The sequence below is a fragment of the Astatotilapia calliptera genome, chromosome 17, assembly GCF_964374335.1.
Source record: "Astatotilapia calliptera chromosome 17, fAstCal68.1, whole genome shotgun sequence".
Classification (NCBI taxonomy): Eukaryota; Metazoa; Chordata; class Actinopteri; order Cichliformes; family Cichlidae; genus Astatotilapia; species Astatotilapia calliptera.
Genome location: NC_137438.1, coordinates 26,855,706 through 26,996,795, shown reverse-complemented (window position 1 = coordinate 26,996,795; position 141,090 = coordinate 26,855,706). Strand labels below are relative to the sequence as shown.

The 141,090-nt window shown below is 40.0% G+C and overlaps 10 protein-coding genes, 1 long non-coding RNA gene and 1 pseudogene across 17 annotated transcripts in view; 5 read left to right on the top strand and 7 right to left on the bottom strand.

Moving 5' to 3' along the window:
* Window positions 1-2,919, top strand: part of LOC113008997 (serine/threonine-protein kinase pim-2-like) — a 4,884-nt gene extending 1,965 nt beyond the window's left edge. Inside the window, exons 6-9 of the mRNA XM_080291792.1 lie at window positions 33-251; window positions 341-521; window positions 608-778; window positions 868-2,919. Of these exons, the coding sequence (XP_080147918.1) occupies window positions 33-251; window positions 341-521; window positions 608-778; window positions 868-959 (663 nt within the window). The 3' untranslated portion in view covers window positions 960-2,919. The remainder of the gene's footprint in view (window positions 1-32; window positions 252-340; window positions 522-607; window positions 779-867) is intronic.
* A 5,714-nt stretch (window positions 2,920-8,633) lies between these two features.
* LOC113008686 (malonyl-CoA-acyl carrier protein transacylase, mitochondrial-like) lies at window positions 8,634-12,195 on the bottom strand (annotated as a pseudogene). The gene is made up of 3 exons (XR_013902813.1): window positions 11,908-12,195; window positions 9,924-10,493; window positions 8,634-9,387 (listed from the first exon to the last, which is right to left on the bottom strand). The product of XR_013902813.1 is annotated as a malonyl-CoA-acyl carrier protein transacylase, mitochondrial-like (transcript).
* Window positions 12,196-12,717: 522 nt separating this feature from the next.
* On the top strand, window positions 12,718-16,035 carry LOC113008998 (serine/threonine-protein kinase pim-2-like). Its single transcript, XM_026147006.2, has 9 exons — window positions 12,718-13,357; window positions 13,750-13,986; window positions 14,112-14,237; window positions 14,361-14,455; window positions 14,594-14,641; window positions 14,726-14,944; window positions 15,034-15,214; window positions 15,301-15,471; window positions 15,561-16,035. Exons 1-9 carry the CDS (start codon window positions 13,297-13,299, stop codon window positions 15,650-15,652), a joined length of 1,230 nt encoding a protein of 409 aa, XP_026002791.1. The 5' UTR covers window positions 12,718-13,296; the 3' UTR covers window positions 15,653-16,035.
* A 1,379-nt stretch (window positions 16,036-17,414) lies between these two features.
* def6c (DEF6 guanine nucleotide exchange factor c) lies at window positions 17,415-28,430 on the bottom strand. Its single transcript, XM_026147526.2, has 12 exons — window positions 27,912-28,430; window positions 27,124-27,264; window positions 24,629-24,811; window positions 23,768-23,998; window positions 23,531-23,677; window positions 23,347-23,455; window positions 21,338-21,567; window positions 20,568-20,675; window positions 20,182-20,348; window positions 19,861-20,059; window positions 19,671-19,761; window positions 17,415-17,906 (listed from the first exon to the last, which is right to left on the bottom strand). Exons 1-12 carry the CDS (start codon window positions 28,005-28,007, stop codon window positions 17,704-17,706), a joined length of 1,905 nt encoding a protein of 634 aa, XP_026003311.1. The 5' UTR covers window positions 28,008-28,430; the 3' UTR covers window positions 17,415-17,703.
* Window positions 28,431-30,765: 2,335 nt separating this feature from the next.
* Window positions 30,766-32,434, bottom strand: LOC113009513 (tetraspanin-7-like). Its single transcript, XM_026147828.2, has one exon. The coding sequence runs from the start codon at window positions 32,151-32,153 to the stop codon at window positions 31,062-31,064; it is 1,092 nt and encodes a 363-aa protein (XP_026003613.1). The 5' UTR covers window positions 32,154-32,434; the 3' UTR covers window positions 30,766-31,061.
* Window positions 32,435-39,111: 6,677 nt separating this feature from the next.
* On the bottom strand, window positions 39,112-46,302 carry LOC113009546 (uncharacterized). 2 transcript variants are annotated; one of them, XM_026147914.2, is made up of 9 exons: window positions 46,146-46,302; window positions 45,466-45,668; window positions 45,276-45,377; window positions 45,102-45,197; window positions 44,916-45,026; window positions 44,725-44,842; window positions 42,029-42,800; window positions 41,153-41,211; window positions 39,112-41,071 (listed from the first exon to the last, which is right to left on the bottom strand). In XM_026147914.2, the coding sequence occupies exons 1-9, from the start codon at window positions 46,177-46,179 to the stop codon at window positions 39,570-39,572; spliced, it is 2,997 nt and encodes a 998-aa protein (XP_026003699.2). In that variant the 5' UTR covers window positions 46,180-46,302; the 3' UTR covers window positions 39,112-39,569. The 2 variants fall into 2 exon arrangements, with proteins under 2 accessions (XP_026003699.2, XP_080147332.1); XM_080291206.1 differs by lacking the exons at window positions 45,466-45,668; window positions 46,146-46,302 and having other exon boundaries at window positions 45,102-45,192; window positions 45,276-45,358.
* An 877-nt stretch (window positions 46,303-47,179) lies between these two features.
* washc3 (WASH complex subunit 3) lies at window positions 47,180-53,480 on the top strand. The gene is made up of 8 exons (XM_026147549.2): window positions 47,180-47,261; window positions 47,346-47,405; window positions 48,510-48,608; window positions 48,704-48,769; window positions 48,866-49,000; window positions 51,730-51,846; window positions 51,928-51,992; window positions 52,082-53,480. Exons 2-8 carry the CDS (start codon window positions 47,355-47,357, stop codon window positions 52,179-52,181), a joined length of 633 nt encoding a protein of 210 aa, XP_026003334.1. The 5' UTR covers window positions 47,180-47,261; window positions 47,346-47,354; the 3' UTR covers window positions 52,182-53,480.
* A 3,087-nt stretch (window positions 53,481-56,567) lies between these two features.
* Window positions 56,568-59,938, bottom strand: dram1 (DNA-damage regulated autophagy modulator 1). The gene is made up of 7 exons (XM_026147547.2): window positions 59,636-59,938; window positions 59,235-59,302; window positions 58,882-59,024; window positions 58,610-58,787; window positions 57,593-57,651; window positions 56,922-57,014; window positions 56,568-56,832 (listed from the first exon to the last, which is right to left on the bottom strand). Exons 1-7 carry the CDS (start codon window positions 59,764-59,766, stop codon window positions 56,794-56,796), a joined length of 711 nt encoding a protein of 236 aa, XP_026003332.1. The 5' UTR covers window positions 59,767-59,938; the 3' UTR covers window positions 56,568-56,793.
* Window positions 59,939-66,296: 6,358 nt separating this feature from the next.
* gnptab (N-acetylglucosamine-1-phosphate transferase subunits alpha and beta) lies at window positions 66,297-89,100 on the top strand. Its single transcript, XM_026146609.2, has 21 exons — window positions 66,297-66,587; window positions 67,020-67,105; window positions 67,421-67,540; window positions 67,744-67,794; window positions 69,717-69,919; window positions 70,921-70,985; window positions 71,139-71,273; window positions 77,735-77,896; window positions 78,040-78,219; window positions 78,335-78,505; window positions 78,617-78,740; window positions 78,827-79,042; window positions 80,744-81,777; window positions 81,859-82,058; window positions 82,190-82,409; window positions 82,505-82,618; window positions 82,702-82,787; window positions 82,861-82,959; window positions 83,091-83,258; window positions 85,552-85,642; window positions 87,671-89,100. The coding sequence occupies exons 1-21, from the start codon at window positions 66,426-66,428 to the stop codon at window positions 87,740-87,742; spliced, it is 3,759 nt and encodes a 1,252-aa protein (XP_026002394.1). The 5' UTR covers window positions 66,297-66,425; the 3' UTR covers window positions 87,743-89,100.
* Window positions 89,101-89,680: 580 nt separating this feature from the next.
* Window positions 89,681-97,511, bottom strand: chpt1 (choline phosphotransferase 1). Its single transcript, XM_026146610.2, has 8 exons — window positions 97,072-97,511; window positions 94,974-95,121; window positions 94,700-94,841; window positions 93,624-93,708; window positions 93,013-93,144; window positions 92,772-92,930; window positions 92,535-92,660; window positions 89,681-91,366 (listed from the first exon to the last, which is right to left on the bottom strand). The coding sequence occupies exons 1-8, from the start codon at window positions 97,309-97,311 to the stop codon at window positions 91,250-91,252; spliced, it is 1,149 nt and encodes a 382-aa protein (XP_026002395.1). The 5' UTR covers window positions 97,312-97,511; the 3' UTR covers window positions 89,681-91,249.
* A 1,944-nt stretch (window positions 97,512-99,455) lies between these two features.
* On the bottom strand, window positions 99,456-139,140 carry mybpc1 (myosin binding protein C1). Of its 4 annotated transcripts, XM_026147571.2 has the most exons (33): window positions 138,882-139,140; window positions 133,607-133,630; window positions 131,051-131,122; window positions 129,354-129,569; window positions 128,325-128,372; window positions 125,735-125,776; window positions 125,317-125,358; window positions 124,539-124,649; window positions 123,524-123,672; window positions 123,325-123,442; window positions 123,185-123,236; window positions 122,477-122,533; window positions 114,577-114,743; window positions 114,316-114,448; window positions 113,054-113,062; window positions 112,667-112,791; window positions 112,469-112,574; window positions 111,294-111,460; window positions 111,030-111,195; window positions 110,844-110,950; window positions 110,610-110,746; window positions 109,306-109,465; window positions 109,109-109,213; window positions 108,839-109,027; window positions 108,184-108,318; window positions 106,638-106,805; window positions 106,423-106,511; window positions 106,152-106,347; window positions 105,891-106,030; window positions 105,651-105,810; window positions 105,083-105,219; window positions 104,821-105,007; window positions 99,456-100,280 (listed from the first exon to the last, which is right to left on the bottom strand). In XM_026147571.2, the coding sequence occupies exons 1-33, from the start codon at window positions 138,901-138,903 to the stop codon at window positions 100,183-100,185; spliced, it is 3,834 nt and encodes a 1,277-aa protein (XP_026003356.1). In that variant the 5' UTR covers window positions 138,904-139,140; the 3' UTR covers window positions 99,456-100,182. The 4 variants fall into 4 exon arrangements, with proteins under 4 accessions (XP_026003356.1, XP_080147967.1, XP_080147968.1 ...); XM_080291841.1 differs by lacking the exon at window positions 113,054-113,062 and having other exon boundaries at window positions 105,083-105,291; XM_080291842.1 differs by lacking the exon at window positions 113,054-113,062.
* LOC145421473 (uncharacterized) lies at window positions 118,159-120,471 on the top strand. 2 transcript variants are annotated; one of them, XR_013902842.1, is made up of 5 exons: window positions 118,159-118,290; window positions 118,733-118,768; window positions 119,127-119,279; window positions 119,646-119,736; window positions 120,331-120,471. It is a non-coding gene; the product is annotated as an uncharacterized LOC145421473 (long non-coding RNA). The 2 variants fall into 2 exon arrangements; XR_013902841.1 differs by having other exon boundaries at window positions 118,163-118,290; window positions 118,705-118,768.
* Window positions 139,141-141,090: the final 1,950 nt, after the last annotated feature.

The following is a 141,090-nucleotide window of genomic DNA, read 5'->3' as shown; positions in this document are numbered from 1 at the left end:
TCCTCATCATCCACTTTGTTGTAATATTTCAGGATGAAAATGGGAAGATGCTCTCGGTGGAAGTGGCCATTATGCTTAAACTTGCAGGTGAAGCAGAAGGGTCAGTGGGAATATCAGCACCTGTGTCCTTGCTGGAGTGGTTCGACTTTGGCAAAGAGCTGATCCTGGTGCTGGAGAGACCTGTCCCTGCTGTGGACCTGCAAAAATACAAAGCAGAAAATGGAAGAGCTTTACCAGAGGACAAGGCCAAGGTAGGTTGACTGGGAGAGCCTTAGACTGTACAGCATTCAATCAAGGCAGAAAAGCATTAACTCATTATTGTGTTTTTCATCTTTTCCAGGTCATTCTGAAGCAACTAGTTGATGCTGTAAAGGAACTTGAGGAGAAACACATCTTTCATCGGGACATCAAGGGACAAAACATTCTGATTGAGACCGGCTCAGATGTGCCTCGAGTTCGCATCATTGACTTTGGACTGAGCTGCTTTGTTAAACAGCGATCTCTGTATCGCATCTTCTATGGTAACATATTCTGCTCCTGCTTTTCACAGATGTAACAATTTGTGTCTTTTGTTTTAGAAGAAATTGCAATTGTGTCTGTTTGTTAGGCACTCCTCTTCACATCCCTCCCGAGTGGTACATTAGGAGCTGCTACAGGTGTGGACCCACCACGGTGTGGCAAATGGGAGTGGTGTTGTATGAAGCGCTTCATGCACGATACTTTAGTACCGCGAGGTTCCTCACAAAGCAACTGAGCATCAAAAAGCGTCTGTCCACAGGTAAGAAAACTTCACACTTCCAGATTCACTGATGCCTTGGATCACTAGAACTATCATCTTCATCTTTTTGATCTTTTCTTTCTTTCAAGAATGCCGGAATTTCTTGGACGCATGTTTAGCTATAGTCCCGGAGAAGCGCCCAACACTGGAGGAGCTCCAGCTTCACCCCTGGCTAAGATAACACACACAAACACACAATTCACACCTTATCATGTAAGTGTGATACATTGTAGTAACTTCCTTTCTTTTTTCTGTTGGACAGGAATAGATAGAGTGGGTCAATCTTAAAAAATAAATAAATAAAAATTTAGCTTTTTTGGAGTTCCTGTAACCCCCCCAGCCATCCCAGGAAAGGGGATCTCTCTTTGAATGGGCTTTCCCGAGGTTTCTTCCCATCGATCTGGCCCCCTGGGGAGTTTTTCCTCGTCTTCATAGAGAGCTTGGGCTGGGTCAGGAGCTCCATCAAAACTGTCTTTATTTGATGACATTAAAGTCATCAAATAAAGATGTGTTTTACTTAAAGTAAAATTTGATCAAAATAAAACTTGTTTAATTCATCTTTGCTGAAGATTCTCCTTCATTACTATTTTGTTTTGTTTTTTTTACCCATGGTGCATTTTGACAAATAAGAAAACTGAATCAGGTTAAAGTGTGCACAAAGACAGTCACACTGCAAATGATCTGAAGACTTGCATCTGTTGCTCTAACCCCCAACTAGTTTAGACAGATTTCCTGGTTCTACCAGAGGTTTTTTCCTTCAAGAAGGGAGTTTTTCCTTCCCACTGTTGCTGAGTGTTTGCTCATAGTGGGTTGTAAAAGCATAAAAGTTAATAAGAGGCATTCATAGCAGAGTTATCACAGAGGGAACTATATAGCTTAAATGTACAATTTCTACAGGACGAATTATAACTTCATTATGTATAAAAGCTCCTGTGGATAATTACTCCTATTTGTAACTTTACACAAGAGAAAGTTTGCTGTCACACTATTTATAACAGGTTGGGTTTTGTCCTCTGAGTTGAGCCTTTGGTTGCAGTTTATTGAAGAATTTCCTCTAAAGTAGCTGTTGATAAAGATTTAAGGTCCTGTTTATATACAGAAATATGCTTTAGTTCATGTTTTTTTACATGTCTGCCTCAGTGGATCAGTAGAAGATCTGGCACAGGAAACTAGATGATGAAAAAAGGTTACGAATACACATATATATCTATATAGATACAGATATACTCATGGTGGGTTCACGCCCTCGGCCCACGCCCCTCTGAGGAGGAAACACCTGGGCCTCATCAGTGCAGCCAGCATTTAAGCCAGGGAGTGGCTTCTACTCATCGCTGGATCGTTGTGTGTGACTCGCGTCAGTGCAGCCCGGCTCTCAGCAAGTTCTCATTTGCTTCCCTGTGCAAAACCTCTAACGTGTGTTTCCTTCTGTACATAGATCCCCTGGACCCGACTCTGCATTCCCCGAGCGGATTCCCTTTTTGTGTGAGTGTTTGGAGAGAGAGTCAGAAGAGGAGCAAGTGTCTTTTCCCTACCTGGATTTCCCCGGAGCCTTTTCCCTGTCACCGTTTTGTATATAGCACTATCCCCTGCACTGTTTGTATATACACCTGGTGGAACTGTAATAAATACTGACTGTGCCTCTGAGTCCTGCATGTGAGTCCTCAAGCGAACCGTGACACCCACACAGATGAGAGCTTAGCAGTGAAGCTCTCTCTTAAAATTTGAGTTATAAAGTCAGAAGTTATCACTGACAGAGATCCATGTTCTTTTAACATAAGAAAGAATATTTGCTGAAATTGACATTAATCCAAGCCCTTAAAACGCCATTTTGGATTAAGCATTTCCTTTTAGAAAAGTCTTCAATGAGCAGGAAGCTCCAGTACTGAAAAAAGAAGCCAACATCAACTGCTAAACGTGCTAAAAGTAAGTAAGTCCCTGTAGACTCCTATGATCAAAACACATACAGTATAAAAGTTATAGGTTACAGATCTGAAAAGTAAAACAAATGTCAAAGTGCAAAAAGACTTATGGTCCCATAGAAGTCTATTCCATTTGCCTGGAATTAGGTGAACACCTTTGTGACAAATTTAATGGCTCAGTCATTTGTTTCATGTCATATTTAATAAAAGACTGACATGGTGGCATGTTGAATTGTCCATTTTGCACATATTTGGTCATTCTAAGCGTCAGAAGGGGAAAGATCATTCTGGGAATGCCTACTGGCGAAGGATGTGTGACTGACAAGTCCAGTGTGTGAAGTTTAACTACAGTCTAAGGAGCGTGGAAAGAAAAGCATCTGGACTTCTTTAAGTTTCTTGAAGATGTTTCACCTCTCATCTGAGAAGCTTCTTCAGTTCAGAATTTCTTCAGAGAACTGAAGAAGCTTCTTGAATGAGAGGTGAAACGCTCTTCAAGAAGCTTAAAGAAGTCCAGATGCTTTTCTTTCCAAGCTCCTTAGACTACGATGACCTGAACGACTGAGAACCTTAACAGACAGTTCTTCCCTTCATTCATCATGCCTGATTTCAAAACACCAAGATGGCAGTCGTGAAAACACTCATCTTGAGTCTTCATGGGACTACAGCTCACCTGCTATGAGGGCTTTATTGACGAACTGAGCCGAGCCAAGGAGGCATTACAAGCTCGTGAGCTGGCAGACAGTGTCTGTTCCCGGGATTCCACACCACACCGACTGCAGACGGAGATCTCCGCCAGTCAGCCACCGCAGCAGCAGCGAACTAAGCTCGCCGTGACGGCATCGCAGCAGCAGACGGGGCTCTCAGTATCGCAACAGCGGCTGCTAAAACGAGAGGGTTTTTTGGCGCTGCTGCCGCGGAGCCCTTCTCCATCCCCTCTCAGCTCTGACCGTCGCTCTCCCACTGCTTTCCTAGCAGCGATGAGGTCGGATGATGAAGAGGAGACCGTCACCCCCGCATCATCACCGGTTTCCCCCGTCACCTCCGTTCCCTCATCAAGGAGAAGACGCCGTCGCCGGTCCTCTCCTCAGCCGGATTCCGGGACTACTGAGCAGCCGGCTGGGGTGAGTGACAAAGACACTCTTTCTGTTCACTCTGAGGCTAGTTCTCACTACTCTGAATGCAGGAATGCAAACTCTGTGACTCTTGCCGTAGGCTCTAAAGGCTCACGATCTGTAAATGTTGAATCCGAACCCGAACTTCTTATGAACCGTTGTACTGCCCGGAGGGTCAACTCAGAGACCGTTTCTCCTACGTTTGGACTCATATTTGAGAAAGATTATCCTTCGCTAGTGTTTCCTAGGTCTGAAAACTTGAAGTCAGCATTTCCTGAGTTAGAGACACCTGCTTCTGTGCCCTTTACCTGTGTGTCTGCTGAGAATGATTGTTTTGCAGTTAAGCTCACCACTGGGGCTTTAAAACCTGCCTCCTTAGGTGTTAAAGCAGTAAAATCCAAGACTGTAAATGTTCCTGTGATAGCTCGACCCCAGCTCGTTACTTCTGAGCCATCACCCCAGGGGAAAGTCCATTCTGACGTATTTACTGATTCGAATGTTCTTGAGTCAGGGGGCTCTACACCCACCACTGTTTTCCCTAGGTTTACTGCTTCCAGCGAGCCGGAGGTAAAAGACTTTGTTTCATCTGCCTCTCCGGTGCACAGACCTATGTTTACATCGGCTATTAACCCCTCCTCTGTCAGTATAAGCATGGTTAGCTCCGAAGAAAGAAGCTCTAAGACTGTTGGTGCATCAGCTGATCACATTTCTCTAGAGTCTGTAAACACTGAAGGTGGTGCATTAGTGCCTGTAAGCTACAGCTTTAGCACACTTAACGCTATGAAGTCAGAGCGCTGTTCCTCATCCGCTCACTCAGGGCAGGGAATTGATCTCTTGCAGACTGTTCTTTCTAGGCCCGCCTCCCAGGCCCCTTGCGTTCTAGGGATAGCTGCGGCCCAGCACTCCCCTGCACCTATCTCAGTTCCCCAGGTGAGGGGGGCTGGCGCCCAGCTGGTCCCTGTTCCGGTTTCCGGGTCGACTGAGGCTCTGCTGGTCCCTGCACCCGTATCAGCTCCTCGGGTGGGGACAGCAGCCGCCCAGTCCCTGCCGAAATCTGTGCCAACCACTGAGGTGAGGCCCGCCAGGACCCAGCCGATCTCTGCACCTGTACCTGCTCCTCAGGTGGGAGCGACTGGTGTCCAGCAGGTGCCTGCACCTTTCATCCGCATTGTAGGCTCAGGGGACCCGACACCACCACCTGTCCAACATTCGCTCCCACAACCATCATTACACTCAGCTGCACAGGATGCTCTTCAGTCAGTCAGTCAGCCTTCTCCTCAGTGTACAGTCCAGCCTTCTCCCCAACCGCCATTACTACCACTAGTTCAGTTTGCTACCCAGTCTCCCTCAGTTCAATCTGTAGCTCTGCCTCCTGTGTCCCCGCTGGCTCTGTCTCCTGTGTCCCCCGCACCTCAGTCAGCTACCCCACCACAAGCTCAATTTTCACCTCTACCATCACTTCAGTCATCAGTTCAGTCTGCCACTCAGTCGCCCGTAGCTCCATCATCCACACCATCACCCGCTTCTCTTCCACCACAACCATCACGACACTCAGCCATTCAGGCTGCTGCTCAGTCAGTCATTCAACCTGTAGTCCTGTCATTAATGCACTCCTTAGCTGAACCATTAGCACAGTCACCGTTAACTCAGTCATCCACTCCACCGCCCACTCCACTGTCACCACAACCATTACTACAGCCATCAGTTTGGTCCCCTGTAGCAGTTTGGTCTTCTGGTCAGCTTAACATTCAGCCAGGGGTCCCGATACCCTCTGGCGCTACATCAGCTCCGGCTGGAAGCTCGGATGAGCCCATCCAGCACTCTGCGGCTTCCACGCTGCCACCTGCCTTGTCCGCTGGGGGTTCTGGAGAGCCCAGCCAGCTCCCTCGAACCCTCGTCTCCGCTGGAGGGTTCGAGGGGCCCGGCCTCCGGTCCCGCTCTGTAGCCGCCGCCTTCCACACGGCCGGCCTCCGGATCTGTTCTGCCGCCGTTGCCGTCCGCAAGGGCTGTCTGGAGTCAGCCCTTGAGGGGGGGTATTGTCATGGTCCTGGGTCATTTTGACCCAGTGTTCTCAGTTTTCCTGTGGTTTTGTATTTTGTTCCTTATGTCCATTGGATTGTTTGGTTTGGTAGTTGGATTCCCCCTGTGTCCATGCTTTTATTGTGGTGTTTGTTCTGGTACCGTGTTCCCGTCCGTTGTGTTCTGTGTTCTCCTCATCCCCTCGTATTCATCCTTGTTCTCTGCCTCTCTCTCTGTGCTCATCTCTGTGTACTGTGTTGTGTTTAAGGTCCACATCTTGGTGTCAGTATTTTCAGTTTCGTGTCCTCCCTGCTCGGTCATGAGTAATTGTCTTCAGCTGTGTTCCCCGTGTGTTCCCACTTCCCTCATTACCTTCTGTGTATTTATGTCAGAGTGTCCCTTTGTTCTGTGTTGCGTCATCCTTCTAGGTTGTGTGCATTTCCCGTGTCTTCCCAGCGCCTCAGCTTTAGTTTCTCCCAGTATAGTTTTGTATGACTTCTTATGTTCCTGTTAATAAAGACCTGCCTTTGAGTTCATTCCCGTGTGTCTAGAGCCGTGCAATTGGGTCCTCTCTTGCCTTCACACAGCCGCCGCATGACAGTTAATACTTCTCATGGATATCTCAGATCTCCATCACAAATAAAATAATAAAGGGCCATAATAAGAGTTAGAAATCCATTGTTACCGCTCAAGCTCCAGTCTGGCCCTCTCCTCCTCCAGCCGAGCCTGGATCTCCATATTAAGGGCAACTTCCAGCTGCTGCTGTGTCAGCTCCAGCTCCCTGATCCTCTTCTTCTGTTGTTCAGCCTCCTTTTCCTTCACCTGCATCTCAGCCTGCATGCTGTCTTTTATCTATGCACACACACACAGCTACATAAACAGATGCACCAACAGAGCGGTATAAACTGACCTATTCCTGAATCACCTTTTCCTGGACTGTCATAACCATTTTTCCAAATCATTAAAGATGTGAATTTTATAATGACAGTCAACATTTTGCTGCAGTTCTCAAAGATCAAAGTCAAGGAGAAAAGACTCTGTACATAATTGGTGTCAAGTGGAAAACTTTTTTTTTTACCATCTCAGCCTCTTTCAGCTGTCTTTCCAGTTCCATCTGCTCTCTCTCCTCTGCCTCCCTTCGGCGAGTTTCCAGTTCCCGAGCATGCTGTGAAACAGATGAAAGAGCCATTGTTTGGTTTGTGTTTTCACCTCTATCCAGCAGGTGACACTAGGCCATCAGCTTCGAGGTTCAACGTATTGTGCTTTCAGCGGTGCTCTTCTTGATAACTTGGTTGAAGTAAGTGGGTATTTGAGTTCATGTTGCTTTCCTTACAGCTGTAAGTAATCTGCTCATTCCGCTTTTGATCTTTGGCACCAACAAGTGATTTTTTTCCCAGAGAAGTGCTGCTCACAGGAGATTTCCTCTATTTCAGACCATTTTCTATAAACCGGTTAGATGGTTGTACAGTTTCTGTTTGTCTTTCTCTTTTTCTGTCTTCTCTGTCTCATGGATAGTCGAGTCATCAGATTGGCTGCCCCTGCTGCTGCAGCTGCTGCGGGCGCTCCGGCTGCGTTCCCGCTGACTGTTTTCCCGCTGGATCCGTCTCTTCAGTTTGAGTTCATGGTGAAGGGAAGACTTTCCCTCACTCTGAAGACGGAGGGCAGTTTGAATGGCTGAATACCAGATGTAAAATCTTGGGTATACTTTCCATTTAACTTTCCGAGTCAGACTGAATAGGATGGGTTATCTTTTAAAAATGAGGACTGGTGTAGCTTTACAGAGTAATTGAATACATGTTTCGGAAAATATGTTAATCCCTTTTGGATAAAGTGGCTGACTGACCTCCACCTGCCGGAGCACCTCTCTGAGAGGTTCAGTAGCCGATGCCATCAGCTCAGTATGGAACGCACCACTGACTGGGAGAGTTTTGGTCCGCATGAACTTTAGGCTCCGAGAGTTTTCCTGGAGGAAATCCAGAGCCTGAGAAGTCAAAGAAGACAGCAGAAATGACAAGAGCAGCTCTAACAACTTTTTTGATGGTTGAGAGAAGACAGAAAAGAGAACACAATAGATTCACGGTATATTAAAGCAGCAAGAATATATGAATGCATTACCTGCTGGTGCCCTGCAATAACCCTGCCATCTGGAAAAAGCTAGTTGGCCACAGAGCACACAGGATTCTCCATCCCCAGACTCTTGCAGTGCTCTTTTGCCTGCAGACTAGGGCTGCCACAAACGATTATTTTGATAGTCGACTAGTCACCGATTATTTTTGCGATTAGTCGACTAATCAGATCATCATCCATTGGATGTAAAACGTTCAGCTTATTGCACCAGCAGCATCTGCTCTTATATAACTATCATTAGCTTACAGCTTTAAGTGTTTAAGGTATGTGCTAACTAAAAATAAAGACAAGATGATAGTTTATTAAATTTTAATGAAATTTGCAGATTGTTTCGGTGAAGTTTAATAAACTCCTTGCTATCTAAAATATAACAGGACACCGGAGAATATTCTCGAGCATCTCACACTTCTGATAATCAGCTGTCTGCTTGACGTTTATTCAGCTGTGTAAAAACTATAACTTTAATCTCAGCAAAACAGATTTACTCAGGAACAAATAAAATACTAAAATAAGCCAAACAATAACATTTTTAAGTTATCTAAGTGACTTATATATCATGTTTAACCTGAGCAGCGAAAGACAGCGGTGTGTTTGAAAACGATCTGCCGGGAGTCCGGTGTTCTCACAGCTCTAGTGAGCCTTGCCCCGGCTAGCTATCGAGCTAGTGGGTAACAGACGTCTCCGAAAACATCGGAGCGCTTTTGAAAATATGTGGTGTCTTGATAAACTGAGCAGATATTTGAGGTTTACACAGCTACATTCTCGCCTGAAAATATGTTAAACGTTTATTTTGTGACCCAGAAAGAATAATAAGAGTAATATTAAAACTAACTAGCTGCCGCCATTGTTGGAAACTGAGCTAGGCCGCGCTATGAATTCTGGGACACCGCTTCTTCTTCTTCTTCTTCTTCTTCTTCGGGGTTTAACGGCAGCTGGCATCCTTGTATATGCAGTGCTGCCATCTTCTGTTTCAGTCCGTTATTACACTCTTAAATCCTACTACTTATTCCTGCGTCTTTTGTGATCTTACAAAGCTTCAAACGCCGCCTCGACTATTAAATCAGTCGTCGACGATTTTGATAGTCGACGTAATCGTGACTAGTCGACTAATCGTGGCAGCCCTACTGCAGACAGGCATAATTATACTGAGCCTGAGGTCTACCAGTGACTGACAGCATCCCACTGGGAACCAGTTCTGAGGCCTTCTGCATAGTCTCCGCTCGCACCTTCACTGCATACAAAGCTAGAAGATGCATAAGGAGTAAATACAGAATATTAACCAAAGTTGTGATTAAAACACCTTTTACAAGTGCACAAAAAAACCCAAAAAAGAAATCTTTCTATCTTCTGCAAAGTTCATCGCCCCAGAAAAGACAAGAGCAGCAAATTCTCCGACACTGAAACCTGCAGCAGCGACACACATCTCAATGGCCTGTGTACAGCAGGAAACAAGTCAAAAAAAAATAAAAAAATAAAAATGTAACAGCCTCCCGATTATGACCGATATATCATTTATGTCACTGATACATCCGTAACTGAAATTAACTCAGAACAATTTGTTTATTTTTTTAAATGGTCATTCAGAATCAGAAGATTATTTACGGTGATGTTTTTGGTGGGAGTGAAACAACAATCTACTGATAAAAACAATAAAAACAAGATGTGATAATAAGAAATAACCACTGTTGGAAGCCTTATTTACTCTACCGCCTTAATCAGGTGCAGTAATTAAAGTTGAAATGAGAAACTTTGCATTTGAAAGATGCTCTTCTACTGGGCACTCAAAATGCTTTCTTACAACAAGCATCATTCATCCACACCTTCATACATAATGTGCGCACATTTTAAATATAAATTAATATTACTGTAGCAGTATTTAAAAAAAAAAAAAAAAGATAAAATGGCCACATTTAAGAAGGCAGGACCTGCAGTTATTGTCCTTTTTCCAGACATTTATCTGGCACTTACTTTGGGGTTTTCTTGGTTGAGTCTCTCCACAGCAGCCAGGGAGGTGACAAACACCGCCGGCTGACAGTGAACCGTTTTCTGCAGCTCGTCCTCGGGGCCCTCCAGACACAGAGACAGCAGGTCGTAACCCAGGATCTTCTGGGCTACGGTGAACATTTCTTTAACGTTGGGGTATTTTAAAAGTCCTCTGCCCATGCCCACAAACTGGCTGCCCTGACTGGGGAAGAGGAGCACGGAGCAGCCGCTGGGGTCTTTTTTGGGTCTCCGCTGAGGCGCCGCGGCTGGCTCGCTGTTCGGGGGAGAAGCGGGAACTTCAGCCGGAGAAGGTAATCTCCAGCCGTGGAACCGGGCTTGTTGGTGGACAGCGTCCTGCTCAGAGAGACCAGCGACCTGACCTTCCCTCTGGAAGATGCTGCCATCCTGACTGCCACTGATGCCAACATGAGCTGTTCCTCATCCAACGACGTGTCTGCGGATGAAATAAGACGCACAGCCCGCCCGGACAAACTGTAATCACCGAAAGAGTCAACTTTGCTTGAACTCAACTCTGACATCTGCTCGGCATGACACCTCACAGGGAGACGAAAAGAATATTCAGAATACAATTGACAAATGCAAAAAAACCCTCTAAACCATTGACTACAGAGAGATTTAACGTTGTTCGGCAGGATAATGTTGACCAAGGTTGAATCTTTGTCCAGTTTAATCTATCCAGCTTATTCCCTAGCCATCCCACCAAGAATTATAAAAGACATAAATAAGGCGAATTTTAATTTCATATGGAAAAATAAACATCATTATATTAGTAACAGGGACTTGATAAAAGATTATGAAGAGGGGGGTTTAAAAGCAATCGATTTTGAAATAATGAATGGCATTTTAAAGATTAATTGGCTACGATCTTTCTTGAAAAATGATAATGAGATGTGGTTCTTGATGCCATCTCTTATTTTCAACAAAGTTGGGGGGATCCTTTTAGTATGTGATTTTGACATTTCTAAACTACCCATAAAACTTTCCAAATTTCATCAACAAGTTTTGTTAAATTGTAAATTAATGTTTAAACATAACTTTAGTCCCCACAATGTTCCATTGTGGAATAATAGGGTGATATTGAATCGGGGGAAATCTATGTTTGTGGACGAATGGATGACAAAACAAATTTGGTCTGTGACACATATAATGGATGAAAATGGAGATATACTTGAATTAAACAGGCTTAATGAGAAATATGACATGAGTTGCTCGTTCGAGCTCTATAAAAAGGTTTCACAGAATATCCCAACAGTCCTTGTAAATACAATAAAGAACAATTTTTCAAATATACAGACTACAAATTTACATAAAGTTAAACTAGATGGTCTTGACTTGGTTAATGGAAAATGCAATAATCCATTTTTGAGGAGGTATTTGGTTAACACCTTATATCCAGGTAGGACAAAATTCTCCCTGTTCCATAAATCTCTTAAGCTAATAAATAAGCCCCAAGCAATCAAATTGCATAGATTTTTAGAAGAGTTTGATTTTTCTTAGCCCCTTATTTAAGTTATGTGTCTTGTTTATGGAACCTCACTTTTAGAGATTTTATGATCCCCCTTGTCTTCTTTATTTCTGTTCCTTGTTTTTCATTCTTTTTTTTTTATTGTTATTTATTTTTGTATTGGTTATTCATCTTTTTATATTATTATTATGTAGATGTGTGAATATGGATGTGTATGTATGCATGTGTATATGCATATATATGTATATATATGTATATATATGTATATATATGTATGTGTATGTGTATATATGTGTGTGTGTGTGTGTGTGTGTGTGTGTGTGTGTGTATGTATGTTTACTTTCAGTTATTGTCGATTTCATTGTGGTGTACAGGAGATGTGATTCTGTTCTGATTGATTTAATATGTCGCTTGTCTCTTTGAGATTGTCATTGTTATTGTTCTAAATAAAGTTCATTTAAAAAACAAAACAAAACAAAAAACCTCACAGGGAGACGCCATGTTGTTTATACGGAGTTTATTCTCGTCTTCTTCCGGTTGACGTTCAGGCTCTCTCACGGTGCAGCGCCACCTCAGGTCAAATTATGTCATGCTCTAATGTATCGTGTTTTTCTTTTCTGTGCTTTAATTTGTCTACAAAGTGAAAATAACCATAAGAGCTTTTAAGTATACACAGACATGCGCTTCTTAAATTTAGCTTAATTGGCTCCACAGGTAGGAAGTAAAAAAGTTTAAAAAAAACCTTCCTTGCTGTACTTAATTTTTACTCCCTACATTTTTAAACAAATATCTGTAGTTTCCACTCCGTATTTTTGACAGAGAGGAGGGCTGGGTAGCCGTAGTTTTTGTTGACCGCTGCGCTGCACAACATGTTTCGCTTTGTTACATTAGAGCCTGTGATGTTTTAAGAGTCTGAATCAGGAGCTGATGACATTACTCTGTAAACTCTCAAAGCACTTTAATAAACAAGCAAGCAAACAATTCCACCTCTTGCATTATTGCGTAAAGTTGACAGCGTGTCAGGCAAATAGGCAGGCTCCATCCCTGGCCTCTAGCGACTGTGGAAGTCGCTACAGTAATGTTTGCATCAGTCTATCAGATGAATCCCCTCCAAGTCCAATATTTACATCAGTTACAGTGATAATGCTTGGTGTCTACTTTCAGCCACCGCAGTAGAATGCCAGGAATGAATCTCATTGAAATTGTAGTTGCATTTTCTATTTAATTTAATTGTCATGGATGATACACAGACAACCCAACAGCAAACAGAGGAAAACAATGGGCCACGTGGGACACAGGGGCAAGGCAAAGTAACAGAAACCTAAAGCCTAAGAATATAACACAAGAAGAAAACAATAAAGAGAACCAAAAACATACATAAGAATAATCAATGAATATAAATGAACAAACGCAAAACACTGGGTCACAGACTCAGTACCATGACAGTTAAATGTACATAATAAATACTTTAAATCAGATGACAATGTAGCTGACACTGTGTTTATTAGTGTGTGGTCAACCACAAATCTTCATACTGTCATCCATAGATGAGGTCTTTATACAAATGATGAAAGATAATGAAAGAAACTGTTTAATTGATATGAAATGATTGAATTATATGAAATATTATGGCTTTGTCTGCCAGAGTGTTTTTCTGTAAACTACTTTGAACTACTGGCAGTCAGTGAAGTCACTGAAAGGCAAGATTCTATGTTGTGTTGCCGTAGTTTCCAGAGTTTACTTATAAAGCTCACTTACAGAATTCAGTTAGAAAAGTCAAGCATTTGAAAGGTGCACATTTGAAGAAGTATTAACTCAATATTAACTCATTACGGTTTACATTTTCGATTTTAAAGGGTCTCCGAAATTACAATGAAAAAGGAAACAAGAAAAATTACCACTCCGGCCGATAAGAAAGATTCAGGAGATCAAGGTAAGTAAAATAATAAAATAAGAACCTGGTAAAATCCAAATCCTAGAAATGTTGACACTGTGTGAATCATTTTTGAAGCAATTGAATCATATGTTTGATTGAAAATAGCTTTAATACAAGATGTCTAATCAAAGGAAGGTTACCGGTCTTTTGGTAAAATAATGTAATAAGTTTATTCTTGGACTCAACAGTAAAAACAGACCAACAAGTGTCATCAAGATCTAAGACTTAGTAAACCTAGTATCAATTCGCACTGGTCAGTTTTTTTAATCCCAAGAATAAACTTGTGATCATTTAAGCAAAAGCAATTTCAAATTCTTTGCCATCAAACTGCTTCCAGTCCTGATGTCGGGGACTCTTTTTCACCACTGTGTTGTTGTCGTCGTTTATAGATTGTAAGAGCAGGACTGCTAAAAGAAAGGCCAGTCCTGAAAAGAAGACCCCAATAAAAAGGAGGAGGGTCGCTGAGCAGGCTGGTCCTTCCACCAGCTCAGATGTGGTCAAAGGAGTGAAGCGCAAGGTTGTGCAAGATGAAGAGGACACAACAAAGAGAGCAAAGAGGGCTAAACTTCTTGACCATACGAGCGGTGACAAGGAGCAAGCATCCTCCTCGTTGGACTCTGGTAAAGGTAGGCTAATTAGTTGAATAAGGGGGTAGATTAAGTGTGGTTGCTAGGTTTAAGATATTGGTGTTTAGTGTTTGTGTCTATCATCCAGTGAGCTGATGTGCTTTTGGTGTTTTCCACATCTCCAGACTTGAACAACAAACAGGAGTGCACAAAAAATGGCAAAAGAAAGGCCACGGGAGACAACAGAGAGTCACCCAAGAAAAAAAAAAGGAATGTGGACCAGGACAAAAAATCAGTAGCAGACCAAAAATGTAAGTAGCAAGCAGCTTGGGTTTTATATTCAGGGGAAGGGCAGAAGGAACATTTAGGCTACAGAGGAGAGTAATTTGTGTCACAGCTGTAATAAAACAAGATTTGCTGTTTTGTCTGTTCAGGTGAATTCCAAGCCAGATATGTGGAGGAGCACCAGCTCGGAGAAGGAGGCTGCGGAGCAGTGTTTTCTGGCTACCGGATAGAAGATCGTTTTCCAGTAAGTGTTCAGATGATGGTAGTAAGACAGGCAGTAACGCAGATAATGGATAATATCGTAAACTGAGACGTCTGCTGTGTTTCCACCTTTCATTATGTCATACTGAGGAAATGCTCACCAATGCTCTGTGTCTTCTAGGTTGCCATCAAACACATTCCCAAAAATAAAGTCTACTGCAAAGTGGCGGTAAGCATCCAACACTTGAATTAGTTTCACATTACTGGATTGAATGCGGCGTTCCTCATCATCCACTTTGTTGTAATATTTCAGGATGAAAATGGGAAGATGCTCTCGGTGGAAGTGGCCATTATGCTTAAACTTGCAGGTGAAGCAGAAGGGTCAGTGGGAATATCAGCACCTGTGTCCTTGCTGGAGTGGTTCGACTTTGGCAAAGAGCTGATCCTGGTGCTGGAGAGACCTGTCCCTGCTGTGGACCTGCAAAAATACAAAGCAGAAAATGGAAGAGCTTTACCAGAGGACAAGGCCAAGGTAGGTTGACTGGGAGAGCCTTAGACTGTACAGCATTCAATCAAGGCAGAAAAGCATTAACTCATTATTGTGTTTTTCATCTTTTCCAGGTCATTCTGAAGCAACTAGTTGATGCTGTAAAGGAACTTGAGGAGAAACACATCTTTCATCGGGACATCAAGGGACAAAACATTCTGATTGAGACCGGCTCAGATGTGCCTCGAGTTCGCATCATTGACTTTGGACTGAGCTGCTTTGTTAAACAGCGATCTCTGTATCGCATCTTCTATGGTAACATATTCTGCTCCTGCTTTTCACAGATGTAACAATTTGTGTCTTTTGTTTTAGAAGAAATTGCAATTGTGTCTGTTTGTTAGGCACTCCTCTTCACATCCCTCCCGAGTGGTACATTAGGAGCTGCTACAGGTGTGGACCCACCACGGTGTGGCAAATGGGAGTGGTGTTGTATGAAGCGCTTCATGCACGATACTTTAGTACCGCGAGGTTCCTCACAAAGCAACTGAGCATCAAAAAGCGTCTGTCCACAGGTAAGAAAACTTCACACTTCCAGATTCACTGATGCCTTGGATCACTAGAACTATCATCTTCATCTTTTTGATCTTTTCTTTCTTTCAAGAATGCCGGAATTTCTTGGACGCATGTTTAGCTATAGTCCCGGAGAAGCGCCCAACACTGGAGGAGCTCCAGCTTCACCCCTGGCTAAGATAACAGACACAAACACACAATTCACACCTTATCATGTAAGTGTGATACATTGTAGTAACTTCCTTTCTTTTTTCTGTTGGACAGGAATAGATAGAGTGGGTCAATCTTAAAAAATAAATAAATAAAAATTTAGCTTTTTTGGAGTTCCTGTAACCCCCCCAGCCATCCCAGGAAAGGGGATCTCTCTTTGAATGGGCTTTCCCGAGGTTTCTTCCCATCGATCTGGCCCCCTGGGGAGTTTTTCCTCGTCTTCATAGAGAGCTTGGGCTGGGTCAGGAGCTCCATCAAAACTGTCTTTATTTGATGACTTCAATGTCATCAAATAAAGATGTGTTTTACTTAAAGTAAAATTTGATCAAAATAAAACTTGTTTAATTCATCTTTGCTGAAGATTCTCCTTCATTACTATTTTGTTTTGTTTTTTTTACCCATGGTGCATTTTGACAAATAAGAAAACTGAATCAGGTTAAAGTGTGCACAAAGACAGTCACACTGCAAATGATCTGAAGACTTGCATGTGTTGCTCTAACCCCCAACTAGTTTAGACAGATTTCCTGGTTCTACCAGAGGTTTTTTCCTTCAAGAAGGGAGTTTTTCCTTCCCACTGTTACTGAGTGTTTGCTCATAGTGGGTTGTAAAAGCATAAAAGTTAATAAGAGGCAGAGTTATCACAGAGGGAACTATATAGCTTAAATGTACAATTTCTACAGGACGAATTATAACTTCATTATGTATAAAAGCTCCTGTGGATAATTACTCCTATTTGTAACTTTACACAAGAGAAAGTTTGCTGTCACATTATTTATAACAGGTTGGGTTTTGTCCTCTGAGTTGAGCCTTTGGTTGCAGTTTATTAAAGAATTTCCTCTAAAGTAGCTGTTGATAAAGATTTAAAGTCGTGTTTATATACAGAAATATGCTTTAGTTCCTGTTTTTTTACATGTCTGCCTCAGTGGATCAGTAGAAGATCTGGTACAGGAAACTAGATGATGAAAAAAGGTTACGAATACACATATATATCTATATAGATACAGATATATATACACACACACACAGGTTGCAACGTAGTATTTTCATTTTTTCTTAGCATTTCTTTAACGTCTTGGTGCAAAAGAATACCTGCATTTGTGTGTAAAGAAATGTTACATATATACTCAAAACAGTTGGAAAAAAGAACTACAAATTTGGAAAGGAATTTATTCATGTTCTTACTCATGGATGGAGTACATGGTTTAAAAAACACTGAGGAAACAGATATGAGGCAGCTGTATCAACATAAAAACATTAATACAGTTAAAAATGAATAAAAAGTTGCACGCTTAAACTTATTTCTCTACAGTTTGTACAATTAATCCATGTAACAATAGGTTCTCTCTTAATATAGTAGTTATTAAAATATCTTTACATAAAAATACATTTTTAAGTACTCTCCAGTGGAAGTCTGTTGTGGCTTATGTTTCTAAATGACACAACCATAAAGCAGCCCACAGAATATACAAATATGTCTTTGATAAGTGAATGTTGGCTCCCACAATGGCCTGTTAAGTTATTGCAAAAATAATTTACTGCATAATATGTCAGATTAGAACATGTTATAAGCACAAAACTGAAGGGGAAGCAATAAAAACAAAAATTAAAAAACAAACACTAAATTAAGTTAAAGGATATTTCTTACTATACTATATAATTGTATAATGTTGCGTTTGATTGCAAAAGAAAACCCACCAAGAAAAAAAGAAAGAAAAAAAGAGAGAATAGAGTTTAATTTATTCAAAACACATTCTTTTCTTTTATTTAAGCTGTAGCGAGATTCAAATGGACAAAAGAGAAAGAAAAATATTACAGATTTGTTTTATTAATCATGAATAAACTTTATTATACACAACTCTAAATTTCAGTTGGTCTTAGTCAGATGTGTTTTTAATTAAATCCTGCAACACTGTGCTCGCTGCCACGCTGCCATCACTTTATATCTTAGTGTGCAATTCAAATATATACTTATTACAATATTTTTCCCCCTTAACTCTCAACTCGCGTTTTTAAAATGTCTGTGATCATATTTGTCCGTTGACTTCTGTCTGGGCCTCGAACGATTCATCAGACAGGTTGGCAGCCTCCAACTGATGCTCCAGACTTTCATCATCGCCTCTATTCTGATCAACTCTTATCTTAAACTTAGTGATGAACTCATTACTGGCCAGCGCGTCCTCCTTTTTAGGGCATGTGGGCTTTGATAACAGCCGGCTTTCCAGTCGCTCTGCAAAGAAAATTCACAAAACATTTCTTATTTGGTAAGCTTGTTAACAAATTTTAGTTCAGTTTTGCTGAAAGTTATAGCATGCATCAGGTAAGAAGCAATTGGTTTTTAAAAAGCATATACATTCCCCAAAACATTTTTATTATTTTGGAGAATAAAAGATTGTACACAATTTCCCTTTTTAAAGTAAAAAGATTATTAAGTCTAATTCTTACTTATTCAGTAGATTAAAGTATTGAAACATCATTATTCATAAAATATGCACATTACAAAATTAAAGTTATTCAAAAATTACTCAAGTACTTACTCCAATACTCACATTATTCAAGTAAATGTAATTTTTGCCAATGTAATGTCACATAAAATCTTAATCTGAATAAGGGATTTGAACCCCACTGTCACGGCCAGGGGATCAGCAGGCCGCTGACTAGTAGTGTTCTCTCTCTTGCTCTCTCGCCAGGGCGGAACTCATGGTGGGTTCACGCCCTCGGCCCACGCCCCTCTTAAGAGGAAACACCTGGGCCTCATCAGTGCAGCCAACATTTAAGCCAGGGAGTGGCTTCTACTCATCGCTGGATCGTTGTGTGTGACTCGCGTCAGTGCAGCCCGGCTCTGAGCAAGTTCTCATTTGCTTCCCTGTGCAAAACCTCTAACGTGTGTTTCCTTCTGTACATAGATCCCCTGGACCCGACTCTGCATTCCCCGAGCGGATTCCCTTTTTGTGTGAGTGTTTGGAGAGAGAGTCAGAAGAGGAGCAAGTGTCTTTTCCCTACCTGGATTTCCCCGGAGCCTTTTCCCTGTCACCGCTTTGTATATAGCACTATCCCCTGCACTGTTTGTACTGTGCATGCGGTTATTTTTCGTTTTAAGATTTCCGTGTTTAAATCATAATAAGATTTAGTTTTAATTTTTTTTTTTTTTCTTCTCGCCTGTCCCATTTGGTTCTTTAGCCATCAGAATTGTTGTCTGAAGACCAACAAGGATACCCAATGGATTTACTTTGCCAAATGGATCATCGTGGCATTGCCGTATTGGTCCATTTGGTCGATCTTTGTTTTTATTATTTATTATATTTTATTTTCAGATGTTACAGACGGGACAGACATGAGTGAGAGATAGGAAAGGGAGAAAGAAAGAGGAAGGAAAGGAAAAACAGAAAGGGAGAGGGACAGTGAGAAAGGGGGGGAGAAAAAAAATAAAAATCTCCTGGATCACCTGTTGAGAGAAGAATAGAAAACAAGCAAAAAAAGACAAAAAAAAAAACAAAGCAACATACTAAACACAACACCATCGCATTAATCTAGCTAAGTGTAAACAGCAGTAAATACTAAATATTCAATGTTGTTGTGCAGCACGCAGGACAGATGTGCTTCGAAGTAGCAGCCAAGAAAGGTGTAATTTGGGTCTACGAGCAGTGAACACCCGTGTGCATACCTGTGTGGATCAGCGCGCTTGTATTCCAAAGGTTTCTCCATGTAACGATCTGCTAGGGAGTGTGGGGGGGCCACAGCCCCGTCCTCCAGGGTGTGAAGCAGCCTTAATTAGTTTTAATTTTACTTGTTTACTAGTTTTAATTAACTTGAGGTGAGTCAGATTCTTTCATTCAAGTCACTGAATTAATCTCTTGACATGTTTGGGGGTAGGTGCCTTTTGTAGCATTTTAATGCAATTATCTGACAGATTATATGGTCTACACTGTTATTAACTATACTAACACTCTGTTCCTGAAGTCTGTACCGCAAAGAGGCAAAGTGAATACCGCACCTGCAGGAGTAATGGGGGTCATCAGTCGGTTCAGCTGGATGTTCCAGTGCCGTACATGTTGACTGGCATTCCTCAGCCTCTCCTGGACCTCCTGGAAACAAAAATCATGCAGGCATCCTCATCAGTGTTGTTTTAGAAGAGCACTAAATAAGATGCTGCTCACAAAGCCAGTCAAAACAAACTTGCTCACCTCCAGACGCTGGTGACTTCTTTGGCGAGATGCCTGCAGATCCTGGAGCTCCTGAGAGGCAGAGTTGAGGGCTGAGGGGGTGTCCTCATCGGGACTGCCATCTGACAGCTCCTGTATGGGGCTGAGGTTTTGCATTGTACGTTGCTGCTCCTGGAGGAGCTGGAAATGTTTCCTCTTTTCATCTTCAGCCCGCAGCAACCTGAAGGAGGGGAAAAAGGGAAGAAGCAACTGAAAATGTTAATACTTCTCATGGATATCTCAGATCTCCATCACAAATAAAATAATAAAGGGCCATAATAAGAGTTAGAAATCCATTGTTACCGCTCAAGCTCCAGTCTGGCCCTCTCCTCCTCCAGCCGAGCCTGGATCTCCATATTAAGGGCAACTTCCAGCTGCTGCTGTGTCAGCTCCAGCTCCCTGATCCTCTTCTTCTGTTGTTCAGCCTCCTTTTCCTTCACCTGCATCTCAGCCTGCATGCTGTCTTTTATCTATGCACACACACACAGCTACATAAACAGATGCACCAACAGAGCGGTATAAACTGACCTATTCCTGAATCACCTTTTCCTGGACTGTCATAACCATTTTTCCAAATCATTGTGAATTTTATAATGACAGTCAACATTTTGCTGCAGTTCTCAAAGATCAAAGTCAAGGAGAAAAGACTCTGTACATAATTGGTGTCAAGTGGAAAACTTTTTTTTTACCATCTCAGCCTCTTTCAGCTGTCTTTCCAGTTCCATCTGCACCTCCCTCTGCTTCCTCCGCTCTCTCTCCTCTGCCTCCCTTCGGCGAGTTTCCAGTTCCCGAGCATGCTGTGAAACAGATGAAAGAGCCATTGTTTGGTTTGTGTTTTCACCTCTATCCAGCAGGTGACACTAGGCCATCAGCTTCGAGGTTCAACGTATTGTGCTTTCAGCGGTGCTCTTCTTGATAACTTGGTTGAAGTAAGTGGGTATTTGAGTTCATGTTGCTTTCCTTACAGCTGTAAGTAATCTGCTCATTCCGCTTTTGATCTTTGGCACCAACAAGTGATTTTTTTCCCAGAGAAGTGCTGCTCACAGGAGATTTCCTCTATTTCAGACCATTTTCTATAAACCGGTTAGATGGTTGTACAGTTTCTGAAATACTCAGACAAGCCTGTCCGACACAAACAACAATGCATGTTCAAAGTCATTTAAATCCCATTTGACCTTCAGCAGGTCATCTTATTAATGTATACATGCCTAAATGCACTGAGCTGCTGCCATGTGATAGGCTGATTAGGTATTTGACCTAATGAGCAGCTCAACAGGTGTATCTAACAAAAATGTGGCCAGTGAGTGTACATGGTACTTTTTAAATGGACAAAATGAACTGCACTGGCAGCTGCCCAGTGCCACTATGAATTAGTTAAATAATCACTACCATGGATAGTTTGGTGCATGATGTAATTAAATAAATATTACAAAAAAAGATTCTTATAGCCCTCACTTACCTTGATAATGTTTTCAATCTCTAAGTCCTGTTTGTCTTTCTCTTTTTCTGTCTTCTCTGTCTCATGGATAGTCGAGTCATCAGATTGGCTGCCCCTGCTGCTGCAGCTGCTGCGGGCGCTCCGGCTGCGTTCCCGCTGACTGTTTTCCCGCTGGATCCGTCTCTTCAGTTTGAGTTCATGGTGAAGGGAAGACTTTCCCTCACTCTGAAGACGGAGGGCAGTTTGAATGGCTGAATAGTGAAAGAATACATAAAAATAGTAATGCAATTTTGTTGCCTTGCTATAGAAAATAATATATTAAAACAATTAAAAAAACAATATATTCCTTTTATAGCTTCCCTCAGAAAAGACTTCTTGCTATGAGTTGCATCTTAGCAAACCCTCATCATCACCTTCATTATCACCTGGATCAGCTGCCACACTATCATTAATCTTTGCAGACACCACATTTGCTGCTATAAATAGAATGAACAGCCTACGAACAAAGCAAAGATACAAACTACATGTACACTTTGTTTTTACATGAGAAAGCCATGGCAGCATTCTTTCATGAAAAAAAAAAAAGATGCGTCTCAGTGTTACAAGGCAGAGCTGTAAAAAAAATAGTTATGTCCACTTTAACCCAAACTTTGTACTTCTTTGTCTTTTTTTGTAGAAGAGGTGTTTTGTGCCCCTCTGTCAGTGACCTCTTTTCAAATTACCAAGCTGTCTGAACCTATTATTCATGAAATGTGGCTCCTTATCTCAGTCACAATCGTAGGCAAACACAATTTGTTATTACAGGAAGCAGTAACTAACTAGTTAAATCTCATTTAGTATCAACAACCTCCATCACACCTTTTCTTGCAGCTGTTTAAGAGACTTGCATAACCTAAAATCATGATGCTACCTGCACCATGCTTAATAGTGTTGTGCAGTGTTTTTGGTCATTGCTTCTTTTTTCTCAACTCTTAAAACTCCTTCTGATAAAAGGAGAAAGTCCTTGATTTTCTCCATTCGTAGACAGCTGCATTCTATAATGCTTCTTGTGGAAGTTAATGGCACTGAGTCATGGTTGAAAGCAGTTTTTATATAGTTACCAGAGACCATTTTTGTGCTTTATCTCTGTCCAACACCACAGTAAATTTTAAATTAAACAATCAAGACGTGACTGAAGTGCAGACTTTCACCTTTAATTCAAAGGTTTTTGAAAAAATAATGCATTAACTCTTTAGGAATTACAGCCATTTTTATACACAGTCCTCCATTTTCAAATGCTCAAAAACACCAATTGGCTAAAAAGCAGTTTCAGTGAGTCCCCTTGTTATTTTATGACAAATAAAGCAGACATAATATCTGTAATTTTAAAGAGGAGACCCAAAGAGATATCAGTGCAAATGAAGGAGGCCATCATTAGGCTGAAAACCTAAAATACACCTATCAGAGTATAGGTAGAGATATCACTGTTAAAGTCTGTAATCAAGAGGTGCCTTCATGAATGGAAATACAGAGAGCTTACAACAAGGTCCAAAGCACTGGTTACGCTCAAGAACTGGAAGGTCAGGTTAAACATTACTAAGAATAAAAAAGAGCCTGCACAGTTATGAAAAATATTGTAAAGATGAAATTGAGTTTAACTTGGAAATGTAGACAACGTCCTCCGTCAAACATGGTGGAGACAAAGAACTGAGTCACTAGTGTTTATTGAAGGTGTGACTGCTTATAGAAGTGGCACGATGAATTGTGGAGATACTGACCCAAAACATCGAGGGAAAACTATTTTAGCATTATCGAGTCTGGCTGTAACTGTGACTTAGTCAACATTTTATAAGCTTCAGCTGACTTCTGAAAGTTTTCTTAATCATTGGCAAAAGAAACACAAATAATTAGCAACCAATGAAACACAGATTGTTTGACAAGTGGCCTCAATATATCTGAAAGATCCTGGAATTATTTATATACACTATGATAAGCTTCAGTACATTTCAACCACACTAAACCAATGAGCACACACATTGTAAGTTACACACCTTGAGTCCACTCCACTTTCTGTTTCTGGTCAGGCGCGCTCATCTCGTAGGTTTTACTATGGGTTTTCACACAGAACAGACAGCGCTTCCCCTCCCTGTCTGGAATAGACTGAAACAAAAAAATGTTTGTAAGTCACAGCGTTGGTTGGTGAAGAGTTAAACATGCTGAGTTTTCCTCACTAACCTCTATGACACAGTTCTGATCCAGCTGGATCTCCCCTCTCTTGTCTTTTAAGTCCTCGCTGACATAGTAGGCCATGGAGGAGGGCTTCAGCACAAACCAGCGCTCAGTCCAATTCCTACGCACATGCCCCTTTTTCCACATGTAACCCTACAAAACAAGGGATCAATTGAAGAACAAAGAAAGACAAAAATGTCAAGGGAGCAGTCAAATAGGCTCCAGTGACACAGCACAACTCACTCTCTTGAGAACGCTGTGATAGATCTCCAGGAACACCTCATCTAAAGCCAGGCTGAAGGCCTCAGCGCTGGTGACGCTCAGCAGCCGGCCTGCACTCATATCCTCCAGGAAGGTCCACACGGACATTCCCTCTTCCCACACTGTAGCATCCTGCGATAGTAAGTCCTCCATGGGCTTCCCATCCCACTCCTCGCTCATCGCAGTGGAGATTTTCTTGAGGAGATACTCCACCTAGAAGCATTCAAATATTTGTATACGAAACTTTTTGCACATCGCTAAAACCAAATATTAACGGCACCGACAATGCAAATACTGACTCAACACAGATTGTATTCTGTGGTTTTGGGATATCACTCTTCATGAGGAGCTCACTGAGTGACTTCTACAGAAGCCGTTTATTTTTATCTCTGTCGACAGGAAACCAAAAGCATTATGGAGGAAGTGCAGGAAGGAAGAGCCTCATTAACTAACTTACTTGCACTTGTATTTTCCTAGTGAGAAAATCTTTAAACTGTCCTAACTCTGTCATCACACACAAATTATATTTCTTTTTGGGTATTTGGGTATAGCAGTGTCTAAAAACTACAAGCGTTGCTGGTGTTTGTTCCTCTAACTCTCTTAAATTGTTTCTTTTAAATCAAAAGTGAATTGTTTAACTTTTTGTACAATGTGTGTCCATTTTTCCATTTATAGCATACAAATGACTTAAAATATAATCACTGTGGATTTGAGCCTTTTCAAGAAAGCCCTAATGAATCAGGCCTCAAGCAGTTGCCTAAAATAAAATCCTCTCCAACTTTAAGTGTTTCTACAAATTCTCAGTGAACACATTTCACTCTCCTTATTCTTCATAACTATTACCTCCTCTGGTATCATCACCAGTGGGTATCGGTCCTCTGACAGAAGGTTGAATAAACAGAAGAGCTTGAAGCAGTCCCTTTCCGATAGCAGTGTCCCCTGTGGCACCCTTCTGAAGTTCTTCTTCATGGTCATTGTCCAGCACAGGTCATCAAATTTCTCCTTATCAAACATCCCCTTTTTGACCTGGAAATGCAAAACTGGAAATGCTCTGAACTGAAACTAAAATTGCACTTTTTAAAACAGTTTTACATAAGATTATTTGTTTCCTGAGGGGTGTGTTATGAAGGAAGTTCAACACTGCCTGGCTTTCTTATCATGAGACTGGTTATCATCTTTCTCGATTAACTCACGCTTTCTGCTTCAATCTCTGTGCACACTTATATAAAATGGGACTCGACTGAGCACTGCGTGCTGCAGTCAGAAGAAACGGGTTACAAAGATCTCTAAAGTTTATATAAATATAAGAGTAAAACACAACACTGCTGCTGCAAATAAGACTGACTGCTTCAGAAGATCATTAAGTTACAATAACTCAGCTACAACTCTTAACAGTGTAAAAAAAAGGACTTCAGCAACATTGGCATCAAGCATAAAAATATCACCAGCTGAGTACATGGAAAATCCTGTGACAATGTGACACACATTTCCACTGCTATGTTGCTAGTGAGGTGCACTCATTTTGTTAGATACACCTGTTTGGCTTCTCATTAACACAAATATTTAATTAGCCAGTCACATGGCAGCAGATCAATGCATTTAGGCGTGTAGATATTATTAAGTAAAGACGACCTACTGAAGTGCAAACTGAGCATCAGAATGGGGAAGAAAGATGATTTTAGTGACTTTAAATGGCATGATTGTTGGTGCCAGATAGTCTATGTCAAAAAACTGCTGATCTGCTGGGATTTCCCCACACAGCATTCTCTGGGGTTTACAGAGAATGGTCAGAAAAGAGAAAACATTGAGTGGTAAAAAATCCCTTGACTGCTTCAACAGTGATTGAAATAACTACTCATTACAACAAAGGTATGGAGAAGAGCATCTCTGATGTACAAAACAGTCAAACATTGAAATAGATGGGCTACAGCAGCAGAAGGCCACACTTCTATCAGCTAAAACAGGAAACTGAGGCTGTAATTCACACAGGCTCACCGAAACAGGACAAAATATAATTGGGAAAATGTTTTCTGGTCTGAGGAGTTTTGATCTCTGCTGTGACAAGTATTTTTTGTTGATGTAATAGTGGTGGGAATACTTTTTTGACACACTTTTACCCCTGAGTACCAACTAAGAATCACTGAAAGATTGCAGCCTACCTGAGAGTCACTGTAAAAAGAACCCAGCTGCGCTATAAAAATTGAAAAAGTCCCAGTGATTTTCTGCCAGTACATTTTCTGTTTTTTGAGAGAGGTTTTCATAAAGTGTAAATAGTCAAATTCAACGTGTGCTTAAAAAAAATTACAGTTTTTTTTGTTTGTTTGTTTGTTTTTGCTGACCATATCCACCCCTTTATGACCACAGTGTACACTTCCTCTGATGGATGCTTCCATGCTCCATGTCACGAAGCTCAAATAATCTCAAACTGGTTTCTGTAACATGATAAAGAGTTCACTTGAATTAAATGGCCTCCACAGCCACCAGATTTCCATCCAATAAAGTACCTTTGTGATGTAGTGGAATGGGAGATGTGCACCAACTGTGTGATGCTATCATGTCACCATAATCTCTGGGGAATGTTTCCAGCATCTTGTTGAATCTGTGCCGAAGGTTTAAGGCAGCTCTGAAGCACAGTGTGACTATTAGGCTAGCTAACACGTATTTCTTCAGCAGAGAATGTTGGGCTTTCAAAACTGAGACTCTGAACATAAACTGCCCGACCACGTTACGGTCTCAGCATAATGTCAAAAGAGAGTCGACCTTTGTGTCGCTGGAATGTCTGACTTTAAGATCACGATAGCCTGCTAACTAATCTCGCTTTGTAATCTTCATTTGTGGTTGTAAGCAATGTAACAATAGTTACAAACAAAGAAAAACCTGACAAAACAAAACCCAGGGGGTTTGACTGAACTGTTAATAAAGTACTAGCTGGAAGTATTCAGGCACAGCTAGGTTAAATTAAAGGGAAAATGTAAAATAGATATAAGGGCTATATTTTCCTCATCTCAATAAGTCCAAAACCAACAACTAGTCGGTTCTGAATTTCTTTTTAAGTTAGCCGGGTACTGTAGGTTTTTGCAAGTGTTACTCGAAACTGAGTAAATACTGCATGAAATGGGAATGTCATTCAACTGCAGATCGGCACACAGTACTGCACGACCAGCTGGCACGCAATGTAAACATAAACTTAAGTTAATGATCGTGGTAATGAAGGAGCATGAGATCGAGGGTAAAGGTACTGCTCAGTGATGTGTTCGTAAGAGTTTTGAACAACATAAATACAAGTATAACTGCAGCTGAAGGAAAACCCTTTGCATAGATTGTATTTTTTACATTACCTTATCCAGTATGTATTTGCTGAGGTAGGGCATGTAGCCATGATTAGACACTGGTCCATCATCATCATCCTGGAAATGCTGCTCCAGAGCAACGGGATCATGTGGGATGTTCAACACTGTGTACAAGTTGTGGGACAGCACCTGGAGAATTCAAACAGACATACAGCATAAGTGGATGGATAAAACTAAGCACAACTCCCGCACACTCCCTTGTTTCTTCACATATCAGCAAACAAACGCTCACAAGCACAGGCAGCTAGTCACCAGTGAGTAAGCATGTCAGGGCAGCTTTCTGCTATTTCCCTGGATTCTTCTAACCAAGAGGGGGGGGTCAGTTAGGCATGTAGGGAGTGGAGGGAAAGCAAGTTAACAGGCAAAATAAAACCTACCGAGGGGAAAAGAAGGCAAAACATAATATTCGTCTTTTATTTAGAAACCCTGACAATTTTGTGTGGTATCAAGGCCATGATAAGGTTGGACTTTCACCTCCACTCTGAACAGGCTAAACGTCTGTTAATGTCTGAAAAGATCTGGATTTGAGTGCGAGCTTTTAATCTGTCTGCGTGTCTCATGTTCCTCTGATTACAACACGAATTCACGCACAGTATGCCACCACACGTACACACCACTACGTTTGAGTTCTGACTTTAGACAGAGTCGAAGTGATGACCAAAGTAAAACTGCAAGAATATAAAGCGTTTGTGTTTGTCTCTGTGCTCTCTCCAGCGGACGCCCCTCGGTCTCAGTTTCCTGATCTTAAAAACGTCTCGCACTAAAATTCTCCTTACCTTTAACTGCGACTTGGAAACTTTCCCGCACTTCTCCACGTCCAGCGACGTGAAAGCGTACCAGATGGACTTCAGGAGTTCGGATTTTAGGTCCATTTTTTGGAGACCGCCGGGGACGCGCAAAACTACATTTCCGAAGCGGTGCGCAGCGGCTTTTTACGCAGCCACGGGTGAGCGCCCGTGTGGTGAGAACAGCCAAGCAAAATGTGGAGCAGAGCACTCACTGCGGTGCAAACGACAAAGGCCCAAAGTATCAGATGTGGTGCAGACTTAAAGAGGCGGAGAGCCGAAACAAAACCTGGAGCACCACACGGTCCTCCTCCCTTCTCATAATTCAACAAAACGATTTAAAATAGTGGGGAAAAAAGCAGACATGGATAGATCTCGACAGTGTGAAAATATTTACGTGATGATTTCACACTACATGTATTCACAGAACTGTATCTAAGGTATTTCTCCTGATAGGGTGGGCTCCAGAATTCCTCAACGCACTGCCAAAAACCAAAACCAAAGAGGAGGAATCCTGTTATCAGATTCAGGAGACTTGCTAAAGGACACACCCACCTTGGTAAAGAGCCCAAGGCCACATTTGTTTGAGTAGGTTAAAAATCTTAAAGGTTTGGGGGTGCCACAATATGTAGCCTGTGGCAAGGCTGAAGCACTTGAGCTTAATATTAGTAGTAGCAGTAAATGTTTTATTATTTAGCTCAGTGACTACGGATTATTTTTCCACTTTTCATGTTGTGTTTATGTGCATAACTTGCAGACATTTATTTTTGTACCTGATGAGCCTTTGATTTCATGCAATGGCGTTAAAAAATCGTGTATGCTGGGTTCAGACCTTTGATTCAATTCAAATGGACTAGAAATAGAGCATAAAAAGTTTGGCGTTTGTCTGAATTCAGGTGTCTAAATCTCTCTCAGAGCTCCTCTTTGGTTTGATTAAACTGGAGGTGGAGGCATGGCCTAACCTCGGGCAAAATAGGATACAACAAGCACAGCCTAATCAGACAGAAACCTTATTAGAGCACAATGTAGGCTAATCAATAGCATAATTAGGTCATGAAAATGGTTGTCATTGTTCAGAGGTCATAGCCTAAAGTCTCTCTACATCTAACAGTCATAGATGTTGGTTTTAAGGTAAATGTGGGGGTAAAGTATGAAAGACTTGATCACAATTTCTATTTCCATAATTTATTATTTTGTGCTCCATTGACCAATCAATGCTGGCTCAGGGTGCTCTGTTTCATCACCCTCAGCTGTGCATATGCTGCATATGCTGCACTCTGTTATCTCCCTTCAAGGGCAGATCTAATCACCATCGTCTCAGGTGCACAGCAGAAATGAGATGTCACTCAGTTAGCAATAATTCAGATTTACGTGGCCAGAGGTCCCAGCCATGATCTACTTCTCAATGCAATGAGAATTTCCTGCTCTGGCACACCTCCAGCATGACCTTCCCAACGAAATAAAGACATAGAGCTGCTTCTATAGCTCTTTAAAATGCATGCAAAAGGTTCCCACATTAAAGATGAAGGCTATAAATCAACATTAAAGAGAAAGAAAAACACATTAGAACCCCAAAGAGCTTCACAACATGTTTATTATGCATCAATTCTTCATTACCAGAATTTATACATTTAACATAATCGAGGGTAGAAGACTGTGGCAATCAACATTATATCACATATTTAGGCAAGTGTTTTCTTTGTTTATTGTTTACATAAATAGTTTACAGTGTAGGTCATGCTTGCTTGCAGAGCTGGTAATCATATACCAGTTATGCATTATTAAATAGGGAACGTTTATCATATATTACATTAATAAGAACAATAAAAAGGAAGAAATTTGGAGATGCACCATAATGAGAAGGCTGAAAGGGTTTCATATAATTTCAGTGCATAGTAATACTAAAACATGTACAATAAAACACATTCACATTCATCTTATTGAAATACTTTCTTTATAAGGTTGCATATGTCTCACAAGTATAATGCTAAGCTAAAAATCTAAGAAGAAGAGCAAGACAAATGTTTATATAACCCAACTTTTTGCTGTTGCTTGTTGTTTCATGCCAGTAGTGTGTGTTTCTAGTCATACCTTTCAATGATGTGCTTTGGAACAACACAGTGACATCTGGAAGAAACTGATCGAAAGCAGTCATAATTGAATAAACTCTCTAACCAAAGCTCTCGACACAGTGGAAATTAGTACGCACTACTGGGTGTAAAAACAACACAAAATACCAGACAGTAATATTAATCTCTTTTTAAAGCACCAAAACCAGCACAGAGTGATCTCTGAGATGGGAAAACTAAATGAAGTAGATACAAACATCTGTGAGCACAGCCAGACTAAACGATCAAAGTGGAAAACAGCTGGTGAACATTCCTGTGCATTTAGGACTGAGGTGTGCCAGAGGTGAAACGGTCCAAGGATCAAGTATGTAACACAGAGAGGTATATTATTTCATGCCATCATTTAAATATTTCTTAATTAATTCATACAGCAAAAAGGAGAAAATGTCTCACTGTACTGCCACCGGGTGAGATCTGAAGTCTGTTACGCAAACCCAGTTGTTCCTACGCTGTTGCATGTAGCACAAAAAACATTACATGAGAAGACAACCTCCATTATTCATGCTGAGGCCAGTGAGTGTAATACAGCTGCAAAGGCAAAAGTGACGCACAAAAGTAGTAACTTGACTGAAACCGCTGAAGGATAATATAAGAACATCATTAAAGTTGCAATATGCATTTTTTCCTGTAATACTTCATTTTAAAGTAAATATTAACTACACAATGATCAGTTTGGTAATCTATAGAGTGCTCAGGCCCAAGGTATTAAATTTTTCAGGAAAATGCCCGATTTTGCAATGCAAAGAGGAAAAAGAGCATATTGACTTCCCTGGCATCTATCTGTAGCTTCCCTCATCTAGCTGTAAAGAAGGACAGTGAAGGAATTTAAGCAATGTGCTGGATTTCTGAACACAAGTTTGGACCTTTGACTGTTTTGTCAAAGAATCACGTGTCATATGTTTGAGTAACTTTTAGTGTTATATAAGTCCTACAAATTCCTGGGGGTTTTCAAACTTCCCAACTCTATTAAACCCAAATGGCCAATCCACCAGCTAGCCTTATTAATTAAGTATTAATGTGCTACTACACGTCCATGCTGTCTCGGTGCCAGTTTATTGGCTAACAGACAAGCCAGGGCAATGCCTCCAATCTGTGTGAAGGCTAACCCCAGCACAGTAGCAGCAATATGGAAGACATTGTCATTGACCAAGCTGAAGACTTTGCGGAAGCAGCCATGCGGATGGATCCCCGCGGCAGCCACACCGTCACCGTCATCTGCCAGAAGAGGCCGATTCTTGCAACCCTTTCGCCTCACGCAGCAGCTGTCGGGCAAGGACACCGAGGTGCCGTTCTCAATGGGCAGGAAGTTCATATGCTGGATAGCCCAGTCAGACACAAGCCAGTCGCGCCAACCGTCAGCTCCACAACACTTCAGAGCCCTCTGAAGGCTGTCTAGAGCATCAGCACGGCCTTCATCCTCTGTGTAGCCCGCCACTGCTCGCTGTAAACCGCTGCGAAATCCACCGGCAATTTCTTCACGGTAGAAGAGGCCCGAGAGTCCTGCTGCCAAACCGGCTACAAGTGCAGCAAGCTGAAAGAAGCCGTAAGCCCTTAGCACGCAAGGCAGGTTTGCAGCCACCCCCAGGCAACCCAGGAAGCCCCATGCTGTGATGGCCGCACCTGTGGACAGAAGGATGAGCGGGGCATTGGGGTAGCGGTTGGCGGAGAGCATCATGTAGTCTGCCAGGGAAATTTGAGCCCACACGCCCAGTGTGAAGATAGCCAGTCCAGCTGCCCAGAAGAGGCAGCTGAAGGCTAGGAGACCCAGACGCAAGAGGTGCATGACTCCCACGGAATGGCAGCAGGGTGGGCCAGCACCCACAGGTGGAGGAGCAGGGGGCGCCAGGGAGGCTTCTGAGCACACGGACAAGGAGAGACGCTGCTGTTGCTGCTGCTGCAGGCTGAGCTGCTCCTCTTGACCTTGGTATGGAGGCAGCAGGTAGCAAGGGATGGCAGAGGGTCGACGAGGAAGAGGAGGCGGAGTCAGCAAGTCAAGACTCCGTGAAGACAGTCGTCGCACAGCTAGCTGCTCATGCTCCCAGTCCAAAGCTTGTCTGCTGGGACTCGGCCGAGCCGACAGCGAGTCGTAAGGCAGTGCACTCATAATCCTGGCTTTATCTACTCACTTCTCTCTCCGTTACACTCTCCCTCTCGCCTCCTTTTTCTCCTATCAGTGCCTTCACCCTCGTCCTCCTGCAACACACACAGCTGTTCTCCCAAAGCTTTATGACTGTTTATTAATCCGCCACCAGCAAAACCATTGCCAACTGGACTGTAAATCACACTGATGGGTGCGCGTTGAGTCGTTATCTGCATCCGCAGCTGCCTTGTTTCCACCTTATTTATCTGTTTATTCTGAAGGATTTTTCCACCTGCTTGGTCACCAGTCCTCCAAAGTCCTCCGCTGACAGTCACATCCCGACATCTGCCTGCTCGCCGCTGCCCTGATCAAGAGAAGAGGTGATTGCAGGGGGAAATGACCGAGAATCAACCAATGCACACCCTCTCTCGGTGTGGAGGAGCCATCCCTTTGACTTTTACAGTTTTCCATTTGTAGAATAAATGATTCCAGGATAAGTGCAGTAAAAGGTTATTTTTAAAAGCTTAAAAGACCCTTAGATACTACATATTGTTTTTAAAAATACAAACAAGTCTATTCTGCTTCATCAGGACTGCACTGGTGTTATTATTGTAGCACAAAAACACTGATACTTATGTATTTTAATGATGTTCAGTAGAAAAAACAAACGAAAATATAAAGTGAGTAAAAGGCAAGTTAAAAATAGAAACCCACTACCTCACCCACTATTATTCTGCTTCAGTTAGTCTCCCATTAATATGACAGGGACATTTTTATTCTGGTGACTCCTGCTTGGCATGCCCTCTCCACCAATCACCTACCTGCCTAGTCAGAGCTAATGAAAACATCTCGGTTAATTAACCACATTCAACTTCCTCTTTTTATAAGGATAACCATAATACTGACATGATGACAGAGAGGGAATACCCAGAAAAAGTGGCAGGAGAAGACTGATCTCATTTTGTGGCAGTTTGGGATCTAAGCCAGTTTTGCTTTTTCTTCTTTTGTTTTTATTTTATTTTTACACATCATTTCAAACTTCCCTGTTGAGGGTGCTTTTACATAATACAGGCTTATTTTTTTAAATCAAAATTTCTGGAAGAGCCTTGGCCTTTTTAGTAATGAGCCTCTGAATTGTCCTAGAAATCTTTGCAGAGATAATGTTTCCCTAATGCTGATTTTTTTTTTTTTTTTAATTCTTTAAATCTTAGAGAAATTGTTTTGGTGTTTGAAATACTTTTACCAAAGTATAAAAAATTACAAAAGCTGTGGACTACATCCAAAAAGAAAAAAAAAAGATTTGAATATCGTTGAATGTCGTTCTACTTTTATGAAATTTTAGTGGGACTGGGATAAAGTGAGACTGACTGGTGACTTCAAACATTTTGTAATTTATAGGATGTTAAAAATGGCCAAAAATCTACACACCACTTACTTCTTATAAAATATTAATCTTTTCATGTTTTCGACCATCACGCCAAGTGGCCATCTGCACGCAGAGAGAAACATAACACAGCCAATCTCAGATCTCCTGGGATCTGTGGTGAGCGCAGGAATGTGACACATGTTTTGTCACGGCTGCCGAGGCGAGCTGTGTGGTGTTGGAGGAAAGGAGGACCCAAAATGCAGGTGATGACTCATGATTCGAGTGATGTTTATTTACAGGGTGGTGTAGTGGCAAATAGGCAGTGAGGGATGACAGGGAACTAAAGAAACCTAAACTGGAAAAACGAAATAACAAACCTGAGAACATAAGAAACGGGGAGCGAGGCAAAGAGCCGCAGACAAGGGACAGGACAACGTGGAACACAGACGAACTGGCAACAGGCAGGAGAACACACAGGGCTTAAATACACACAGCAGTAATCAGGGGATGAGAGACAGGAGGGCAACACACCTGGAAGAAGTCAGAGCTGACGGGACAGGGGAAACGTAAACTGAACACACTCACACGAGACAGGGACTTTCAGAATAAAACAGGAAACTCAGACACAGAGAACCAGACATGACACTGAACTAACTAAACAGACAGATTCACAAACAGACAGTGTGACACCATAGACCAGGGGTGTGCAATCTCAGTCCACAAGGGCCGGTGTCCCTGCAGGTTTTAGATCTCACCTTGGGTCAACACACCTGAATCACATGATTAGTTCGTTACCAGGCCTCTGGGGAACTTCAGGACATGTTGAGGAGCTAATTTAGCCATTTAAATCAGCTGTGTTGGTTCGAGGACACATCTAAAACCTGCAGGGACACCGGCCCTCGTGGACTGAGATTGCCCACCCCTGCCATAGACAGACAGAACACAGAAGTGGGACCAGGGTAAGCACAGAACAGTAACCTAACAACTGGCAAATCATAACAGAATACATACTCAGGATAAACAAAAGCATAAAGAAACACAAAACACTGAGTCGGCAGACTCAGGACCATGACATGTTTACGCTTTTACAGATACCTTTGTTTGGGAATTATCCACAGACCAAATTAAAGAGGGGCTAGGCCACACTGATTAAAAAACAAAACAAAACAAGTATTAGTGTTCATTTTCAAGTCAAAACTTGAAATTCTATTTTAAGAATAAAGTGGAAATAATGAAATTAGAAAGAAAGTCTTGTCACGGTCTGGGTGCGCAAATCATGTGGAGTAAGGATGAGGACCCAAAATTTGAGTCCCAAATGCAGATAAAGAGGCTGAAACTGAATCTTAACAAAAGGTAAGCTGAGACTAGAGTAACTAACTTCAACTGGGTGAAATTAAACACTAAGGGTGTGGTACATAAAGAACATAGAAAAACCTAAAACCTGGAACATAGAAGGAGCCAGACAGGCAAAAAATGCACTAAAGGACAAAGGAAAACTGACACTATATAACAAATTTCCCACATGTGGGACTAATAAAAGTTATCTTATCTTATATTCACATCAGGGTGATATAGGGAAGTGGAAACACAGGGGAACAAAGCTGGAATTAATAGACATAACGAGATGAGGGAAGCAAAATTGAACACACTGAACACAGGGCAAGAGACTAGCACGATAAAACAGAAAACACACTGAGAAGAAGACACGCTTGACACTGGGGCAGATATAAGAACAAAACAGACGAGAGAAAAGTAGGACCAAACGAGATAAAACATGAAGACATGAGTGTCTAAACATGAAGAGCGGAACACAGGGGAGGTATGGCAACAGAAACCTGAAGATTAGAAAATGTACATTGCTAACATTAGCTAAGCTGGCTAATCAAGTTGTTTCACAAATTCATCTACATGAGGCATTTTGTAGAGCGTATAGCAACCATGGCAGTTGTTTGACTTAGAACATCAGGTTAAATCTCCACATTTGGACTTTTTTCTCAAAAAACTTTCAACCGTATTCTCAAAATGAACACTGTTGTGATATTTTGATACCATGGTAGCATTTACAGGATATTGTTTTATTGTGATATTATACAGAAAAGAGTTACTCAATAAGGCCCATCTACTAGTTGTTTTTCTCTTTCTCTGTGACCCAAGAATTAATGTGTAGGACTCACAGGCTGGTACTCCAAGGTCGAAAACACCACAGAGATGAGACCACTTCCTTACTCCCATCCTCCCTTTTTCTTTATCTCCTGGAAAAGGCTCGTTAAAGGCTAGGTGGTTTGTTTCAGAATTCACTAATGAAAGAACTCTGTATTCTGTGATGATCATAAATTGTAGCTGAACTGATAAACTACACACAGGATACTTCTTTGCTCAGAAGGCAGGAAGACGTTTCCTTATTTAGTCTGTACCGGTTTGAACTGGGAAAGCTGACACACGAACCTTTTTTTCTCTATATAAACTGCTGTGTATCAAATAAACCTTTGAGTCGATTGGGAAGGCAACCTAAAGCAGTCTCTGTTTTCTTGTTCTCCCAAGCTGCTCCCGAGCTCGTACTAACACGCTGAATGGCATACCTGAGTGTTACTTTAAATAATTAGGAATCTTAGAAGGAAAGGACAGAACTCTGCTTATCGCTCGTGCCTTGGAGGGAAAACCGGGATGGACATTTTTTCCTTCAAACACTAAGATTTTTTTTCTTAATTCGGCTCTAATGCTCAGCTGCAGATGTCACTCATTGCTTTTACATATTTCGACTCTTTAGTGTTAGCATTTTAGCTATCACTTTGTTGTGTTTTTGAACCATGAAGTGACCATATTAGGATGAAAGAGTGGAGTGCTATAATACGCGCTAATGCTAGCAATCTTTAACTTTAGCGGTACAAAGCACAGATACACAGACAGCATCTGCTAAGTAGTGCTAGAATTTCACTCACCACTAGTGAAGCTTTTTGGATGGTCTGGACCACAAAGTAAGCATCATATATGCCATTACTAAAGGACGACAACACCACATACAAGTAAGAAAGTTCCAGGTCAGTCACTTAGAGTGTTATATAAACAATTTCTAAATTTACTTTATTTAGAATCACTTGATCAAAGTTAATTATGATCATTTTTTGACCTTATAATGTGAATCTGCTTAATCAATGGTCATGGCAATTTGCATATTAATGATAAAGGAACTGACCTCACAGACCATTGTTCATTGAGTAGACTAGGTTCAGTTGTTGTGCAAATGTCCTGTTTCTAAGATTGGGGAAACCTGCAGTCAGCTGAGACTGAAGAAGATTCTCCCACTGAAAACGCTACATCCAGATGTATAGAACAAACCTTTTGGGATTTACTTACCTGGATGATTGAGCATGCATCAAGACGCGGCTCTGCTTACCAATTCTTCTGTTTTTTTGGTGGGAAAAGAGAGAGAGAAAAAAAGAAGAAAAGAATCAAGAACAAAAAACAGTATAATTAAAAATAAATAAATAAATAAATTAGGTACAACAACATCTCAACAGAGATAAATGGTACTAATATAGCAATATATTATAATGTAATAATATACAGTTCTCCTTTTGAACATGCTTTTTCGAACATCAACAGTTTTCAAGATATCATTGTCAAATTTTATGTGACGGTAGATACAACACTGATTTAATTTTGGGAAAATTGGTCAAAGGTCAAGGTCAAAATCAATAAAAACTTTATATTACCCACACAGAACAAACAGCACACAGCTAGAGGGAGAACACAACAAAGAGCGAGGGAAGTCTGAGACAATATATACACCGAGGGTAATGAGGAAACAGGAAGTTATAAAGCTTACACTAATTACAGACTAAAGAGACAGGGAAAGCAAAATGGAACACGGTGCACATAGGCCTATCAAAATATAACAGGAAGACACTAATACTGAGACCAGCACTAACATATGGAAACTTGACACAAAGACAGAAGTTAAAACAGAAAGAGACGAGACTAAAAAAAATAGAAGAGGAATACCAAAAGGGAATTAACCAATCAATCAACTAAGCAATCAGAAAACTAACGGCACAGAAAACAGGATTCATCATAAGCCCAGGAAAATAAATATAACACTATAACCAGAAGACATAATAATACACAATATAGAGACCACAACATCAAAAATACTAAACCAGAAACCCCCAAATATTCAAGAAGCTCAAAAACAGGGACCAAGGAAATTTCATTATCCACTGTTGCATTGATATGACAGCATATATTTTTCTTGGTGCACAGGAGGGCAAATCAGATTTATGGGAGAGATCAGGCTTTTGCCACACTTAATTTGTGGCAACCCACCCATGACACCCACAAGAACAAAGAGGCTACATGTATGGAGGCGGTTCACAGTCTGAGATTGTGTTCTTAAGAGTTCTTCTGGACTGCATCGATGCAGAGAGCATCCTCACAATCTTCACAACAGCCTTGTACCATAGCAGAAAATTTACATGAAGTTATGGAAAATTTTCCAATGTTTTAAAATAGACACCGAACACCATTAGTTCTCAGTTAGTGTATGAGGAACTCTATCAGAAAATGAAGGGGACAGACTGCTTTTTACCACAGACAGCTGGAGCTGTGTGAAGGAAATTAGGTTATGTTTATCATCTTTATAACACCATAACCATCAGATCAATGAGTCATTTGGTTTTTATGTGAACTGCCGACACAAATAAAGAAGACACATCACCTGACATGCAGAATCATTTTTCAAGGTCACCTCAACAGCACCAAATGTCACCAAGCACGTTTTCGCAAGAGTTCCACATTTAAACAAATTAAGGCTTGCTTGCAGGTCCTAAATGGGCCCCTCGTGTATGTCACAAAACGAGATGGTGATCGGACAAAACTGAATCAGAGACACAAAATCAAACAAAAAAAAAGAAAGAAGAAGAGACAAACAGAACATAAAGGACCTCAAAGAGCAATGAAAAGTTGGAGAGGGTGCATTTATGATCAGTGGTGCAAAATGAGATATGAAACAAAAACCGAGACACAGAAAGATAAAGAGATTAAAAAAAACAATCAAATGATACACAAAGATCCAACATAGGATAAAACATGACTGTAATGAGACAAAATGTTGTAGAACATCAGCAAACTGTCTATTTGGTGAGACAAAACTACCAAAACTCTGCGTGGTTTTCAGCTTCTCTGTGGGATGAGTGAGGAAGATACATGTGCCCAGAGGCCCTAAACTTTCATAATCCGTCCATGCATTTTGCATGTTGTGTATGTTCAGGTCTTTTATCGTCTCAAATTATTAAGGCCTAAATGGAAGAAACTTACCGCAACAAAGCGCTAAGACTTACTAATGAGCAGAATTATCACTACAGATGTAAGGCAATGGCGGTGACAGAAAACCTGTTTCTGTACAGGTATTATAAATAGTCCGGAGGGGAGGATGTGCATGTCTGACCACATTTCACAATAATGCATTCAGTAGCCGCCGAGATATCAACCTCTGATTTCCTGTCATTGTTACTCATCACAACACTGAACTATGTAACCCTTTGAGGTTGCTTGGTTTGGCCTTAAAGTTGAATACAATCCAACATACAACACTTTCTCAGCAAAAAAAGAAACATTACATACATCATAAAAGGATGATTTATTGCATGATGCTCATTTTAATGTTTGATGACAACAGTTCTCCAAGAAGTCTAGAAAATCATGTTTTTCCTTTCTTTACTACCTGCTGGTAGTATCTTTGGTTTCAGGTGGGCAATAGTACAATGGCAACACAAAGAAGGAAAAAGGCAGTACATGCAGTGAAAAAGTCCACTACAGGAGCAGTTTTTGTTCATCTTCCGTTTGAAAGTATTTTGAATATGATTTCCTTGTTGTGAAGTGAAAAGAGTAAAACTGCCAATATAAAGATTTATTTTTTTAAAAGAAAAAATCGATTTTGCTGACAAGCTGAGGGCCTGTTGTTTCGCTCCTGATCTGCATAAAATATATTTTCTCCAATTATATAAATCTAAACATCTAAACAAAATATTCCTTCCCCACCCTACTTATTTAACCTCTGGGAGTTTCTGTTACAAGTTTCATTCCTTGGTCTCTACAGACTGCACTGTGTCTCCTTCGTCTCTATGTGTCTCCATGTGTTTTTTCAGTTTGGCCTTAGATGCGAACGTCATCATGCACCGCTCGCAGCGCGGCTTCACCCGCTTTAAGCCAGAATGGCTGCGTTTGTGTCGTGCCAGCTCGGACGAGCTCTTGAACTTCAGCTCGCATGTGTCGCAGGGATACGGGCGTTCCCCCGTGTGGATTCTCTGATGCAACTGAGCCTCACTGAGGGTGAGGAAGGACTTCTCACAGTGTCCACAGGGGAATGGCCGCTCTCCTGTGTGGATCAGGTTGTGTCTGGTGAGGGCGTAGGGTTTGGTGAAGCCCTTCCCGCAGTAAGTGCAGGGGTAGGGGCGGGCCCCAGTGTGTGAGACGATGTGCTCTTGCTGTGTTTTCTTGCTCTTAAAGCGCTTCCCGCACTGAGGGCAGGAGTACGGCCTGTCGTCCACGTGTGACCTGTGATGTTTTGAGAGCTCGCCCTGTGACAAAAAGCCTTTCCCGCACTGAGAACAGAGGAAGGGTTTCTCCCCGGTGTGCATCCTCTCATGTCTGGCCAGCACAGACACCAAGGTGAACCTCTTTGGGCAGTGGGAGCACTGGAAAGGGCGCTCACCCGTGTGAACACGGAGGTGTTTGATGAGCATGAAGCGCAGCGAGAATCGTTTGCTGCACTGGTTGCACTGGTAGGGTCGCTCCCCAGTATGGGTGGACAGATGTCTCTTAACGTCAGACCTCCGAGTGTACGTCTTCTCACAATGTGGACATTTAAACTGACGCTTCACCTGATGCATCTGCCTGTGCTGAGAGCGTGCGAGTAGGGTGTCGAAGCCTTCGCCGCACTGCTGGCAGATGTAGCGTTTAGCGGTGACGTGGGACTTCCTGTGCTCCAGCAGCTCAGACGGAGTCGGGAAACTCTGACTGCAGATGGAGCACATTTGAGGCAGCTGGCTCTCCTGCGAGTGAGACTTTTTATGGTGGACAGTCAACGCCCTCAGGTTAGCGAAGGAGCTCCTGCATACCTGGCAGGTGAAGGAGATGGCTACGCCGTGATGTTTGCTCTCGTGCTTCGCCAGATCCCACGAGTGCTGGAAGGTTCGGTCACACTGCGAGCAGTGAAACGGTCTCTCTCCCGTGTGAGTGAGCTGGTGTCTCCTGACATCCGATGTCCGGGTGAACGTCTTACCGCATGTTTCGCATGTGAGTGATCTCTGACGGCCGTGCAACTGAGAAACACTCTCTCTGCTTTGCTCTGGCTGCTCTGCTTTTCTCTCCTCCGAGTTTCCTCTGGGAAAAAGTTTAATAGATGTAAATATTTCATCTGTGCTGGAGGGGGATGGTGTAAATTTAACTCCTGAGAGAGTCCTGTATGCTTCTTTGCGAACGCTCTGCATGTGGAAGTGTGGAGGACTGTTTTCATCCGAGTTATGGAAAGGACACTGCGAGCAGGTGAAGATGATAGACGTCATCTCGTGTGAATCTCCTGCATTAAAATAAAGGAACAGATACATGAGTGGATTTATTTAAGAAGTTCAACATTGTTTTCTTCTTGACATCACATCACCTTTGTCAGATCCTTTGATGGCTATCACAGAAGGGGCAGCTGATCCATCAGCAGTGCTCCTGGAGAAATCAAAACACTGTGTCACAATATTTAAAGGAAAATCTCTCAGACTTCTCACATTTTTGTGATATGAACAAGTAGAAGAAAGTGTAACAGGAAACCATAAATGTTTAATCAGAATGCTAAAGTACATAAAGCACATAAAAATCCTTTCAAAGTCTGTCATCTTGTCCTGGGATACAGCAGTTTATATGCACTCATCATAGGGATTAATATCATGGTAATTTCGAGCTTTTAAAGAATTGGGTGCACAAGTACAACAAATTCTTGCTTTTTAAAGTAATTAAATATGTATGCTGTACAATCATTTCACCTTGGAAAAAGAACAAATCAAGGAAATCATTAAAAGCTCAAAATTACCCCGATATTCATGTCCACAATGACTGCATGCAAACTTGATCTGCAGATGAGAAGCTGCTCATATCTGTGTACTAAATATGCTCCAGTGAGCACAAAGACGTTAAAACCAGGGAATCGTCCAGCCTATAACATGTTAATTAGTGAGGTTTTAGCAGTGCTGACGGGCAGATTTATTTATTTTTTAACATTTGCACCGATCCAGAGCAAGCGTTTAAGGATGCTGGGTGTGGCTTCACATTTACCAACCAGACATGACAGTAATGACCTATTTTCTTATATTATTTTAACCGTGACCAGGAATATTTTAACCATACTTAAATGGATGAGCATGAATTAAAAAGTGCATCTTTAGATTATAATAGCTATACCCAAGATCAACATAACCAAATTAATCAGATTTTTTTTTGTTATTCTAATAAGGTGTACATTTCTGGAATGAAAATAATGTTTTTGTACATTTTTGGTTCTTCAGGATTTTCTCTTGTTGTCCTTTTTATTTTACACGTCTCGTTGCAACTCGGCGAAGTCTTTAGTTGCAGACGTGTGGATCTGCGCATGTTTCCTGACGTGTCAGACTCCTGTGCTTCCGACATTTCGGTCTGGATTTCTGCCATTTCTTGAGCAGAAAATTTATTATCTTTCAGGTCTGCGCATATATTTCTCTCTATGCCTCCAAGCTGGAACTCATCTGTCACTTCTTCTGCAATGACTTCCCGTTTCCCTTTAGTCACTTGGTCACTTATTTCAAGCCCTTCATGGCTTTTTCCTTCATCTGTTCCCTTTCCTGGTTCAAGATCGTCATTTATGGATGACTGGTTGTTCTTTTCTGTAAGTACGTCTTGCCCCCTTAATGCAAAGGTTCTCGTCAACGTCTCCAAAGCTTTCGCTACATCCACAGTCTCACTCGTTTCTTCAGCCCTCACAGCAGGAGCCTCTTCGTCGCCAGCGCTATCAGCACTTACAGCCACTATCTCCTCTTCATAGAAATCTGTCTGAACTTGAACTGCAGCCGACTCCATCATTTGCTCATCCACCTCAGCTGCTCCGACTTCCACTTCAGTGTAAACGGTGACCACGCTGTACTGGTCGGTTCCCACTAAAGTGACTGGGTTCAATACGTTAGCGTAGTTATGGATGGCGTCCAGTCCAACTGATACGTTTGTCTTTTGTGAGGGAGGGATTGATAATGCAGACATGATGGAGTTACCAGCAGTGGAAGAAGGACCGTCTGCAAAAAAGAGACTCATCAGCTACTGCAGAGAGAGACATATGTGAACAAAATCTCTCAATTCATTTTATTTATATAGTGCCAATCAAAACAGACTCAGGTACTAGGAAGTAAGAGTATAAAGTGTATACTAATAATAGTACACACACACACACACGTATATAATACAAACAAATGTATTTAGGTGCGATGAACACGACATCTATTGTATCTGTTATTAAACATTTAGTTGACGTGTTACAAATATGTGGGAATCAAAGTAGGTTAAAGCCTGGTTACACTATCATTTTGTGGTATCAGTCTAAAACATAAATATATACAATAGAATATGGAATGATTGAGTTCATTTATATGCAAAGTAATATGATGTATTTGATTGTATTTCCAAGCCAATTCAACCTTTTCTCTCAAACCTTCTCTTCAAAACATTGAACCTGAGAGGACACTTAGATATATTCTCAGAAATTGTCATTTAAAGTTTGCTGATAAAAGCATTAGGAAGTCACGAGCACCTCTATATTTTGGTGTCAAAATTATGTTAACAATTCACTCAAACATGGCAAACAAGAAGAGGATTAAATACATTTAGTTTTGTTTATACAACTTGTGTTTTTTAATTTCTTTTGGCATAAAAAAGATTAAAAATATAATTTATTACATTAGGAAATGTCACTAAAATAGCTTTGTCACTTAACAGCCATCAGGTCACCCCTATCCCACTTTGAGCTAAGGTTGAGTTAATATTCACCTCTCTTCGTGGAATTTTCCCCGTTTAGAAAAACCAAATGGAAAATCCCATCAATGAATAACTGCAAGGCCAAAATGTATGAAGGAGACTTCATTTGAAAAATAACAACTTCTAGTTTCTGGAAATTTATTTGTTTAGCATGTGAGTGAAACATCACCTAACCCCAAATGGTTTGCTGGAGATTTGGTGGGTGTTTAGACTTTAGATAATTCAATTCAATTTTATTCATATAGCGCCAATTCAGTCGCCTCAAGGTGCTTTATATCGTGATGGAAAGACCCTCCAATTTTAGAAAGAAACTGACAATCACGCAACCACCTATGAGGACAAAAAAAAAGTATTTAACAGAATGAAACCTCACGCAGAAATAGGCTGAGGGAGGTGCTGTCAGTGCTGTCACAGTTGAGTTAAGGAAAGCAAACCAGTAGTCTAAGCCTACTGCATCACAATGAGTCCACTAGGGTCTATTTGACATAATCTGGTCATCAGATGGTGATTGTGAGGGTTACATGGAGATGTGATCCTCACATATTGAAATGCACCAACTATACATGCATACCAGGTGGACTTTAAGTGGGCTTTTAACAAGTAAAACAGGAATGAGTGCTCGGCTGTTGGTGCTTTAGCTGTTCCTCTCCATAACAGAGTAAAATCAAGGCCTAAGGGAGGATTCAGAGTCACCTGATCCAGCTCTAACTATAAGTTTTATCAAAAAGTAAAGTTTTAGGCCTAATCTTAAAGGTAGAGAGGGTGTCTGTCTTCAGAATCCAAACTGGGAGCTGGTTCCACAGAAGAGGGGCCTGATAGCCGAAGACTCTACCTCCTGTTCTACCTCTAAAAACTCTAAGAACCATAAGTAAGCCCGCAGAGAGAGGGCAAAGACCTCATTAGGTAATATGACACTAATAGGTCTTTAAACAGGGCCTGTTAAGATAAGCATTATATCTCAGAAAGTTCTGATAAAGTGCATTACTATACACTACAAACCTGTTGCTATGAATTTATCCACTGATCTTGAAATATTAAGAAGTGAGAACTAATTATGCAACTTTAAATCTGACTTTTTAACCCAGCTGTGATGATGCAACATCTTGCTTCATAGTTTTGTTGATTGTGAAAACTGCTGCAGCTCTACTTAAAGTAAAGCGCTATACAAATACAGGCCATTTTACTTACATGCCATTTTCAGTAGTCCTGAACTTTTGTAGTGCTGGTAGATAAAGCTCAGATCTTCAGTTGACAACTGAATGCATTCCCCCAAAACAGAAGGAGCTGAGTCCAGCCAGGCTACAGTCTGTAATCACAGCACAATGTTAATATAACCCGCTGAAAATCACCTGAAACAATTATGTTATCTGACTGAATACCTGCTTTAGGTCTGGTACTGGAAGCAACTTTTCCAGCTTGGAGAGCAGATTCCATAATAACATATTTAGTGCTGAGTCATACTGTGGACCGTATTCCACTGGAAACACTTCCTGTAAGATAATAAGATGTTATTTTTATTCTGAGCATTTTCAAGCAAAGATATGAAATACTAAAATATGTCCTACCTGAAAAAAATATGCCCTCTCAATTGGATCTTTCAGCAGACTTTGAACCAGAGCGACAAAAGTAGACTCTGTTGTTTTCACCTCTGCATCCCTATACTGCAACAAATTGAAGTGATATCTTGAAAAAAGTACTGGGCACACTTTATTTTATCCGCTTCTCTTTAACGTACTTACATCTGTGTTTTCAGAGGTTACTGGGAGTCTGTCCAAATGGCTCTGGATTGCTTGAGAATCAACAGAACCGCGTGTCGAGTCTTTGCAAAGCTCCAGTATCAACTGAAATATCAATAAACTGAGTTTTTACAGAATCAACGCAGCAAAATAAACATACATGGATGGCATGTCAGCCAGACTACCTCCTCACCCTCGCTCTGAGTCCGAGGATGAGCTGGGCTCTCTGCCTGTGGCTGATCAGACCAGGAATCGCCTCTGTCACTGTGAACACGAACTCCTGCAGCTTCTGGTAGTTCATCACATCTTTCTGCTTCACCAGCTGCCACATGGAGGCAGACAGAAGCTGCAAAGGTGGCACCAGGAGTTGGAGGGATGAGAGAGACAGGCTTGGATCTAAAACATAAAGGTGTAATGTAACAAATGGTCTTTAGAGGGCAGCAATCAGCTTTAAACTCCAGAACTCACATTATAACAATACATATGTTATTCATTTAATTCAGTGCTGTTCATATATTACTATGGTAATAATTTTCTCAGGTAAAGCAGTGCACACATATGTATTTTTTTTTGCCCTGCATTTAAACAGCCATAAGCTTGGGAACCCGAATAATTGCTGGGCCGCCCTTAATAAAAGGAGTTTTAAATTGTGATTCTTCAAATATATCATCACCTATGGTTTAGACAATAAATTAAGCATAATACTTGACAGAATAATAAAAAAAACTGAAAATAATTGATTTATTTTTCATGCTAAAGCTTAAATCGTGCGTATCACGATTCCTTTAAATAGACGGCCCCCGCTAACTGTGTAACCGGCATAGACGTAGCTTACTTTATATCGCAGCTGGTTCAGATTGCCACTGTACCCACCGTTTGTTTTCTCTGCAGAGTCGAGAACCTCCATGGGTGCACTGTGCCTCTTGTGGCGCCGAAAATTAGGTGTTAAGTTGTTTTGTTTTAGTTAGCAGCTAACATGCGCTGTTCGGACGCAAGCACCGTTTCCTCAACGCTTATACTCCGATTCCGCTTTTCAAAATAAAAATATCAAAGCTGACAGGCGACTTGTCTCGCTGACATTAATTTCTTACAGTTTTGTTTTTAGTTGGAAGACAAGATAGGACAGACTTTCCTAATCCTACAAATCCTAAAAAATTTGTAATTCAAATGTTACATAAATTAAAAAGTAAGTAAACAAGTAAACATTGCATCTGCATGCCTTTCCCCAGCATGAAGCTATACTGCTGCTTACTGATCGTCACCTCTCTTCTTAACCTAGCTTGTAGAATTCCTTCTCATAGCGTCACGGTTTGGCACATCAGCCTTATCCCTCTGTAGTTACTACAGCTCTGTACATCACCCTTGTTCTTGGCAGTCAGTACCACGATATTCATGTCCATGTAAAAAAACAAAAACAAAACAGTAGACCGTAATAAAGTAAAAATATCTCCTATCTAACAAAGCAAGATTTAAAGAATTAAAATTTGCAACAATATAACTCCAAGCATTCTTTTAACTGAGATTTTTTTAATTTAAAAAGCATGAACATTATCTGATAATGAAGACCTCATTGTTTGAGTTCATTGTTTTGCTTGCCTCCTATAATCTGTTCTTTATTTTTTGTTGTCAAAAACCTATAAATAAATAACTAAATAAATGCAAATTCTATACAACAATGATATTTTCATGGCTAAATTACAATTAGCTCCGAATGTAGCAAAAGTTCAACTTTTACTTTGAAGTAACACCCAACCCACCACCCCCTCTTAACTTTATTTTAACACAAACAATTTACAGAAAAATACAAACATGGCGGTTGACAGTGCATATAATTTAGGTAAAGCGGGGAACAAGAAAAAATACAGGGTTAAAAAAAAATACAGGCTCGAGGGTTTTTGAAGTGCGACTTCGAGGCAGACTTCTGCTACGCAGTTGGTGACGTCAGGACGTGATCACGCAACCCAGAGTCACGTGAACCGTTTCACATATGTAAATGTTTTAATAACCTGTTTTCGGTCTTTTTTGCAGTGAAATTTCTTGCTGCTGAATTTGAAAGTGCACTTTAATCTTCAGCCATCCAACATGGACGAGGACGGGCTGCCCATCGTGGGCTCTGGAGTCGACCTTACCAAGGTTGGCGTTGACTAGTTAGCTAACATAGCTATTTGAGTAGCTGGTGAGGAAATGAAAGCAGGCACAAGCAGAGCTGCTTGACATATGTTTTGTTTAAGAAGTAAGATAACACAAAGGCTGTTTATCGGTGATAGAAGCCTATAGCTTGTAAGTCATTAACAGATATGACTGTCGCAAGCGCTTGTAGTTCAATTTCCCTGATAAATGTGGGATTTTTTTTTTCTGAAGTGAATATATGTTGTTTCTACACTTGATCTTCCAGGTTAACAGATTTAACCTTTGCAAAGAGATATACTTACGCTTATCTTTTTTTAAACAGTTTTGTTTAAAATAAATCTATGAAGTGAAAATGTCTGTCTTTTGTATAAATAACTGTTTTTCGGGAAGGGATGCTTTTTATTTTATTAACCGTTCTGGGCAATATTAGCTAATCTAAAATGCTGTTTTGCTCTTGTGAAATATAAGTGGTATATTTTGCATTCAGCATTTGAAGTTGCCTGTGAATGACTGTCAGTATGTTAAACTTGTTCTACTCATTATTTTTTTTCACAAGAATAATAAAAATATTTTTGCATCACGTTTAAAAGCAAGATACTTCACAAAAAACTGATTAAAAGGTTATAAAAGACAGAAAATGAGAAAATAAAAAGAAAGCAAAACATAACAATAAAATATGAAATGGCATATATATCGTTTGGAGACAGCACTACTAAAGAAGTTGTTAAAAAGATGAAAATGTTCAGATTTTGATTGGGAGTGATCAGGGTGGACCTGGAGACAAGGCGGACATGGTTTGGATGTGCAGAGGAGGGATATATTGGACAAAGGGTGTTAAACGTGGAGCTGCCTGGCAGGAGCAAAAGGGAAAGACCACAGAGGGGGTTCATGGATGAAGTGAAGGAGGATGATTTTCAGGGCAGGGTGAAGTGGAGGTGAATGATCTGATGTGCCGACACCTAAAAGGAGCAGGGGAAAGAAGATGTGTGCAGCCTAGGGAGGAGAAGTTGCTTTAAGGGGAGATTGGACTGGGAGTTGTTTCATTTCCTTGTTATATTACACTTATGTTCCTTCTACCTTAAATTCCTTTTCCTGTGTTTCCTTCAGGTTCCTGCGATCCAGCAGAGAAAAATTGTTGCCTATCTCAATCAATTTGTTGCACACACTGTCCGCTTCCTTAACCGCTTTTCCACAGTGTGTGAAGAGGTTTGTTTATCTTTATTTCTCTTCTGTTCTCGTCATGAAACAAAAAATGTCTGTAACACTTAAATCCTGAACTGTTGTATAACATCTTCCCCCAGAAACTTGCAAACATATCTCTTCGCATACAGCAGATAGAAACCAGCCTGTGCATTTTGGAGGCCAAGGTGAGTTCTGAAGCCTCTGCAGGCTGCAGTGCAACATTATCTTAATTTCATGCCAATTTACTTGATATTTATGGAGCAATATTGTGCTCTGTGTAGTTGTCTTCCATTCCTGGACTGGAGGACGTCACAGTCGAAGGACTCAGTAAGCAGCAGCAGACTGCACAGGCCAATGGACCCATCATCCCCAATCAGAGCCAAATCGATGGTCCAGTAGCAGCACCTCAAGAAGAGGTAGATACACAAACTCGTACACATGGAAACATAGCTCCATCCAGCTTCGCTGAACTGCAAAGTCGAGGATTTTTTTTGACAGTTTTAAAAATAAACCTGTGAGCAGACAAAGGTTTCAAAGCACCCCCAAGACCACCTAATTAGAACTTAATATCTGACCTGTTTAGTCCATTTTCAACTTGACAATCCCACATTGAGAGAGGCTCCTCTAATATATCTTTGACACGATGGGAGCCAGAGCAGCTTTTCTCTTCTGTATTTGTTGTCCAGACATTCAAGTAAAAATTTCCACTGTTTTGACTACAGTGGGATGATGTCCCACCACATGTGGTTTTTGTTTTTCTTCCTCTAGATGAAGAAAGGGAATATTTCCATGGAGCTTTATCTGGCTGAAGTTCAGTTGTTTCCAGAGTAGCTCTTTTAATGCAAGAGAGCCAGTAAAGAGAAAAAACTGAAGTAGTTGAAGACAAATTAAACTTTGGTGTTTTTTCTTTTTGGGAATATAATCAAATTGTAGTGGTTTTGATGACCTCCACCTCTGTTACTGAAGTGAAAATGAAAGAACTTCAAAGCAGGAATCTCCCACTTGTATTATTTATATCTACCAGTGGAGCAATTTTAAAAAAGAGCCACATGAAGATAGTTTAGGGTAAATGAGATGATGAAAAGAGCATAAATGTTATTTGAAAGATCCCTTGCAAAGAGGACCTCAAACAGAAAACTTTTACAGGCTTTCATTTCTCTTATTGTGAAACATTTGCAGAAACATGTTGTGGAAAAGTCAAACTTTTTTATTTAAAGACAAAACATTTATCTTTTTACTAGGGGTGCAACGATACTCGTATCGATATTGAACCGTTCGATACAGTGCTTTCGGTTCGGTACGCATATGTATCGAACAATACAAATTTTTAAATTAATTTTATCAACTTTCCTTCTGACGATGCTGTCTGTGCTGAGCGCTGAGTGGATCTGCGCTCGACAGTGCAGCCTAGGCGGAGTAGTCGAACGCAGATTCACTGAGCGCAGGGCAAGCTAGCGAGACAGAAGTTAAGCTCTCCTTGCAACATGGCAAATTGAACCTCCCCCACCCTCATTCAGATGTGGTGTTTGGAACTATTTTGGTTTTCATGTGACGTATGACCCTGAAGGTAAGCGCGTCATGGACAAAAGAAAAACAGTATGTCGGTTGTGCCACGCAATGCTCAATTACATTGGTGGGAACTAGTGTGTTAGCGCAGTTAGCTCGTTAACGTGTTGACGCCGTCCAGCCCCATGCACGGGGCGATCCGCGGTAGCTCGTTAACGGAGATTTGCCGTGTTGTGGCTTTAACGCCATTTCAACGAGATTAACGCTGACAGCACTAGTGGGAACACAACGAATATGACTGCACATTTACTCCAACAGCATCCTAGTGCAAAGACAAGTGGAAGCAGACAAAAACAACAAGCACGGATGCTACAAACAAGAAGCGTATAGTATAGCTTTTATTTTGGAAAGAGCCATTTCTCTGTAATAAACTCTCCTTTCCAAAGATGAGTGATTCCTCAATCAGATTTTTTTTTATCCCTTTGTTGTTTCAGCAACATTAAATTTAAAAACTGTACTTTTGAGTTAAAATATATATTTATAATTTTAATAAATGACAAATTAAAAAGGCATGAACATTTTTTTTTGTATCGAAAAAATATCGAACCGTGACACCAAAGTATCGAACCGAACCGTGAATTTTGTGTATTGTTGCACACTTACTTTTTACAGTTAACACTTCATGCATTATTCTACCACAAAAGAGAATAGATGAGAGGGGGGGGGGGCAACAAATCTCTGGAAAAGGGGAAAAGGGACCTGTTTAAGTAGAGAAAGGTGTGATGAATGACTGAATGCCAAAGGAGATGGTCTTACAGGGGAAGATTTATTTAAGCTAAATATCATCACTGAAATCCTGTACTATGAGATCCCACAGGGCTCCATCATAGGACCGTTGCTGTTTAGTGTATTCACCAATCATTTTTTATGATCTTGTTGCTGGGAGTGTTGCATGTACATTGTAATGTCTTTGAGCAAGTTGCTGTTAAGTTAGCATTCACCATTCAAAAAGTTATCAAATGCTCTGAGCAAATTTGCAGAGCGATCGGGTCCACCACAAGGGGGCACTGTAGCGTGCCTGAGCAAGGCACCACTTTTTTACAGTCTACTTTCCCTAACAGATAAAATAAAGCTTGGAATTTGCTTCCAAAGGATTTGCAGATTTGCACAGATTCTCTTCTCATGATTTGGATAAAAAAAGGATTTTGAGAATTAATTTCATTATAATTTTCTTTTTGTTTTTGCAAAATCTATTTGTTTTTTATTATATGTGTGTCTATGCACATATTTATTTGGTATTTCATCATGTGCATATCTGTTATTTGGTGATTTCACTGGTTTTTAACTGCCCAGGGCCTGCAGATGGACAGTAGTAGCTAGTAGCTAAATCTAATACAAAGCATCTTTTGCTTTCATGTGACTAATATATTTAGTACATGGTCCCTTAAAGAAATAAACAGGTAGCACTACGCCCCTAAACAAAGTGATGAAATGTGTATGTTTCCAGGTACTTCCAAAATTGTATCACCTGATTTAAAAACATATCTTAAACTATGAAAATGTAAAACCTGTCAGGATATCTACTGTCATCTAAACCGCTTCACTCTGCCTTCGTTTCTGTGCATGTGTCATGTTGCAGCCTGCTCAGACCACACCAGAAGCTTCAGCGACGCAAAAAGCAGAAGCGGCTGCAGAGAACGTCATGACGGTGGCCAAAGACCCGCGCTATGCCCGATACCTGAAAATGGTTCAAGTGGTGAGTTATTATTACTGCTGCTGTGGTTACCTGCGTAACGGTTTAGTTTTGTGCCTTAATGTGATGTTTAATGTGCCACAGGGGGTTCCGGTGATGGCCATACGGAATAAAATGGTCATGGAGGGTTTGGATCCCAATCTGCTTGAGTGAGCGTTTTTTAAATTACTGTTCTGGTTATTACCAGTTTTCTGATAAACTGACAAACAATATGTGACTTGTTCTCTGTTGACCATAGCACACCTGATGCCCCCGTGCCCGACGGAGGAACGAAGACCTCAGAGGACCAAGACGCTGCCGGCAGCAACTCTGATAGTGAATCATCTTTTAGTGACTGAAATTGCTCATTTGTCCTCAACACACAAAGTTTCCTCATCCATCGCTGTCTGCACAGCTTTAGGCCCGTAGCGAGGAAGTATGAGGTACCTGTTAAGGGCTTCGAAGGAAGTGGTGTGAATGTAGGTGCCTGAAACAGGAAATCCAAATTGAGTGACTGTAGTTTCAGTTTAAAAGAGCTGAACTGGTTCTCCTGTTTAGTCATTCAGTGACCTTTATTTTTGAAAAAAAAAATTTTTTCTCATAAATTACTTTTCAAGAGGAGGAGATCATTTTTTCCTCTTAATCATACAAGCAGCAGTCAGAAGATGACAGTAGCAAGTGTTTTAACAAAACCAAACCATATCACATAGAGGTCTTCTGTGGTAGTTGCACCACTGACTAATCACTAATGTCTGAAATGTTGTGTTCACACCAGCTGCAGAGAATATAGCTGGAAACCCATGAACATTCACTCTTAACAACCAGCAGGATGAGAAGGAATCAAGTTACAGTACATTAATTTAGAACTTAACATAATGTCCCAAACATTTACTCATGTTCATCTAAACCTTCTCCTTTTTCCTGTCTCTGTTTCAAAGCAAAGTTCAACTATACAGCTCGAGATTACCTCAAGTTTGTCTTTTATTTCTTATCGGCACTGAGGAGAATCTGAGGTCATGTAGCATGAAGTGAACTTTTTGGTAAAGTTGAAATATTTTAACTACTCCCCTCAGCTCACATCAGTTCTATGGAGGCTTATTACTGCCACTGAATTTTTTCCCATTGATAACTCAGACTTTCGGAACCAAATTAAATTTTTAAAAATGAAATAAAAATTGAAATTAAAATAAGTTTTTTTTTTTTTTTGAGTGGCAAAAACGAGCTTCCATAGATTTTGCCTCCGCATAAACTTTATTAATAGGAAGAACAAATATGTTGGTATTTTCAATGTTCATGTGCATTCAGGGGTAAATTAAATCTTTGGATCTTGAAACGCTTTTCTCTCTATTTTTAAAAAAAAATTGTACTGTTGTTTAATTATTTTTAAGTTAGAAGTAAATACGTAACAGTTCTAACACAAAGACTATATATCATTTACATCCTATACTATATACAGTATAGTCTTCACCATGCCTGGTGAAATGTAATAATAAAGGAAAGTCCAGTGCAGCAACTGAACTTGGATATACATCACAGTAGTGACGTGATGTATTTTTTTTTCATTATCAAAGAGATCAGACTTGTGGCAAAAAAAAGAAAAAAACTTATCTCGGTTTTGTTATTTATCCACTCTAAATAAAAGCAGAGGTATGAACTGATCTGATCTGTGGTTTAAATGGGAAGAATTAAATGGGAAGATTCACACTTCTTACATGTGTTATACTATAAATGCTTTTTGTTTTCACTCTAAAGTGCTTAACTATCTCACCTAAGGTTTGTATTACACTCCTGAATATGACTTCCTGATTGTGCTGGCTGATGCGTTCATCAGCCAGGTGTGCTTGCATTTCGAGCTGAATATGACTTCCTGATTGTGCTGGCTGATGCGTTCATCAGCCAGGTGTGCTTGCATTTCGAGCTGCCCTCACGTCTGTGTTTACCCAGCCGTCACGGGCAGAGCCAGCAACGTGTCGTACTTGGACGAGGCTCAATGAGAAACCTATGACTGATCTCATTCATGGAGCCTGTCATATCTGCATCAACTCACACAAAGGAAAAGTTGCTCTGCAGCTGCTAATCAGGCTCACGTATAATAATTTCCTCACTCTGTATGATGTATGGGTATGATTTTTATTTTTATTTTTTAAAGAGATGGAGGTGAAAAAAATGATTTTACATTACATAAATTAAATGTAGTATAAGTGTCCACACCACCTTTATTCGAGCAACAAATGTAGGTATCAGAGCGCCGTCTTTCGGAGACATCACAACATAAACACTTGCTGATTATGAGCAAAAGTGGCTAATATTTGCCATGTTATTCAGAAATGGTTTATTCTCCAATAATGGTAAGACTTGTGCAGTAATCTTTTTGATTATTGTGTAACCTTGATGGAAAAAGAGGATGCTGTTCAGACTAAAATATTCTTTATCAAGACTTTAAATCCGTACCTGCAGCACTGCCTAGTGCACTTTCATCCATTTAGTTGAATCTAATAATTTATAACAATAAAACTATTTTCTTTTTGATATTTGTTTGTTGTTTGATATTCAAATTCTTTGAAAAATGTTAATTTCCCAAAGCTGCTTAAGTTTTGATGTTTGATACAGAGAAATTAATTACTGTACTATTAAGACACTGAGTACTAATACACTCTACAGCCAGTCAGTCCAATGACATGCCTCTTGATCTTCACCTGGTTTTGTAGAGTTATGCTCTAGCTTTTGTAGGTGATGTGTGAACTGCAGTCTTTCTTGTGGTGTTTGTTGTTGGTAGGAAGTACGACTCTTCATCGTCATGTGATTCAAAGCTTGTGGGTACAAGCCTGAGAAAGAGGGGCAATCATGTCATCGCTGTCAGGGATAAGATGTCTTTTAACAGATGCTAAATTGAAGTGAGATAAGTGTGGAGTTGTACTGAAAAAACACCATGCTGGATCTGTGATTCTGCCTTAAATAAACACTCGTACACTTTTTCTTTTCTTTTTTTAAATATGTGCTTTTATTATGCATCTCAGCTGTGCATTACAATCTGTGTTGTAACTCATTTTATAAGCAAAAGTACAAAAGTAGTTCAGAAAAAACAAAAATAAAATGTTTCCCTCTTATAAAAACAGTACCTGTAGTGAAATGGTTACAACCTGTATACATCACTGCGCAGGATCCTTTTATTTTCTTTAATGTACAGTACGTTTATTCCAGCTCCACATTAACAGCTCCAGTCGAGAGCAGTTCAGCAGAAGTATGTGCCTGCTGCTCCGCTAAAACTTGACCACTTTTCTCAGTTTGCATGTCTCTCTGTCTGAGAGATTAAAGGTAATGAAACTTTCAAGTAGCCTTCTAGTTTGTTAATATCTTCCGTTGTTCCTTTTATGTAACAATCTCTAAATCACACATTTTTCTCAGAGTTTTACAGCCCTCTTCTAGTCTCCCAGTGATTTTACTTTGCTGATTTTTGGCTAAAACGGTGGCTCTTAATTTTAGATGTTTTCCTCTAAACATCTAAAAGTAAATAAATAAATTACGCCAAATTACACCAGCTGCAATGCCACAAACGTCTCACCCCACCCACCTGCTAAAATCAATATTTGGAAGATGGGTGTAGTCCAACACCCTTTAAGTATGGGGTGTCAAACATAAGGCCTGGGGCCAGAATCGGCCTGGTAAAGACTCCAATTTGCCACTCGGCAGGTCTGGAAAATGTGATGGAGTGCATAGACTTTGTACTTTTAACTGTATTCTGATATGTTTTTGAGCTTGGCAGACATACTACGCCAAAGTAATTCATAGATAAACAAGAAAATGACAGCAAGTTCCTGTTTTTTCACTGTCATCTATATAAATTCAAGCTTTTGACAGCGGACTGGACAAAGACTGTCTGGGTAATAAATTACCAAAAGCTTTTCTATGATTTTACATATTTATCATGTAATTCCACTGGTCCAGCTCATTTAAGATCAAAGTTGTCTAAAGTTTGCCATCCTTACTTTAAAGTCAGCCTGCACACCTAAAATGATCCATGACTCATACCTTACACACTTAAAAAACATATCTTTTTCTTACTAGGTACAAGATCCATACTTGGTACCAGAAACTTCTGCCTAGATTAAAACCGTACGATGTAAGGTTACAAGTGAAAAACCAGCCAGAAGCCCTATTGAATGAACCTCCAGAATTCCAGCTTTACTTTCGGTTCATATTGTATAATTCCTACTAAAAAGTAGCATAATTCCTATTACCTGTATGAAAATCTACATTTGTAGCAGCACCAGAGATGATATTGGAGTGTCTGCTAGCATGACTGAGAACGTGAACAGTATACAGTAACTCATGTCAGTCAGAAACACCATGTTGGACTTTTCATGAGTCAACAATGTGGAGAGGACAGATTCAAATACCGAAACCAAAACTGTGAATCTGAGCATCCACAGCAGGAGGTTTTCCTCCTTAATTTGATGTTGCAATAATGTGGTCATCCAATAAAACTGGGAATTCATAAACCTCTGCACAAAACCAACAACTAGTACACATTTACTGTCAGTCAAAGACAGGTCAGACTGTCAAGTAGCCACAGACATACTGAGTGGTCTGAGTGGTATTGTCATTTAGCCCCGAGTGCACCGATCATGTGCTTACTGTGTGATGAACTTCTCCTATGTAAAGTCAGAGCTCTCACAGAATGTGTCGTGCTGGTGTGGCAACAGCAAAGTGCAAAGTAAGCAGGCAACATTAAGTACACTTGAAAATAGTTTGTGTAAAAACAATGTAATAATACAGTATTTGCATAGTTTTTCCATCTGTCACACGTGACAGACAGCCAGTTGTACTAAAATGCATAAATAGATATATTTTTAAGTATCTACTGTATTCTACCAAAATTTCAGCCAGGGGAAATTGGACAGGAATAAAGATACATACATAAAATGTAAATACTTATTTATCTTAATGTTTGTGGCCCAAAATGTTCCAAGACTAATCCTCAAGTTCTGCTTTCACCCGTAAGGTAAAGAACTGTAGGAGAATAAAAAAAGAAGAATTTTAGCAAATGAATAAATATATATTAAAAAACTATATACTATGTGTGACAGTGAGATACTGACCTTGAAATCATGAATGTATGTGAAGAAGAAGAAGACAAAGGTAAAGGCAACAATCCACTCGCATACTGCACTGGCTACATGGAAGGGATAGTCCTGCACGATGGAAACAGACGCTTAAATCAGAAAATTCTATGCATCTAATAATGATTATTATAATTTTTGGTCCATAAATGTTGGAACTTTCTGTCCAATGATGCCAAATATACTTCGACTAGTTTACTGTTAGAATACTTTTTTGCACAACTTCTCACATTTAGGCAGCGCAGATGAACAATGGACAATGGCAACGGTAAACAGTTCTCACATATTATCTGATATTGGCGTTTGAACATTATTTGCATCACCATTTGTTTTTCTCTGCTGCTTCTTTTCAGACTCTCTTAACTTCCACAAAAGGTTTCTAGTTCTTTTAGCTGACTCATGGCAGTGAGAAGTTTGTGTTATGCACACACTTCCATTTAATGCCAATAGTAAATTTATCAAAAATCATCACTGACATGTTGGGGAATGTTTGTTGGATCTATGTATTAGACCCCCCCCCCCCCCCCCCCCAAAAAAACCCCCAAACATTTCCCACATTTTGACACTTTATGTCACTATTTTGACACTATACGTTTTATTCCTGATCTGTGCTGTGATCTGATGCAATGTGCTGACACACTGTGGCCTACCTTGTCATGCTTTTGTCTGTGCAGCTCCGTTTGTTTCACGTAAAATGCACAGATGACAGCTGAGTTATCCGTGAAGGAAAACACTGAGTCGATACAGGAAATGACACTAATCATAATATTCTGCAGGTCATACATTTACATATTGCCAAGAGAAAAATAAAGTCAAAAAAAAAAGTTTATATATCAGGTTGTAATAAAAAGTCTGCCGGCCCTCAGCAGGGGTTAAAATTATGTAAATACAGTCTGACTTTGCTTTTATTACTTCTTGTTTAGATTACTGAAACTCTTTATATGTTGGCTCTGATCAGTCTTTATTGCCTGCAAGCTTTTCGAAATGCAGCTGCTCGCCTTTTGACGGGAAAGAAACGACGTGAACACATTACACCTACACTGGCCTACTTAGACTGGTTTCCACTCCATTTCAGTATTCAGTTTAAAATTCTCTTACTTGGTTTTAAGTCTCAAGGGTTTGGTGCCACACTTTTGAAACCCTGCAATCCTACCAGAGCACTGAGGCCTCTAAACCAGCTGCTCTTAAATAAGTCCTAATCCAGGCTTAAAAGCACAGGGGATAGACTCTTTTCAGTGGTGGCTCTTAATCGTTATAACAACTTGCTGTTTCACATAAGAGCTGCCCAGTCTCTCAATCATTTTAAAACCCTTGGCTGTTATTTATACTGCATATTATGTACAACTAAGGTTGTTTAAAACTTTGTCTTGGCTAATTTCAGGTGAATAGAACATAACATGATACACAGTGCTATTATTTATTTTAAAAGTCGATGTGAGGGACTAGTAAAAAAAGTTTCAGTACTACACTGCTTCTGCATTTCAGCTTAGTTTTTGTTATAAATAATATAAATAAATTGTTCATCTAAAGTTGTATTTAAATCATTTTCAAACCTAAGAAGGACCAGATGACTTATTTTTCTAAGTCCTGATATATGAAAGCTTCATCATCGTTATCATGATCACAAAGTTAAATCACACAGACATTTGAACACTCAAAAAGGATACTGGGTACAAATGCAACAGCAGCAAGGGAGGCGATAGCGACCCGCACACAAAACACATACTTGGAGCACCCATACGGATGGGCTTGAAATGATATAAAACACTGGAGGATAATGTACACAATGCCACAGACAAAAAACAGAATTGCTCCAATATCATGGACTATTTGCACTACTGTTTCCTGCAATCAAGAAAAAAGAAAAGAAAAGGCACCACTTGTAATTACACTGAATTAGTTGTGATGTGTTAAATGTGATTTTAATGTGAGTACATACTTGGAAAGTAGCAACAATGCACATGCCAAAACATGAGATCACACCAAGCCAAAGCGCTGCTTTGTTGAGGCGTGCGCTCACATTAGTGGCGTCCTCCCTCAGCAATTCCACGTGCTTGTATCTGGCATAAATTGTGCCCACACCTGTGCAAAAAACACAGAGAGTCACGAGAGTGTGCAAACCTACACATTTACCCTAATCCATGAGTTGTACTTTCATTTTCTTAAAAAAGGGGAAATGTGAGAAGCATCTTTGGAAAGCATGCTTCCTCCTTAGGGAAAGCCCAGAGTTGCCTAAAAAGAGTCAGTTCACAGAGATGACACTGCAGATGTCCACACTGGAATTTCAAATACCTGCACATGCAGAAATAAAAGTCATCAGACCAAAAATGCAGCTTTCTGGGGGGCTGACACCTGTGTCGCTGAAAAGAAAAAGAAAAAGAGTGAAGACCCGTGCAGATTTTCAGTTCGGGTTAAACGTACAATACGTGGGTTGTGTGACTGTGTTTTGTACAATATTAAACATTTAGTTGCCTCTTCTTAACATAAAAGTCTTCTAATGAAAGCGAAGTGAAAGAACATTTTTCCGCTAGTCTCCTACAATAAACAGATGTGCAGGCTACACGCAGCTGGTGTTTGTTATAGCGGAAGAAACCGAAACTAAGACGTTTTCTCATGAAACGTTTTCCACGGCTCCGAATCAGGTTGAGCATGAGAGAAAGGCTGCTTTGTGTGAGCTCTTCAAATAAACTTACCTTATGTACGGGAAGATTACATCGACGTCGTGCCTGTAAATCGCGATGATATAACAAATAATGAAAGTGGCGGAAGACCAGACGACCAGGAACGCTGGCAGGACGCACAGACCTTGCTCGAACCAGTACATCTCCAGTTTTTGCGCTCAGCTTCAGGCAGACTTTCTCTCACGTATATATGCGCAGAGTAAACAGAGCCATGCGATAAGAAAAGCTGGTGTAGGAACAGGAGTGTCAGCTGCCGTCTGTGGTCTGCGAACGACAGTCACATGCAGCGGTGTGTGAGCAACAATGAACTTGGCCTCTGCCAGTAAGCAGCATATACAGTGTACAGTAACCTCTAGCCCAGAGCTACTCCCCCGTAGGGCGATCAAGCGCTTCCTTCTTCCTTTTGATCTTTGTGAAAACACACACACACACACACACACACACACACACACACACACACACACACACACACACACACACACACAACAGCAAAATACCAAACTAATGAAGTGTCTTTTAACTTAACTTCAACCGGAGGTGATACTCAGAGTTTCCACAGCAGAGTGAGCAGCAGTTCTACATTTATATGAACAGATTTGAGTTTATAGAGTGAAAAATCTGCATAACTGCCTGCGTTTGTGAAGTAAAAATAACTGTCTTTGAATTATACATTATGACTTGTTATGCGTTTTTTTTTATTTCACAGCTGTGCAAAACTCTTGAACCGACACTCATTTCTTTGTATTTTTCCTTCTAGACTATAACTTTTTTTTTCCCCTAGACTCATTTTCAGTCCAGTCTAGCTACCTGAACATTTTCAGGGGGATATTTCTTACTTTTTTGGTTTAGTTTAGTTTTTTTGTTAGGTCACTTAACACTGAGGTATGAACGATGGGCCAGTGTTTCGTCTGCTCATAACAGACAACTTAGCAAAGAACCAAATTTAACTTGTATCTTAAGGCCCTTTTTAATCAGCAGTCTGTGGCAAAAACACATGATTTATTCCCATTTCTTTAGTCGAATCTATGAAAATTGCCAAAGATAACAAATTTGGACCTGAGTGATGCATCCGGCCCTTGAGTTGATCCATCTACTGTTGACTGAAGCCTCGTCAACTGTCAGGTTTTGATCCACCACGCATTAACATTTTGAAACCATTTGATTGGAAACTGTTTCATTTTCAGCATGGCAGCGAGCCCCAGAAGATTGGCCTCCTCAGAGCCTGAACCTCAACGCTCAACATTATTAAAGCAGCACGGGATTATCTTGACAGAGAACAGAAGAAAAGGCAGAAACACCCAAAGAAGACCTTTGAAGGTCCTTCAAGAGGCGTGAGGAACTATTAAAGAAATTACACCAAAGCTTGTGTTGAAGAATAAAGATGGTCATACCAAACATTGACTTTCAAGTTAATTGTATTGTGCACAGTATTTTCGTGTATGTTTGGATGTTTCAATAAATCCCTGCACATATTGAATGAAAAGCACTTAAAATGCCTCCTTCTATGTGTGCCGAAGAATTGGATTTACTTTCTAGTTCTTTCCCAGGAATACTCAGTTTCTATGGGGAACCACGTTGTCCTCATGCCAACATTTACAGCATAAATGACAGCAGTGTAAAGCAAGTTAGGTCCGGTTGGTCTGGTAATTCGTGCTTCCTCATATTTTCTTTATATTTTATACTTTCAACTCCCTACATTGAGCAGCCAAACACATCTAGATACAAATTTAATTACTGTGTTATATAACGCGGTACTTCATTTGGTTAAAAGGACTAGATGTTACAGTCCCTGATAATGCATTGCTTTAGATGGGGAGACTCTTTAGGGACGGCTGTTATGAGGAAAGGCAGCTCAGAAACTTTGCCAGCTGCACACATCGTTGTGTGCCTCAACGTTCGCTCTTTTACCCAGGCTAATCTGCCATTTTCCTTCCTTGGTTAGGTTTAGGGATTAAAGATTGATCTAGATTATCATTTTAAATTTGGGACATATCATCAGTAGTGGACCTTGGATTCATTACGTGTTTCAGCCATTATCACTAGACACCTTCATCCAAAGAGGCCCTGCCAGGGTATAAGTAATTAATATATTTTAAGGTTCCTTTGCAGTAATTCTATTTTTAATTCTTTGTGGGAATTATCCTACGAGCATGGCGCATCTTTCTTTTGTTTGTTTTCTTCTTGGAGCGTTCAGCCTTGGTGCACAGGTCTCAGATGCTCTGTTGGCCTCAGGTCTGGACCTGATTTTTTCTAGACTCTGGGTGTCTCTCACAGTAACCACCAGCTTCTTGGTTACTTGCTTGTCTAAGGTCTTTTGTCCTCTGTTACTCAGGCTGGGAGGCTAAATGTATGCATTCGCATGTTCCCAGGGAAATATGGTTTACTGGAACCCCACCCCCCATCCACGCACACTCTCCAACAAGGAAACACTCTCTGAACCAAGAACTGGAAAACATTCCTGACTGCAAACAATTACCTCTGCATTACAATTGCACACACCTGCTGCTATATATTTTTAGTATTTCTTTTAGCACTATTTATATTATTATATTACTATTACTGCTGCTATAGTCTTATGCTGCATTAAAACAAAAACCCCTACCAACCACAACCTGGGACTACCTCAAGTAGACTAGTATACTATTTTCCAGGGAACACTGTTGGAACACTTTATTTTTATTTATTTTTAGGTCTTGTCTATCCTGTTACCTATTTAACATTACCTTATTGTTAGGGTTGTTTTTGTTGTGCATCTGCACTTTATTGTTGTCAATGTCTACGCATGGGACAGTGTGAATTTCAATTCCTTTGTATGGCAAGTACATTTGAAGAAATTGACAAATAAAGTTTTCTATTCTATTTCTATTCTATTCTATTTGCAGCATCTAGCATGACACCTACAGGTGAGGTATAAAAAGGGCACCTGCGTAACCTCCATGCTAGTAGTCAGATAATTTCAAGTGTACCAATATAGTACATTTGTATCTGATACATTCCTTTAGTGCAATTTTAATAATAATATGAGGCTGACACCGAATTTAAAGGAACGCACGAGACTGTCTTGTGGGAACCACTGCTACTTTTTACGTTTCTCAGTAGCTACTCCTGCAACAACCTGTGATGTGCTGTGTCCCTGCCACGAAGACCATCATTTGACTCGCTTTGCATCGTCCTTACTCGTCACGGGACTCTGGAGAATTCTCTTGACCACATGTGGTTTCCACAATTCATTTCCTTCTAACCCGTAACTGTCAGAAAATCCCTACTTCCTGTCTCCCGTTTGTCGTGTTGTTCTCAAACTCCAGCCTCTGTCATTGTTGCATTGTTTTACATTACAGTGGAATCTTGTATTATGGTAATAATAATAATGATGATGATGATGATGATGTGGTTTGACTTTCATCAGACAGAATAGAGGAAAGGGAGAAATGACTGAAACGCAGCAGAGATTCCTCCAAAGAAGCTGACATTCTGGTTTCAGGAGTTGCACAATACAGTGTTATGAAGAAACTTTTATTTTCATTTTTACTGTAAGTGGTGGCATGAACAGCAATACAGTCATGAGACTTTTCAATCATATGACAGTATGACATAAAGACAATAATAAAATGACATTATTCAGTTGTTCAGTGATGATGATCAAGGACAAACTGAATTTATTTGAACAACTGAAAAACACGAAAAACTTAATTCTAGTGCATTTTAGTAAAAAAAAGATAAGCTTTCATGTATTCTGTATTTGGTGGATGTTAAGTGAAATCATTTGAGCATTTTTAAACTTTAATTTGAATAATTATGGCATAAAAAATCCATCCAGTATTTCTATTAGATTATTAGAGTATTTTATGAGGTCAAAAAATAACTAGTATTACAGAAATGTTCAACTTCTGTAAGTACTGTATGTTCATTTCACACTGTACTTGGTTTTGGGCTCCTTTACCATGAATTACAGCAGCCTAAGCTGGAGGTGATCAGGTTGTAGTACTGCTAATGTATTACTGATAACCAGGTTGGGTTTTTTTCTAATTGTCTCTTTTGGGCTTTCTAGTCTTTGTTAGACAGATTAGTGAAGAAGAGACAAGAAAGCGCACAGCAAAGACCCTCAGGTCAGAGTCCAACCTGGGCAGCTGCATATCTTCGTTGGCTCGGTCACTGAGCCAAACTGGTAACCGCCTTCAGCTCTTTTTGGTCGAGTGTTTCTTATCTTCCTCGTGATGATGTCTCATATTTGGAGATTCTCTGTGGTGTTCTGATTAGGTGAGTTGGCTGGTCCATTAAGCACAGCAATAACGTGGCCAGCAAATCATTTGGTTGTAGCTTTGGCACTGTGGGCAGCTGCTAAAGAAATCAGCCTGTCAGCAGGTGGAAGCTGACATGCTCTAAAATCTCTTGGTAGAAGCTAAGTTGACTTTGGACTAACCACCACAAACACCAGCAGATGCCATGCACCCAGAAACTTCTCACACCTTGGAGTCTGTGTCTCTCCACTCCTCCATCAGCCTCCAGGATCTTGAGTTCCAAATGAAATGCAAAATTTACCTTTATTTTAAAAGTTTCTGTTTCTCTCTTCAGTCCAGGTAAGACTCTTCTGACACCGTATCTGGTTCAGGAGTGCTTGCTACTAGGACACAACAGTTGGTAGTTATTAATGCTCTGACACCAGCCTTAGTCCACTCCCCATGAAGTCCTGAGTAACATGAGTAATTCATTCAAATTGACTTTTGTCTCACGAAAGTTGATTTGAGCCTCTCTAGCCAGCGGATACCGCTGTTGCTTTTGCCTTCCAGTCAGCTTTCCACTAATATGCATTGTTAGAGCACTCTGTGAACAGCCAGTCTTTCCACCAACGACCTGCTGTGGCTCACTTGCCCCTCCTTGTGGAGGGTGTTGATTATCATCATCTGGACGATTGTGATTGTGGATGAATTTACTGAACAAAGGACATGCTGTATTTATGCCTTTTGAATCCCAATCCACTTACATTGAAAATGAATTGATAAAGAAAATAATGCGATTATTAATTAATGTTAATTAATAATTATAACTAAGTGAACTACTGTGTTTCTGGTTTTCATGAGTCATAATCATCTAAATTAGAAGAACAAAATTCTTATAACTTTTCACTTTATGTGTAATTAATATAGATTATATGTAAATTTACCTGTTTGAAGTACATTTAAGAAAAAAAAAATCACCAGACTACTGTCGTTTAACACTATGTCAACAGCTACATGCAGGGTAAAGTTTGATTACGCGGCACAGAGTGGACATGCTACTGATTACATCTAACTTTAAAAAAAAAGAAGCACAAAAACTATTCAGTTTAAAGGTTTGTACCACGTGTTTGGTGAGCACAATTTTGCCAGTCACCACACCCTTTTCTGATCGTGTGTTTCAGCAGATGGAGGGCTTATTTACTACTTGTATTCTTACAAATAAAATCATAAAAACACAGGACTTTTATTTAAATTGAATTTACAGGACGCTGGAGAGCTTTGCTGCATTACAGTATGTTGAATGTTGTTGACATTCCCACAGTAGAAATACACAAATTAGCACATTTTTAAAAATGACCTTAAATCAAGAATTTGGGAATTTGATCTTCCAAATTTCTTGGAGGAGAACCCTCAGACCCATTTTTATTCATATTTTTAGACTTTGGCAAAGTGGTGCCATATTGGATAACTTGTATTTACGCACAGTTATTTGAACAGATGATCTTGTACTGCAGTTGTTCAGAAATGTTCCATTAAGCTCCTGAAATGACATTTCCAAAGCCCCAAACTCAAGGGAGAAATATAATATATATAATATTATAATATACCCCTTTTGTACAATACTAGCAAAACCCCCCAGATAAAAACTACCCTGCACTTTTCATTATAGAATGAAAGTTGCACTTTCAGCATTAGCTCATTGTTTTTGAATTCCTGTCCTTTCTATACACTTATTTTAATAATTAGACTGCAATATGATACATTTTTGTCCAGCAGAAAACTGCTTCCATTTCTTGTGTCCATTTTAGGAGGAATACAAGTTACAGTCTAAGGAAGATGCATATTAAAACTACATATATTGTCATTGTTTTTGTTTACACAGACCCAGTGGTGAAGACAGCAGGTGAAAAATGTGAAGTAAATGTAAAATGAAGTTTTTGGAGTGAAAATAAAGAAACAACAGTTCTGATGCAGTTCCACTGATGAAAGACACTATTATTTAAGTCAACCTCAGTATTGATGCTTTTTATAAATGGTAAAATGGTAAATGGCCTGTATTTGTATAGCGCTTTATGTGGTCCCTATGGACCCCAAAGCACTTTATACTACATTCAGTCCTCCACCCATTCACACACACATTCACACACTAGTGATGGCAAGCTACATTGTAGCCACAGCTGCCCTGGGGCGCACTGATTCAGTAATTCATAAAAAGTTGTGAATATAATATAATATAATATAATATAATATAATATAATATAATATAATATAATATAATATAATATAATATAATACATTTGAAATGTATAAAATGTATTAGGGACAATTGGCATACCGCGAGTTACTCAGTGAGAGAAGGCCGTGAAGGCACCATGCATTCTGCTCCTCGCCGCCAGAGGGCAACAATGAGCTTAAGAGGTGGTGATGGCAGCCGTGCGCGTGCTGCTTCATCAGCGCTGAGGAAGAGTCACAAGCCCGGTTGTCATGTGTCTTGCTCTGTGGCAGGCAGTCAGCTGACAAATCCGGCTCCTGTGTGATGTTTACTTTCTGTTTTCAGCGCGTTTATCTGCGTTTTTTCTGAATGAATGCGGCGCTATGCTTCGCCCAGGAGGACCATGGTAGTCGTGAACTCGGTGTTGAAGCTGGTGCAGAGGCAGACGTACACCTGTCTGTCCCACCGATACGGGCTGTACCTCTGCTTCGGGGGGATCGTGCTCATGATTGTTTCCGCCTTTCAGTTTGGGGAGGTGAGGTTTCTTCTCTTGTTTCAGCTCCTGTCTCTTACAGACAGCCGCTTCTGCTGTCGAGTTAGCTAGCATTTACTTTCTCCTAACAGCTGTTTTCAGCACACCACCTTCCCACCAGAGTCCACTAAAAATTGCTTGTTTGAGCAGATCTTCCTGAAAGTAAACAGAAATGTATTGCATGTCTTTAAACGACACGTCTCCCCAGACTGCCTCTGTTCTGTGTGTATTCTCCATTAAAACCACTACTGTAGCTCTATTTTAATTAAACTGCCTGCCCCTTTTTTTCAGATGTAGTTTAGATTTAGTTACACCAACTGCTACTTGATTTACGTGGAATATCAGATACTAAATCTCCCAAAAATGATTCAGCACTGTAGTGTGCGTGTGATTTTAAAATCGTGAACTACACGGCGTGTTCTTCTGTCCATGCAGGTGGTGGTGGAGTGGAGTAGGGACCAGTATCATGTGCTGTTTGACTCCTACAGAGACAACGTGGGTGGGAAATCATTCCAAAGCAGGTAAAAGAAACCAACCTTGAGCTCATTTCATAGATACATTTTGTGTCTTAGAGGAAATCTATCTTAAGGCATTAGGAACTAGAAATCATAAAAATCTCAAAGTACATTGCACATTTTCTAATCCTAGCAGACAAGAAATGTGAAAGAACCAGACAGGGTTTAGCCATGCATGGATAAAAGTTAATTTACAAAGAAGTGTGTGCTGGGGAGGAAAACGGGGTTGTGGATTTGCAGTTTAAGCGCTGTCTGTTGAATTATGTGTGTGTTTGATTTATTATTTATTTTGGGGTTGTTGTTTTTTTTTGTTTTTTGCAGGCTTTGTCTGCCCATGCCTATTGATGTGGTGTACACATGGGTGAATGGCACAGACATGGCGCTGCTGAGGGAATTGAAGGCAGTCAAAGAGCAACTGGAGGAAGAACAAAAAGCTCAGAGGTAGCTTTATCTCCTAAAGTTCCCAAATACAGTAAAACTCAGCACGAAGGTCAGAGCATCATCAGCTGACATTGATTGGCTTGCTGATGCATGGGAAAAAAAGGGAATTGTGTGATTTTTATCCACCTCTGAAATGTCATCTGGTGTTAAAATAGACTGCAACAGCCCAATAAAATATAAATGCACTGTTCGTTTACACACAGGGAACGCCTGGGGAGAAACACAAGCGAGACAACTGAAGTGCCAAAAGACAGGTGAGTGTGATGATGGTGTACACAGTGGGTGTGTGATCTGTGAAGTTAAATAAGATGAAGTCTTATTTGTTTAGCAGTTCGTTATTTGGAGTACATATTTAGGGCGTGTGTGTAACAATTATGTGGCGACACAGTAGTGCGGGGGTTGGGACTGTTTCCTCACAGCACCTCCAGTTGTGCATGTTAGGTTAACTGTTTATTCTAAACTGACTGCTGAATGTGAGAGTGATTGCATGTTTGTGTAAAAATAATGTGCAAGTTCAGGATTTAGATAAAGTGCTTGTGCTCAGTGTTTGTTGCAACACAGTCCACAAGAGTCTAATGCAATGAGAGATATGGAGAAGAAAATCTGGGAAGCTGGTAGCTGTTCTTGTGGACTTTGCCCTGTGTCCCCCACCTCGGAGGAAAATATAAGTTTTTAGTTTGTTTTGGGAACTTCTGGTGCAGCTAATGAACATTGAAGCCTAGCCTTCCTCTTCTGTGTGTTGGTCTGTGATTACAAATAGAAAAATAAATAAAAATGCACATACACACCTTAAGACACCTGCTGTTTTATGCTGGTTCTACACTATATTGCCAAAAGTGTTCTCTTGTCTCTTGTTTACACAGATTGAGTGACAGCCCATTCTTAATCCATAGGGTTTAATATGATCTCAGCCCACACTTTGCAGCTAAAACAGCTTCAGCACTTCAGAAGGCTTTCCACAAGGTTTAGGAGTGTGTTTATGGGAATTTTGGACCATTTTTCTAGAGGTGCATCTGTGAGTCAGACACCGATGTTGGACGGGAGGCTGCCTGCACTCCAATTCATCCCAGAAGTGTTCTGTCGGGTTGAAACCAGGACTCTGTGCAGGTCTATGTCTTTATCAGCTTTGCTTTGTGCACTGGTCTGCAGTCATGTTGGAGCATGAAGGGGCCATCCCCAAACTGTTCTCACAAAGTTCGGAGCATGAAATTGTCCAAAATGTCTTGGTGTGCTGAAACATTAAGTTTGTCCTTCACTGGAACTAAGGGGTTGAGCCCAACTCCTGAAAAAAACAAAAACCACACCTTAATCCCCCTCCACCAAACTTTACTTTTAACACAGTGCTTTTGTGTTTATCTATGCAGTCTAATGCAGCTAAGTACCACAATTCTGCATCATACTGCTCGTCTGTTAACTTACAGAGAGGTTAAAAACAGGTTGCGTCAGTGTGGGTACATGGTGTGTTGAGTTTATTCTCAGACTTGTAGGTGTTGTGAAAAACCTGCTAAATGACTGTTAAAGTCGCAATGCAGTGGCATTGTGTGAACACCGAGGCTGATGTTGAAACAGGAAACACTGGTGGGTTGCACCACACAGAGGGTGTCAACTGATGGGATACCAGTTAGAGAAAAGCAGTTATTATTTTATTAACCAGAATGTTTACCATTGTTTACCATTTAAAGTTTACCATTGTTTTACTTAGCACTGTGATAATTGGCTTTGTTTGGCTTTTATTTAAGAAAAGGGGTGGTACAAAATTTTTTAAATCTTTTTTTTAATAAAAACGTAAATTCATAATGATATAGAAGTGTACATAGAGGTTTTGAAGAAACAGTATTTTATTATTTTATGTTTTCCTCTTGCTTAAATGATATCAGTTCACTGAACATCTCTTTGGATATTTCCTGTTTCTGCTCAACGCTAAAATGTTGGTAGGAAAAAAACCAGCCCCGTCTTTCTTCTTCCTCCTTATTGTTGACTTTTAACCACAGATACGCGAGGTGCTCAGTGCAACATTTTCATGTCTGCTAAATGCGTAAACTTCATCAATTTTATGCATATGTTTTAAACCACAGTGCAAAGGAAGTAGCTCTCTGAGTGAGTGCACAGGTGTAGATGTGCTTATTAAAGGATTATTTATTTATTATTACCCCTTTTTCTGGCCATTTGTTTGCAGTGTTAAGCCTGAATGCCTGCTGTCCCATTGCATCATCGCGCCCATGCTGGCCCTGGATCCCGCTCTGCCGGCCAACATTACGCTCAAAGAGCTGCCATCCCTCTCTCCCTCCTTCTCCGCTGCCAAAGAGCTGCTGCTCATGAACAAACCCTTCCACCAGCCTACCAGCTTCTCCTTGGTCGTCTTTAACTCGCAAGCTGAAGGTAAAGAAACAAAGAGGATCAGTAAAGGATGCTCTTTGAATGACTTCAGTCAGCCGACTGCGGGTGGAAGTGTAGTAGCTGAGCCTAGCGGGCAGTTCGTCACTACAAAACATGTTATTTTTAACTAATGACGTCAGTGATCAATACAGCCGCTGCAGCTGCCAGCAACAGTTTGATCTGCAAAGATGACAGCGGCCAGGATTGAATTATTCATATTCATGCAAGAGCGCTGACGTCCACCCTCTGTGGACAGTGCTAATAGTGTGACACACCGTACAGCATGAAGAGAGACAACACCAGTGGGAGAGCCTAGTTAACAAATAGTGTGTATAAGTGGACGGATTAAGAGATTTTTCTCATTCTATTTTAGTTTTTCTTCTTTATGTTTTACTTGTTCTCCCGACTCATTCAGGCTGTTTTTACCTTACATAGTTCATCGCACCCTTCTGGATCACTTTAGGCGCCTACACACACACACACACACACACACACACACACACACACACACACACACACACACACACACACACACACATTCATTTCAAAGAGGGCGGAGCTGTAAGTGTATACTTTTGTGTGCTTGAAGACATGAAACTATAGCAGGAGTTTAAATTTAATGATAGCGATAACATTAGTGTGGAAGCCAGATTAAATAATCAAGATCGTTGTGCACTGGCATAACACTTGTATTCAGTGCAGTTTCTAACACTAAAACCAGAATTTTGCATTCAGCTTTTGAGGAAACAACTGTGACATAATTCATCTCTAAAATGATGACATTCATCAGTTTTTGTAAAATAATTTAGGGTTTCATTTGCTGACAGGAAACTATTCAGACACAGCATTTAGCAGGCAGTTTGTTTAGTTTGTTGACATAGCCCACACTTTCCCAGAGTTTGTTCCACTTTGTTTTGCACTTCATGCACGCCTGTCAAAGATCGAACTATGGAAACCTGAAGGTGTGTGTCTGCTGCTCACCATTCGTTCATTGCTCCCTGCAGCCATTAAAGCGTATACAGATGTGTCTAAAGAAGATCAGAAATTCTCTGTGTCCAGATGTTACCTGGTAAGTTTACATCTGTTTTAGCACTTTTTAAGAATTTTGCATTTATTCTCTTTGTGCATGTAATTAATTCTGTTAGCTTTTCCATTTATAAGAGAAGGCAATAAAACACCAAAAGGCTTTTATTTTGAACCTTTGTTGTTGTGTGTCACACAGACAACGGATAAAGAGGCTCCGGGTCTGACCCGCATGCAGACTCTGGCGTATCTGAGCGGCTTCCCTGCGTCCTTCAAGGAGACGGAGAGGTTGCGAGCCAAACTTCCATCTGTCATAACCAGCAAAATCAAACAGGTACCAAAAGTCATTCCTTCTGCTCATTAAATAAAAAAATCTTCTACACCACCTTGCTAGAGCATGAAAATAAGGATGTTTTAAAGTTGGTTTTAAAACAGCAGATGGCAGAGTTGCACTTTGGTGAACGTGCAGCAGACGCTGTCACTTTATGTAATTGTATTTCCTACTTTCAAACACTGTATTATTTCCTCCCAATTCCTTGCATTAATTCTTCTTCATCTTATCCCTTATGTGAAATAGTGACATCAGAGCGATGCTAAAGGATGTTTGTATATCACCATCTCAATTACACCAGAGTAGAGAACTATAAGATACTCTCTGATCTTTTTTTTTAAAGCATAGCACCAAATTCTAAGAATAGTCTAATCGCAGAAGTCAAATCCTCCTTGAAGAGGAGATTGCACCTTCCTGCTAAACCTGCGTTTCTCTATTTTAATCGGTGACGTTGTGTTGTGGATAAAGGGCCTCTGTTTAGCTCAGTGTTGTGCTTGTGTATCTAATAATTTTCTCTAATCAGAACTCTGCTTTATATTTTGAGACAGAGGAATGCCACTAACAGGTTGGGATTACTCAGAAATAACCAAGGAAAACAAACCAGGCCAGGGCTGAGTGACCCTGTAGCTCCAGCCGACAGGCTACAGGACAGGCCTGAGTCTTCTGATAATGCCCTCATGTGGCTGATGAGCACTAATGGGTGATGCATTAGATAAGGTCTTTCATAACTGCCTTTGTTTTTAATAAGAATTCAAAACAAATGTGTTATCAGAAAGTCTTACAGTGTCAGAGGACATTAAAGCAAACCGATAACTTCCAAAAATCCTTAGTATAGAAATTAGTATTTTTAATTGAAGTAGTTAAATAAATTAAATGAACTATTTTTATATTAATATATTTCACAATTTCACAACAGGGTACCCATCTTCTGATGATCACAAAGCTCAAATCATCCCAAACTGGTTTCTTGAATGTGACAGTATGCTCACTGTACTCATATAAGCACCTTTGAGATGTGGTAGAACGGGACATGATTACAGATGTGCAGCCGATAAATCTGCTGTTTGATAGTATCGTGCCAATATGCACCAAAATCTCTGAGCAATGTTTCCAGGACTCTGTTGAATCTGTGTCATGACAGTTTGACAGTTCTTAAGGCAAAAGTTGGTCCCACCTGGTATTAGACAGGTACCTGATAAGGACTACACTAATAATGAGCTATAACATGTAGGTTAACTGCATTTAATCTAACTCATCATTATCCAACCCAGCTGTCCCGTCATTCCTTCCATTCGTCTCCAAGTCTGCCACCGTCTTGCCTGGCAGGTCATGTGATAATAACTAGTGGTATTCAGGCTGTAACCTTAGCTGTCCATGCAGGGGTTAACATTAGAGCAACTGTTTTCAGTGGCGCATTGCCAGCCAGCAGGCCAAAAGGTCACCAGGATTTTTCTGACCTCATCTGCACTCTTAAACACATCCTTGCATCTCAACCACACAGGAAAGATGATGGAAATAGTGTGTGTGTGATTGGTGTTTAGTGGTGGAGGGATTCTAGGTACACAGGCCACCACACAATGCTCAGTTTGGATTTCAGCATATTTCCGGGTGCTTCTTGGCCGGTTCTGTGAAAGAGGGATGATGTGCATAGTGTGGAGGGAGCGGCTGAGCGCTGAGGGGTGGCTGGTATTTATAGCTGGTGTTAGACCGACGACTATAGTGATGAAAGCTGGACCACAGCCCCGATCATCTGCCTGTGCTGTTGCCTGTCATGTCCTGCCCACTGTGTTTGTGTACAAGTCTGCTGATGTGATTGTATTAGCGTGCGTTTTGATCTGTAGAAGTGTGTGATTGTCCACGTGGTGTGCTGTCTGCTCCATGAAGTGAGGTTACATACAGTATGTTCACAGAAATACAGAGCAAATAAGACAGTCACAAAAATGTTGAATTTCTAAGACAAAGTAAACCGTTTGTACGTGCTTGGCCAGGACATCCTTGTAAAAGAGATTTTATGATCTTGATGGATAATTTTTTTTCCTGGTTAAATACATATGAAATTAATATACAGATGTATAATATATCAGCCAACTGTCATCTGAATGTGATAGAAAGTTTGAGCTGTGTTTGCTTTTATTACCAAGCAGTCTGACTAGGATTTAAACAACTATAAACACAGAGAAATGCCTTCGGTCACTCAGGCTAAATCAGTTTTCACAACTTCCTTGTTTCATTGACAGAAAGAATCCAGAACCCAGAACTTGAGCTATAGAAAATTTCAAAGTAAAAGTTGTGCCTCAGAACTGTAGCCAACATATTTTTGAAGGTGATCCTTTTACTTTGAAAGCAAAGGGATGTCACATTTTTCACAGGTTTCCTAAACCTTGGACAGTGTTTGTAGACTAAGTCCATCACTTCAATTCAAACTACGACAACAGAAATATGCTAGTGACCGATACAATGACAGCGTAGTTTTCCTTGACGACAGCTAGTTGCAATGTGCCCAGTCTGTAGACCTGGTGTAACCAATGTTTTTCCCAGCAACTGTTGTCAGTCTCCAACAATCACTCATAGACACTTGCAAAATACAAATTTTTCCCTAATAATCAATGGTTGCCAGATGGTTGCAGATCAGTCTCTAGGCCTGTCTGTCTTGGGTCTTATTCAGTTTGAATCACAGTTGTCACAGGTTTGTGGACTGAAATTGCGATGCCAATGTAGCGGTCATCTTTTAGAGCTAAGACTGATTGTGATATGGGTTGAATGCTAGCAACCCTTCAGCAAGGACTGTATAGATCAGGGGTCCCCAATCCCAGTCCACAGGGCTGGTGTCCCTGCAGGTCTTAGATGTGTCCTTGATCCATCACAGCTGATTTAAATGGATAAATTACCTTCTCAACATGTCTTGAAGTTCTCCAGAGGCCTGGTAATGAACTAATCATGTGATTCAGGTGTGTTGACCCAGGGTGAGATCTAAAACCTGTAGGGACACCGGCCCTCATGGACTGGGATTGGGGACCCCTGGTATAGATTCTTGACACAGCGACTGGCAGATAGATGCTAACTGGTATTTCTATAGCAAATCACAAAAACAGCTGCCTCATGGCGCTTTATCTTGTAAGATTGAGACCCTACAATAATATAGAACAAACCCCAACAATGAAACAACCTCCTTTAAGGAAGCACATGGCGAGAGTGGGAAGGGAAAAACTCCCTTTTAAAAGGAAGAAACCTCCGGCAGAAGCAGGCTCATACTTGTGTGCTTCAGTGACCCACAAAGAGAAGGACGATGCAGATCGAGCTGCATGCTGCTGCAACATCCCAGTCCATCTGCTTGAAAAGATCACTCGGCACTGGGTTAATTACTTTATCCACATTGTCAACTTATTTTTCTAGACTAATTACATTGTCCACAGTCCCTGCAGTGACACACGGCCCACAGTGATGAGGGTTTATTATGTGTTGAGAGTATAATACACATGGGACATGTTAATACTGTGGTGTGGAATAACTCGCGCAGCCGCCTGAAGCAGATGAGCTGATGAAATTAAATTTCACGACAACCATTCCCCCTCTACTTCAAAACAAGGAAACCTATCCATATATTTAGTGCCTTTTCTTTTTTCTTTTTTTTTTTTGACAGTCTGTGTTCTCCCAAAATTAAGACAGGAAGTGGTCACATGCAATGACAAGAAAATTGAGGATTTTTCCACCTCTGGGTTAGCCGTTGTTAGCTGTGGAACCAGTTTGGTTTCATGTGTCAAGCATGCTGCTGTAAGCGGACGCTGCTGAACATAGCTCGACTGTTTATGATGAGAAATGTTAAAGCAAGACGAAGCAGTTACTGTATGGGATAGCGCTTAATCCTGAAACCCAGTAACAGTAGCACAAGAAATCATTAAATCACTGAACTGATATTAAAGAAGGATTATGATGTAATATGTTTTGTGTTTGCTTACATTAGTTTTTGTTTTTCAGCTTTATTGACAGATACAATGAAATGAAAAAATATGAAGATTTCCAGCAGTCCTTAAACCAAATGTCCTTATAACCAAATATTGTTGTTCATAATTTACTTAAATTAAAAATGAATGTACAAAATGTTCTTATGACAAGTATCTATAGGTCAAATTACCAAAGTTTGGTTATTTTTTATATTGATTATGATGCATTAGATAAAAAGGTTTGTGGGTATAAATTTACACTTCTTTGGAAAGCGTGTGTCTGTGTAAAGCTGCCACACACCTCTGCTTTTTGTGTATGTGCCAGTGCATTATCATGACTATAAAGAGTGCAACCTGATCTGTGCCTTGTTGTCTCCGGGCTGCGTCCCGCTGGGTTTATAAGTCCCAGCTAATCCGCCTCACCTAAAAACAGGAGCAGAGGAAAAAAAGCGGACGAGTGGAGGCAGAACACGATCTCGTGTGAAGGGACTCAAGAAGTTTTTCCTGTAAAGTAAAATACTCGATTACTTGCTGTTAGCAATATTTTACTATTGCAGCTCATTTTGACTATTATACTTTATACTTAAAGAATTTATTAGCTCACCTTTCAGAAACACAAGAAAATACAAATATCCAAAATATTTGTATTTTGTTGTGTAAGACAAAAAAAGTGTTGTTATTTGTTAGATAAATAAGAAAACTTAATAAGTTTGACCTGGCACACTGGACTTCTCTAAAAAGTCAGAAATTAACCAAACATAACATTTAAACCCTAAAACAAATGGTTTTTGTTCAGGAATGCAAGTAAATACTCAAACAGTTTTAGAGTAAAGTACTTGTGGACACTGGTGGATTTATCAGTGCAGAACCATAAAAGAAATATTTTGGTAAATATCAGCACTGTTAATCTTAGGGAAGCTGTCGCATAAAGCTTCCACTGTATCTTGGTCTAATAAATTTATTAAGCATTGCATATTTATATCTCAAGTTTTTTGCAGTATTTTTATATGGAGTTTATTTGTATATAAACATCCTTACCCTGTAATGCCTGTGCCATGAAGAAAACTTAAAAATTCAAAGTATTTAAAAAAACAGACAAATTCAAAAAAATAAGAAATAAAGTCTTTATTTGCATAAGAAAGTTTTAATTTGTATGATTTTTGTTAAATACAGGAATATTGAGAATTTATTGCTCACAGTTTGTTTATTTTAAGCAAACATATACAGTGGTAAAAATGACTAAAAAGTGTTAAAGGATTAAGAATATTGTTCTTTAATGGCTAAAGTGGTCAGAAAATTATGCAGAGTGAAAAAGGTGCAATATTTTACTTAAAAAAAAAAAAAATGAAGCAGCTGAAAGTTTTTTGCTGTTCATGTTGTGGAGGCGTTTTTTAATGTTTGAGAGAGTAGACAAAAGGTTTTTAATATCCAAGGCTGGGGGCTCACACACTCGCACGCACGCACGCACACAAACACACACAGAGGGCTTTGATGCCACACATAACTCCTCTGAGATCAGACAGAGTCATATTCATGTGACCCTGCTGGAGAAGATGACATCACAGAACTTTCCGAACTCTCACCTCTTTATACGCACGCACGCACGCACGCACGCACGTGTATCTATGACTTCAGAGGACCTTTACTGTGACTAGCTTATCTCTCTATCAGCTAACTTTAACTGTAACTACTGCTTGCCTAACCTTTTGAGGAACTGCTTTTGTCTCCATGGAAAGACTTAGTCAACTGTTTTTTCCAGTCATTTTTGTCAGCCTCATTTATCGCCGTCTTTCAGAATTTTCCCTCTCCTAGTCTCTGCTATAAGCTGCTGCTTTAAATTTAAATCTTTCTCACTGTTGCATATGGAGAGTTTTGATTTTCGGCTTTATCGGGGAGCATTTTTAAGTTGGTAACTCTGTCCAACTAGAGGTTTAGTGCTTTTAGGTTTTAGAAGGAGAATTAAGCCTTATGTAAAATGCTTGTTTTTACTTTTTGTGGATTAATAAAATAATAATAAGCCTATAAACATGTCAACAGCTCTGTGAATTGCAGCTTCAGTCCACTGAGTAATATTTTATGAAAATTTACCACCATTAACAGCTGTCTTTAGTGCTCTAAATCTGTAGGTTTAGCATGCTTGGCACTAAACAGAAGCTACAGCTGAAGATGGTAAACAGGTTTTTAGTCCAAAAGTGTAATTTCAACCAACTTGATAAGTGACATTTGAATAGTCAGAAATGACAAAGTTGATAGACGATGTGTACCAAATGTGACTGCAGATTTGTATTTAAACACCAAAAAATGTAGCCCCCTGGTGGCCGTAAGACAGAACAACATTAAAAGGTATTGTGTGAATTGCAGGATCAAAAGTAGAGCCTAAACATTAGTATATCTTTATCCTTTATCCTCTGCTTCATTTATTTTTACCAGGTCAAGTAACTTATTAAAATGCTACTGCAAACCACTGGACTATTCTTCCAAGCAATTAACACTGTAATTGAAATGTGTTTATTTGTCCCTCAGTTTGAGTTGTACTCAGAAGCCAGCATCGCCCTGCTCCACCTCAACACGCAACAGGATTTCACTGACTTGACTCAGCAGGCCAAGAAGAACCTGACACTGGATGGGAAAGAGTTAACCATCAGTCCTGCATACTTGTTCTGGGACCTCACTGCTATTTCACAGGTAGAGTCTTCTTTTTTTTAATCCTTTAATAATTGGCATTTGGTTTATTTATTTATTTTTTACACAGTATTGCAAAATGTGTGCGGTAGGCACTATATATAAGTAAGATGTTAAGAAAGAAGTGTTGTGTGTTTGCCCTCCAGTCTAAACAGGATGAAGATGTATCAGCCAGTCGATTCGAGGACAACGAGGAGCTTCGTTATTCGCTGCGCTCTATTGAGAGACACGCCCCCTGGGTGCGACACATCTTCATCGTCACCAATGGGCAAATTCCCTCCTGGCTCAACTTGGATAACCCCAGAGTTTCAGTTATTACACATCAGGTAAAACTTGAGCCTCAACTTCTACAACAATAAAGGTCCGGCTGGAATACAGAAGCTATGCTTTTATTCATAGTTTATTGTGTAAATTAGCTAACTGCTCCTTTTGGATTTCCAGGATATCTTCTCGAACCACAGCCACCTTCCCACTTTCAGCTCACCTGCTATAGAGACCCACATCCATCGTATTCCTGGGCTCTCCCAGAAATTTATTTACCTCAATGATGATGTGATGTTTGGCAAAGATGTGTGGCCTGATGACTTCTACAGCCACTCAAAAGGACAGAAGGTGCGAACACAACATGAAAAGTGCTCACAGTGAAGTTTGCCCTGAAATATGAGCCACAGTTTCATTTTTTAAATACTGAAAACTGGCTTTATTTTGCTCAATTCCCTGCAGGTATACCTCACCTGGCCGGTTCCTAACTGTGCAGAAGGCTGCCCAGGATCCTGGATCAAAGATGGGTACTGTGACAAGGCCTGCAACAACTCAGCTTGTGACTGGGATGGAGGAGACTGCCTGGGTAAAGATATCAACACCGTTGCGTCTTTTTTGTAAATGGGCATGTTTGTGCTGTGTATATTAAATTTTTTAATCCTTCTCTAAAAGGTGCAGCAGGGAGCAGTCGATTCCCTGGTGGGGTCGGTCCCGGTGGGGCTGGAGGGGCCGGGGGACAGGTGTGGCAGTTTGCAGGTGGTCTAGGAGGCATAGCGGGGACATCCTACTGCAATCAAGGCTGTGCCAACTCCTGGCTGGCTGACAAGTTCTGTGACCAGGCCTGTAATGTACTTTCCTGTGGCTTTGATGTGGGAGACTGTGGCCAAGGTATGTTTAAAGCAATACATGTAATAGTGTTTGTTTTGTTTGTTTTTTTGGTGTTTCTTTTGGTTTTTACTATTTTATAATATAACCCTCAAAGGTAATCAGGTCTTTCTGTTGTATTATTTTAGGTTCAATACCTGCAAAAGGATTAATAAATTGGTAATATGTACAAATATAACTGCTAATAATATGTAATAAAATATGCTGACAAAAATCCTTTTAAAACGTAAACATTTTAAAATCATAATAGGTAAAATACCAGACTATGGTAAATTATGTTTTAAAGAATAAAAGATTTATTTTATTAATCTACTCACTTAGTTACTTTCTCATTTTATTATTTATTTAGTTACTCATATACATACTTGTTTATTTTATTGATACCAGAATTTAAATTACTCTGTTGCAGATTCAGCACAAAGAATAAAGTAAAAGCAGTAGTCTACACTAAAAACAAAAGACTTTGTTATACTTGGAACAGCCATATTGTCAAAATTGTAAAAATTGTCATATGCAACATGGATAAATGAAGATAACAAAAAAGACATAATAAAAACTATCCCCAAAATTAAAAAATTACTGCAATTAAAGCCCCAAAAATGACATGAATATACAGTAGCTTAGAAACTATGAGCACAGCTAAATAGAGAATGTAGAAAATATTTTTTTAATAAAGGTGAAGACGTTTTTCAGTTAATTACATTTTAAATGAGATGCAATCAGGAGCTGAAATGTAGAATGAACGTATGTATTGTGACATGAACTAGCAAAGACTGTGCGAATCGTTCCGTAAACAGCAAAGCTGTAAGAGATGTTATACAGTGTGTTTAACTGCATGTCCAGCAAATGGTGCAGAGGCTGGTCAGGATCCTGACAGAGGAAGCCGAGCAGTGTGGTGAATCAGTCAGGAACAGTATTGATGAATTTCCTCAGTGAGTAATATGGACGCATTCCAACAGCCGGCAGGTCGATAATCAGGTGACAGAAATGCTCCTTCACGGTAACATATCCAGGATTATGGCACTTTTCACTCACTTCTTCTTACTGCTCAGATTAGTGTCTCTGTCTTATCAGTATAGCCACACAATATATCAATATATCAATCTGTCTGCGTGTTTGTCTCTTTGTCCACCAACTCCTCCTAGACCTTTAGGAGATGAACAACCAAACTTGGCACAAAGGTGCATCGTAGGCCCCTGAATGTTCTGATCTGTATCAGACACCACAGTGTTATCATATTGCCCTCCACCCACCTAACAACAGGCTGAAATGACTTGGTTTTTGACTTTTTGCAGCTATAACATCTTATGAAAGCTAAACTATACATTATATATTGTAACGTCATTATGTTGCCTAGCAAGCACCCTTTTGCATATATGCACCCACAACTCTTTATAAAAGCTTTGCAGCACAGACGATACTGTAGCCAAACATGTATTAATAATATTACTAAGTATCCTATAAGAACTTATAAGGATTGACTTGTTTTTATGTTCTGACACCATAGTTCTTGAATACACAGTCTAAATGTGCAGTGTAATTTGCGTATGAACAATAAACAAGTTTATGTTTTTATTTAAAGTGAACCTTTTTGTTGCTACTAGCACCCTAAACATATTCTTTTGTCGTAGGGGGGAAAAAGACATTCGAAGTGTGTCCCTTGGGGAAGTGAGAACGTTTTGAAAGAACTCTTTTCTTTTTTAGAACACTTTAACGAGCTGCATCATGTGACCCTACTGAGGAACCAGAGCCACTACACGCTCCCTGTGGGTGAAGTCAGGCCGTATTTCAGCTTTGAGAAACTCGCTCACAGAGTCTCCGAAGCCCACATCAGCGAGAACCCCGTGGTGCGTCACACCTCTGTCGCAAACAAGTGGAAGACCATTCACCTGCTGCTCCACCCTGGTTACAACGCGACCCAGATCCACTACAACCTCACTTTTCAGAGAGACGACGACACAGAGTTTGCTATGAGCTTCAGTGTGGCTGTCGACACCCGTGAGGTTTCTCAAACTAACGCGTCCCCGACTTCAAGCAAAGATGCAGGAAAAGAACCGAACGCGACTCCGACCCCGGACCCAGTGTTCCCTTTCTCTGATATTCCTGAAAACAAACGAGGGCCTAAGCTCAAGAAAGGGCGGCCTGGAGATCCTCAGACTATCATAGAGGTTCCTTCTTTAAATGTGTCACTTTTACCAGCTGCTGTGCGCAAAGAGCTTCAAAAGCTGGAGGAAAAGCTTCTGATCGGTGACATTACTATGAAGGGTTACAATCTCACAAAAGCTGAACTTTTAAAGCCTTACAAGAACCTGGCGGAAAAGCATTTGATCCCTGATTCACAGCTAGGCAAAGATGATGCGAGCAGAGTCCAGAAGAAGTCCTATAAAGACTTGGACGGAGAGGATTTGAAAAGAAAAGATGAAACTGGAAATAAAGAAGAAATGTCTAAGAAAGATGTTGCCGTGAAAGACAAACCCGTTACTCCTCTCGTACCAGTCCACATTGATGATAAACTTCTGAAAGATTTGATAACTGAAAGACCTTTCTCTCTGAAAACTGCGATTGAGAGGCCCCTGACATCAAAGCTTTTAAACAGACTTTCCCTCCAAAAAAGTGCGGAGAGTCAGGCTGAGCCGGATAATGCTGCTGCAGTGGGGAGAAGGCTCCAGCACTTCATCTCCTCAGACCGAGGCTTCCTGCCGTGGGAGAGGAGAAAGTATTTCCAAGCTTTACTTGAGGTTTGTACATCCCTGTCTTCAATTTAAAGCTCCACTCAAAAAACTTGATTAAAAATAAATAAATTTGTGTTTACTCCACAGGAAGAGGAGCGTCTTGAGAGCGAAATGGCGTATGAGACCGATGGCACCGCTACCAGGCGAAAGCTTCAGGACACTTTTGCTGACTCGTTGCGCTACGTCAACAAGCTGCTCAACGGCCAGTTTGGCTTCACGTCTCGCAAAGTCCCCGCACACATGCCGCACATGATCGATCGTCTCATCATGCAGGAGCTGCAGGACACGTAAGTGATATTCTGTCTTATCAAATCAGATTTATATAAATATATTTCTATTTCTATACATGCTTAGAAACAGCTCATCTGTTTCTAAACAGTCATTATTTATATCAACCACTCTGCTTGGTCTTCTTCAGATTCCCGCAAGAGTTTGACAAAACATCGGGCCACCGTGTTCGTCACTCTGAGGACATGCAGTTTGCCTTTTCATACTTTTACTTCCTGATGAGCGCTCAGGATCAGCTCAACGTGTCCGAAGTGTTTGATGACATCGACACCGATCATTCGGGTATCTTGTCTGATCGTGAGATTCGAACTCTCGCTACAAGGATCCACGAGCTTCCACTAAGCCTCCAAGTTAGTCAAAACATCTTTCCCAGCGTACATGTCAGTAAACAGTTTCCAACAGTTCCAGTTTTGAGTTTTGTTTTTATTCTTCGTGCCGTTTTTAGGACCTGACAGGTTTGGAGCAGATGCTGATAAACTGCTCTAAGACACTCCCAACTAACCTGACCCAGCTTCACCTGGTCAACCCCACTCAAGAAGCCTACTATGATCCTAGCATGGTGAGATGTACAGCTGGCTTGACAAGGTAATATTTATTCAGTGTTGAATTATTTGGCTGATTTTCTGTTTTCCTAATCTGCAGCCTCCTGTCACAAAAGGCCTCATCCTCCACTGCAAGCCAATCGCAGAACGTATTCACAAAGCCTTCAGAGACCAGAATAAATACAAGTGAGATTTAATTTATTTCAATGTATACGAGTAGTTGTGTATACTAAGCTGACAGAGCGCTTTTGATGGACAGGTTTGAGATCATGGGGGAGGAGGAGATAGCTTTCAAGATGGTGCGGACCAATGTGTCCCACGTGGTCGGCCAGTTAGATGACATTAGGAAAAATCCCAGGTGAGGAGAACTTTATATTCCTTAGAAGCAGATGCTTTTTCATTGTTTTACCTTAATGCGGTGCAATCAAAGTTTACATCTCTGCCATCCTTGTTGTTGAACTGTGTTATTTTCTTTAATTTCACCAAAAGGAAGTTCATCTGTCTGAATGATAACATCGACCACAGTCATAAGGACGCTGCCACAGTGAAAGCTGTGCTGAGAGATTTCTACGAATCAATGTTCCCGCTGCCGTCCCAGTTTGAACTTCCCAGAGAGTACCGCAACAGGTTCCTGCATATGGAAGAACTCCAGGAATGGTATGTTTAGCATTTTTAGCAAGTTATATCCATTAACTGCCATCTAATAAGTGCTAACTTCTAAATAAAATAATATCAGAGTTTAAGTTGTTAGAGATCTGTCGATAGAGTTACACAGGAATATGCACCAATCAAGCAGAAACCGAACCAAGAGATTCAGTTTAGTGGTTTGAATGAGCAGAAATGATGTCTCACAAATAGGGATGGGTATCGTTTAGATTTTATCCGATACCGGTGCCAAATCGGTACTTTTGAAACGGTGCCGGTGCTCAAACGGTGCTCAAACCGGTGCTTAAAGAATGGAGAACACAAAATTGGTCCAAAAACCTCTCATGTTCAGCTGTTTTTTTGTAAAAAGATAACAATGTTAGCCTTTTCTGCAGCTATGGGGCATATATGGTATCACTCTTGGCTGGAAGCAGTGCTTAAACAATGGAAAAAACACAAACTTTGTCCAAAAACCTCATGTTTAACTGTTTTCCACTTTTTCTTTGGTCATTTTAGCCTTTTTGGCCAGGGTGAAGGGAGCATCTGCCATCAAACAAGAAGACAGCCGCATGTAGCTATGATGATGTTTGCTAGTTCACCTTACATGCATTAATGTAATAACGTGGTTAGCTTACTCAGCGTAAATCACACAAGAACAACATTAAGCTACTCACGCAGAGAAGAACGGCTGCTGCTGCCATCAAATACGGCGCATTTCTCGGCTTTTAAAAAAACGCTATGCTTCGCCAGGTGTTTCATGAGATTCGAGGTGTTACCTCCTTTAACAGTATCACAGTATCAGCTTAAAGCACTTGTTGCTGCTGAGTTTGCATATTTTGCTGTGAAGTACAGCCAGACTTTTAACCGCTTCGCCTTGGACATTTTTAATCTGTAGCTCTGTGCTAACAGAACGTACGTACCTGGCCCCGCCTACTATCCTCGGAAACGTAAAACGATTGGCCAAAAGTGTATCACAGCTCAGGAAAAAAAAAGCACCGAAATAAAGCACCGAAATGTGCGCTGCTTTTCGGTCTGGTTACTACCGTTTATGTCAGAACCGGTGCCATCATGGCACCGGACACCGGTACCCATCCCTACTCACAAACAGTTAGCAACTTCTAGCCACCTGTTACAGCACATATCCAGCCTCTGCCTTACCTCTGCCTTTGTCATGGATTACTTCTAAGCCTTAATTAAAAGGGCGAGTTATTTAAAAATTTGCGTCTGTAAAGTTGGTCTGAAGAGGACCAGAATAATTTTATGTATCAGGCTGTAAACAAGCTTATTTTTGCTAGTTTGGCATTTTAAGTGTGGAGGTGGACTCACTTTTGGAGTGAGCATCAAGTGGTCATGCAAGGAACTGCAGTTTTCAGCCCCAGAGGTCGCAGCTGGGCTAAACAACCTTTAGTTTAGACTCCTGAAAATATCAGAGAATTCAAAATTTTCATCTCTCTGATTCAGTGAACACAGATTTGTGGAAGCTGATCCCCCCTGTAACATTGAAATTTATGGATGAACTGCCTTTAGGTTACATTTAAATTGTCTGCTTTGTCAACTGCAGCGAGGAGTAGGTCACCAGAACAGTAGTGAATATTTTTAATCACTTTTGTTACATGGCATATTTGAAAGCTTTGTCTATTAAATATCCATAAATAACAGGAAAATGTGTAGTTTTTTGTCAAATATGGCAACACCTTTTGGCAACAAGAACTGAGATGCTTTAAACTAAGGCATGCACACAAATATAACTTTAAGCTCTGACTCCTTCCCTCACAGTCGAGCTGTTTTCTCCATTCATACTAAGGTATGAATTTGTGTCTGTCACCACGCAGGACAGCGCATTGCCATGTTGGACCAGTGGGAATCCCTCTGGAGAGTTACAGGGCTCTTTGTCAGGGATCCTGCTCCTGCATTCAGGGCGCTTCACCAAGGGAATGCAAGCCTCACATAGAGGCTTTGTAATTAGACCGAGCCGCTTCAGATGAATCACTAGTTTTAAGATGCTTGTAAGATCATTAAATGGTTGAGACTCTCAACTCCACCCCTTCCTTTCCACATCTATTTTCCATGTCTGTTTGTAAGCTTGACAGGCAGATGGTGTTGGGTGATGTCACCTTGTCATTCCATTGCTGGCTGTCCTCTGCGTACTGCATGCTTCCTCCTTGTTACATCACACCTTATCATCCACTGACCTGCCACTGCGAATGTTTACCTAATGCAGAACGATCATTTGACGCCTGCCTCTGTACCTGTTGGAGTTGGATTGAAGTTTTTTGTTAACTGATTGAAATGTGTTGTTTCCCAGGCGGGTGTATCGGGACAAGTTGAAGTTCTGGACCCACTGTGTCCTCGTGACCCTCGTCATCTTCACTGTCATATCCTTCTTCGCCGAACAGGTCAGTGTTAACCATGAACCACGCTCTGCTCATTTAGACATTCAGACAAAGATACACACAGAATTTGCTTGCACACCTCTCCGTTTCCATGATTCACGCTTGAGTTATGATAACGGCCTTCGCTACCGAAATTCCTCTCTGAGGAGCGTCCATCTCGTGTGTCGAGCTAGTATGACCAGCTATGTCGTGACCGGCCTTTATCAAGATGAAAGACCCCAGCAGCCTTTTATGGAAGGCAAGACTTAACTGTCTTTGTTAACTGGGATCAGACAATTCCTGCTATATATTGAACCTTCAGAAAAGTTGCATTTCAAGCTGTAATAATATACAGAAAGTACTTAAAATCATTTTAAAAGCAGGAAAATATTATTGGACACATTTCAAATTCTTCCTCTTTGGTGTTGGAAACGGTTTAAAACAAATGCCACGAGTTGTTTAACAAATACTAGTCGACTGTTCTGAGGTACCTTCCTAATCCAGAGGTTTCCAGTTTCTCCTCAGCGAACTAAAAGAAAGGTTAATAGTTGCAGTGACCTTAGGAGAATTTCCTTCACAGAAACCCACGGGACCGGTGTGTCACACTTGTCTTGTGTCGTTGTCACTGTACACAGACTGACTTCTGATGTCTTTCTGGCACTATCTGAATCTGGCTGCCCTTCTGTTTATGTCAGAGTTTAGATTGGAGAGATCAAATGTGTCTTCACTCCTCAGAGGGAGGTGATTTTACTCGGCTGCTCCATGTCTAAGATTATCTTTGCTTTCTTGAGTTACAAACATCTGAGGGGACTCTGGTATCAAAGCCTTGATTGGTGAAATTAATAGTTTGACATTTTGGGAAATATACTTGCAGTCTGGGCACAGTTACATGAGAACATTGATGCCACTTATAACCCTTTGCTGTTGCTAAAAAAACAAATGAAAAATGGTGCCAATGAGGAGGTCGAGACGTGGAGTCAAACTGCCGACCTTCTGATTTATAAACCTTTGCTTTACCACACACACTGTATCCTTTTGACAGTCGTGAAAAATGAAATGACAGCAATTTCCTGTGCTGTGATTTAAAAGTCGTGTTTTCCTATTTTTAATAAAGAAAAATGTTATTTTAGATACAATAGATCTGCATTTGGCAGCAATAACTTGAGCTAGATATTTTCTGTATGACTTTCCCAGTCTCACATATATTGCTGAGGAATTGGCATTAATTCATGCACAGCTCTCTTAAGGTCTCTGCACAGCATTTAAACCAGGTTGAGGTTCATTCTTCCCTTTTTCAGCCTTTGTGCTGTAGATTTACTGCTGTTCCTGACGCAGTTTGGGCCAAGCTTTAACTTTAGGCCTCACACTTGACTCTAGAATACTTTGGTATACAGAAGAGTTCATGGTTGGCTCTATGCCTCCAAGGTGCCCAGGTTCTGTGGTCACAAAACGAGCACAAATGACTACCCCTCCGCCACCGTACTGACAATTGGCATTAGGTGTTTGTGCTGTGTTTGGTTTTCTCCCGACACGGTGCTGTGCATTATAGCCAAATATCTATACTTTGTGGTTTGTTTGACTTTGCAAACCTAAGCTGTGCTGTCATGTTCTTTAAGACTGAATAACAAGCCATACTTACTCAGTGTTTTTCTAATTCTGCTGTGATGAACTTTAACATTTAACATGCTAACTGATGCCTGTAGAGTCTAAGATGTAGATTTCGGGGGTTTTGTAGTTTCTCCATGAATCACATGGTCTGATCTTGGAGTGAATTTGCTTTGACAACCACTCCTGGGAAGATTGCGGCAATATATTCACACCGGAATTTGCCAGACCTGCAAACTGCCTTGACCTTTTCTTTGCTTTTATAGAGGTGCTCACATTTGCTGATGATCATTTAATTAGGTGCATTATAGATTGGATAGATAGATCTCTATCTCCTCCATGTCTGTTCAGAAGGAAGTTAATGACCTTTATTGCCACCCCTTTCATATTCAATCAGTTGTTCTCCAGGTTTAGTAGTGACATTTCCTCTTTCCCCTGTTCCTGCAGCTCATCCTGCTGAAGCGAAAGCTGTTCCCCAGACGCAGGATGAACCGGGAAAGCAACCCGGAGCGGGTGTGAAAGCGGAAGACTTCCCTCTCTTCATTTTATTGAACAACAGCCTTGGCGCCTCCTCTCCACCTCCACAGTGAGCACAGGAGAAGGATGCAAGCCAGCTGGAAAAAGCAATCCAAGATCCTCGGCGCAGAATTGCATCACCGTGGATTTGAGGAGAGACTCGTGTGAAATGTTAATGAAACATTTTTCAGAAGATGATAGACAGGGCTGGCCGGTGAGGAGAATAGCAGCCAGACAGGAGGTGCTCATAAATCTTCTTCTCTTCCACTGGAGGCACCCGAGACTTTTTACACACCACGAACAAGCAAAACTCCTTCCACCCTGCACCACCCTCCTCACGTCCTGCCCTCAGCATGCCACTGATTAGTATTCTGTTAAAGTGGGAAACACTTGATATCAGCATGTCAGTGTCTGTCGAGACAAATTTAAAGGTTTTTTTGTTTGTTTGTTTGGTTGGTTAGTCAGTTAAATCTGGTGGTAAAAGTCTCTTTACTGTTTTTTAATCTGTTTTATATCACTGTAAGTTTTTGGAGGGTTTTGTTTGTGTTTGAGGATGCTGCCTTTGCTGCTGGGATGCTGACAGACTCATAGAGTCAAATGATAATCAACACAGTCATTACTTCTAGTTCTTTTGTGTTTATGTTATAGCTAATTTTAAAAAGATTGAGGATCAAATTTATACATATAGGACAAATAGGAATAGGTGATTAAAGTGTTGGACGCCATATCTTCGTCTGCCATATTTGAAACAAGAAAACTTCTAGTGCCTTCGTTGTTCATTCCTGCTTGTTTAAATGTTTTTGTTAATCTCCCTTTGGGATTTTAAAAGGTCTTCTTGTAAATGCTAATGATATCTTACTCTAATCTTGTGGTTTACAGTAAGAATGAATGGGATGCAGGATAATATGAATATAATTCTCTGCGTGGTACAAATGTAAGTGATTGGTGGAGCTATATTAGAAGTAATACTACAGCTTTCAAAGCTGCCTGTACGTGTGTCCCTGTGGGACTCAGCAGGCTCGCTGCTGTCTGAAATTCAGACCTCCTCAGCATGTTCTCTAACTTATTTTGATTGTATTGTTGTGACAGTGAGCCCCGTGACTGACACAGCCGATTTGAGTTCTAGAATGTAAACGATACGCAAGTGTTTTCCTCTGAACGCCAGTTTTATAGTGTTTCTTATTATAGTGACAAAAATGGAAATGAGCACTAGCAGCTGTCAGCATTTTGCCACTGTGCTCTGGGTTCATAGGATGTGTGTCAGCAGATGAGACGCTGAGAGCCATATTTGGAAGATGAATTTACTCTAATTGCACCAGTTTCGTTGGTTTAACAGAAATAAATGTGATTTGGTTCGGTCAGCTTGGTGTTTTTGTCAGTACTGTTCACATTACTCTTTCCACACTTACTACAATTTTATTCCTCAATTCCTCACCTCAGACTAATAATCAGGGCTCGTCAGATTTCAGACGTCAATAAATTTACTTTTACAGGCATGTTTAAGGGACTTTCAACATGGCATGGTTGTTGGCTGTATACCTGTGATGTGAATCTCCCGTTCCACCAAACCCCTTAGTGCGCTACTTGGTTGAGATATGATAGCCGGTGTTTTTTTTATTGTCATGTTCAAGAAACAGTTTGAAATAATCTAAACATTAAGAGATGTGTATTCCTGCTGGAAGCTGTCATCAGAAGATGGCTACAGTGAGGTCATGAAGGGTGGACATGCTGTTCTTCTCTGACATCAAGGCATACGCTTTATTTTTTGCTGACCATTCTCTGGAAACTCAAGATGGCTTTGTGAGAAAATCCTCCTTAGATCAGACCAGCTCATCTGGGAAACCAAAAACTATGCTGTGTTCAAAGCCTGAGTCACTTTGCAGTATTTTTACAAGGTAGTGTTGCAGTACTTTTTTCCACCAATGACAGGAACAATCAAAATGGATGAAAAATATTTTCTTTATTACAATCTTTTCCACTCATGTCTGTTAGTAGAAAGGTGTTTCACTGCATTACAGTGCAACAAAGTGATTTTGAACCATAGTTGTACCTTTGAAATGCATAGCTCTAAAGTCCATCCATAAATAAGCTTCTCGAGACAGGAGTATAGTGTCAGAATCTAAGGGGACGACAATGGCAATTTTCAAAATAAAATAAAAAATACACGCCCTCAAATCTTTTACCGGCTCTACAGAAATGTCCCTTTTTACCCAAATGATCCTGAATGATGTTTCATTCTGATTACAACCCTTCATTGAGATTCACTACACAATTACTAATAATCCAACAAAACTTAATTAAAAAAAGAAATCGGTCACATATACATAACAATTATGCATAAATGAACATGAGTGAATAGTTAAAAAAAAAAAAAAAAAAAAAACCTTCCAGGATAGTGTTCTATTATTACTGTATCTGGTGTGATACTGAGTGGGAAAAAAATGTACAAAGCTGCTTTAAATATTCACAAGTTAAACAGTAATTACAACAAAAATATTTAAGGCATCTTCAGTTCAATTCTGTACAATCACACAAAATCATTAGCCCTTCAGGGAGAAGAACAGAGAAAGCAGAACAAGCCGAGTGTTGACGCTTCATCGGTCGACGGTGCTCCAGAGGCCGGAGAAGATGTTTTTAAGGATTGTTTTCCACGACTGCAGGATGAGATGAGTCGAAACAAAAACAAAAAACAAAAAAAACAACTGCAGTGGGGTTTGTGAGATCGGCCTAACTTTAGACACGTCATCATTTTCAGCATTAACACACGATCGTTACCCTTCGATGCAGCTCGCTGACAACCTGCCGGTCCAAATTGGAAACCTTATTGGAAATTATTTTAAGGTCTATAAGTTTATTTAAAAAAAAAGTTTCTTTAAAGCCCTAATTTGTATCAAATTCAGTCTTATTTAATTTAACAACTTAAAACAAGTCATTAAGAAAACTCTTAACAGGTATTTGATTCAGATTCAGCAGATATCAAAGAAATTTTACTTAAATTGTCACTCGTGATTGTCATATTTATGTGTTTAGTTAATTGCACAACAATCCATGAGGAACATGTCTCCATATTTAAAGCTCACTTAAATGCTTTGATATTTGCCCAAGCTAAAAAATACCTATTAAAAGATTTTTTTTTTTTTTGGTATTTTGTGTTGAATAAGCTGGAAGTGCCAAATGATGTTCAAAAAATTAAATCTAACAACATGCATTTACCTTGAAATTAAAATCTGAAAGACTTCATCAGGCAACTGGGTTTTCAAGGGAAACTTGGGTTAATTTTTCATTCAACAGATCCATGCTTGGTTGTTTTTTTTTTTTCCTTCTTTTTTTGTATCACGGTAGTTTTATCTTTCCTCTTAGTGGGTGTGAGTTTTAATCTGAAGTGGTTACTTTGTCAAGGCTGCAGTGGCTCGAGGTCGAGGGTTTCTCCTCGTCATCGTGGTCGCTGTCTGCTTTCAGGAGCGGGAAGAGATCTGCGTCCCCTCCCGCCTCCTCCCGCCGGGCAAACCGTCAGTCGCGGTGCAGCTGGCTCGGCGTTGTGATGCTAAAGACGTGGATGCGCAGGTGGGAGGCGATCTGGAGGCACACGCCCGTGCAGTAGCGTATCAAATCCACACTGGAGAGGACCTGGAGCAAAAATAATAAAGACGTACTATGTTAGGTGATATAGTAATTTCAGATGCAATACAGGTCCCTAACAGACAGCATCATTAAATGGTACCACAAAGGATGATACAAGAACAGCCACTAGATACCGCAAGGAAGTAATTTACATGGAAATCTTTAGTTTTGTAGCAGTTTCCTTTCCTCCATTTAAAAAGTAAAGCAGTTCACTGCCATACCCCGAGACACGCACAAGCTTCTGGTTGTTGAGGGCTGAAGGACTGACACACACTTTGAAAACTAAGTAACCAACTTCCTGCTTCCTGTTTATGCAATCACATATTTTCTTGTTGTCATGGATGGCTATTATTTATAAAATGATCCTAACACGCATGTTTAGATGGACAATAAGTATTGCTATAAGGAAAACCAGTAAGCCAGAATCTGTAATACCGGGATGTGATTACTGACATTAGTAATACTTTTGCCCTCCCTAGTGTGGCATGTCAGTGTCAAATGAGGAAAACGTGTTTGCACACCTACGCTGGCTCCAAATTCAAATGGTGGTTTCCCATCAGCTATTAATATATTTGTTGACTCTGAGTGAATATCAGCGCACCATCTCGGCCGTCACACTGACAAAAGATTACCATTTATAGCAGAGAACATGGCTGTAAAGTTCTTTTGAAGTGTAAAGTTTTTAAACTGTATTTATCCTTTCAAAGCTGATCAGCTGGAAACCCTGTAGGGGTTTGCAACAGCGTGTGAGATACAACACGAGTCATGGGTGTCAAAGGAAGGTTTATCACAAGTCATCTCACTTGCATTGTAGAAACTTTGTGCTCTTTGAACCACAACTATAATGATTAGATGGCAACTAGCAGAGATAAGAGTCCCACAGACAGAAATGAAAGCCGCTGTGCTTATGAGAAGTTGATTTAACTGTGTGCGTATTAGTCATCAACGCTGACAAGTCCTACAAGTATATCAAGGCACTACGCTCCAATCTTATTTCTCTATTGTTATCATTATAATGAAAAGCTCTCAACTAAATAAAGTATGCAAGGAAAATAATTTAAGGTATTAACTATATACACATATAGGTAGAAGAGCAAAGAATGTGGCTACTTAGAGGTGACAAAAAGGGTGGGGCTGCATTTTAAACAAAGACACCTGTGAGATCAGTACTAACCATGGCGATCCAGAGGACTATGTGTTCGTCAATGAAGCTGTTAAAGTACTGGTTAAGGAATAGGAGGCCAGGCCCAATAAAGGCTGGGTCTGGTAGGTATAACTCACTCTTGGTCATGTGTGCCATCTACAGAAAAGATTCAAGAAAGAAAGAAAACACAGGTTAAACACTGGGTTAAAACAGACAAAAGAAGATATGTGACAGTTCATTCAGGCAATTAAGAGAACACCAACGTACCACCAGCTTGTTGGAAATCTTGGCGATAACCATTCCAAAGGTGAGCAGGTACAAACAGGGGTGGTGCTCAAACAGGTGGCTGGATGACTTCTTGAAAATGATGAAGGCCAGTGTAAGGATGAGGCTGATGTGCAAACCGGGACTCAGCACGCTGGTGTCCTGAAGAGCAGAAACATTGATTAGTTTTTGCGCTTTACACATTTTTTTAAAATATTAAAATAATGCTGTATTTACAACTTACAGCCACAGTGGAGCCATTTTTGCCAACCCCTCCATTCAAAATGACATAGAAATAGTTGTAACAGGAGTACAGGGCTCCCCCGATGATGCCCATGACGGGGAAGGCATACAGCTTCAGTCCGATGATGGGCAACTATGGGAACACATTGAGGTCAAAATAAAGAGAAAACAAGAAGCGTTCTCCTTATAAAATAGAAAAGTGCTTATATGAAAGCTGCAGCATGCTGAGCATGATGGGAGGGCAAAGCAAATAAATAAATAAATATATCCAAATAAAACACAAACAAATGCGGGTGACATCATCAGCTTTTTGAGCCAGATCATGTCCAGTAGATGACCTGTTGCCATGGCTTTAGCTACCCATATTTACCTTCTCACTTCTCTCATGTGATGTTAAGTCAAGCCTCCAAAGGCAGCACAGAGTAAAAGTAAAACACAAATTCTATTTAAAGACTAGCATGACAACTAAAGCCTAAGAAGTGATTCAGTTAGTTTGTCTGGTGTAAAAACTAAGGAGAAAAAGGTTTGACTATACACTTGAGGTGAAATGGAAGTGTCCCTGTGTGTACACTATTTGTGCAGGCGAGTGTGAAGAAATGGATTCTCAGTTACCGTGTACTGCCAAAGGCTCACGCCTCCGAAAGCTGACATCACATACATGATTATGATGGCGAATTGCACCTCTGTGACATCAACCCTGTGCAGAACATATGAGGGAAGTGTAAGATAAGTGACAGTGCGAAGGTTTAACAACAGCATCGGTACTGCAGCATTTTTAAATGCCACTGTGTGACCGGATCCTACAATTAGATGTTCTCATAAAACAAGCCATTCAACATGGGCTGTGGGTCTTTTCTCCTCTTCCAGGGGAACACATACACCTCATACCAACTGTCAGGCATGGTGGTGTAAGGGTGATGGTTTGGGCTGGTTTGTAGCCACAGGACCTGTGATCACTGAGTGAGCCATGAACTCCTCTGTATACCAAAAGCATTAAATACAAGGCCATCTGTCCGACAGCTAAAGCTTAGGCCAAACTGGTTCATGCAACAGGACAAATATCCCAGGCACAGCAGCAAATCTAAAACAGAATGATTGATAAATAAGAGTATAAAATGTTCTAATGACGAAGTCCAGACCTCAACCTAATTGAAATGCTGCGGTGGGACCTAAAGAGAGATGTGCATAAACCAGTGCCCACAAATCTCAATGAACTAAAGCATCATTGTAAAGAAGAGTGGGCCATAATAATGTGAGAGACTGCTGAGGTCACACAGAATAAAAAAAGGGGGGAAAATAAGCTAAAGGTGGTTATACAAGCTACCGAATCATGGAGTATACTCAATTTTTCAAAGGACTGCTTAGAGCCCTAGAAACTCTCTTTTTTCCCCACGTGACTATGTGAGTTGGTAAATGCACTGAAGGATTATTTAGGCAACAGGAACCTGGACTGTTCACTAGCAACCAACTATCACATGCAAAGCAATGCATGACAAGTTAAACACTTTGCATGTGGACGGGGCTTGAACGGTCTTTGGGGTAACGTTGACCTGCCAGTGGAAGTGGCTTGCCAGGCAAATTAGCTTACTGTCTTCAAGTTATTTTATCATTCAGTGTTGCAAACTAATAACGATGACCATTTTCTTATATTAAAAGAAAAATACATTTAAAATAAATATTTGACTTACAGGCCAAAGCGGAGCGTCCCGGACACATAGGTTTGCCAGTGGGCGCAGAAAAACATAAACATCCCAATAAAACCACAGAAGAAAGTCCAGTTTGGATATTGTCCTATTCCACATGAAATGCACGTTCCCACAGCAACAAAGACTGAAAGAGAATCACCGGGGTAAGCACATTAAAGTCATGTTAATGAAATTAAAGCCAAAGCTTTGTTTACTAACATGCTACAATCAGTTTATTATAATCAAACGCAGCAGACTTCAGGGTTTAGGAGATTACCTGTGGAGACTGCATCACAGCCGTGGTCGAAGAGCTCACCAAGGGCTGAGCTGCTGTTTGTCCTCCTGGCCTGTTTCCCATCAATAGCATCCAGAGACTGGTAGATGAACAGCCCCAGAGCCGACAGGATGAAAGCCCATGATGGAGCCTGAAGCCAGGTAAGGGACGAGAGAGGGAGACTGACAGTTACACACCCATTCTTACAACACAGATAATCACCTAATTGGTCTATTTAAGCTACTTAAAATACAGATAGTTGTAGAGCTAAAGAAAATGTGGGTAACTGGTGAATATTTCAGTCATTCTCATGTAGTCACAAAGATCTTGAGTACTACCAATCAGTCTTAGAGTCCAAATCAATTGAGCTCTTATAAGACAGGCCAAATTTTAATCTGTGCAAAATCCCCCTGCAAAATCACAGGGACCAAGGGACCACTTTAGACCCACCCCACTTCCTTTGCAATCTGTCATTTATTTGTAACACCCTGGTCTAGAATCATATAATTCTTAAAAATTGCAGTTGTTGACCACATTACAAGATGGTCTCTACTAATCATATCTGTATTTCACAACTTTAATTCTTATTCATATGAGGGGGGAGGAGAGGGTTGTGTAACTTGTTGAGGTATTGGATTTTCAGAAGTTGTTTGTTTTGGATTTTATGGAGCTTTTGAATTCATACACGTGTGCACTGTTGGATTTAAATAATACTTATGTGCCATATGTGCTACATCTCTCTGAAGTGTGTAGTAGGAGGGACTCCAGCTGACTAGACCAGTTCAGCTCCTCTTTACTAGGGTGGAGGTTATGGACCATCTGGACAGTAATGCTGGCCAACATAGCATGTTTGCAAAACTACAATGTGTGTGTGTGAGAGAGAGAGAGCATTTGTGTAAGCCTGTGACTGAGAGAGAGAGAACCACACACAAAAAAAGAGTGTGTTTCAACAAAGATGAAGCACATGTCCCAAAAGCCTTGTGGACTACTTGTTTAAGTTTATCACAGCAGTAACTTGAGGGAAAACTCTGACCCATTTCCATAGGCTCCGATGAATTCCTGTGAATGTGTGTTTGTTTGCACAGCGATGGGACTTAACTCTTAACTCTCCATAAATAAAAGCGTACACTGTATGCCTCAATCAATGCATAATAACAGTAGATGAAACTGGTGGAGTCAGTGGGAGTGCATGGACTTTGACTCAGGTGCAAGGTTGTCATAGTTAGAACGAGCAAAGGCGCAAGTCTGATTAACTCACCAACCTGTGCATGAGCAGCTGGACCCACTGCTGCAGGGACAGACAGGTTTACTGTGCCCTAGGTCAACTTGCTACCTGCAAGGCACATTCTCTATAGTATTCTTAGATTACAGAATAATATAGAGGCGTTTCAAAATCAGCTTACTCATTTAAATAAGTATATTTTTGTCTGGTTAAGGGCTAGACACCCTCCCGCCCCCTTTTATATTTTAATTCTTAATTACCAATAAATGGCTGCTAAATGATTCGCCTCTTCTCTGATAGATAGTGGCCTTAAGTGAAACAATGAAACAAATTGCTGTTTTGACACAAACAGCACTGCGTCACATGAGGCCTTTCAACTTTCTAAAGTCACATGACCGCCGATATATCAGTTATTCTTGTCCACGTCGTCCCTAATACGATTAAAACCCCCTTTAAAGCGTCTCGGCTTGCTTGTGGCCATGCTTGGGTTTAAAAAAAGAGCAAAAAAGGTTTTCCTGAAAAACCTGGAGACGGACTCCAAGCTTACTTCGGCTTACACTACCAAATTTAAATTTAGCTGTTTGACAGTTACAGAACAGTCCAAAAAATACAGCGCCTGCGGCGTTAGCTAGCACCACGGCCCCATCTATAAGGTAGATATGACGTTAAAATACAAGCAGCTGTGAAGCTCAAATGTTTGCCGAATTAGTAAGTATCCCCAATGGACTCAGTAAATATAATCAATCCTATTTGTTGAGCTATCTGGGTCTTACAGGTTGCGGTGTATCTTTAGCATACGCATTTTCTAAATGGAGGACGGTCTTTTCATAGCAGAGATGGGTAGACATTTGAAACTTTAGCCCCAGTCGCTATACTCACCTCTTCTGTTGCCGTGGGACAATAATACACAAGCACCAACGTGGAGAGGACATTAACCAGCAGTCCAACAATAGTCAGTGTATTTGGTGCGATCCATGTCGGTATCTGCTGGACGAGCCAGTTCCAGTAGATCTGACACGGCGGCTCAAATAGGGATCTACCGGAGGCGCTGTATTTATGCTCCTCCAGCCGCTTTAGTTGAGCGGGTGACAACGGCTCTGGCCACAGGAAATGTGGCATTATTTTTCTGCCTCGTCACTCCTCTGAGTACCGCAAAAACTCCCTGATATTCCCGGGTGGTGTTTCAGACAGGGTTGGCCGACTCCAGGAGACAGCAGCAGCTCATCTGGTATGTCTAGGGTAGACGAGCAGCAAAGGCCATTTTCACAGCGGAACCAAGCGCTGTGGATGTCTATACGTTTCTGGCCGAGGTGCGTCTCGGCAGGAAGCGAATGTCCGGAAGGGATAACGTGGCTATCTACCGGGAAGTTTAAATGCACATAGCCTGCGCCTAAGAGTGTATAACACTGTGATAATAACCATCTGGTTGGCTCATAAACTTGCTAAAATATAAGCAAACCTAAGCACATATTGTATGACTGGCAGATGCATTTAGGCCCATAATTACCTCATTCATGTAGGTTAAGCCTTATAACTTAGAAACGATGATTCTTAAAAGTGTAGGTGGTATCATTAACATATAGAAAGTACCACACAAACATTTAAAATATCATATCATATTTGACCTGCCTTAGTGTAGCTGTTCTCCTTGTGCTTCTTGCTCACTTTGTTAGTTCTAAACTAAAAGCTAAAGTTAGATAAAAAAAAATGTTAAATTTATTTAATTTAGTTAATAGTTAATTTTAGAAGAAAAAACACCTGGAATCATGTTGTTCTTTTAAAGATTAACTAATGTAAATTTAAAAGAAAAAATAAGGTAAACATGAGTTGTGTTTTTACTAAGCTTTGAAAAGTGTGGATTTGTAAATAGATCGCACATCAAATGATAAAAACAATCAGAAATATTAGCCTACATTCTCTAGGTCTGTTTATGGTACTTGGGCTAATAATCATAGTTTCTAAGTTATTAACTCAAGGGTTTAATTTGCTGCATTAGAGGGATTTGATTCTTTATGTTCACAGAGATTGGATTGTTTACATGACTATAACTGACTATAACAGGTGTAACAAATACCTGTGTCATACCTATACTCTTAATTTGAAGAATACCTCCTGTAGCTGTTTATGATATGTTTGGGTTCACAATAAATGAATCTCCTAATAAATTTCCCTTGCATTTGGTTGTTGGATCTAAGTTTGTTTATTAAAATTATTAACAAAAATATTGATCTCTCTCTCTCTATATATATATTTATATATCAAGTGAGCCTTTTCTTCCCAGTTAGTCACACCTTGGCATTTGTTTACATTTTCCCTGTGTCAACGTCACATGTCTTAGTCTGGGTCTTCATTACTTCCTGTTTTTAATTTACTTCGACTCCCTTGTCTCATATGCATTATGGCGAGTTTGCTTTCCCTCGTTTCATTAGTTAGATTCTAATCAGCTGTGTTCCCCAGGTGTCTCCACTGGGGAAAGGTATATACAGGTTTTAGAACAACATATGCTCCCATCTAGACAGTTTTTCTTTTCAGAAAAGGTCTTGGATTTTCAGCAAGACAATGCTAAACCACATACTGCATCTAAGACAATAGCAGAGCTTTGTAGTAGACGAGAGCAGGTGCTGAACCGGCCTACAGACATTTGGAGCATAATGAAATGAAAAATACAACAGAAAAGACCCAGGCCTGCCTTTATCAGACATGCATGGGAATAAATTCTCTCCCAAAACTCCAGCAACTGTTTTCTTCAGTGTTCAGACTGTTCTTAAAAACAGAGGGTGAAACATAGCCCTGTCCCAGCTTTTTAAGATTTGTTTTGCCATAAAAATGGGTGTTTGGTTTTTTTCGTCTTCAGATGGCACATTTTCTCAGTTTCAATATTTTATGTTTTCTATATTCTATTGTGAATAAACTATGGTTTTATGAGATTTGCCATTAAAAAAATGGGTTATTCTGTGTCAATACCTGTGTCAATACTCTGTGTCAACTTTTGAGCACCACAGTAGGTCTCCTTTAACTACCCCCCTGTTTATATGGTCAAGTCAGTATATTCAAACATAAGACCTTCCATATGTCAGAACATATTTTCCAGATCTCACATACATGACTCATTCCATAAACCCTCATGCTATTTCTGGTTTGCAAAATAAATAAATATGACTAAAATGAATTAATGAGGTCAATTACACAGTGAATCTGTCACAGACTAGAAAAGAAGATTAATTCCTACAACACAAGAGTACAGAAATCAACAACAGACATACTATTTTTTAAAGTGTCTTTTATTGTTGTCCACAGGTTGTAATTACAAAGGTAAAGGCATGCACACATGTTTTAACCCCAATCAAACCTCAGTCCAGTATGAATCCAAGAATTCAAAAGTTTAATGACATGTATGGACTTTGTGTAAATCTCTCTATTGTCTTACTAACTCAACAGAAAAAGTGAAATGTTAATGTGATTCATATCAGAAAAGTGAAAACATTCATTTGTCCAACATTACTCAAGTCTGTTCTCACTTTTCTTGCCACGTATTAGTTCACTGACACCCTTTAAACATCAAACTAAATCTTTCAGAGCCCAGAAGTAATCAGCCACCTTCAAAAAGCACTCCTGACAAAAATCCACATGAAAATACTCTAGCTGTGTGTCACTGGTTGTGCACCATGAGCTTGTTTTTTTCACACTACAATTCCTTATTAAAGCTAGAACCAAAACACTGCCAACATGCATCTGAGCTGAGTCTTTCAAACATAACAGAGTGATAAAGAAGATGAACTGGCTTTTTTTTTTTTTCTCATGGTAACTAGCTCCAAAGCTGCACACAGCATACCACACCGGACTGGTATACCCTCCCTCACACCCACCCACCTGTCCCATCTTCCCTCCATCCACCTGCAGGCTGCTGACCTCAGCAGTTGAGAGAACAGGGTAACTAGTGGCATCAGATGTTTGCAAGCCAAAAATGTCTTATTGCACTGTGCTCAGTTTTTACTTCTCTTGCTCAACAACCTTCGACTCGGTCATATACTTGTCAATCAGATGTAGGGGCACTCCACGTTGCATGAGTTCATAGAAGGTGAAGCCTCCTAAGGGACAGGGAGAAAAACTCTCTTAGAATATTGCTGTGAGGCACAGAGACATATGTTGAGAGTGAAAAATAGAGAGGGGAAGATGAAGGAGAAAAGCTGAAGAGCAATAGGGTGAGCAGAGAAAAGCAAATAAAACTCAATGGAGAGAACCACAAGCTCTAAAGAGGGAAAGAGGGTGCTCAGGATGGCTTCTGAATGCAATGCCAACCCAGTTTGTCCCAGTTCCATAGTATACACTGTCTTTGTATGTCTTTCTGCACAGTATACAAGAGTTTAAAGGCATGCTATCATTACAGTAGCAATAAAAGGATACTGCATTCTGATAATGATCACTAAACACAAAATACAGGTGATTGGAATTTCATCCATTTATTTGGTAATTTGTAGTGAAGAAAATTATTAATTAGAGCAAATGTGGACTATGCATGACTTTTAGTACATGCAGTTTTAAATGATATGATCTGTGACACAAGATGCAAAGTCACTGACTTCACCTAGGTGTACAAAATTTGATCTAAAAGTTTTCTCCCAAATGCTCAACACCACTTGTAAAATATTACATGAAAGTCTGGCTCCCTGGAAGCAAAATAAAAAGAAAATACAGGTGGCTCAAGACTTTTGCACAGCACTGTATGTGACATAAAATAGGGACAAGCACAATAGTTCTGCACACTCAAATACAGCACTGAAAATTGAGACGAGTATTTTGTCACTTTCACCATGTGAACGCAGCGTAAACCCTGCATATTTGCTCAGTATTAGCGCATAGTATGGAACTGGGCCACAGCATACAGGCACAAGCACAGCTGATTCCACAACATGTTTCAATTCAGGTCTGCAATCTTTGCAAAAAAAAAAAAAAATGAATAATGTCTCCAGTCATCTGCAACAAGCAAAAACCTACAAAATACAGTATATATAATTTCTGCTGCGTTTATGCATACACCACTCATCAGGCAGGTCCAAACATAAAATATAGTTTAGTATGTTTTCTTTGGTGTTTGATGTTGTTCAGCCACAGTCAATGCCTTCATAGCATAGAGCTTCTCAGTCCCTTCAGATGATGCACTTGATATCTCAACAAAGGTTAGAAGATTTGCAAACCTTTTACTCACCTAATTTCTGCTACAGGTTACAAAACAGAGAGTCTCACAATATCACGCCAACAATAAATTCAAATACTCAAAACGGAGCTTTTAAAGTCAGCCAGGTACAGCAATCCAGGTTTAGAAAAAACCTGGCAAAAGCCATCATGCAAATGTGACATGTTCTGTTGGTTCTCCTCTCAAGGGGAAGAACGACTGCCAGAGACCCACAAGCTGAGAAAAGCGAGGTTGCACAGGCTTGAAGACGCATAATGAATGACATAAGCTTCATATGCCAAAACCATATGAAAGCTTACCTTATATGAGAACATATATTCACAATTCTTGAGTTTGGACTAGGAGGGAGAAGAGAAGAGAAGAGGGGTTAAAATGTTTACATGGAGTTATATGCGCACCAGGGAAAACAGCTGAGTTATTACTGAACTCTTTTATATGAGGAGTTAACCGTGGAGCATAAAGAAGACACTGGAATCTGTGGAGCATATTTTAAGATGGAAACACTGAATAATACAAACACAAAAATATCATATGTTACATATGTTATTGCCTCCTGTGGTGTGACTGGTGCTGAGGTGGTGTGCTGTGATGATGAAGAGGATGGCTGGATGGACTGGACTGAATAGAGAGAGGTGTGACAACACAAGGGATAAACGTCTGCATGTTGTGGTGATGGAAAAGTGTCACCAGATATTATGTACACTGGACACACATGAAATGATTATTATTTATATATTCTCTCAAAATGGAATCCATAGACCAGTTGCACCAGGTGTTCGTAAGTTTAAGTGTAGTTAGTCAATAAGTGCAGATTTACACATCACTTTATCAAAGTGGATTGCACAAAACAAAATAAATCTTATGTAGGAAAAACGGATAAAGCTGACGTCTGACATGACACCCTTAACTTTAAAATGTTATACCAATGATGGTAAATGACCCAGCTGCTTGGCTTGCATAGTGTTGGCAATAAATTAGCAGTTATTGGCAAATAGCACATTTGCCTACAAAGGTCCTTAGTTCAGCCCCAGGCACAGAAGGAGACATAATGCACTTTGGGGTTGTATCAGGAAAAGCAATTCATGTATAATATCTGCCAAATTAAACATACTGTGGATATCCTTTGTGGATAAGGGAGCAGCTGAAAGTGTCAATTTGGAAACCTTCACCAATCTGTGACTGTTTGTAAGCAGGTGTTGGGAAACGGCCTTCAGTCCTTATAAAGTCAATGGGAAAACGGCTCTTTAACTTGACCTGTGAAAACACTTTCCCGTTTGAAATGAACCACTAAGTCTCAGTGATTCATTTTAATCATATTAAATGAATGAATGAAAAATTATTTCAAGTTTGTAAGTCTTGGTCATGCAGAGTTTATCCAGGTTATGCTCATTGGCTAAAAAACTTGTGACTGACCAGTTTTTATGTAATGCGTGTGTGGTTTCACAGTCAGATCCACCCCACCTCATCACATCTGGTTTCTAAACACCGAGATTGTGACTCTGAAAAACACAAGGCTTCACATATTACCAGTGTTGGTCAAGTTACTTGAAAAAAGTAATCAGTAACTAATTACTGATTACTTCCCCAAAACAGTAATCCCGTTACTTTACTAATTACTTATTTTCAAAAGTAATTAATTACTTAGTTACTTAGTTACTTTTTAAAAACACGATTTACAACCTGAGTAGGTGATAAAGCGATAGATCTTTCAGCCCAATTCTACTTTTCTGCATAATCCATCATACAAAATGTAATCAAATGGAAAAGTCTCTTTTTAAAACTTGTTTTATTAGTTTTAACCTTTTAACTTTATGCATCAAGCAAAACATTTAATTATATGCAACATTCTCTAACTTGAAGAAATTAGTTTAACATTTAAACCTATTTTCTACACATTCCAGCACATAAAATAAAATATTTTTTTTTGTGTTTACACTCAGTCTTTCAAATAGATGCAAGTAAAACACAGCAGGAAATAAATAACATCAAAGACTAGCGGTCCTGGTGCTCTATTTTCACCTGTAAAGCAGGAGTGGCGTAGGCGGAGGTTTACCCTGGTGCAGGTGTGCCGCAGCGGTCAGTGTAAGAATCCACGAGGTTCTTTGTGAATTTCCCATTACATCGTTGCGCACTCGGTGCTTGCTTGGAAGTTTAGGGGTTTTTTTCGCTTTAAAAAGAAGTTTTCTTCCCACGCACAACGGACACTAATGTTTTTGTCACTTTTTATGGAATCAAACTCAAAGTAAGGTCAGTACTTCCACGCTTTAAACGCTGCACGCTCATACTCTCTCCCGCACTCGATATATGATCCATTGTTGATCTGCACACAGCTGTTGTCACGAACGTTGCACTCGCTTACGTCACTGTCATGGGACATTCTCGCAAAAAATCACGGTTTTAGTAACGCAGTAACGCAGCGTTCCTACGGGAAAGTAACGGTAATCTAATTACCGTTTTTGCAATAGTAATCCCTTACTTTACTTGTTACCTGAAAAAAGTAATCAGATTACAGTAACGCGTTACTGCCCATCTCTGCATATTACTATGTGTCTTTCTACTTATAAGGTGCCTTTCTATTAAGATGAGCATTTAAAGAACTTCGAGTTTGACTGTAAGTGTCATTCATCCAATAATGATCCGCTCGACCTCCTGAGCCACATGCTGCCCTAAAACAGCAACTACCATCCAGATGGAACAGGGGAATAGGATTAACATGACACAAGGGAAGACAGGAGGACAAGACGGGTGAATATACAGTAGAAACATATAAAGCAAGACAAGACTGACACAAACTGGGAACACAAAAGGGAACTGACTAAATAAACCTGAGGTCATATGGAACTAAACCTAAGAACTGACTGTATGAATAAGAAAGCAAGAAAGATCCTAATAAAAACATTAGAAGATAAAAAAAACTGGTAAGAATCCAAAGTGTTTTCCCCTTTTCAGGCATTGCGACCATGTAGTTTGTCTTTTACATCGTTGAGCTCTCCCAGACACCATGCATGACCAACTTACACATTGCTCAAGTCTAACACATTTCATAAGTTTTAATTGTGCAATCCAACTTTGTAAATCACCAGGAACAAGTTGCTAGGAGCTTGATGAAGACTTTACCATGAATTTACGAATAGCTGGTGCAACCCAGTACAGATACTTACATGTCCACCGCCTATATCGTCCCTTTGCTGAACTGCACGCACAGTTCAAACACTAGCGTACCCAGGTCGAGTTGGTTTCCCAAAGGCTCTCTGCCTCTGTACGTTCAGTGATGATTGTGATCATAAATGCGTTAATAGCTTCTGTTTGCATTAAAGATGCACATATCTTAAAAGAACATTAAAAAATACAACAAAAACATTTGGGAAACCAGACTCAGGTGAAGACAGGCACCCAAGGAGGAGGCCGGGGGTCATATCAAGGTCCACACTGACCTTTAACTTCCAGTTTGCAGTCCACTTGAGCCTCTCCTAGTTCATTGATGGCCTTGCAGGTGTACATTCCACCATCATAGGGACTGGGCTTCCTGATCTCCAGAGTGCAGACTCCTTGGCTGCTAAACATACGGTAGCGCGGATCGTCAATGATGGTTATCTTATTCTTCATCCAGATCACTTTGGGCTGCACATAGAAATAGAAACATCAGCAAAGGACTCTGCTGATAGGACCACTTTTACTTTTAGTTCTTCCACTTACCCTTGGGTTGGCACGCACGCTGCAGTTAAGAGTAGTGTTGTAGCCGGCCACGGCGAAAGTGTTGATAAGTGGCTGTGTGAACTTCGGCGCCTCCTTGAAGTCGTGGTCATTGTACTCTTGTGTTTTCATCTGCAAGCCTGTGGGGGTAAGGGTAAAGGAATGGGGTTGTACATGATACTGGCTCTGAGCGGTATCATGTGGGATATTCCCTATGTGATGAGGGAAAGACAGTATTTTTTTTTATTTATCATCAGCTGAGACTGAGACACCATTGAAGGGCCTGTCAGTCATACACCGAACCCTTGGAGTTTCACAAGTGAGGCTGTGAATCAGGCTCACTTTAGGGTGGAAAACATCACTGACAGTACCTTTCAGATAAGAGCTGTAAAAAAACCCCCAAAAAAGTAACAACAACTTTATATCGGCATGTAAGTAAAATGTGATTTCTTCCAGAGTTTCAGCTTTGGAAGCATTTTCCTCCATCTGAAATTAGAAGATTTGGTTTTTCACAGTAAATCTTTTGATCTTACTCTCACCTACACTCTCATAAACACACAGTCAGCTGTACCTTCTTTGACGATGAGGGCACTCTTTTTGGTTTGGGTGGCGGTTTCACTCAGGCCACACATATTCTCAGAGAAGATCCTGAAGAAGTACTCGTTCCCAACTACCAGTTCTGTGATGGTAATGCAGTTGCGATGGTAGTGCTCAATGCATGTGAACCATTCCTAAAAAGAGTAATGCATGTGAGCTGAAGATATAGCGTATCTAGAATGGTTTTCATTTGCAGTATGAGACCATCTTCTACCATTGTCTTTTTGTCTGCTTTTTGAATGGTGTAGCCTGTTATTGGGGCGTTCCCATTGTCCTTTGGAGGGGTCCAGACCAGAGCTACATTTCCACCCCAAACATCTTCAATATTCACACACTGAGGAGGTCCAGGTAGATCTAAAAATAGGAGAAAAAGATATATAATCTCATAATATAGACATTCCTTATAAAGCTCCACTCTGATGTCAATGAGCACTTCTATCTTTCGTATGATCTTATAGTGATTTTGCTCACTCACCTACAATCTGTATGTCAAGTATGGCTGTGTCCACATGGTTTTCAACCTGCACTGTCATGTCATACTTCCCAGAGTGGCTGCGTTCTGCTTTGCGGATGAAGATGATGCTGTCACAGTCTGTGTTACGGATGCTAACTTGTGAAGGCTCTATAGGGTTGCCATCCTTCAGCCAGGTGACCTTCGGTCGGGGTTTGCCCTGCACACAAATTGCAACATGAGCTCAGTATTCTGTTGAAGAGATGTGCAATATCAGTATAACTGGCATATTTACCATAAATGGCACCACAAGGTTGACTGTTTCTCCAACTTTGCGAGTGTAAGTCTGCTTCAAGTGCCGTGGGACGCGGATCTTGGGTGGTTCTGTGGAGCAGTTACACCAAAATGTGTGTTATAAAGGAACGTTTTATGATTTATTTTATGTCAGTATTAATTTAATTTGTTGCAGTGTTACAGCAGAACATATATAATGAACTTTAAAGAGCTCACCAACAACCTCTTTAACCAGGATAGCATGCTGCAGGGTACGTGGAGCGCTAGCTCCAGCTGCATTGACGGCTTTGACACGAACTAAAATTTTACACCCTGGACTCAGACCGGTGATGGTGTACCTGGTTTTCTCTGTCAGCTCCTTGTTGGATATTACCCAATCATTAGCTGTAAGGAAAAAAAATACAGTCATGGTGAAAAATACTATTTAAACTGGTTTCATGTCTGACTGGTTGTGCATCTATTTTGTGGGTTAGAAGAAACAAGCTAAAAACTTGAAGTGCTTAATAAAACTGGTTTTACAGATTGGTTACATGCTACAGCTGGTCTCATTTTTTTTTACTCAGCCACACTATTGTATAGTGTCCAGTGCACTATTGTAAGTCTGGTAAATTATTATGTATTTATTGTGTACTTAAAAACACTGACTGTTATTCTTCGGCTTCAGATTTCACTTTTACAATATTAATAGTATAGTTTCTTCTAAAGCTATTATATAATGGTGTTTGGAATCCTAGAGATGATTGTGCAGGAAAATCCCAGTAGATCAGCAGTTTCTGAAAAACTCAGACCAGCCAGTCAGGTACCAACAACCATCCTACCTTCAAAGTTACTTAAATCACCTTTCTTCTCCATTTTGATGCTCAGTTTAAACTTCAGCAGGTCATATTGACCATGCCTACATGCCTAAATGCATTGCATTGCTGTCCTTATGAACAATGCTGGGCATCCTCTGCACAAGGTTGTAAACAATCAGAGGAGCCTATTCAGCGACAGGTTGCTGTCAAAAAGTCAAAAAGCAATAGATTTAAAAACTCCTCTGTCCCACACGCCATCAGACTGTTTAACTCCTCACTGGAGGGGAGGCGGAGGGGAAACAGGAGGACAAAGGAGGGCGGGAACAACTGAGCTGTAGTGCTTTGTTACACTGTGCAATATTTGCAATATTTGTTTTTTTCTTATATTCGCCTGTGCAATAATCACTGTGCAATATGCTCACTCAAATGTGCAATCCTATTTATCCATATTGTATATTCTGTATTTATATATTTGTATATGTGTATATATGGTGTATTTATGCTTATATCCTTACTCTCATTCCCCTTATTGCACCTGTAACATGCAGGAACCCACCCGAGGGATTAATAAAGATTAATCTAATCTAATCTAATCTAATCTAATCTAATCTAATCTAATCTAATTATGTGATTGGCTGATTAGATATTCTAGTGCAGGAATAATTATACCTAATGAAGTGGCCGAGTATGCATACACAGTGACTTGGGATTTATTCTTTCTTTATATTTTCTGTATGTCTATGTATGGACTCTCACAATACTGCATTCAGTATTTTTGTGCTGTTTTGCAGTCAGTCTGATCCTAAATCTCTGATTCTGTCAGAATCACAATACCAGCTGGATTTGGTTGCAGTTTAAACCCCTTTGTGTATGTATGCACATATGACATTTGCTTTTGTACAATTTGTGCAATAAATTGTAGGGCCTTACTATCATGTAGTTCGTTAGTCAAGTGAAATCTAACTCACTTCCTTCTACGCAATACTCCACTAAGTATCCGTCCAGCCCAGCAGCTCCAATGGTTTCAGGTGGACGCCACTTTACCGTCACAGTGGTGTCAGTAACGTCATCCACGACCAGCATGGTGGGTTCACTGGTAACAGCTGTGTTGAGATAAATGTTTTCGTCACTCGGGTTTAAACAGCGAATGTGAACAAGATGAGAAAACATCCATTTTGGCAAGTCATAAACACGTGACCAAGGCGCCTCTCACTTTAGCTGGTATGCCATCAGTCTCCCTGTCAGATCCCATTAGCCCCTGCTCTTGCTATCTATTCTTGTATTCTGAATCACATTTAACTCCTGCTGAACCCTCTGACAGACCTGATCTCCTAAACCTCTAATCCACAGATGATTTGGCAGCCATTATAAAGACATATTTAATATCCTCTAAAGCTCTTGCGTGTCCAGTGGAGGTCACAGCCAAAATGCTTGGGATAGTGGGTATGAGGGGGAACAGCTGTGTCACTGGGGTACCAAGGGCAGATCAGACACGTACTATCACAGGACTTTTGCCCATTATAATAAAGCCTTATGTGAGACTGTATTATTCTTCCTTAAATAGAATTTTTGCAGATCATAGGTCATAGGTTTATGGTACTAAGAAATGTTTGGGGGACTCACCGAGAGGAGTAAAGGCTTTGGAAGGTTCACTGGGTTTGGACACACCGATGGCGTTGACTGCAAAGATCCGCACTTCATACGGCACTCCTTCAATCATCTTCTTGGGTTCAAATGTAGTCTCCTTGATCAGGTCAAAGTTCAGTCTCATCCATCTGGAGCTCTGCTTCTTTTTTCTCTCAATGTAATAGCCTTTAGAGGGCAGCCAGAAAGTGTTATGTAACACCAACATATGCATGTAAAGCTTGGTAACAAGTGTGCTGCAAGGTTTACCTAAGATTGGCGAGCCTCCATCATACTTTGGAGGTTCCCATGTCATAGAACACCAATCACCACCCACCACTGGGACCAAGGGAGCTTCAGGAGGGTCGGGGATGTCTGAAGACAACACATGATTCAAAAATGATTCAAAAAGCAAGTTAAGAATTGTGTATTTTATATTTTGTTTGAAAGGTGCTGCACTGTCTTACCAACAACCTTGATTTTGACACTAGCTGTGGCTTCACCAGCCTCGTTCTGCAGAACTATCTTGTAGTTTCCTGTGTCCTCCCGCTCAGTGACCTCAATTGTCAGACTCGTGTGGTCGCTGTATGTCTCAGCGTGGACGCGGTGACCTGACTCGAGAATCACCTGAGGTAAAAGAGATTAAAGGCAAAAGACACAGAAGACCTCGTGAGTACCATATGAGGACATAAAAACAGATTTTTTGTCACAAATTAGTCTTTCTATGAAAAAAAAATATTTACATTATAACTCTAAATGTGATATTCACTGACATGGTACTAACTAGCTACCAAGCAGGTTACAACAAACGTTAAAAGTTCAATCACAAGAAGGTGAAAATAAGACGGTAACCTGCTTGCAGCTAGAAAAAATCTAGCTGCAAAATCGGTGGTTGGACTGAATTTTTTCACATTTAGTGACAGATTGCAAAGAGCTGCAGTGACTGCTTTCACAAAGGTCAATTCTGGGAGGCAACCTGTCTCCAAATAATTACAGTCCAGCAAAATCAGCAATCGTGCTTGGAGAGATTAGAGGTGTGTAAATAACCAAAATAAACCAAAATTATAAATGCGGAGAGATTGACAGCACTTTGCAATCAGTCTGACTCAGTCTGCACCAATGACTCAGAGTGTCTTTGTAATAGGGGACTTGACTCAGCTGGCTGCCTTCTGGTTGTATTTCTATATAAAAGCAATGTTATCGAGTACCTCTGTCATTTGGCAGTTACATTTCTGTCCTGCAGCAACTACGTCACTATTTGTGGAGGTATTTCTGTTTCAGATCTCTGAGGTTCTGGCTGAACTATGAATGTAAATAGTTAATGTGAATTTCTGCAGACAGCAAGAGATCTGAAGTTTTTTCATCACTGTTAATCTGTGTATGACCATAAATGGATTGCATATAATTGCCAAGCTGACCCCATTCAATCGCAACCTGATAGCAGACTGACTATCAAGATTGCAAGTTCATTGCACATGGTGACAATAATTTGTCATGCCTCAGTGTCCAGTGGCAGTTTTGCCTAGTGTTGCTCCAGGCTAACAGGCAAAGTGTCCACTAGAGTGTCAGTTCTGACCAAATAACAAAAGGGTGATATCTGAATATAATGAATGAAACAAATTAATATAGTCATGAGTAATATAGCCCATTTTTAATGATTCAAAGTGCATAAACAATACGGTTATTACAGACAGAGCAGTTTTGAGTTGGGCTAAGGCGCTGTTGTTTTTTGTGTTAGTAGTGGGGTGAGTACAGAATCAAAGGTTCTCACCCTTTCACCCTTCATCCACACCACTCTGGGTGCTGGTTCTCCACTGATTGGGATTTCTAAGCGGAGTTTATTTCCTGCCACGACAGTTACAGTGTTGTCTGGGAAGTTCAAGCTGTCCAAGAGTACCCTCGGAGGGTCTGCAGAAAATCAAACGAGGTCATTAGAAAGAGAGAAAGCATAAAGAACAATAAGGAGAAAAAAAAGCTCTTGTCCAGTGAAGCTTCGTTTTTGTACCAATGATGTGGATTTTGGCAGAAAGGCTCTGTGAATACCCCTCAGGTACAAAAGTGTAATCTCCTGCATCGTGAAGGGAGCTGGCTGCAATTTCAAGTCGGTGGACTCTGAAAAAACAGAAATGTGTGAGACAAACGTTTAATAAAAACAGCTTTGATTGAATAGAGTTCCATAGCAAGGTCATACTTATTTCTGTGTATGATGTTGAGGCGATCGCTAGGTTGGATCAGCTGTCCGTTCCTGTACCAGCGGCCTGGGACATTTCCTGGGTAAATCTCACAGTGCAACTTGATGGGCTGACCCAGCAACACCGTCATGTCCTGCAGGTCCTGGTACACCTTCAGTGGTTTCACTAAATAAAGTATAGAGGAAGGCCAGGATATAAGCTGTTTCTTTAAGAAAGCATGCAACCAGTAGTAAGAATTTAAATACAGAGAAGATGCTTCATACAGTCAACTTGTATATGAGCCTCAGAGGTGCCACCAGAGGCCATGATGGAGTATGTCCCAGTATCGTCTCGTGAGGCGTCATCAATCACCAAAAAGTGTTTAGTTCCCTCACACTTAACTCGATATCTCGATCGCACCCCTGTTGGAACCTCAACACCATTCTTCAACCTGAAAGAGCATTTGAAATGGTCACACACCGACAAATAAGCAGTGAACAATTTACAAGTGCTGAACATGATGGTGAAGATTTGATCACTTGATGTTTCCTGAAACACTGGATGAGAAAAAGAGGCAACTTCTGAAGGAGCTATTAGATTTTAGCACATCCCAAAGATTCTGAGTGGGGTTAGGGTCTGTCTTATGTCTCGTGTTCTCCGAACCACTCTTTCACAATCTGAGCCTGAGTTCTCTTTACATCGCACAAGTGGAAATGCTCTTACTTTCACAATTAAAAGGAGCTGTGAGTGCTACAGTTGATGGATTACACCGCACACTTATATAATCTCTGATCATGATCATTTAATATCTTTTTCATGACTGCATTCCTTCCACAGAGAGGATTCCTTCCGGGTTTTAATAATGGTTGGACAGTTCTTCACACAGTTTTAGTAGTTTTATTCATTTCCATAGAGGTTTTCTTTTCTTGGTGCGGGGCAATAACCCGACACTTCTGAAATGGAAATTACTCACTGGATCAGCTGCCCTTCCTGACACACTCCCAGAGGGATTTGTGTCTTCCTCCAGGACTGAAACAGGCATCTCTTGTTTGTTAGGCAAAACCACCACATTAGGGAACCACTTACTCAATGCATTAGTAAGTGTTACCGTAAATAACACGTTGCTAGCCAAGGCCGATTTATGACTGCAGTAATTATCTCTTCTAATAAAATAATAGTTATGCCAGCTAAGTTAAGTCAGGCGGTGACTTTGTTTTGGCCAGACAGTATATCGTGTCTGATTACTGAGCTCTTTCAAATGTCTATTTTTTGTAATACAAACACTTTTTTAGGTTGAAATCATATTTTACCATACACATAGTTTGAGTAACAAAGCAAACCTTAAGGAGCTTTTAGTTTGAACTTTTTAATGATTTTCTTGTTTGTTTATAGCACAAGTCGCATTCATGTGTTATTATGTTAGTCATAGCATGTTTAAATCCTTCATTTTCAGTCTTACCATTTGACTTGAGCACCTTCCTCTGAAACTTCACACTCTAGCTCAATCCTCTCGTTCACTGTGGTCTTCACAGGCTCAATACCTTTAACTATCTTAACTGGTAACTCTGTTGGACAAGAGGGAAGAAAACTAAATGATTGGCTCCTTAAGCCAACAATTCTTAGTGGCTGTTTTAAAAAGATCAATTAATCACGTTACCTTTGACAAAAAGCTCTGTGCTACATTTCTCATCTCCTGCGACAACCGAATAGGCTGCGTCATCATTGGCGGAGCAGTTGTTGATGACCATAATCCTTTGTGTGCCCTTATGCTCAAAAATATACCTAAACAGGAAGAACGTTAATTAGGTCGCTCATCATACAGTGGTCCCAAGATAGGAATGCATATGATTTCAAATTGGTGATTACAGAGAATAAACACTATTAGGAAAATCAAATGTACAGTAGCTGCAAAATTTAATTGTGATCTTTCAGTCAACATGCTTTAAAAATGCTGCACACAGCCAGAAGTGAAAATACATACAGAAAGGTGAGGCTCACAACAAAACTGTGACATGGAGAAGGGAGAGTGGATGAATGGACTTACTTCCTTTGACTTAAGGTCACCAGTGGAGCCAGAATGGGGCCGGAGCACAGGAAGTGCAGAGCAAGTGATTATGGTAGACAGGAAGGAGCACCATGATATGACAGACAAACAACAAACACAAAGAAACATCATGCCTGGAGGGGTACAGCAACAATGTTACAAGAAAGAGGAGCAAATGGGAGAAAGTCTTTAGAGAAGGGAGACCTGGAGACCAAACCCAGAAAACAGCAATATCCTCCCAGATGGCTTTAACGCTGGATGACTTTGAACAGAATTAGCTTAATACTGCTTATCTATAGAGAATCTATAATCTCAAGAGGCCTTGTCTTTTGAATAAAAATATGCATGTCTTTATCCAGTTACATGCCATTTTTAGGCTGATATCATGAAATAAAAGAAAAATTCAGCCTCTTCTTCTGTCTCTTTACTGTGCTTTGAAATCAAACAAAAATATCTAGTGTGGCAAAAACATTGCTCTGACTCTGCTGTTAATGCGCTGTTGCGAGATACGTTATATGATATAGCCTGTTAAAAGAATGAAACCAGTACAAACATATTTTTGTGCACTGGAGGAATCTGAAAAAACTCCTCTATCCTTTCAAAAACATTATAGTTGGAAAAACAAATCTATTCAGCCCTAATATGAAGAATCTTGTCGAAAAAGATGATTTTTGGTAATACTTTGTGATCCAGTATCTATTAAAACTGTTCCAAAGCCAGACTTTGTTAAAGACCTGTGAAGGAGGTACCACATTTTTCCTGTATAGAGGAGGACATATACAGCAATTAATGGCAGTTACAGACAGCATATGAAATCATACTCTACATGTACACCCAAATGTAGCTCTGAATTCTTAAAAATGCTAACATGTTTGTTTGATATTCAAGCCACATTAGAGTTGAGACTGTTACAGTGTGCTGGAGGTCAGCTGGCAATGGTTCACAGTGCAGTGGACTAAACTGGCTGCAGATATGTTGCATTGTTATATTTCAAGATGTCTTACTATGCCACTGTTGACTGTTGATTTGTTTCTTTTGGGGGTATTTGTACCAGTGTTTGTGTGGAGTAATGTGCAATGAAACATGTGAACCATTGTGCTTTAGGCTGGTGACAGAATGAAAACATTTACCAGAGGACTGGTAAAGGAAGGAATTGTCACAAATAAAGTGCATTTCTTAATACATAAAATGCACTTTATTTGCGCAGTGCTGAACCCAAGAAGACAAAGAACTGATCAATAAGGGAAAAGGTCGTTACATACTTGGGCGAGGGCCTGATTTCCTGTCCATTCTTGTACCACTTCAGTTCAATTGTCGGGTCAGCCAGGTCCACCACTAAGCGGATCTTTCCACCTTTATCCACCTGATATGCAGGGTCCAGCTTCTTTGCAAAAGCTTTGAAAAGACAAAACTAAAGTCACAGCAGGATAAAAAAAACAAAAAAACAAAAACCACCACAAAGACCTTAATGTCTGAAAAGAGATAAATATTAATATGCATCAGCTGAGCACTGATTTATCTACCTTCCAGCTTCTTCTCCTCTTTAGGCATCTTTTTCAGCCTCTTCAGCAGACCCCTCAGGTCTGTGATGCCGTACATAAAGGCAATCTTTTCATACTGATCTGGCCGGGCGTTCTTCAGGATCTCCCACACATCCACCTCTGGAGTGTCATCCTGCTGTTTGTGCTCCCTAGCGGTGCCGAATATGAAGGAACGATGTGAGGGCAGGATTTATTGGCTGGTGTTTGCAACGTGTCCTGAGGAATCACTCAATGACCTCATACTGATGTAGTCAGGAGATTTAATTAAATATAGCAGTCACTGTGAGGTTTTCCTCCTGTTTCTGGTTTAAGCATGCTACAGTATTTCTCTGCAGAGCATTCTTCAGGACATGTCACACAAAAGGATGGGCATGGTGAGCTGTCTAGTTGTGTGCTCACATTGGCTCTGAAGTTACTTGTTAACAGGGTAGCAGCGCAGTTAATACAAAACAGTGGTGCTCTTTAACTTGTGGAAGGTCTGTGTGTTTTTCATGTGTCTAACCATTTTAGAATTAATCAAGACAGAACCTTGAAACACAAATACAGATCACAGATAACTACAACTACAGATAACCATCTGGATCATAATAATAATCCTAATATCAGGGTGGCCTGCCTTAAGAGCTGGGACACAGACCAGTAGCTCCAACACTCCTGGCTTGAGCCTAGCTGGGAGCCTCTGTTGCACGTCTCTTTCTCTTGTTTTAGTTATACCCAGCTTATATATTTGTCTTCATTTTTTTCATCTATACATTGTTTTATTTGGCCAGTTTGGGGGGTAGAAGCAATGGTGATGTCTGCTTTCTTTTGAATATAGTTCTCAAACCACTAAAAGCTGTGCAACATCTGTTTATAGCAATTGTGACACAGAAAACCACAAACCTAGTTGTGAGCAATTTAATGCAGAGACTTTTTTCTTTCTACTGTCTGCATCTGCAGACAAAAGGCTAAACAGGATTGTAGCTCAGCTGGACGGAACTCCATTGTCTTTTATATTATATCATCAAAAAGCCTTTTGTCGATGGACACTTTCTCCTGCAAAGGGATTTGGTTGAATTGTTCCTGGATGAAACAGTGTTATTTGTTTCTGCGTCTCTAGTAATTTTCTGCAGTCATTAAATCATCATTAGATCACTAATTTTAATGACTGAGGGTTGTTTCATGGTGCAAAAAACAGATATTTACATATTGTAGTTGTCAGTTAATTACATTAATATTCAGGTACATTATTTTATACCTAAGCTAGCTAAGACTTGAAAAGAGCTCCTTGTTGCGAGCCAGCTTGCCCCCAAAGGTTTTAACTGTCTTGAATAAAATGCAAATAAAAAACTAATAAGGCTTTCTAACTTGCTTTCATAGTTTATAGCATGCTTTGAAGGATGAAGATGAACAATTAAATAAGGATTAAAGAGGAGGCTTCTTTAAACAGTAAGGGGAGGAGTTCTTTTTATCAGGGTTAAAACACAAGAACAGTTATAGATCAATCAGGTGGAAGGGTTTTTTTTTCTTTGAGAGATGCTAGCTTATTGAATGCTTAACAGCTTTGTGCGATTTGTCTATATGAAGGATGCATGCATTTAAGGGAAACCTGCAACAAAGATTGTCATATAGCTCTTGACATGGCCCATCCCTTTGTTTGCTGGTCGGTTGGTTTAATCACATCACAGATGCTCCGACAATGTTAGACGATGGCAGAAGGAGTGTTAGAGTTACGGGATTAAGGTTAATAAACATGTCGTCCTGGACATGAGTGTATTTATTAGTTTTAAATAGTGAACATTCAATAAGCCTTGTCTTTCATTGACATTTTTCCCAAATGTCTGAAAGCTTGGGGCTGAATTGAGTAAAATACTATCATATTCTCTACATGTGTTTCTCATTCGTTTATTTTCAAGCAATTATGAAGACGCTGAAATAAACACAGTGGTGCTTGCCTTATATTTCTAGACTGAAATAAACGACAATGTAGTGATAACACTATTTTACAGCATCATTTCTCCATGGCCCACTTGCACTTCATTAATGATCCAAAATGGCACTCTTTGCCTCATAAAGATGTGACTTGATTTCACAGCTTGATGAAGACAAGTCACCTCAGTGTCAATGCTGCAAGACGCATTTCCATCATTGCTGAGTGCTGGTGGGGCATTTAGGAATGTTGCCTTCAAATGAAGTGTTACCGTACTACAGGAGGCCAACACTCTTGCTCGTCCAATACCTAGAGCTACGTTTCATGCTGGGGACTCTACAGGATTACAGTACTCACCCGCAGTAAGGTCTAATCATTTTAATACCTATGGTTTTCGTTCTACTAACCTCTGATTTCTGAATGTATAGGGGAGAAGAAGAGACAAGCCCAAAATAAATATATAATTTTGTCAGTGAGCAGGGTCACTGACTAGGTCTTGTACTCACACGCTGCAATGTATTTCAAAAATGCATCATGGTGTTTATTTTGAACCACTGGAGTAGCTTTTGCTATTGCACAGAGGTTTTCAAGCTGTAAGGCACACCTCCCACTGGAGAAGGTGCACTTTGGCACCAGGTTACTGTGACTAAATTACTGTGTTATAGTTTCCACATATGCTTGGGTACAAGTGACCAAACTTTTGTGTATGCAGTGCTCTGTGAGAACCTCTGTAAACCATTCTCTAATGTCGACTAAACATCTACGTTGGTTTTTGATGACCAAGATAATAGATAACTAAAGTAAGATAACTAAATAATAATAATAATAATAATGAAAAAGACATTTTAATGGATTAAAAGCTCTTGTTTTGAATGGCAAATAGTTCTGTAAATCTGGAAAGTTAACTCCAATAACATGCTTTACTTTTTCAGAGAGATATAAGAAAGGTCTGATAGTAAATTTTAAAATGTCCAATGTAGGAGAAACATCTGTCATTTATTGATTTACGGTGCTTAACAAACTTATTAGGCCACCATCCAGCACAAGGTTTATGTGATGGCTGCCTTAAATTAACAGTATTGGTATTTACCATATGTATTTGTTATGGGTCTGTAATGGTCAATCCACTAATATATGCAAACTCTTAATTTGAAATATTTTTAATACTGATATATGACTATTATTTGTATCCATCATTTTCCAAATTTGCAGTTTTATATATATGGCAATAAGCAAATAAATATATATTAAAACACAATATTATTTGTCATTAAGATGCCAAAGTACAGTTAAATTTACATGCATTTCTGAACATAAAATTAATTTTGAACATTAATTTCTGAAGTCCAGCTCGAATTTGGGTAGAAAAATATAAATTCCTAGTTAAAAGTTTTTTTATTTGTCTAAAAAAATAATAACATAATTTTACATTTTAAAAGAATTTTTGAAAGAATTCTAAAATATTTGTGGTCTTTGTGGCCTTTTTAAAGGACTCTACACTGAAAAAAAGGGACTGGCCATCTCTTGGATTTATGTAAGCATCTTGCATGCATTTAACACAATTGCCTCATGTTTTAAAGTTAAATGTAACTATATAGTGTAAAAACTACATGATATGCAGAAAGGGTGTATTAAATTGTTCATATCATGTTCAGGTGACGTAAGTCAATAAGATAGCAACGTTAAATCTCGTGAAACCACGCGTGATTTCATCTCGCGGGCTTTGGATCGTGGTTTAAAAAAGGCATCCATCTCAGTCAAGTCGAGCAGCCAACTCTACGTTTTTGGTATGTCTTGATTTTTTGAATTCATTTTTACCATAATTCAGCCAAATGTAGTTAAACGTCTAGAGTGTCGCCATGTAACATGCTAAAAAAGAGCCGTTAGCTTATTTGCTGTTTTATCTGTTGTCAAAGAATTGGCGCTTTTTCATTTGAATTTGTCTTTGGCACAAGAGCCGTAATATCACATTAAACCTAATTACGAGGCACTCATAACATAATTTGGTTTTCTGTGTGAATAGATTTGTCAACTGACTCTTCAGTTACATTGTGTATTTACTGCACCGTGGTGTTAGTGAGATTTTGGACATTGAACAGCTTGAGCTAATATCATCAGCGGCATTATGCTAGCTTACATCCCTACCCCTCCTGCCCTCACCTGCTGTCCTTTTGTTTTTGTTTTTTTTGCTGCACATTGAGAGATGACCTCTATTCTGCATTTCACCAGGAGTCAGCTGATGGATTGTGGGTTCAAGGTGTTATGGTAAGAAAGTATATTCTATTTTCGTTTCTGTAACTTAATTATAATAGGTTTTTTATAATTATTAGGTGCATGCATACTCACCCTATTAATACAACTGAGAGATCCAAAATCTGCCATAGGTTTAACTTATACCTGTATGTATTGCCAGAAAGATGATTACTGGACTCACATTAATGCACACTTGAACTGAAATGAGGTTGTAACTTGTGGGTTGTTGGGTTGCAAATCAGAAACAAACATCTTTGGATTTTTTTTAATCCCATAAGATCTGGAAACACAGTTTTTATTCAACAAAACATTACTGATTAACCAAGCACAGTGCCTGCTGTTATTTCAAAATAATTTTATGTCATTTCAGATAAAATGCAGCATTCCAGTGCATCCCAACCATGCCTTTACAGTCAAGGTTTCTGACGGAGCTGAGTTTCTCTCTGACAGTCTGCTGAAAGTGTTTGCAAAGTGATCGGGGGAACAGGGCACAAAGCTAAAGGATGTAGCTGCCATAATGACAGTAAGAACTTTAAAATTCTTTAACTACAAAGTGTATATGTATTGCATTAGGTCAGTAAAAGATTTTTATGCTACATCCATTGAAACAGTCAACTATTACCTGTGAGTAATGATTCCACTAAAAGGATGCCATAATTTTCGTCATGCATTTACTGGCCCACTGAGAAAAAATTATCTTTTTTTAAAAATAAATGTTCTGGAAACTATATATCCATAAAGTTGATGTCAAACAGGAACTTTTGATATTGCTTTGTAGATGCTGGTGTTGCATGTTGACTGGTTTAAAAAGTCAAGAGTTTTTGTCTGGGATCATTTTCTTCTGTGCTACTGAAAAGTTCACAAATCTCTGTTTTCTTTGTTATAATAGTCAAGGATGACATTAATGCTCGGAGTCCCTCATCAAAGTGCTCCGCATCTGTGTGAAAGACAATTGCAACATCTTGGTGCAGGAGTTCATGGTGAGTGTTTTATGAGTAGATTGTGGCTTTGCAACATTTAAAAATGCATTTAGTTATCCACTTGATCCTCATTGGACTGGTTAGGACCAGTAGTCCTCTTTAATAATTTGAAGTTCACATGAGGCCTAGTAGTGAACTCGGCCGCCGGCCCTTGAGGCCCCATCCCCACCCCTGTATTAGGGGTCACATCAGTGTGAAAAAACTTTAAATTTGTCATTCTAATGAACAAAGGAAAATCCCACCAATATTTATATTAGCTTTTGTTTGAAAAAATGACCAACTGACCAACAGCTAACCAAATTGTGGGGCTGAAAGTCTAAATTCTAACATCTTCTGAGTGACATAACCTGGATTTCTGATGGGCCGGTGTCTTTCTAACAAAAACTAATGTAAAGCATTTGAAATTATTATGTTTTTCACCCTCTCTTAGAAACTCTGTTAGACCATGAATGGCAGCATGGCAGGCCACTCTTTGGCTATAGCTATTTACTATGTTGCTTGCATTGGTTTAAATTACTCTAACATTAGAACTGGTAGATTCAAAAGAGATGAGTTTAAAAAGGAATCTTAAAGAAATGTTTTGTGTTTAACCAGGACTTGACTGAGGCCACTGCACAGATTGAGAAAACCACAATGAACATCTGTCTCCAGAGGATGCGGCAGGCAATGACTTTTCTGATGTTGTTCTTCAAGATCTGGATAACGTGACCTTTGCAGTAGCCATGCTGTTTGGACCTTTTTTATTCCTTCAACATGAGTTACCCATCACAACTCTGCTACACTTTTGAGGTGATTCAATGGGTGGTAATGGAGTTGGATGCAACTCAGCTCTCAAGAAAAGCTCACAACTAAGACAAAACTGCTCCTGCAACGAAGCTCACTGTTATGCATGTGAGGTGACCAGCTCTAGGTGAGAGGACATTTAAATCTCACACTTGTTCTGCTGCATTTTTGAAGCTCAATTCCAGGAACGGATCGCAGGGTTCATTTTTATATACTCTGCAACTGCCATGAGGACGAGCCGTTTTTTGTTGTTTGTTTTTCCTTTTGCTCTGTACAAGTTCTGTTTGTCTGTTTGGCAGCATTTTTAAATTTCTCTTTGTATTTTTTCTTTCTTTTACTAGTGAAGAGATGTAGCGTGAACAGTTATACAGTCTAAATATCCCATATGGGTCGTGTGAAATGGTATTTTCAGTTTCATTCAGTTGAAGTAAAGAACGTTGAATATTTTTAAGTGTGCTGTTTTGAACCAACATGTCACAGTATGATCAGTGCTGTAATTTTTGACAGTCACTGTATCAATGTTATTTTTGCGTCTCTTGAATAAAGGTTTTGACCTGCAAGTGCTAATTTCTTTAGTTATTGGGGTAAAATGGGTAGTGTTAATAGGAAGGTGTTTGCCAATTCAGTAACCTAATTTAATGTTAATGGAAACTAACATTACCTCAAATTGTTTAGTCATAATTGTTGTTTAACTGAATCTTGACGTTAGAGGCCTTAAATAGAATGTTTTGTATTGTTCTTTCCCAACATTTTTCAAAAGAAACAGTCCAATTTCTTTGCTGTGATTGATTCCAGAGAACACGGAAGAACTGACATTATTTAACTGTTGATTTATATAGATTCAGTAGAGGAGTAATGTCAGTTTAATTCTTTACCTACTGTCAATGCAGTGAAATTAGACATTTTGTTTTGAAAGGTTACTGGTGGATGCCAGCAACCATCTTGGAAGAGAACAATACAATCTGTTATAAGGCCTCCATTTGAAAATTGTGTATTTGATACTAGAATATAATAGCAAAATGTAATTTGAAGATAACATGTAGTATTTAAGTGACCAAGTAGTATTGGGTAAAAGTTATTGAATCGTGTTGGGATAACGTGAGAAAATTGTGAAGGATTAAAATATTCCAAGAGCTCAAATTACTTCATCAAAACATGTTTAAGTCACATTTTATCAACACAAATTGCACAAGTTTATTGAACATGAATAAATTGTGTTAATTTAACTCAATTGTTTAAGTTGCTGCCAAAGCAAAACATCTGTGTGCAACAAATGTCCACCATTGAATTAAGTAAATCCAACAACATATTTTTTTCAGTGTATGTAGCTATCTCATCCATTTAAATATGTTTGCATTTTAGCATTTTTAGCATTTTACTGCAATTTACTGATAAAGAAATGTTTTGCTCACTGGTTAAATCTTACTAATTGTGTTAATAAAATAAAAAGTTATGCTTCAGTTCTTTTAGTTAAATTCTTAATTAATTTGTTTGTATGTTGATTAGCTTCCATACAGTCTACAGACACACTTTGGTGAATAAACTTGCTACTGTTGGCTAAAAACTTAGCTAACTAAGCTAATCTTTCCGACCAAATATGATAATTTTTAGGTGCAAAAAGCAAGACCACAAGGTTCATGATGCTAAACGGACAGTAACGATGTCCATCTTTTATTACATGTTATACAATATTGAAAATATTGTAGTGTTTTAGTATGAAGATGAAAAGTGGGGACAGCTAAATTTGTCTAGGAGAGGGGCCCGCGGACTTTGAAAACCCCTGTTATAGCTTCTTTGATGATCTGAAGAAATGTGCTTTCCACTCATACAGTAACTGTGTACAAATTAAATTTACAAACGATGTGAAAGAAGAAGAGAAAAAAAGTAGATCCAGAAAAGGGGCCTAAAAAATACTAAAAAGAACAAAATCCACTCAGGATTAGGATGTGACTCTCACCTATGTTTTAGAAGACCACTAAAGTCAAGCTCTCCTGCATCTTCTTGTCTTTCACTGCTGTTGTTAACAAGGAGAGATTAATAGAGATTTAATCAGAACTGAAAAAGCTAGAAGCACTAAAAACAACGGTAAAAGAGCATCACAAAGCAAAAGCTCTGATCTCAATCGATACATTAGCTCCAAGCTAACTCACGATTGGTGCTTACACAGAGACCTTTTTGTGTCTTTTCCCAGATAAAAGCTTGAAACAAGGTGATTTGTGTAAAACACATCCAGAGCTGTCCCGGGCAACATTGCCACAATGTTGAAGTACAACATTGTGATTATGCAATGCAACAGGGATGCTTTGAGTTGCTTTCCAGTCACATTGTTTGGAGGAAGAATCAATGTGCAAGAGTTGGCCTTTAATTACACAGTGAGTGAACTGGTTGATTTGTAATTACCTTGCAGAAAGGTAAATGACATTATTACAACCATCTTGTCACGCTTACATCTCATACAGAGACATTACTTGATGGAGAGGTGTTCAGTGTGCCTAAATGAATGGCACTTTTTCTTATCTTCATTTTTTCAGGTGTCTTTATTAGTATGTATAGAATATTAGAGATCCTATAATAGAACAATGCTTTGTTTTGAAAAGAAAACATAGAAATTCTGTCAAATTCCATAAGGGTCCTGCTGACTCATTCATAAAGGTCTTTTTATTACCTTCTCTTGAAAGCGGATCGAATGTCAATATTCTGTGAGCCCGTTTCAGCTTCTATAAAACAGTATCAGCACATAGTATGCAATTTTTATGTTTGTGGCGGATTTTTTTTGTTCTAAAGTATTTTAACAATGTGACAAACCTTTAACTTCCAAGTCAAAGGAACAGCTATCAAACTTGTCCTTGTAGTTGACCTCGCACCTGTAGTTCCCAGCATAGTTATCTTTGGCCTTGATGATGTGCATCTCAAATGTGTGGACCTGATAAAAGTTTGTATAAGAGTAACGTTATCACAAAATTTGCTTACATACCTTCTAAAGAAGGTGAGGGTACATGGATACCTTTGTGAGTCGGTCAAAGGTCTCTTTTAGCTGTAGATGTTTTCCTGTCTTGCTGGCCAGATCCATCCATTTCCCTTTAAACCACTTGATAGTTGGTTTGCGCAGAAGATCTTTGGCCTCCACTTTGGCAACAAAGGTGATGTCACCACCTTTGGACAGAAAAATTTGATATGATTAAAGAGAAAGTGTAATTGGGTACCAGTGAAGACTAACATAAAAAAAAGCATGCATTCATATATTGTATACAAATACAGATGCAGAGACTGTTTTAACTTAGATATCAGTGTCACAGTGAAAAGTACACAGCATATTTTTGCTTCTTTTAGAAAAAAGTCTCCTTTCATCTAACTGTTGAAGTTGATGTGTTGCAGTGGTCTCTATGTGTGAGTACATTTCATTAATGGATGCATTTTTAAAGGAAAGCTTAAATGAAGGCAAGCTATTGTTAATTGGTGTATACAGTATTTTTAAACATGTACCGGTACATTGATTAAAAAATGTGTACTGGGGCTATTGGTGTAACAGTAAAATGATAAACGAAAAATCAATTAACATATTTGTTAACACTCTGTCGGGAGCTCTGGTTGCTGGGCGTGTGCGTTTTCCACGAAAATGGCAATTCACTGCTGCAATTTTCTAGCAGTCACCAAAGCAATCACAAGGACATTTTTGGTTCACCATCCTCTTTGCAGCCAGTTTCACCCAGCAACCACTCGCTGTACAGTTGGAGCATATAAATTTTTCATGTGAGACCGGAAGTTGCAACCAGTTTCAGGCCTGAGGAACTGAGGGATAAGAACATTTCCAGCTTAGTGGTGTCTCTACTTATGCTTATAAGTCAAAGTTAGCATCACCAGCAGTGATCTGAAATAAGGCTGAAATAAAGAAAGATATCTTGGCTCTTCTAAATCCTATGCCTACTGCAATCTGTCAGATGGATACAGTTTTCCTTTTTTGCAGGTTTCCCTTTGAAGTCCCTCCTCAGATCTTCTTTCTTCTTCATTCTATTACTCACCAACAGTGACAGCACCACTCAGGGGTCTCTCAATCAGCAGGGTGGAGAGCGGTGGGTTGTCAACGAGCTTGTCCAGTTCGTCTGGTGCCTGACCCTCTCCCAGAGACCACACTGGTCAGTGAGGAAAAAGATCACCTACGTGAAACACAGCTCTCCTCTGCCACAGGCTACAAATAGTACAGTAAGGAGTCGTAGCACCCACCTTTTACTTCTCATCTGAAATTTTTACTTTTACCAGTCCAGAGGTACAAAGACAGACAGAAAGACTAACAGACACACATGACTTCCAGCACTCACACCTCACACAGCAGCAGGATCTCAGCTTGCAACATGGAAAGCATGAAAGATATGCAAATAGAACAAGCAGCACCTAACTTTTTATTATTATTATTATTATTATTAAAGAAAAACTGGGTTTATAAATTCTTAATTGTCTGGATACTGCAGTCTTCTTTGGATCCTGGAGGTATGAATGAAGATAATGCTGTTGCCATATGATTGTGATTCACCTCTGTTGGGCACTGTGTTAATACTTTACGAAACTTCACCATGGACAAAATCTTGTTAGCTTTTCTGTGATAATTTTAAACCTTCTAAATGAAAATGAAAAAGATTTATTTCTCTGAAGCCCACTTTATGTCCTTTATGATTATGTGAAGACACAAAGAGTTGGGGAGACTTCAATAAAACAATCTTTTTCACGTTTCGCGCAATATTCTTGAAACAAATAAAACCGAACAAAGTTTCTCTAGAAGTGTAAGGGCTACCACTTTATTACCTGAGTCCTTTCTCCCCATGGCTGGCACAGGGACGCTATCATCTAAACAAAGACAGAGAGAAATTTACAGCATATTGTAAGAAATAGTACTGTAAAGTCCACTGAAGCAAGCACACACTCAGAAAACGATGACAAGCAGTTAAAGGTATGCAAGCAGTGAGGAATTCTGAAAGGTCAGAGTTTAAAGGTCAGAGTGCTTCTTTTTGGTTTTTTGTTTCAAACTATATTGTGAACGCTGTTTGAAATTTTCGTTAGCAAGGGAGTTTTGAATATTTTGACTTTCTTCTGCTAAAAGGCTAACTTCCAAACACACAAAATACCTAGAGATAAACATGTCTCCAACATGTTTTCCACACTCAGCCACTGAATCATTTAAAATAAGCTTCTTGGTCAAAGATCTAAAATGGTGGGATCTTACTAGGCAGCTCAACTGAGAGTTTCTTGGTTGAACTGGCATCCTCTGTGGAAAAAAAAACAGAGTTATAATCGAAATTAATCACTATAAATATAACTACTGCCGGTAGTTTGATGATTATTGTGGCTACAACAGTGTGGGTTGGACATTCAAAGGTTTAGGGAAGCTGTTTTTCTCTTTTATTTAGAAGTTAACCAAAATGTTCCAAACTAACTGACCAACACTAATACTGACACAGAAAACAAAAGCTTCAAAAAGAATACGTAGATGTAATGTTTCAAATTACATAACATGATGTAATTTGCATTAGTGTCCTTCTTCCAGCAAAAACAAACTCCAAACATACACTATATTGCCAAAAGCATTTCCTCACCTATCCAAGTCATTGAATTCAGGTGTTCCAATCAGTTTTATGGCCACGGGTCTATAAAATCAAGCACCTAGGCATGCAGACTACTTCTGCAAACATGTAAGCTCTCAGGAGCTCAGTGAATTCCAGCATGGTACCATGATAGGATGCCACCTGTGCAACAAGTCCAGTTGGGAAATTTCCTCACTACTAAATATATCACAGTCAACTGTTAGTGGTAGGTCGCCAACTTTCTGCAGAGCCAGTTGCTACAGATCTCCTAACTTAATGTGGCCTTCAGATTAGGTCATGATGAGTGCCTAGAGAGCTTAATGAGAGGGGTTTCCATGGCGAGCAGCTGCATGAAAGCCGTTCATCACAATGTAAAGCGTCAGATGCAGTGGTGCAAGCGCACAAATGCACTTCAGAAATTTCCATAAATGCACTCCTAAACCAAATGTATATATAATATATATTAAACCCTATGGATTAAAAATTGGATCTCACTCAAGTTCATATGCTTGTGAAGGAAAAAGAGCAGATACTTTTCGCAATAAAGTGAAGCAGGAGCACTGGAAGAGGCGTCGAGGGAAAAAAAAGGGAAAAGTAGCAATTTTAAAATTTTGCTCATTAGGTGTAGAACTTTTTGATTGCACCTTTTATAACTAATATGTTGTTAACAGAGATGACACACTGCCTGGGGAAATGTATCTCATTCATTTGACATAGAAATACGAAATATGCTTTTTTAGTATTGCAGAAATCGCAGGTTGAGTGTTTGCACAGCTCCTTTTAACCCGAATCGTATGTTCACATAAATAAAACTGATATCAGGATCATAACTAACTGAAAACATAATAAAGAAAAATGAAGAAAAAAAAATAAAAACAAAAAAACCCCAGTAGCCTATACACATCTGTATATGTGATATAATTATGACAGCTGAATTAACACTTGAAGACATAAGTGGCATGCACATTTGTATTGCATGTGCAGTGATTTATACAGTGATTTATTTGGTGTATATTTTGCATGATACATGCATATAAAATATCATTACCACATCCATCTTTAGTTATCTTAGAGAAATAAAGGTTGAAGTGCAGGTAGAAATTATGCAGTGCAAGTTTGCAAGTAGAAATCACACATTTTCTACATGTATGTCAACAAGCATAGACATACATCTGAAGTTTACAGATGTGACACATCAGTATTAAATATTTACATCATTTAGATTGTAAAGGGTACTTTTGTCAATGCCTAAACCAGACTTAAAAATGTGTGTACTTATAAAGCCGTAAAGCACATTAGACACCAGAGAATTACAGTTTTGGTCAAACAACCATTATAGGCAAGAACATCCTAGTAATTTAGGATATTTAATGATTTTTTTGAAAAACCTTTCCAGGGGTGGGATGATTATACAGAATACATCTATGTTGAATTAAAAAGAGAAGAACAGGGTGCACAAGTTTGAATTTATTTGTGAATTTTTCTAGTACACATGGGGTCAATTGCAGAGCCACAACTCAAATTGGGATCATAAACAATTGCAGATTGCCAGTCGAACTCGTATATTGCAAAAAGTCTGTGGAATAATGAAGAAAGACTACTTCCAAATTCTTCAACTTCACTTCACTTGATCACAATTGGCTACTGAAATGGGGCAATAATCCCAAACACACATAAAAACTGGTTTTGAAATGGATAAAGTTATCTAGCTATAAGCTTCTGGAATGGCCTTCCCAAAGCCATGACCTCAACCCTATTAAAGGTTTGTGAACTATGCTTAAAAACAATCAACTAGCAATTCTGCCAAGAAAAGTAGTCAAATATTCAAATTGAATTAAGCCAGAAAGGGACATATGTATATATTTTAGCTTGTTTTTTTTGTTTTACCCTGTGTGGATACGATTAAATCAAAATTAAATTCAACCTTTTGTAACTAATTATTGTTTTTTTTAAAGTCATTAAAACATTAAAATCCCAAAATGACCAAGATATCCATGCCCATGATGAGTGTATGTAAACTCCTGACCACCACTGTAGGAAGATTTTATTATTTCACTTTGTAGTTCTTAATTTCCTTCCTGTACAGGAGCAATAATTAAACTACCTAACACTGCTATTCCTTCAACCATCTTGCTAAAGTGCTTGAAATATTTTGGGAGCACTTACTATGATTAATTCGATTGCTTTATGGCAACCATAAGGAACTTGAAAAGGTCTGTTATTGGTACCAACCTGGTTGAGGTGTTGGGGATGAGGTAGTGGCTGCAGGTTTAGCATCATCTGGAATAAAGGTTGTCATTGACAAATAGACCCACTTATCAAAAGACTCAAGGTCAATCACTGGCAGGTCAACTTTGACATAAAAGCACGAGGCCAAGAAGGCCAATGACCACATGCGAGACAACTGTGTCATGCAATTCTTGGACATGAATGAAAAAGTTGTTTGATGGATTGGTTTGTGCACAACAAAACCCCCTAACTGCTGTACTGTAGAGTGAAACAGTGTGAGGTCATAGCTGTGTGTGTATTGCCGTATGATTCTTAGTCTGGCGTAACAAAAGCACAAGCAGACTAGCGTCAAAGTGTGTGTACACACACACACACACACACACACAAACAGGTATATCAGATAAAATTCAGCCTCAAAGCAGCACATAGTGGTAAAAAAAAGCTCATGGCTAAGCCAAGTAGCTCCATCTTTCCTCTACATAAAGAAAAATAATCCAAGGAAAGCGGCCTGTTTGTCAGTACTTTGATGTTCGCATGTTTTTGCCTTGTTGTTTCTGGATTATAAAGAACTAAGTTTGATGATTCACCTTGCAAATAAACTGCATCACTTTCATTTTGCCATTTCTCAACCTAATCAGTACTTTATCTTTTTATATAACTCTTTGGATCTGAAAACTCATAAATTTTGTTGTTGTTTTTTCTTTGAAGTCTGCATGCAATCAAAGTTAGGGTTGCACTGTTTAGTAAACAAGTGAGAAGTCAGTGCATGATGCCAATCAGTGAAGTTCAATGTTGACTTAGCAAAGTAATCTATTATCTTTTTGTTGATAGTAAAAATATTTTTGAAGTTATGTAAAAAGAAAAAGAAACTTGTCTTAAAGGTTGCTTTTGCCATGCTGCAGTGCAGTTGTAATGTGCAACTGAAAAGACTATTTCAATGCTCAGTGTGTTTGCTTTGATCAGCAAGAGGGGTAAAACATGCACTTTCACTGAGAGACATGGGATTGTTTCATATTAAAGAAGCATACTTACCAGGTGGTGGGGGAGAGCAAGTGCCCTCTTCCTTTAAAGTAGAGTTAGCAGACTCTGCTTGCTCTTTTACCCCAACCCCACCAGGCTGTGGTTGGATTGAGCCATTCACGGCAGGACACGGCTCCTGAGCCACCACAGCCTGTACTGGCACAGGCTCTGTGGATTCTGGTTTCTTCCCATCAGTCTCTACTGGTTCTTTCCCCTCTGCTACTGCCTCTGTACAGCAGACAAAGCGCCAGGCTGGAGCAGCAAGCATTGAGCACAAACACACGAAGCCTCACAAGACAATGCTTGCTCAAATGAGATGAGTATAAATAGCTAATGACCAGATAGACTGAAATTGACGATATTTGAGGCAGGAAGATGAGTCTAAAGCTTAAGTAATATGTATGATATGTATCTTATACACCTACTGGGATTGTGTATTCGCTGGTCCTTAATAAAGAAAACTACACTATAACAATACTGTATCTAAGTCTGTGACAATATGATAATATTCTTAATATAAGACCTCAGCAAACACTTTCACTTATAAATATGGGTTAGCATAGCAAGATGTTTATTTTGTAAACTGTGGCTCAATTTAGAAGAAAAAGATGACAAAGCAGGGTATGCTTTAGGGTTAGCAGGCCCTTCTCAATCATCCCTCACTTACTTGTTCAGTGTTTAGTTTTTCCTGGTGAGTAGATTTTGTTTTATGCCACTTTTCCCTCAATTAATACAGGATGCTCTATGGCCTGGTATTGTTAGCTCTGTTAATTTAGTTTTATTGTGTAGTCTGGGTAAAATCCCAAACTGCATTAGGTGGTGCTTCATTTTTATAGTATTTGAAGATGAGAAGACAACCAAATGACAGCAAAGATCAACAAAGCAGTTGCATTTTTCTTGAGTATCACTGAAATACTTGCATCTAATATCCATCCATCTACTAGTGTTTGGGTCATATTATTACAAAGGACAAGTGTCAGCCTCATAGTAGTGCTTTAACAGAAATCCCAGGATCACCAGAATCAATAGGATTGTCCTTTTAGCAGAATGAATGTGGCAAGTAATTCAATGCATCACTGAAATATTTCATCTGGAGCTAAAGAAGTGACCTGACAGACTGAAAGAAAACCAGCAGGAATAGAGCAGTGCTTTAAAGTCCACAAATTAATCTCCATTAAAGGAATCTAGTGGTATTCTGGCGTTTTATCAGAAATGTCAGTGAAGAAGCTATCTGGTCATTGCATATCTATACTGTAAAGTGATCAAGGAGGCAGGGATTTACTAACTCAGTAAATCGGGACAGTTGGCCGTTGACTGGAGCCAACAGAGTCAGTAAAGCCCGGGATCTGTAATCCCTCATCGACCTCCTGTTTGATAACATATACAGCTGAGTACAAAAACAGCCACAGCATGACTTAGTAACAGCTCCATGAATCAAGGCACGTGCATCTAGAGCAGTGCAGGCATGTGGATGTGTGCACAGTGAGTGGGGTGGTTTGCTGCAGCTAAACTAATTTCTTGTGTGAACATTGTGTGCTGAGTGATCATACCTCCACAAGAACAGTGCAGTTTCAGGCCTCGCACGGTGAATTAAAAAAAATGAAATTGTGATGGCACACACCAAACGAACACGTGATGTGAGTGTGACCAGCAAAAAGTGCGAAACATTCTGGGGCAAGTGAAGAGGGAGGCATCAGGGTTATACCCACCTGGGGGTGGAGATACCTCCAGGGAAATCTCAGGTGGGGGTGGGGCACCGCTACTTTCTGGGGCAACACTTTCTGAGCATGTGACAAATATAGTTGTGGATGGAACAGCTGCTTTTGATAAGCAATAAAGCTTCAGCATCTGCAGTGCCTCTCTCACTTTCACACACACACACCCAAACAAACAGACACACACTCACACGGACAGAGACACACAGCTATATCCACCCACCTGCCTGCAAGTATGCATACTTTATCACAAAACATCATCATTTTCCAGAACATCCTCCTAGACTCATCAGTAAGCTCTCTGACTGAAAATGTGCTGTTAATATGTCAACACTTGAGGCTGTGCAAAGGTCGTTCATGTTGAAATGCACATTAATACGCATTAATAAACACACCGGTTGGAAGTGTCGTGCTTCGTCAGGCAATGTCGTGCATTCATTATATTCCTCAGTAACTGTTAGATCCTCTCATTTTAGAGAATGCGTGCTCGAAGGGATTACACAGTAAACTGATAGGAATGCACGTTACTGTTACAGCTGTAAAACTGCCGGAACTCTAGCTTTGCCCTGTGCAGCTTCCGCATCTGAACACTAGGATGAGTGTTGGGCTCTGAGACACTATTTTATATTGTGCTACAGTAATGGGATTATATTGACTTAATGATTTTCCTAATTAACAAGCACTATATAAAAGTATTAATTTATTAATGTCTGTTTTTCTTTTTTGCTGTCTTGCGTCTTAGTCAGAGTTCTCATACCAGAGCGTGAAATACTGCCACATTGTAAGAAGCCACTGGTGTCTGGGCTTTGAATTTGGACAGCAGCTGAATGAAGGTTCACAGTGGCAGAAAGCACAAGTTAGTCAACCACTTAAGGGCTCTCATGTTCGCCTCATTTGATGTGACACAAACACTGGTTGCTAGAGAAATGTGTGTTTTCCCTGACTGGTTGGTAAGTGGTTTCTGTAGGTTGCTGGCTGTCACTGGGTATAATCAGTTGCAAAAACTGAGAGAATTGTGACGCCAACTGAAAATGGAGAAGGTTCATAGTAAACTTTGTGGCTCAGCACCACAGCCAACATGTTTCATAAGGCGCAACTTTTACTCTGAAAGGGAACCTTCTTCATTTCCAGTTACCATCACACATACAGCTCAGAGTGTTTGTAGACAAGGCCGTCCTTTCCATTCAAATTACGACCACAATAATATGTTAGCAACCATGGAAAGTGTTACCATGGCAGCAAGCAATAGCAAAATCATACAAATGGAAAACTATGACATGTATGACTCAAATTTAAGTGTTTCACTTCAAATTCAAGTCAACTTCTGTAAATACCAAATACCATTTTTGATGTCCTTTCAGAAGGCACTAGATAAGACAGATGAAAAGTGGTGTTTAGGGACACTAAATAATGCTGGGAAATTTGTGTTGTGAGACAGGATTGTATGACTCAGTCTTTTTATGGATTTTTTTTTACTTAGACCCCACCTGTTTTATAGCTACATGATGACAGTGATCATAACCCTTGCTTTTTTTTGGAGTAAGGTCTGACTATTCTGGGGAGGCCTAGAGGGGTCAGGCCATGTGGATTCTGTTGTAGCGGGATGACCTGGATCTTCTGTTTTTTTATTGATTCTTTTGTGTTGCCTCTATAGAGGACTTCAAGGACAGCCTGACACAAAGTTGGTAGTGAAGAAACTCAATGTGTATTCTTATTAGTAGTATAAGTGGCTGCAAATAAAAGAGTACAGGATGACCAATGTCACACCTGTGACCCGTTTTGCCAATAATCATTATTGAAACAACACCTTGTGCATTTTACTTCTGTGAAAGCGGGCAGTATTTGACATCCTGGTAATCAGAACACGCCAAATGACTAAAAGAGCAGACTCCTTATATTTTCATCTTATTTACATAACTCTCCCTATTTCATATGAAGTGCTGCTATACGTTTTCAATAATGCTGACCTTAGCCTGGTTGTGATGTAGTCTTTTTATTTCTACATGTGTTAAATACAGAAAATTTCCGGGAATAATATTTTACTTGGACCCTAAAAAGCTGAGCTCTCCCGCCACCCGACTGAGCTGGAGCATTAAGATGCTGAAGCTCCAAGGTCGCCGGCAAAAAGCCAATAACACGCCAGCAGCTTGCTCACATGGGATGGCAGAGGCGTCAGCTGAATCAACAGTGAGGGATCAGCTGGCTGACGAGAGGAATGTCAGAGATGCTGACAGCTTGGTCATTGCTACAGAGCTCTGTGAAGCACGGCAGCATATCCATACTGCCGACTATTGGCTCCACATTTACACTCCTATGCGGCAGTGTTTGCACATTCACGCCAGGTTCATTATATTACATGTGTAGACCTGTTCTGCTTTGTGCCTGTACAACAAGTGAAAACAAGGGTTGCTGTTTGATGTCAGCAGTGGTATTTTCTACTGAAATTGCATACCTGTGTAAATTTTGAGCGACTTTTTATAAAAAATTGTGTATTGTGCAACTCTACGCTGCTGGACTGTGAGGTGATAGGATGATAAGATGTGCACTCACCCTCTGGCTGACCATTTGGCTCATCTACAGGAAGAAAAAGAAAATACAACTATGAAACATGACAGCAGAATTACTTGCATTATGACTCTCTTTTTTTCTTAGTTTGAGCACACTGATTTTACGTATTACGTACTTACATATTTCAGATCATTCAAGCAAATTTTAATATTATGCAAAAAGATATCATGATATCATGATTAAATACAAAATTTATGTTTTTAAATGATGGTTTCATTTATTAAGTCAAAAAAAACCTTTCATAACCACACAGGTTCCCCTCTCATTAAATCATAAATTAACTTTGAGCAACCGCATTTTTTGGAAAGCTTAGTTCAATTTTTTAGCTACACCCAAACCTGATAGCTATTAAGTCAAGAAATTACTTAAATAAAAACCTGTCTGACAAAGAGAGGTAGTTTTTTTTTGTTTTGTTTTTTTTAAAAAGCAGCACATCATGCTGGGATCTAAAGAACCTCAAGAGCATATGCAACAGAAGTCATTGACATCTATGAGTCTGGAAAGGGATACAAAGCCATTTCTAAGGCTTTAGGACTATAGTGAACCATAGTGACAGCTGTTACCCACAAACTGAAAACAGCAGGGAACCTTCCCAGAAGTGGCCAGCTGACCAAAATTACTCTAAGAGTGCATCAATGGCTCATTCAGGAAGTCACAAAAGACCCCAGAACAACATCCAAAGAACTGCTGACCTCCCTTGCCTCAGCTAAGGTCAGAGTTCACAATCCAGCACTAAGACAAAGACTGGGCAAAAATTGCATAGCAGAGTTTCAAGGAGATAACCACTGGTGAACAAAAAAATCATAAAGACTCATCTCATATTTGCCAAAAAACATCTCAATGATCCCAAAGACTTTGGGAAAAGTGCGGTTATACCTTTAATAAAACGAATGTCATACCATTGTCAAACACACCTGCCACTTCTCAGTAACTCAAACAAAAAGAAGGTTTTGAAGTGGACTAGTCAAAGTCCTGCATTAAATCATATTGTGATCCTTTGATATTACTTTAAATAGGCTGTTCATGGTGGAAAACCCTCAGGTGTGGCTGAATTAAAACAAATCTGGAAGACGAGTGGGCCAAAATTCTTCCAGTGATGTGAAAGACACTTCAAGTGATCACGAATACAAATGCCCGTTTGGTTTGAATATCCTTTAAAAGAAGAATTTAAAATTTTTTATTTTGTAATTGCAATAATAATACATAATATTGTAATTTGTTTGATTATCTGCAACGTAAGTGTGAGAAAAAAACAGTGTCCAAAAATCTTAGAAATCACAAAAGAGACAAATACTTTTTCACAGCACTGTAGCCAAATTGCACCTCCACAAAACTGTTTCCACAAATAGAGGCTATTGTGAGGAAAAAAAGATATAATGTAGACATTTGAACAAAGACTTGGTAATCCTCTCTCTTCCAATTACACACACCTTTTGTCTCAACTGCCTTCTGCTCACATCGATCATCACTATTTATGAAAACATAAACAGAGCAGTAGCATGGCGACTTCTTACTCTGTAGGCTAACCCCTGCTGCCCTCTTCTGCAGGTACTTTCAGGGTCACAGGCTATCATTTATATCATTTATCATTTTTGACAGGTGGTCTTATCACCGGGGACTGAGGGCTGCTGTCTGCAAATAGCAGCAAGGGCAACTCCAAAGCTTAAACACAAAACCAGTGCAAAGTAAGTAGTCCCAATACACTCCTATGTCAAAATGTTCAACTTTACAGCATTAAAATGCATTTTAAAGACTGGTACTAAAATATTTTTGGCTTTTGTGGATAAAGTCCTCCTTTAAAACAGGTCTGAGAGGGGTGAATTTAATTTTATAACACAACCACATTGAAAATTGAGTAATGGGTGTGGTCATAGTCTGCAAGGCCTCATGCACTACTTCCAGCATTTAAATGGACCTAATCAGTGCTTGTGTGATGTTGGAGCCTCTTGGAGCATTTACCTGGATTATCTGATTGAGATTGTGGTAGGCTGTGAACAACAGACCATCTATGAAGTTTGAGCTTCAGTTTTGGTGAGTATTTTATTAGTCTGTTTCTGAGCACTAATTAGCTAATATCACTCCAAGCGTTGCACCCACATAGTTTATAGGTACCTAATAAATTAGCACTCCGCACTTTCATCCAAGAACATGGCTACTGCCAAAATGCTAACCTCAAAAATGTAAAATGCTAAGTCCAAAACATATGAGTGATGCCATCCTGGTTAAAGCTATCTTTTATACAGTCTAATGCTAGCCAGTAGCATCTGAATGAAGGCAATGCATGCTAAAAACAGACAGAAGTTAGCAAAACAAAGCACATTTAAGTGCAGCATATTGTCATATCTGTAGCTCGAAATGTCATGTCATCAGTTATGCTGTAGAGTTAAAAATATCGTCGGCGCTTGGATGAAGTTGACAGTTAGGGTACATAATGCCCAACATTTCATAGTCTTGTATAGGACCTGGTCCACTACTGTTATGTATTCATAAATTTGTGTATGCTTTTTAACATTATAGGTTTACAAAATTTACATTTTTGCAGCAAAGTACATTGAAATTTACTCCTGCAGAAATCTTTGTCAGATACTTAATGCCCCAAATAATTAATAATAATTATTAAAGTTTATTAGAGGGGTTTTTGGCACTAAAACACCTTGGATTCAAGAAAAATGTGAGATGTGGAGTGTTTAAACCTCTTATTACAGCCATAAAAATGTATATTTAAAAAAAGTGAATTTAGTACTTCATATTCATGACATTAAATGTCAGTGGGTGAACACATGGGAATCCCAAGGGTGGAATATTGTTGAAATGTCTGTATCCCTGTAGAAAAAACTTTCCTTCCTCCGTGTATTGTCCATCTTGTCACTGCCACCTGTTTGAAGCCCATCAGTGAAAACTGTAACCCTAATTCCTTGTGCAGTATGTCTACTGACATATATACATTTTCTTCCGTTGCCACTTAGCTTCTGATATCTCTCCATTTGTAATGATTCCCTCTTAGCGTTCCTTGTCAAAATTAGCCACAGTTCTGTCTCACTCAAAAACAATGTGTTGCTGGCCCGTGTGCCAGAATCCTGCAGGGTCACATCATGTACCCAAGAGCGAGCCTTGCTCTGTCTCATCACCGTAGAGATAATGAGAGTGGAGAAAGGTTTTGTTTTACCTCTGAGGACTCTCAGCGCAGCTGACGGAGCTGCAGGTATTTTCAGCTGTCGCCGCTGCTGGCGTGCAGACAGAAGGGCTCATATGTGTATGTAAGCTAAATGGCCAGAGGCTTCATTTTTCCTAATATAGACCCCTATTGCTCTGATAAGACATTCAAGCTAAAGCTAATACAACCAGACCCTTTCTGGTGATTTAGTTTTTCCATTTACTGCTTTGATAACAACTACACTGAAGGACCCTTTAGGAATCAGCACTTGAGTGGCAGTTAGTTGCTGACAGGTTTCCCCTGTGTATTTCATCATGGGCTTGATTTGCTAGGTGGTATTCAGTAACACAAAGTGTTTGAGGATAAAGCCCAGGGGAGTGTTGGACCTTAGTGACAATAAATATTACGAGGTAAAGACATGGCCTTTACTACCTCTGAAATTTTGTCACAGTTCATGAGGATCGCTGGGCACAGATTTGGAGATTTAATAGGGAGCTGCCTGACCTCTGAGTGATCCATCCTGAGCACAGGGTGGCAGGGAGGTGTCTGTTTTGGCGTGGAGGAGGGGCAGTGAAAGGAGATGGCAGTGAACAAGGGATGGGGATTAAAAGTGTGCTCATTCTGAACTATTCCAGGGACAAGAATCCTGCTCCCCAGAGATCCAGGGACAACTCAACCACTCCGTCATCTCTGGTTGGGACATTTTAAAGGCTTGAGAGCCGGGTGTCTAAAACAACAGCCCCTACCCTCCTCCTCTTCAGCTGTTCAGACTCATTTAAAGAACAATACTTTTCCGCCCTTATTTATCTGCTGCTTGGGGCTGTGCAGCTATTTATGGGTAGTGTTTGTAGCAGACAGGAATCTGCTGCCTTTAATTCACCACAGCCTTGATTCCCGAGGGATCATGGATGGTCATGGCACCAGATGAACTCTGTAAGAACAGGTATTGATTGTCACATCACTTCGCACATCACTCTCTCTTAACTGCAAACGACGCAAATAGAAAGGGAGCTAAATTGGTACTGTAAGGTACTGTTAGGGTTTTGTAGCTTGCAGATTGTCAAGTTAATGCTTTAATCCAGTATTTATAATGCTTTACGATCTAAAAGGCAAAGCTTGCTTGATGTGCGGCAACCCTCAGTCCTTTCAAACACCTAAAACATATTTTAATGGAAGGTAAATCAAATACAGAGATGTATTTGTGTACAAAGAGATGTGCAAACAATGCACAGCAGTCCAAGAGCTGGTATGGACACACCAATCCTCTTCTAGAGAATCATAGATTTTGAAAGTTCTATTATGTGTAATTCGGAAGCCATCCAAAAGCTGAACAAAGCGTTTGATTTTCTCTACATGGGCATGTCTGGGTCAACAACAGATGCTGCCCGGAGAGCTGAGCTAATCGGTAGAGTGGGAGTAATACCATAAGGTAATGACAGACACAAGTGGATTAAAAGGGAATGTTGATGGACATGATGGTAGAGATGAGTGACACTCCAGTGTGAAAGAAAGATCCAACATGAGGGCGCGACAGGGGATGGTGAAGCTGCAGTTGAACAAAAACTCAATTAGAAGATATCTACAATCAAGATGTTATTTATCCTTACACGGTTCAACCCTCACACTTTCCATCCAGCTTGCATCATCCCTCAGGGGTAGTTTTTTTCCTGAGCACTCATCAACATTCCTCTCCTGTGCTTTACCATCTTGTCTTTCTCCAGTCAAATCAATCTAAACCGATCCAGTATGCCAAGCTTTGCAATAATACTATCTGTTTGTACGCCTCAAATCTTCTCTTGTACCAAGGATGGTAGAAACACGCACGCATCAGTAATACAATACCACTTTCAAAGTCACTTTGAGGATTCCTATGAACAAGCTGGCAGGCAAGCCATAGAGTGATGGAGCTCCTCACAGCCAGTAACAACAAACTGTGCTGCCCTCAATCAAAAAAAAAAAAAAAAAAAAAAGCAGAACCACATTGTAAACCTTAAACTGTTGCAAATTCTCAGCATTTGTACCTTTTAAAACAATTAAAACATAAACTGTAACAGGTGGTTGGACCCCAGCTGCATGCTGGCAACATACTGTTAAAACTCCTACCTTTCTTTGTGGGCTCTGGCATCTTGAGCTGCGTCCCAAAGAAGCTACCAAGGAGTCAAAAGATGCAGGTAGGATTCTTGTATGAGGCGTGGGAGCCTCCTCAGTCCAGGAGGGACAGATAGGTGCTGATGGTGAGTAGGACAATAGCGAATAAAAACCCTCAGAGACCCCTTTGCAGCAGAGTGATGGGAGATGAAGAGGGCACAGGGATACGGTTTGGAAAAGTCAGTGGGGAGAAGAGGGGGACCGATAACAGATCAAGGAGGGACAGGCTTTTAGGCCTTATATAGAGATGTGGCATGCTCCTCCTCTCTGTAGTTGACAATGCAGCTCCATCCTACACCTACTGTAACATTATTGTCCCATACCCAGTGCGAGGCCATGAATTACAAGTGCATCAGGATGTTAAATTCACAACACTTTTAACTTGACTCATTCTCAAAGTTTGCATCAGTGTTTACAGCATATTTTGGGTGATGTTTTAGAGTCGTAATATTATAATGAATCATTGTTTGAGCATTTAAACACACAGATGGATTGTTTAAGTTTTGTTTTTTTAGTAAGCTGTGCTTACAAAGGCTTAAACTTTGTATATAGTGGAGACTATTTTCAGTGTCAGATATTGTTTACTAACTTGTATTTAAAGCTGCAGCATGATGTATGTGGGATTGACCTAAAAATAGACCACACACATACATTGTGATCAAATAAATATGTTGCTGTGGTGCTGTACAGTACATTCAGCTACACATGGAATTATGGAAATTCCAGATTTTGGACAAATTTTCCAAAATACCAACCTTATATTGACTAGTTAGTCTTTTTGAAATTATTTGCTGTAGCCTTTATCTTACTTTGTAATATCATTACTACTAAGATTGCTTCCACGGTAGATCACTGGCAAAACAGGAGGTGGGATATAAAAGGAAAAGGTGTCGTCATTGTTAACAGGCCCGAGGCTGATGTAATACTCTCCGACAATCCTGGGTTATGCTCACATGATATACGACATATTCAGAGAATGTATGGATTCATTATTCAAAAAAAAGAACAAACTTAGAGTTGACAAGCAGGGGCTCAATGCCAGGTGCCAGATATCAGCTTAATCCAAGGGGAATGCTGTCCAAGAACAGCAGGCTTTCCGACCTGGCAAATAAATAGTGGGGAGATGCCTGGGCACTGGTTATACGGCCTATACTTAGAAAGCTGTCATAAACCTTGACATTTGACATGTGTATCTGACATGAAAAGAGGGTTTCATTGAGATTTATGTAACTGAAAGGGTTGCTTTGGTCCTAATTAATCTTTTTAGCACGTCAAACTCAAGTGATAAATCAAACGTAGTCTTTAATAAGGTCGTGAAGACTAAACAACAAGGCTGAAAGCTGATGGATTTACGAGCGCCAACACACTGAAGCGTCTTCACTTGTACAGTGTCACTCTCCTGCTACTGACAAATATCATGAGCATGTTGGGGACCTCTCTCATATGGAAGTGGATGGCCCAGCTGCACAGTCAAGGCAAGGCTGAGCTCTATTTTGGGGCTGTGGAGCAGGAATGCAGCTTAAAGCATTATGAAGAAACAGAGACAGTCACAGCTTATAGCAAAGCTCTTTTTAAATGAGCAGCAACAAAATTAGACCCATTCTGCAAACCAAAGGAAATCATCATCCTGTGATTAGGAAGCATTCAATTTATCATACACTCCTGCCTTAAACGCCTGTTTTCATAGTTCAGTTTGTGGCCTTTCTTGGTAACAGACAACCATAGTTCAGTTAGCCCATTTATAACTGCAAGTGGGCTCCAGCAGTAAATACTGGGCTTAGGGAAGTATCATGTGGGCTACAAAGAGAACAAAACCATTTGGAGTTGCCTGTGAGGGGCGAGACTTCACATCACAGAGGAGGCTAAGCCGTGAGGTCACGTCACACAAATGAAGTTTAATGGAAGCTGGAGGCGTTGAAAAGGACTACACTGACACCCTCTGGCTTCTAGCAGCCATCAAATCCATCACATGAGGAAAAAAACAAGTGCAAATTCACATTTCTGTCCATTGAGAGAGACAAAAGCAACTCTGTTTCCAAGAGAACGTGTGACTGAAAACTACAGTTTTTCCTGTAAAATACTCACAACCAAAAGTGTATTTTGGAGAGATGCATTTTTAGGACATATGCAAACATGCTTGCAGAAGAAATTATATTTAGTAAGG

Coding starts and splice junctions, on each gene's coding strand:
- LOC113008998 (XM_026147006.2), top strand. CDS start 13,297: ATGAAAAAGGAAACAAGAAAAATTACCACTCCGGCCGATAAGAAAGAT. Junction 14,238..14,360: donor ATCAGTAGCAGACCAAAAAT/GTAAGTAGCAAG, acceptor TTGTCTGTTCAG/GTGAATTCCAAGCCAGATAT. Junction 14,642..14,725: donor AAGTCTACTGCAAAGTGGCG/GTAAGCATCCAA, acceptor GTAATATTTCAG/GATGAAAATGGGAAGATGCT.
- def6c (XM_026147526.2), bottom strand. CDS start 28,007: ATGGACCTAAAATCCGAACTCCTGAAGTCCATCTGGTACGCTTTCACG. Junction 23,999..24,628: donor TGGTGATGATACCAGAGGAG/GTAATAGTTATG, acceptor GAATGCTTCTAG/GTGGAGTATCTCCTCAAGAA. Junction 19,762..19,860: donor GAAGTCACCAGCGTCTGGAG/GTGAGCAAGTTT, acceptor TTTTGTTTCCAG/GAGGTCCAGGAGAGGCTGAG.
- LOC113009513 (XM_026147828.2), bottom strand. CDS start 32,153: ATGAGTGCACTGCCTTACGACTCGCTGTCGGCTCGGCCGAGTCCCAGC.
- LOC113009546 (XM_026147914.2), bottom strand. CDS start 46,179: ATGGAGGTTCTCGACTCTGCAGAGAAAACAAACG. Junction 45,669..46,145: donor CTCTGCAGAGAAAACAAACG/GTGGGTACAGTG, acceptor TTTATGTTTTAG/ATCCAAGCCTGTCTCTCTCA. Junction 45,378..45,465: donor TCCTCGGACTCAGAGCGAGG/GTGAGGAGGTAG, acceptor TTGATATTTCAG/TTGATACTGGAGCTTTGCAA.
- washc3 (XM_026147549.2), top strand. CDS start 47,355: ATGGACGAGGACGGGCTGCCCATCGTGGGCTCTGGAGTCGACCTTACC. Junction 48,770..48,865: donor TGTGCATTTTGGAGGCCAAG/GTGAGTTCTGAA, acceptor TGCTCTGTGTAG/TTGTCTTCCATTCCTGGACT. Junction 49,001..51,729: donor TAGCAGCACCTCAAGAAGAG/GTAGATACACAA, acceptor GTCATGTTGCAG/CCTGCTCAGACCACACCAGA.
- dram1 (XM_026147547.2), bottom strand. CDS start 59,766: ATGTACTGGTTCGAGCAAGGTCTGTGCGTCCTGCCAGCGTTCCTGGTC. Junction 59,303..59,635: donor GTAATCTTCCCGTACATAAG/GTAAGTTTATTT, acceptor TTTTCTTTTCAG/CGACACAGGTGTCAGCCCCC. Junction 58,788..58,881: donor GCATTGTTGCTACTTTCCAA/GTATGTACTCAC, acceptor TCTTGATTGCAG/GAAACAGTAGTGCAAATAGT.
- gnptab (XM_026146609.2), top strand. CDS start 66,426: ATGCGGCGCTATGCTTCGCCCAGGAGGACCATGGTAGTCGTGAACTCG. Junction 67,541..67,743: donor GAAGAACAAAAAGCTCAGAG/GTAGCTTTATCT, acceptor GTTTACACACAG/GGAACGCCTGGGGAGAAACA. Junction 71,274..77,734: donor TAACCAGCAAAATCAAACAG/GTACCAAAAGTC, acceptor TTTGTCCCTCAG/TTTGAGTTGTACTCAGAAGC.
- chpt1 (XM_026146610.2), bottom strand. CDS start 97,311: ATGCCACATTTCCTGTGGCCAGAGCCGTTGTCACCCGCTCAACTAAAG. Junction 93,709..94,699: donor GGGACGCTCCGCTTTGGCCT/GTAAGTCAAATA, acceptor TGTTCTGCACAG/GGTTGATGTCACAGAGGTGC. Junction 91,367..92,534: donor TAGTCCTCTGGATCGCCATG/GTTAGTACTGAT, acceptor TTTTTGCTCCAG/GTCCTCTCCAGTGTGGATTT.
- mybpc1 (XM_080291841.1), bottom strand. CDS start 138,903: ATGCCAGAGCCCACAAAGAAAG. Junction 125,777..128,324: donor ATCCCCAACACCTCAACCAG/GTTGGTACCAAT, acceptor TTTTTTCCACAG/AGGATGCCAGTTCAACCAAG. Junction 106,806..108,183: donor GGAGTATTGCGTAGAAGGAA/GTGAGTTAGATT, acceptor TTTTCCTTACAG/CTAATGATTGGGTAATATCC.